Raw genomic sequence first — 120,956 nt, forward strand, 5'->3', positions numbered from 1 at the left:
CATAGGTTTAGTTTAAAAAAGAAATCTGAGGAACTCAGTTTACGTTTGAAATACAATAGCAGGAATTACCGTGTAACAAGAAATGAAACAAATATCACAGGAATAAATTCACTAGTGACAATATATGCATTCATAATTTTATTATAGATAATTGTAACTAATGAAATATCGACAAGAAAAAAAGTTGTTACTATAATCTCTCTGCCCCAACTAAAGTTGTCTAGATCTCCTCTATGCTCCTTGCCATTCTTGTTTGGATGCATATATGTTCAAAATATTAACTCTATTTGTAGTTCCCGCAAATTTTTTTTTGCAGGAGCAATTGGCCTTTTCCCAGTCTTACATAAAGGTTTATGAAAAATTGTAGAATCATGTTACATTCTCCAAGAAAATTATCCCCTCTTAGCCCATTATATAAAAATGCTGGGGGTGCCACTGAAAAGGTACATTTTTGAACTTTATTTTTTGTTGCTTACCATTTATACCAAATTGTGCTTTAATTGTTATAATTTTTTTCCTATTATTTTGCTATGTTTTCCAGAACACTCCTCTATGACTGTATAAATGTTGCAATTGTTTCTTCTTTTCCTCCTAGTCATTTTCCAATGAGTTGGTTATTTCTGGAGTTGGGGTTGTGGTGGAGGGATTTTAGAGAAAAACACACTAAGGCTCTTTAGTTATAGCAATAAGTAGTATTCTGTCTGATTTACCAAATATCCTTGTCTCCCCAAAATGTTACTTCTGCTAATATTAGTAAGGATCTTACATGGGAAAACATGTATTGGGAGTGTATAAAAATTATATTCATGTATTGTTCTTACCTACGAGCATACATATGTTTCCTGCACTTACGGATATAAATCATTCCTCAGAGCTGAATAAAATAAAGTAAGCACTAATATCAATAGATAAAACAATTTGGAACTCTATTATTATTTATTATTAGACTACTTCTCCAGGTAGCTAACAAATATAGATTTAAAATTTTTATTTTCACTCTTTTTTGTCAAAAGATTCTATACATTGTCTCACACTTTTGGATGATCCAAAAATAACTGTCTCCTTGTTCTTAAAGTCTTCATTCCAGCAACTGTTGGCAAATTTCTCATTCCATCACCACTCATGGACCTCTCTGAGACCCTGAGACCAAAAGCCTCTTGGCATCTCTATTTGTTCAAACCCATCTGCCCCTCATTAACACAGTTCTCTCCTCACTGATGCCAGACCACATGCTGGACTTGGAAGTGAAACAGCTAGGCCAATAATTAATAGATTTTTCCATCTGGACCCATCAAGATGTACTCTAGCAAGCTTAAGCAAAAAGGTTCAGCATAGGAAAATATGTGCTTAAATTCATTGAGAGAATTGGAGGAACAGAGAAGGTAAGGGTTACCAGAATCCCTCCCAGATCAGCACTGTGAAGCTGGCCATCTCAGAGAACTGCAATTTCAGTGTGACCATTGGGAGCTTAGGGAATAAGAAAGCTACAGTCTCAGCTGTGGGCAGCAGGACTGTCCCACCTCATCTGCCATCCAGGTATCAAAAAGCTACCAGCCTGTCCTCAGAGCCATGCTGATGCAGCTGGAGTCCCACCAGCACTGTGAATGCCTCACACCTCATCACGTCCCTCCCAGCTCCACTGAGCTCCACAATAAACCTGGCAGGCAGGCAGGCGTCTGAACAGCAGAGCCTCCAAGCACACTGGAATCTCTAGCACCAGGGCTGTGAGGGCAGTGCAGGCTTTCACCCTTGATGTAGTTTTTCACTTTCCAGCCTGTGACGTCCAGAAATGCACACCAGGAGTTGGAAGAAATGCTGAGCAAACCAATCAGAATCTCATCACAAATATGTATTCCCAGCTGTGGTCTGAATGTTTGTGTCTCCCTCAAAATTCATGTGTTGAACAGGAACCTTCAAAGTGATGATCCTGAGGGGTGGGGCCTGTGGTAGATGATTAGGTCATGAGGACTCTGCTCTCATGAATGACATTGGTGCCCTTGTAAAAGCTTGAGGGGGCTTTTAGTACCCTGCCACCATGTGAAGACACTTAGAAGGCTCCATCTTTGAGGGAAGGACCCTCAGTGGACACTGGGTCTGCTAGTGTCCTGAACTTGGACATCATAGCCTTCAGAACTGTAAACAATAAATTTGTATTGTTTATGTGTTATTCAGTCTACTGTATTTTGTTAAAGTAAGTCAAATGGACAAGATGGAAATTCCTTCTACAGCTCTTTCTCTGAATCCCTTAATTCTGACTTCTTCACTACAGTGCTATTCCTGGGAGAAGTGAGCTGAAAATAACCTTTTCCTGTTGGGCAAGGTGGCACACCCCTGTAATCCCAGCAGCTTGGAGGCTGAGGCAGAAGGATCACAAGTTCAAAGCCAGCCTCAGCAACTTAGTGAGACACTGTCTCAAAATAAAAAAAAAATTTAAAAAGACTGGGGATGTGGCTCAGTGGTTCAGTACCCCTGGGTTCAATTACAAGTACCAAAAAATAAAATAAAACAAAATAAATATTTTCCTCATCTAAGTTGCCTTCTTGGGTATTTTGGACACCATTACAAGAAGCTGACTAATATAATTATTTTCCTGACTCCCTTCCCACTTCTATTTAGCATTCTCTGTATTCTGAACTTAGCACCTCACTCCTCTTGGCCTGCATACTCTGATCCTGTCCCCTGGAGTAGCATGCCTACCATATACAACAATCTCCCAAACCATTACTCCAGCCACAAAATCTTCCCTAAGGAATAAAGCAAGATTTTCACTACATCCTGAAAGTGTCCACCTGCATAACAGGCACCTCATACTCAACATGTCCAGTACTAAATCCATTATCTTACATCCAAAATCAGTTTTTAACCCCTGGAATTATTTATTTGTGTAAACCATATAACTTCATCCATTTTCTGAAGTTAGAACCCTGGAAGTTAATGTGATTCTCCTGTTTTTCCTTCTGTTCCTCCATCCAAATAGTCACTAAGGCCCATAAACTCAGTGGAATCCTTTTATCTGAGTTCTGAGTTCAGAAGGTGCTCTTGAAAGAAAGACATCAGATAAGGTCATTCTAGTATTTTATTGGAAATTGGTTGTGTACGTCAATGAAATAAGATCAAAGTAAAAGCATCATTTTTACACAATAATATCCTAATATCTGTGCTATCTTGTTACATAGTTTAATAAATCCCAGGATGCTCCTGATGTGGATATCAAACAGCTTGAGTGGTCCAGAAATATCTCTATATAAATACAAATCATAGCATCTAAAATAATCATCACTGGCTTGAGTTAGTTCCGAAAGTCTTGAGAACGTCTCTTAAAATACAAATACCTTGTATTTGACTGCAGTTCTGGTGGGAGGGAGTAAGGAGTATATGTGGAGCTAATGACAGCAGGAGCCGGGACAGAGGGATGTAGCATCTCTAGTGTGGGGCACACAGGGTTTGGGGACTGCAGATCCTGAAAGCTGAGCAGGGTATTGGACACCCTGCATTTTCCAACACTGCCTGAGTGGCAAAGCTACAGAGAAATGAGACTCCCCTGCAGAAAGAAGCCCCTAACCCTAACTCCCTGGGCATTGCCAAACAATGGCAGAGCCTTCCTCCAGAGTATACAGGGGCAAAACCTTGGGCACAGAAGAGATTCTGGACAGCTTAACTCAACTCCCTTCTCCCTGCCATGTTCAGCTCCTGCCCTCCTTGACAAGGGAGAAAATTTAAGGGAGTGATGCTTCAAAGAAACCAATCCTGAGCCAGTGTGTTTCTAGCCCCTGGGAATGGGGGCAGGGTACCCTTCGCTTGGTTTGAGGGGCACAGGAAAAGGCTGCTGTGTCCCCAGTGTCTCCCTCACCACCTTAAAGGCCATCACCAGCTTTTAGGCTCTTGGCTTCTTCAAAGCTTCTCAGCTCTTGGCGTGACACCTGGACATCTGTGGTGGCTTCACTGTTCTCAAACAGCTTTGTCACTTGGTTCTCACAACCCTATGAGGTAGGAAGGGCAGAGATCATGATCCCTGGTTGAAAGCCAGTGAACCCGGAACTCACAGAGGTAGACCAGAATGCAACCTCCCAAGTCCTTCCCACTGTGTTGCTGAGAACAGGCTGGGGCAAGGGACTTGCATCCTCGTCCCTGCCGGGGCTTTGGGTGGTTCTCAAACAGCCCCATTGAGCACTGGGTGAGTCCGCATGCGGTAGAGGATGACGGCAGTGGCTGGACACAGCAACAAGGAGGTCATGATGACGATGGTGGCCAGGATGATGAGGACAATGGCCCAGATATCCAGGATGTGCTTGGGAAGCACAGCTTCCATGGGGGATTGGCTGATGGCATCCATGCCGCCTCACTCTGCAACACACAGGAAAGGAAAATCAGCAGTCAGAGGCTTGGGTCACTTTTTAGCATGTGATCCTTATGGTTTCTTTATTTTATTTTTTTTGGGGGGCGGGTACCAGGGATTGAACTCAGGGGCACTTGACCACTAAGCCACATCCTCAGCCCTATTTTGTATTTTATTTAGAAACAGAGTCTCGCTGAGTTGCTTAGTGCCTCACCATTGCTGAGGCTAGGTTTGAACTCGTGATCCTCCTGTCTCAGCCTCCCTAGCTGCTGGTATTATAGGTAGGTGCCACTACACCTGGCATCCTTATGGTCTCTTGATCAATAATTGTAACGGCTTCCTTGCTGAAGGCTTCCTATGACCATGTCTTGCAAGGGACTTCCTATTACTCATTCAGAACTCACATCGACCACCTGTGATGAAGGGACTATAATAATGATCCATGTTTTGTTTCTTCACCTTTATCTTCCCTTATGCCCAATTTACAGAGAAGGAGTCAAATCTTTGAAAGAAGGACATGCTTCTAATTTGACCAAGGAGTGAACCCAGCTGGGTGGCACTCCAGAGTTTCCACACTTACTTATTAAACCACCATATTACCAGTCTGTTCCCCTCAGCTGTGAAATGAAAATTTTGTTGTTTTTGTCCATTGTTCCTTTCTTATTATCCTGTAATAGATCTTCCTCTTTTCTAAGGAGAACCTACCTGTGGGTTAGGTGGGACCTTACCTAAGCATAGGGATGGAGATGCAACCTAGCTTTGCCCACTCAAATCCCCATATTCAGGGGATTCAGGGGTAGGCAAGTGACCCAGGATGGTCAACTAAGGTCCTCCCCAATATTTTCATGCACTAGCTCTTGGAACAAAGGATCATTTCTCTTGGGATTGCTAAAATAAAAGGATGTGAGTCTGGAAAGGAAGGGCCCAGGACTGCCTTACTTACATTTGGAGAGTTGGTCCTAGATGGAAAGACAGACCAGCCTCAAAGCTCATGTGAGCACTTGAACTCAGAGAATTTGGTGCCATCTGTAACCCTGGACACCCTAGTTATGGGAGCCAATAATTCCCTGTTTCTTCTTAACCCACAGCTCATTTGGTGTCTCTCCATTGCAGCTAAAATAATTCAGATGAGTGAGGATGTGTTGTAGTTTAGATGTAGTGTCCCCTAAAAGCTCACAAGTGAGACAATGCCAAAAGATTTGGAGGAGAAATGATTAGATTGTAGCCTTAAACTAATCAGTGAATTGATTCCTAATGGGATTCGCTGAGTAGTTAACTGGAGGCAGGTACGGTGTGGCTGGAGGGAGTGGTTCACCGGAATGGTGGCTTTGGGGTATATATTTTGATCTGGAGAGTGGAGTCTCTCTGCTTTCCAATCATCATGTGAGCTGCTTCCCTCTGCCACACTCTTCCGCCATGATGTTTAGCCTCACCTCGAGCCCTAAGGAATGAAGCCACCGTCTATGGACTGAAACCATGAGCCCCCAAATAAGTTGTTCCTCCTCTACTGTTGGTCTGGTTGGGTCTTTTAGTCACAGCAGTGAAAAATCTGACTAAAACAGAATGTAAATCAGTCATCCCTAATTATTTTTTATTCACCTTTTATTCAACCTTAGGATCTTAATTATTTTTTTTCACAGCATTCTGGGCCAAAAGAAATACCTAAAAGTCCTATATACTAAATAGTTAGGTTGAAACAGTTCAATAAGTATCTGTGTCCTAACACCTTAGCAGCTGTTTGGAAAACACACAATTTAAAAGAAAAAAATATTATTTCATTCTTAACTAGTTACGTACTAACGGAATGTGTGCACTGTTGGGCTCTGTAGAACTTTTCAAACTTTGGACAGTGCTATCCTCTTTTCTTATTTCACAGTAATTTTTGCCCAACAGTTGTTGTATCATGGCAACCATCAAAAATTTAACTTCATAAAAGATGATATCACCAAAAGAAATGCAGTATGTTTCAAGTTTAACTGTAACATACCACTTTGTATGATGTCTGAGATCAGTCTTTCTGCCCAAAATATTAAAGACCCTGCAGCTCCCCTTCCCTCGGTCCAGGGAGTTCACTGTGGCTCCCCAAGCTACTTCAGTGCAGAATCTGGCAACCAAAGATGTAGTCCCTTCCCTGCAGAGGGCAAGAGGCAGGAACAACCTTCTACTGTTCTCTCTAAACCTAAGTTCTGTAATTCTTTTTTTTTTAATATTTATTTTTTAGTTGTAGTTGGACACAATACCTTTATTTTATTCATTTATTTTTATGTGGTGCTGAGGATTGAACCCAGGGTCTCGCACGTGTGAGGCGAGCACTCTACCACTGAGCCACAACCCCAGCCCTAAGTTCTGTAATTCCGTAACCCTAAGTCCCAGAAAAAAATTCCCCATTCCAGTTTTATTTCCTTTTCTTACTCAGTCACTGCTTTCATTTTCTAATGCCTTTGGTTCAATGCGCACTGTTGCCACCCTACATAAGTACCCAAGATACCCATGCACGGGTGATTCTGCTTTATCTGTTATCATAGCCAACACAGAAGTGTCTGCAAATAGTAAAGTGGGACATACCAATATGCTATGGTGTAGATAGGTTCAGTGTGTCTTCCAAGGGTTCATGAGTTAATTTAATCCCCAATGGAGGGTATTACGTGGGTGATATTTAATCTAACTTTGATATTTGGGGGTGGGGCTAATTTTTAGAGGTAATTAGGATCATACAAGATCATCGAGGTACAGCCCCCATAATTGAATCCTGGTTACTTTATAAGAAGAGAGACCAAAAGAGACCCCATCTGTTACATCTTGACTCTGTCAGCCAGAAAGTCATCACCAGATGCACCCTTTGCCCTTCTGCCAGAACTGTAAGCTAAATAAACATCTTTTATTTATAAAGTTAGCCTGCCTCAGATATTTTGTTATTAACATAAAAATGAACTAATACCATAAATGGAATACCAGGCAGCAATTGTCATACATTCACTCATTCATTTAACAAATATTTAGTGCTGAGTACACACCAGGAATGTTCCACATACATTTTACAAAAACAGAACTATCTTATGATCCAGCAACCCCAATTCTGGGTATATAACCAGAGGATGTGATATTAATACGTGGAAGAAACATCTTTATTTTCATGTTTAGTGCAACATTAATCACAATAGCCAAGTTATAGAATGAACCAAAATGTCCATCAACATGAGAGGATAAAGAAACATTGTAAATATACACAATGGTATACAATTTAGCCTTTAAAAAGAAGAAAACTTGCCATTTGTGACAACATGGCCAAACCTGTAGGTCATTATTCTAAGTGAAATAAAAAAGGCACAGAAAAACTTACATGTTCTCACTTATCTATGGAAGCAAAAAAAAAAAAAAAATCACCTAGAAGCAGAGCAAAATATTGATATCTGGAGTTTGGGAGTTGGGGGAAAACATGTTGGTCAAAGGATACAATGTTTTTAGTTAAACAGGAGGAAAAATGTAAGTCTATGGAGTGAAAATAATAATATTTAATGATTATTAAAAGGAATCTAACATTGGTGAGGTCCAAAATATTTTAAGTTGAAAAAACAATAAATAGAATGCATAGGATGATTTTTTTTTGGTGGTGGTGGGGGGGGTTCAGACTTTTTAGAATTAAGTAGATGGATAGGTAAGATCATATCCATGAAAAATATTTCTGAGTATAATCCCAAGGAAGGTTGGTTAATAGTGGTTACCCTCTGGGAAGTTGGACCAGGAATATAAGATACATTTTGGCTTTTCATTCTTCATGTTTTTATACCATTTGAATTTTCTAAACATAAGTATGTATTCTAATCTTTTTACCCCATTGAGGGGAAAATGGGATTTGGGGAGTTTTATTTAAAATTCTCATATTTAAAAAGGGTCAATAAAGCCAGGTGTGGTGGTACATGCCTGTAATCTCAGCACCTGGGAGGCTGATGTAGGTGGATCACAGGTTCAAGGCAGTCTCGGCAACTTAGCAAGACCCTAAGCAACTTAGTGAGACCCTGTCTCAAAATTTAAGATTTTTTAAAAGATTTGGGGATATAGCTTAGTCACAAAGCTTTCCTTGGTTCAATCCCCAATACCAAAAATAATAAATATATATATATATATTTTTTAAAGTAAATACATATATACTTTTTAAATAAAATTAAGATATGAGACTAGATCAAAGATTACCAAATGCCATGAATGAGAGTCACCTTAGGATGGTATTAAAAACACTAATATCTCACTGGAGCTCACCAATGTAGATTCTTTTAAATAGCTATTAAATAAGTTATCTTTTTCACCTCAAAGACAATTTTTCTCCTGCTTAATTGAAATGAACATGTACCCTTTGACTAGCATCTCCCCCACATTGCCCACATAGTAAATGAGAATCACCTCAGGATAGTATTAAAAAATTGACTTCTGGGTCCCAACCCAGACTCAGTGAATGAGACTCAAAAGCAGATGGGCCAGGCGCAGTGGTGCACACCTGTAATCCCAGTGCACAGGAGATTGAGGCATGAGGATCACGAGTTCAAAGCCAGAGAGGCGCTTAGCAACTCAGTGAGACTCTGTCTCTAAATAAAATACAAAATAGGGCTGGGGGTGTGGATCAGTCATCAAGTGCCCCTGAGTTCAATCCCTGATACAAAAAAAAGCAGATGGGAAGGCACATTTTTCCCCATAGCTCAGGTAATCTGAATACGCAGCCAGGTTTGGGAGGTCCTGGGCTCGACCATCACCAAGGTCTCTCAAACTTTTTCTAGCACTAAGATTTGGGAACTGATTTCTAGGGGCTCTTGTAGCCAGGTTGGCCATACCTGGGCAAGTTCCAAGATGAAGGAGAAGCCTCTGGCAAGGGTCCCCAGGGTCACAGGATGATCAGGCTGGGGCCTGCAGAGGAGGGAGAGGCAGAGGCCGGCCCTGACTCAGCGGTGGAGATGGAGTCATTTTCTCCAAGATCTCAGACACACAAGCATGAGTCACAGGATCCAGCAAACTGCAAATGGTTAAAGAAGGATGAGGGTGGGAGAAACCATTCTTTGTGGTCTCCTACTTACATCAATAGCAAGCCTGCCTTAAGCCAGAGGAACCCCGCAAAAGCACTTTCCAGTAAATCCATTAACATCAAACAGTCACTGGGACTCCAAATGCCAGGAATACATAATCTCCCTGACTGATTTTCCTAAGCAAAACCTGTCATTTACAGGAACGCAGGCTTTGAGGCTCATCCACACTTGATCATGGAATACTACAGCTACAGCCAGTCCTGTTTTATAGACAGTGAAACGGACGTCCTGGGGCCCCTACCACTTTCACTCCTTTCTCCTTCCAGAATAATCATCGAAATACATAATCTGATCATATCACTGTTCCTAACTACAACCAAACAAAAGCAAAGCAAGTAGGTGAATAAATGAAACATTTTCTGTAACCGGTATCCTAGACCAATATTACTCTTGTGCAAATGAAATCATATTTAAAACCACAGTCACAGTCTCTGCTCTAGTAGAAATGCAGAGAGACTGAGGATGGGGCTGTGTTCCTACCTACTCAGCAAGGCAGGATAAATATCCTCAGGAACCTACGCACTAGATATTAGGATACCCACAAACTTTACAATATGCAATTCAAACTAAAAGCAATATTAAACTATAACACACAAAATTTACATGGTATGAAATTCAAGCGGGTTTTTTTTTTCTTCTGAGAAAATAATTTTGCCCAGTTTTTGGTTTTTGTTTTATGGTGTCCCTCTGTAGTGCAGTCTGCTTACGTGATGGTCCAGGACAGCTGTTCAGCTTCCTCTTGACTCCTTGGGCTTCCCCAAACACAGTTAGAAAACCGCAGGTCACGATGTTTTCCAAGGGACTGGACCTTCCACAGCTACTGTTCCAGGACTCTAAGGCTGGCCAGACATGTGGTCAGGAGGGCACAGGGTACTCTATTTCCCTGTTTCCTCTTTCCAGTCCTCAAACACGTGTCTTTCTACAGGCTGTTCCTCCCCATGTAGGAGGGTTTTTAGACACTATTAATAAAGAAAAAAATTTGTCCCCAAAATAAGAAGTATGCAAATCATATAGTCAGTATGTTTAATTTCATGCTGGATGAATTTGCTTGGGAAAAAAAAAAAAAAAAAGCAGAACTCGGAAGTTTCTTCGAGCTGACTTCTGTTTGATCTTATCTGGCATCCAGGGCACTGGCTCCTTATCAGGGCTTCAAAACTTTCTTCTAGATACATCTAATTAATACTCACAGATTACTTTGCTAATAATTTGCTTCACAGATAGACTGTTTGTTATTTCTGATTAATGGGTCATGAAGGGATTTAGCCGAAACCATTTGCGTCACAAATTTAACCCTGTCCACTGATAAGAAAATTATGTTTCAATAACCCTGGGAAGGAAAACAGCAGCCAGGCCTGAACCCCTCTTATTTTGAACTAGTATCCTTGATCTACTATTTACCTCATTAATTAATAAGAAACGCTTGACATATGTTCAATGTAAATTTGTCTAAGAAACTGCCTCAACACCTCCCTGAGCTCACAGCAGAGAAGCCACTGATACCAAACATGCCCCCCTATCAGGTCCTGCACTGCTAACTCAGTGAACTGCTGCTCCTCAGTCCACAGGACTCAAGAAATTTAGCCAATATAAAGGAAAAATCAATAATCACAAAATGCTGAATATTGTATCCTCTAACAAGATTAAGTGTAAGGGCAAAAAGAGTAGAGTCTCTAAAGAGGGAAATTTTGTACTTTTTCTAAAGGTGGAAAATTCATCCAATCTATCAAGTTCTCCACTTGATCTCCTTCAGGCAGGAAAGGAGATGTCCTACTGTGTGTTTAGACGAATTCTAAATTCTACTCCTGGTACTCTTTTTATTAAGCAACTAAGCTCTTTGGCAAATGAATCATTGTTCCAACCAATCTCAAGATACAACCAATTTTCTAGTTATGTGAAAAAATAATACATTTCATAAATAAAAATTTCCCACAAGTGGATAATTTTAGAATAAGGGGACTCAAGGCAACAATGCTATACTATCTATTCACTTTTCAACTATGAGATTCCTTAGCAAGCAACTTTTTTCTTCTCTGACAGGGTGATATTGTTTTTACTTTTGTTTGAGAACTATTAGAACAAGTCATTCTGCCCAGAATAGTCATTTATTTATTCATCTGTCAAGGACTTGCTTATAAGCAAGATGTTCTGTTAGGAATAACTATGACTTACTCATTATGACTGTTTTACTTCCAAGAAGCACAGAGAAGTAAAGTAGCCTCCCCTTGTTTCCTCAAATGTATGATCATAAAAACCAACAGTTAACAAATGCTATTCATTTAAATCTCTTTAAAGCTTTATTTTGTTTAGCAAACTTATAGCAAAAGCAAATATTAAGTACTATTCTACTCTTGCCCCATACATTAACATATTAAACCTTCACAATAATCCTATATGGGACATATTCTTTTACTGCTGTGAACACTACAGCTAAGAGAAGTTAATTGGCCAGAGATCATAAAGTTTGAACAGGATTCAAACTCAGGTCTCCTGATCCTGTACCCACCACTCCCCTCCACACACACACACACACACACACACCCTCATGTATAAGCACAGAGCAGGTCAGACCCAGAGCTCTCTTCTCAGTTCAGGTCAGATACCCATTGTTTCTCACCAAAGGCTTTTCCAGATTGAAAAGAATGGTTTACAAAGATCAGGATTTCCAAATCTAGTAGTGGCAAACTAGACAACTGGACAAGTCCTTTTACTGAAGACAATTAGAAAAGTAGGCAAAAAGGAAAAAAAAAATCTATTTGAAATCACTAAGAACTAACAAAACAATGAAGACTAACAGGCTAAGATCTGGGAGAAGTAAAACTCCAGGGAGGTGAACTTGGCATTTGGGGCAGCATTTCTCTCAGCGGGAAATGGAAACTGAATAGTGCTTCTGACAGACTCAAAAAGCTCAGGGGACAAAACCTGGAGTCCAAGACAGCCAAAGCAGGGGAAGGAGAGCCTCTGCACTTTGAGCTGGGAACTCAGGAGCACCCTTGGCACTAGGGGTGACCTGGAAATACAACTGTCCTCGCAGAGACAGTAACCAGCTGGAATGATCAGTTTCTAAAACTGATTCAGATTGTTTCATTTCTAGTACCTTCCTGTACCTGACAGAAGCAAACATACATCCTCTCTGGAAACAAGAACATCATGACAAGACTCATTTTTTTTTCATCTACAATGTCCAATACATAACCAAAAGTAACCAGAAATGGAGGGGAAAACATGGCAAAAGTGAAACCATTAGAAAGCAGAAAATAGAAAAAAACTTTAGGGGCTCCAGATATTGGAGTTATCTCTCTCTTTCTCTCTCTCTCTCTCTCTCTCTCTCTCTCTCTCTCTCTCTCTCACACACACAAACACACACACACACACACACACACACACACGGAATAAACTTATTTACTATGTTTGGGGGGAAAAAATCTAAGGATATGAATTTTTATAGAGAACTTGAAAGTACAATAAAGAACACATCAGGTTTCTCAAAGAACCAAACAGAAATACAAGAACTGCAGAATAAATAGTAGAAATTATAAAAATAAAATAGTAGATGTTATAAATTCAGTAGGTAGACTTAATAGCATACCAAACATAGATGAAAAGAGGATTAATGAACTGAAGGATCACATTTTTTAAAAAGTTTTAAAGCCAAATAGAAATATTAGAACTGAAAATATAATTTAAGGAATTAAAAATACAATAGATGAGCTTAACAGCATACAAAGTAGACACCCTTGAAAAGAGAATTAGCGAATTGGAGGATAGATAAAGAAAAATCCTTTGAATGAAACAGAAAGAAACAAAAGGGTAGAAAATTCTGAAAACTGCGTAAGGGACACAGGAAATAGTGACAAGATATATAATACCCATGTAACTGGAACACCAGAAGGAAAGGAGAATGGGGCAGAAACAAAATTGGAATAAAGAATAGCTTGGAATGTTCCAAAGTTAACTAAAGACATCAATCCACAAGCTAAATTAGAAGCCTTAGGGATTCCTAGAAGGATGGAATGAGAATAACTACATTTTCATTTAATGGCACTGAAAAATAACTATAAATCCATAATTAAGCACAAATTAGTAAATCTGCTAAAACCCAAAGATAACAGAAAAATAAGACAAGTTATCTTCAAATGGGATTAATAATCAAAAAAAAACATAATCTTTAGTCATTAAGAAAAATACTAAAAGAGCACACAACTTCCATGGGTAGGGAAACGGCAGGAAAATAACAGCAGCATAGAACAGATGGGACACAGAGAAAGATGGCAGACTTAAATCCAAACAAAGACTATTCCAGTAAATAACAATAAAAAACAAAATGTACATCTGTTTTTTACAAGAGACATGGGGATAGGAAAGGTTGAAATTAAAAGGGTATAAACAAAACACCATGTAAGGGCTGGGGTTGTGGCTCAGTGGCAGAGCGCTTGCTTCACACATGCGGCACTGGGTTCAGTCCTCAGCATCACATAAAAATAAGTAAACAAAATAAAGATATTGTGTCCATCCATAACTAAAAATTTTAAAAATATATTTAAAATTTTTTAAAGAAACACCATGGAACTATGAATTATGTCAACTAGTAGACCTATATGACTATCACACAAAGTAGACTTAAGCAAAAAGTATAACCAGGCTTGCAGCCTCGGGTTTAAACATGGTCATGTTTCTCCAGTATTACCTCAACAAGCAAGGAGATCAGGTCTAAACATTGAAGGCATTTGACCCTTTAGGGCAACAGACCTGCTCAGCCCATCCTGCTCGGCTCTCCCCAACAACAAATACTAATGACATTGAATCATCATCAAGAAATGCTTCAAGGTGCTCATGACCCAGCAACCATACCGTGTTCTCTGAGGGTCCCTTAAATTTCATGTCTCTTCTGTTGCCTGCTCCATTTTGGAGAATCTGTAACCTAAGGCGTCAATCTGTGAGCATGAAGCCTTCTTACCACCCATACCACTGGGAGTCCAGTCTCCTCCTTGCCTTTATCATGCTTGTATGAGGCCATCATGGTGGCGTCTTTTTAAAGGTAACATGTTTTTCATATTTTGAATTATTGCCACATTATTAAAGATTAAATTATTTGGGGGGAAGGATTACCAAAGATACAAGAGAGGTAAAATTATCTTTAATTTTTATGTACCTAATTGCAGAATTATAAGCAGAAAGTGACAAATTCAATACTGTATTGGAAGGTTACAACATATGTCTCTCAAATACAAAACAAAAAGGTTTTTAAAAATCAATTATGGGGGCTGGGGTTGTAGCTCAGTGGTAGACAATAACAACCTTTCTAATCCCCATGTCTCTTGTAAAAAAAAAAATAGATGTACATTTTGTTTTTATTGTTATTGTGTCCACCTACAACTAAAAATATTTTTTAAAAAATCAACTATGGACATAGAAGATTTCCTAAATTAATAGTGTCTGTAATATATTATTTCCAATAGGAAATCATCTAGAACCAGGCACAGTGGTGCACTCCTGTAATCCCAGTGGCTATGGAAGGAAATGGAAGAGGATTGCAAGTTCAAGGCCAGTCTCGGCAACTTAGTGAGGCCCTACGCAACTTAGCAAGACTCTGTCACAAAATTTAAAAATTTCAAAGGGCTGGGGATGCAGTTCAGTGGTTAAGCACCCCTGGGTTCAATCCCAGTTTCCAAAAAAGGAAAAACACATCAAAGAGAATTAAATATGAAAAGTTAACATTTAAAAGGTTTCCTCTGAGAATAACTATTTTCATCTAATGCTTTGGGGAAAAAAATTAATGTAATTAATAATTACATTAAAAGAAAGTGTAACATATTGTTTTTTGTTTTGATTTTTTTTTTAAAGTTCCAAACAAAATAGTTTTAGTCTAGGAACAGGTAACTTTTGAACTAATTTCTCAAGCGAATTAGTTTGACCTGACTCAGAAAATAGGGAGCTTGTTCTAGCACGTTTCAGGTACAACCATAAATAATATATTACTAGAAAGCAATTATGGCATGCAAAATTCTAGGATGGTCCCCATGAATTCTATCTCCTAGTATTACCCCAGTTATACAGCAAAGGTGAAGGACCTTTGCAGATGTAATTTAAGGTTCCACTGAATCACTGATGTACAAAATGCCACTCTTCCTATTAATCACTTTGGCTGAAGGCCCAGTTACAAATACAGCTAATGAAGAAGGTACTGGTAACCCTTGAAAGTTATTCATTCCTCATTGTGGAGTAGATTTTAGATGACTTTAATCAAAAGTTTGTCTAAAGTGGGACAGTTGGAAATCTTTCAAAAGAAAGCTTAGGATTTCCCTCAGGTCAAGTTTCTGGCTGGCCTCAAAGAAATGACGCACCATGAATGTTAAAGCAGCAAGGGAAAAGAATCCGGTCCACACCTGGATGAGGCTGGAGACAGATTGTTAATCTTCCAGATGAGAAAGCAACCTAGCCAAGACCTCGACTGCAGCTTTGTGAGTCCTAGCTAAGATGTGCTTGGACTCCTGACCTAATGACACCATAAGATAATAAAGATATTATTTTAAGTTTATGATTACTTGTTATGCACCAATGAAAACTAACGCAGCCATTCTATATATCCGACTGGTTTTGTTCTGTAGAAATGAAACTAAGGATGTTCTAGAAATCTGCACAGAATTCAGACACTATCCAGTTTAAACCATGTAAACTGACTCCCATTTTATGCTTGTGGAAAATGAGGGCCTAAGAAAGGAAATGACTGGCCCGAGTAAGCTAATGGCAGAACTAAGAGAACTCGGGCTCTGTCTGGCAGAACTGTTTTCAATTCCTTCATCATCTTTTTGAGATGGGAGCTGGGGGGGCAGGGGTGGAGGAGGATGTCAAGTGGGGTGCTGGCTGGAAAACACAGTGGTAGAGAGGTGGTACAATAAACTGATGCAAACAATGAAAGCCAGGCAGGTTCCTGACTGTGTCTTTCTGCTACGTAAGAGCATGTGAGATTGCTGAAGGCCCAGAGCCATAAAGAATGTCACAAAAGGTGAGCTGAGTGGTATTCCAAGATCAAATGTACACACACACACACACACACACACAGAAGCCATCAGAATTGGTGACTCAGTCCTACATTTACGATTCATCCATTGGCTTGAGGCCCAAATGCAAATGAGTCCACTGAAGATAGTAATGGACAAACCTTGTAAGTCACTTATTTCCTAAGGTGGATGCAAACATCAGAGAAGAGAGGAAAAGGCAATAGAATCCACTTATGGTGGGAGATTCTACCAAACGGGGAAAATCCACATGCACACAGAACAAGAGGGAGAAGAATGGCAGAGACAACTTTACCTAGGTTCCAACCCTGCCCCAGCACTGACGTCACCCAATACAGCTCCTGCCTGCTTCTGTCCAAAATGCCTCCTCTACTCAGGAAGAGGTACTAAGTAAACATTTATTAAATCAACAAATCCTCAAGATCTTATATTCTCGTAAGGCCATGGAAACTCTTTCAAGTGGAGAGAATATTTTGAAACAAGAAGGAATATAAAGAGATTCTTTCCTTTAGAGTCACGCTACAGAGTCGTGTTAAAAACCCGGACTCCGAGGCCAGTCTGCTTGGATTTAAATATGGCTCCACCACTTTCTGGCTTAGCAACCTTAAATGCTACTTCCCACTTCCTCGTGCTTCTAGTTACTCGACTGAAAACATAACCAAATATGGGAAAATAGTTATCTGCTTCATAAGATGAAGAGTATTAGATAAGAAAATCACACACAGCATTGAACAGGGTTCTAACAGAATAACACTCTACAAATGTTAATTCTTAATATGGTTAGAAATTCCTGGCTGTAGGGACTCACTAAACTCAGCAAATAAATAGCCTCCATTCCTTCAGCTAGTATATTAACATCCCAGACTTGGACCATGTCTTTAGCTCATCAATAAAGATGACAGAGGATACTATGGTTTGGATATGGTTTGTGCCCCCAAAGGCTCCTGTGCTGGAAGCTGGTCCTCAATATACAGTACCCAGAGGTGATTAGGGCCTGGGGCTGCCACTCTTAAAAAAGATAAATGCCCATCTCACAGGAGTGGGTTAGTTACCACAAGAGATAGTTGTTACGCAGCAAGGCCATACCACATGCTGAGCCTTTTTGACACATACTTCCCTTTCTGTTTTTCTCCCATGAGGCTCTCACCAAAAGCAAAGCAGATACTGATGTCATGCTCTTGAACTTCCAGAACTGTGAGCGAAATAAACCTTGTCTTAGAACTCACCCAGCCTTGAGTATTTTGTTATAGCAATACAAAATAAACAAGCTACGTGATAATCTATATTAATGATTTTTTTGAATTAACAACAGAGTGATTAAAGTGACCTATTCCTCCAGTTGAATAGGAGTGGATTAAGAGACAGACATTAAAAAAAAAATACAGATTTTGCCCTTAAATAAGTTCACGCTCTTTTGAAAGAACCAGATATCCATTATAATCACTAATTGCAGCGCAGTGCAAAATACCTGGAATGCTACGCTGATGGTATAAGCCACTCACCACCAGAAAAGAGGAATGAAATAGCAAGAGCATGGATTCTAGAATGGAGGGTCTTGATTTGAACCCTGTCTTCCACCCTCATGAGAGGTGAGACTTCGGCAAAATTATATAAGAATCTTTGAACCTTGACCTTCTCTTCCGTGAAGGAGGGACATTAAAAGTACTACAGCACAGTGTCCTGCCATGAAGGTGAAGTGACACAACATCTACATCCCGCAACATAACAGAGGCTCAATCCTCATTCCTTTCTCTTGCCTAAGTAAAATGAAAGACCACAAAAACAGGGGCTTTCAATATAGGTTTGAAAGTATAAACTGAAATTCAAAAGGAAGAAATGAGAGGAAAGGCAGGCTAGGCGGAATAGACATCAACAAAGCCCAGCTGTGAGGAGGTCTCTGTGTGTTGGGGGCGTGTGTAGTCCTGGTGGCTTTGACAAGAGGCTTAACCTCCTTGAACTTCAGTTTCCTCATTTGTAAAATGGAATGATAATACTACTTCATTAGGATGCTGTTGAGGTTAAATGAGTTAAATGTACTATTGGAGGTAGTTGAAATTTTAAGAGGGGAGGGCCTACTGAGAGGCCTTCAGTCAAGGGGGTTTACCCCTGAAAGGAACACTGAGACCCTAGCCCCTTCCTCTTCCTGTCTTCTTTACTATGGCTGCCATGAGGTAAGCAGATTGCTCCACCATGATGTGCTACCTACCCAAAAGCAACAGGCCCCAAAGTAATAGGGCCAATTAGTCATGAACTGGAAACTCCAAACTATCAGACAAAATCAACCTTTTTTCTTTACAGGTTTATTAATCCTATTAAAGGGTTGGAGACTTGACTCAGTGGTTCTTGGGTATTTGTTACAGTAGCAGAAAATTGAATAACACAAGCACTCAAGACAATATCTGAAATAAAGTAAAGGTTTTCACAGAATTAAACTTGAAATAGTGAACACAGGAAAAAAGAACTCTTAAAAAAGAGTTCAGAGAGAGGGCATGGAGATAGATGGTGGAATGAGATGGACATCATTATCCTAGGTACACGTATGATTGCACGAACAGTGTGACCCTACTTGGTATACAACCAGAGAAGTGAAAAGTTGTGCTCCATTTGTGTACAATGAATTGAATAGCATTCTGCTGTCATGTATAACTGATAAGGAAAAAAACAAACAAACATTGTTTTTTTAAAGAGTTCAAAAGCCTAGTGTGGTGGTACATGCCTCTAATCCCAGCAACTCAGGAGGCTGAGGCAGGTGGATCACAAGTTCCAAGCCAGCTCTGCAACTTAACAAGACCCTGTCTCAAAATAAAAATTCGTAAAGGGTTGGAGGCTTAACTCAGTGGTAAAGCACTCGGATTCAATCTCCAATACAAAAAAAAAAGAGTTCAGAGGCCTTACTATTCATTAAGGTGCTGTGACTGCTCTGTGACTGATCTGAGTCCAATGTAGGAAACCACAGTGATATGCTTCATAAGCAAATAGCCTTTGAAAATCTGTCCCCAGCTCTGACATTCTACCGGAAACAGCACACCCCTCTACTCCAAACTGCCGCTAACAGTTAACTTTTGAGAGATTGCCAATGGTTATCCAACTGGTTTTACTGCCAAGGAGCTCATGGAGGAGAGGGCAATAAATTTAAAAAAAAAAAAAAAAGACTTCCTGCTTAGCAGGCAAGCTGAATTATCCCAAAGTGAGAGAAAAGGCGGAGAGAAGCAGGTGGCATCCTGTAGGTATGGCCCTAGGCCAGCACTGCCAGAGCTCTGAGCAGACACAGCCACTGCTGTTTCCTTTCCACCAGATACAGAGGCCAGAGAGGAGGCAGCGGGAACCAGCTCTGAGTCAGGGAGGCTGGGTATGTGTAAAGACTCCAGACTCTGCAAGGCTGAGAACCGTGAAGATGATAGTTTTGGGGGATCGGGGGACAACAGGCCTCCTTATCCAGCATCATCCGCCTCCAAGGACCACTTTCCAAGACTCCATCCTCAGAAGGAGTCTGTAAGATTGCCAGGAAAGAAAGGAGCATTCAAGACAGAGAAGACAACCCATGGGCACCCTCAGACACCCAGAGGGATGCATAATGACCCGTGTCCCAAGGGCATATCCCACTTAAAGACTATTGCTGTCCCCTGCTCTTAGAGTTCAAAGAATGTTTAGAATGGCCTCCAGCCCAGGGCCTCAGTGTCCATGATCTCAACTGTTACTGCTCAGTTTTTCCAAAACTACCCTGTTAAATGGCCACTCTCACCCACCAGACATTCTTTGTCTCATATCTCATTTTATTTTCTTCATATACTTTTCACAAATTAGCTCATCTGCCACTTGTTTATCTATTTTGACTTTTACTCTTATCAGGCTGAAGCCTTGCTCCTTTGACCCTTCAAATGAAAATAGGCAAAGAACGGAAGACCTGAGTATTCTCAGCACCTGTCCCTGGGCCTGGCACATTGTCAGTGCCAATAAACACAAGATGGATGAAGGCACGAATATGGGAAAACTGGGTGACTTCAGATCTGAGCTCAACTCATGGGACATAATTGGTGGTGGAGGTCCAGAAAGAATCCTGATCCCTACGGAAATTCCAATGACCCTAAAATCACAACCATATCTCCAAAACAAAATGACATCCTCTCATCTTGTCATTTTCTGGAGACTCTGAACATTCAGGAAAGATTACAGGGACTTCTTTATTTCCAGATCACTCTGTGCATGCACCAGGCAGAGCACTGGCCTTTCAGAATCAAGCCCTTCAATTCCCTGCTGCTCACTAGCTTGGGTTGGTACACTCCTAGTTTTGACTCCCTGTGTGCAGGAGCTGGACACTGGGGAGAAGGGAAGTTTGCTGCCCATGGTGTAAAACGTTTTTCTCTGTTCTCATAAGAGGACAGGGAGGCTAATGGAGGAGGAAGTGGGTTTCACATGACCAAACCAGTGTGAGGACATCTTAGCCTCACATTTACTCTTGGAAACAGCTCTCGTCCCATTGTGTAATAGTCAGCCTCAAACATTTGCTGGCCCATCATGGAGTCATTTCACTAGGGACCTCTGTTCCAAAAAAAAAAAAAAGGGGGGGCCGGAGGAAGAAAGAGACAGGGCACACAAACTATCAAGAATGTGAAATGAATCAAATCAAAGAACTTTCTCCAATGACCCAAGGTCTCTGGGGAAAACTCTATTCTCATTTCACTCCAACTGGTCCCTGTCTCCTCCAAAATTGGTAGCGGGTTAAAGACCTGTTCCCTGCCTGGGTTCTATCTGTTTCTCTGTGGCTGGGGGAAAAAATGGAAAAACACCAGCACATTTGTTTCAAAGAGATCATAAATGCAACCAGCGATGTCTAAGACTACACGTTCTATCAGACAAGCCAATCATACAGTTTCAAAAGCCAACAGAGAGCCAGTAGAAGGGAAAACCCAGGCCAAATCCACAGCATCCTGTTTCAGCCACTACCATCCATCACTGTCACTTGCCAGTTACAAAGTGCTATGGTGTGCTGGGCTCACAAAGGAGACTCTCCATGAGAGGGGCCACAGGGTGGGCCATGACAGAGCTACAGAAGTACTGGAATGTGGTGCTAACCCACTGCATCACTGAGTGATCCCAAACAAGTCTCTCTCCCAAAGAGGGCCTCACATATATGGCAAATAGAATAAAGATGTCCCAAACCAAAGATATCCATGTCCTTATCCCCAGAACCTTGAACATAAAAAAGGAAGCATGACTGAGAGGGCAGAGACATTAGAACACAGACCAAAGGGACTTTGCAGATGTGATTAAAGTTAAGGACTTTGAGATGGGGAGATTACCCTGGATTATCCAGGTGGACCCAACCTTATTACATGAACTGTTAAAGTTAAGAACAAGGAAGAAGAGAGGGTTAGAGACATGGAACAGGGGAAGGATTGATTCACTCTTGCTAGCTTGAAGATTCAGGGAGCTAACTAAGAGCCAAGGAATCTGCCAGAGGCTGGGAAAGGTCCTCTATTTACAGCCAGCAAGAAAGTAGTGACCTGTGGCCCCACAACCATAGAAAGTAAATTCTTCCAGTAACTCAGATAAGCAGGAAAGTAATTCTCCCCTAGAACCTCCAGGGAACAACAACAAAAAAAGCAGCTTGACAATACCTTGATTGATTTTATTCTCATGGGGCCCATACTGGACTCTGACTTTCAAAACTATAATTGAATAAAAAATGTTTAAAGCTGCTAAATTCAAGACTCATAAATTGCTATTGCTGCATTAGATAATGAATACATGGTGTGGTGTGATCCTGAGTAAATGACTCTTTCCCACTGGACAGGTTTGCTGCCAGTCCATTAGAAAGAATGGACAAAGTGATTTCAGAAAGTCTGGTCCCCTCTGGAAGACCAATCACTCTCATGACACTCTGCCTCCACCACAGCTTTATCCCTAGTTCCAGGATGAAATTGGGTTGAAAACCATTTAAGAAAAAAACAGAAGAGAGTGAAATAAAGAGAAAAGGAATCTTTTAAAAGCTCCAAGATGTTTCCTAAGATAACGTCTAAGACACTAAACAGAGGGTCTCCTGTTCTGCCATTTGTTTCTTTCTTGAACTACCTTAGAGGAATAAAGTGAGAAGTCTGGGAAAGCCAGCAGAAGGCTCCAGCTTCAATTGGTAGAAGCAGTCCAGAGCAGGGAGCTAAAGATTTTGAGATCTTATCACAATACTCAATCTCCAATTATACTACAGAACTATAAGAACAGAAATAGGGTGGTATTGCTATAAAAATAGACATGAAGACCAATAGAATAGAATAAGACACAGAGACCTTTGACAAAGGCACCAAAAAACATAAAACACCAAAAAAACAAAAAGCACCATTTAACCAATGGTGCTGGGAAAATTGAATATGTAGAAGAATAAAAATAGGTCCCTATCCCTCGCTCTGCACAAAAGTGAACTCAAAGTGGATCAAAGATCTAAATATTAGACCAGAAACACTGAAACTGCCAGAAGAAAACACAGGGTCAACATTTCAACATATAGGCATTGACTTCTTTAATAAGACTCCTAAAGTTCAAGAAATAAAACCAAGAGTCCATAAGTGGGATGGCATCAAATTAAAAAGCTTCCCCACAGCAAAGGAAACAATTACAAGCATGAAGAAAGAATCTGTAGAATGGGAGATAATCTTTTCAGCTACTCTTCTGACAGAGGACTGATATCTGAAATAAAAAAGAACTTAAAAAACGCCAGAAAAACAAATAATTATTGCCGATCAATGGACAAATGAAGTAAACAGTCATTTCTCAAAAGAAAAAGTACAAATGGCCAGTAAATATATGAAAAAATGTTCAACATCCTCAGCAGTCAAGGAAATGCAAATCAAACTACACTGAGATTTCATCTCACACCGTTTGGATTGGCAAGCATCAAGAAAATAAGCAAACATTGGTGAAGATATGGGGAGAGAAGAACACCTATAGATAATTGGTAGGACTGCAAACTACAAACAATCACCTTGAAAAGCAGTATGGAGATTCTTCAAAAGACTAAGAATGAAACCACCATATGACCCAGCTATGCTACTCCTTGGTATTTATCCAAAAGAACTGAAAGAAGCATACTCTAGTGATACCGGAAGTCCCCAGTGATACCTAAAGTGCAGTTCACAATTGTCATGTTATGGAACCAGCCTAGATGTCTGTCAACAGATGGATGGACAAAGAAAGTGCGGTGTATATATACACAGTGGAGCTCTACTCAGTCATAAAGAAAAATGAAATTATGTTATTTGCTGGTAAATGGATGGATCTGGAAAACATTGTTATGTAAAATAAGCCACACTCAGAAATTCAAGGGTCAATGGTACACACTTTTAATCCTAGCAACTAAGGAAACTGAGGCAGGAGGATCACAAGTTTGAGGCCAAACTCAGTAACGTGGCAAGAACCTCAGCAACTTAGTGAGACTCTGTCTCACTAATCAAAAATCAAAAAGGACTTGGAATGTAGTTCAGTGGCAGAGTGCCCCTGATTCCATCCCCAGTACCAAAAAAAAAGGAAAGTCGGGAATCAGATTTTTCTCTCATTATTTGGAAGAAAGAGAGAAGCAAGGAATTTAAAAAAGGCAATCTCATGAAAATAGAAGGGAGGACAGTAGAGGAAGGGAATAGAGGAAAGAGGAGGAATAGGAAAGGAAAGGAACTGTGAAATGATATGGACCAAATTATGTGCATGTATAAATACATCACATTGAATTCCATTTTTATGTATAATTTTAATGTACCAATTTTTTAAAAGCAATAAATAAACAGAAATAAGACCATCAACGTGGAGGAAAGGGATCAGGGGGAGGAAAGAGGACAGGAAAATGGGAAGTACTGGGGATTGAAATGGAGGAAATTATATTATATGCATTTATGAATATGTCAAAATGAGCCCGACTATTATATATAATTATAATGTATAATCAAAACATTTTTTTAAAAAAATTTTTAAGTTTCCAGGGCCTTGTGGAGATAAGGTGAAAAGTTCTGATCATCAAGGTCTGTCTGAGAAGGGATCAGAAGTAGTGACAATTGTTCCAGACACTTGTCATCATTAGTTGAAACTGATTTAGAAAATTCAGTTTTCTCTGCATCACCTGTCCCTCCTCTATTTCATTCACCCTGATCTTGTATGGTGGGGTCACCAGCAAAACATAGATCCATCAGCTAATCATAGTACAAACGAATAAAATAAGAAAGCTACACACAATCAAGCAATGTACTCAGTTTGAATCTGGCTTGCTATTGCTTAATATGCCAGGCAATTCTAATTCTCACCTGTTCCCCTTCCTGGCTACCCAACAGACTTTACCATTCCATTCTCTCTTGAGACTCCCCTTCTGCCCCCCTAAAGAGCTATAAGGGGACTAGGGCTAGTGACCTTCTAGTACACTGTCAAATTGTCACCTGATTTCCCCCAGGTCATCCTGCAAGTAAGTAACAGAGGCAAGATCTGAACCCTGCTTCCCCCAAATTCCAATGAAGTTCAGAGGACAGATCCTGAAGTCAGACTGCCTGGACTCAAACCTCACTCTGCCACTTCCTGTGTGATCATGGATGAGTTGCTTCCTCTTTCTGGAGCTCAGTTTCCTCATTTATTAAATGGAGGGAATGATCATCCCTCCCTAATAGAACTGTGGTCAAGACCAAATGAGTGAGGTTGGACATGCCTATAATCTCAGCAACCTGGGAGGCTGAGACAGGAAGATCACAAGTTCTCGAGAACAGCCTCAGCAACTTATCGAGGCCATAAGTAATTTAGTGAGGCCCTGTTTATAAAAAGGGCTGGGGATGTGGGTCAGTGGTGAAGCACTCCTGGGTTCAATCCCCAGTACCAAAAAAAAAAATTAAGTTTGAAGGAATGTGGATGTTAAGCAATGTTGGGTTCAATTCCCAGTACCAAGAAGAAGAAAAAAAAAAAGAATTATGCCTGGCTCATGGTATGTCAAGTAGAATTATGATTCCATTATTCAGCATGCCTGGACAATGTGGGTGGAGGGCTGCAGAGTGTGGTGATGTCAAGACTTATTTCTAGAAACATTGGAGAGTAAAACTTGTGTCCATCTATCTTCCCACTGACAATAGTGTAAGAACAACCAAAATAAAGACCTTTTTTCCTTAGAGATATATCCTTCATTTGTATGTTTTAATCCATAGAGAAGAAACAGAAGCACACATTTAGAGGAGTATCAGAAAACAGCTGGGAATGATCTGGGCTGTGACTACTCCTTACACTCTTGTTCTGTCACCCCTTAGTCCCAGGATCTGACCCAACCATAGCCCCAAGAGCCTGTCATTTGTTTTGTGTCTCTAACACTTCATCACAGCTCCAGTCTCCTCCAGTTACACAAGAGAGGGGGAATCCCCAGACTTTGTGAGAAATGGAGCCCCACAGTTCTGAGGTCCTGAAAGGTCAGTGTGGGAGCTTGATGGAGCATGCCTTGTCACCCCACAGCATGATTCACAACCCACAAGACCTGGAAACAAGATGTCTCCACTAGAACAGAGAAGCACTTTGTAGTTTCTTCTGTTCTCACTGAAAAAGAGCAGATTGTCCTAAAGCTAGTCTGGGCTGTCTCCCATGTGTTCAGATGGTTGATGGGTGCACCACACAACCCACAGAGCTCGCTATGCTCACCCACAATAACACATCTGCCCCACTCCCACTTCCCATTTTACAGACAGGGAAGATAAAGTCCAGAAAGGGCAAATTGCCTAAGTCATGGTAACTCAGAGAAACTCCTAACCCACAGAGAATTGCTCTTCCCACCCCCACCCACTTCAATCAGACATTCACCAACCTTCTGGCTGTGACACCACAGATCATAGCAGATGTTCTAGGACTCTCTGATAAGTTAATGACTGAGCAGCTTCCTCCACTAGAGCCTGCTCCACTGTCTACACAATCCAGAGAATCATCAGCCCTCAGGAGCCAGGGATAACTACCAGTCAGGAAGGGAAGGGGAGGCTGCGGGAATGAAAGGCCAGCCCATTCAGTCCGAATAACAACTCCTGACATTTGTTCAGGTTTTCGTGGCTCCCATCTTTTGTCTTTTCACACAGTGAGCATGTATTGAGCGCTACAATTTGCCATGTTCTGTGCCAAGTGCTGAGGATGGCTCAGAAATAAGGACAGATGGGGAGTGCAACACTCAATAAATGGGGGAGGGGTGGGGATGGGGGCAAGGATTCTAAAAGAACCAGCCATTCTAACTTAAGGAGCAGTTAACCTGGGAGAAGGGCTCCTTTCCAAGATACCTTCTCCTTGCTTTCAGTTAGCGAAGTGTGTTTTCTTCACTTCACAGATGGAGAAACAAGACACAGACAGATAATGGTGAAGCAGCTAGGAACACAACCGGGGCTAGAACCCATCAGTCCAAACTCCCGGCACTTTCTGCGTGGAGTTCTGAGAAAAGCTGGACAGACGGCCCGCTGATTTGGCTTCAAAGACAAAATCCAGCGCAGTGGCCAAGCGCGTTCAGGCTGGGTGGCTGAGCCCTGACGGCGGGCCAGGGTAGCCAAGAGGGGCAGCCTCTGCCGGAGGAGGGGGACCGCTTTCCGAAATCGCAGGAGCAGGGCAACCCTGGGAGCAGCCCTTCTGCGAGTAAGGCTGCGGCTCCCGATCCAAATTCCAGCCTCCCTAAGGGCCCAAGATTGTGTGCAAAAAGTGGCTGGGACTTAGGGGCTGACAGCACAAGGTGGGATTGTTGAGGAAGAAATGCAAAAGTGAAGGGGAAGAAATGAGGGAGGCGATGGCAGAAAGAGGAGCGCTGGGAGGGCACTGGAGTAGGAGCAGCTAAGAGCTAGGTCGCGAGTCTGAAGAGGTCCACTCCACCGGAGCCCCACAATCCACACCCCATGGCCTCACTCACCCCGGAGCCGCGGTGCTGCTTTCAAACCCTGAGGCCCCCGCCAACGCCGGATCTCAGCAGGTCTGCGGAAAGTTCCTGGCGCCCGGACTGCCCAGCGCTTCTCCAGGTATCCAGGATCAAGCGGGATCCGGCAGCCGGAAGCGGCCCCCAGCCCTAGAATCTCAACCCCAGCCAGCGCCAGGAACGAGTCCGGCTCCTCGGAGCCCAGGAGCGCTCGGGCACTGCTAGGACAGTGCTCAACCCCCAGCGCGCGGCGCTCGAGTGGCTGTGGAATGCCGGGCCTCTGAGGACCGCCCCCGGAAAGCCACGGCCCCCAGCCTGGGTGCAAACCTTGCTCAGCTCCTCCCCAGCCTCCCTCGCTGACTGGTAGAGGGAAAAAAAAAAAAAAAAAAAGGAACCTTCAAGGGAAAAAAAGGAGTCTCAGGTTCCCGTCGTCACTCGCTGTGTGGCCTTCAACAAGTCACTTGGCTTCTCCAGCTCTACTCTATTGTAGGCAGAGAGGGTTGGTCTACAGCGTGTCCAAGATCTTTTCCAGCTGCGGTCTAGACATGGGAAAGTCTAGTGAGGGTTGGATGTTGGAGCCAGAACTCAAGAGTTCCTGCTTTGCAGTATGCGGCGTGTAGGATCCTTAGAGACTGCCTCTCTGTTCACTCTTTCTGTAAGAGGATAATAAGGCCTGTCTCCCAGCCCTTTTTTAAGGATTGACTTTAGAGGACCAGTGTGAAGCTGCTTGGTTGCCATAATGAAACTCCAGACTTCCTGATTATTTTGCGATAACAATGAAGTCCAAGGTGGTCAGAGGCCCATTGAAATTCAACCTCTAAAAGGCTTCCCATCTCTTTATTCATGGCCCATCTTCCACACAGACATGCCAGTTCTGCAATTTCCTTACACACACACACACACACACAATCTATGGAATGAGGGAGGACTCCCATCCCACCTCAGCACCCACCCACACTTCTTAATTCCACAGCAGAGTTTACTTCAATCTTACTCTTCTGAAATAAAGAAGCATAAGTTTTGACTTCCAGTGAAAAGTCCTGGAGCCCAGTTATTTACCCACTTAACAAGAACCATACTGACCTACCCAGGCCTAAATTTGAGATGATGTAAGCCCTGAACTTACCCGCTATCATTTCCTCTGACTCACAGATGAAGTCAGCAGAAATGACACCAAATCATTACCCCATGCCATGTCATTTTTTAGAGGGAGGGCAATGAGGATGCACGGGATAGAAGTGAGAAATGATTTGACAAAAATTGTAAGGGTTATCATCCAACAGCATGTTTCTATTTTCGTTTTTGTTTTTGTTTTTGTTTTGGGGGGGTGGTCTGGTACTGGGGATTGAACCAGGGCACTTAACCACTGAGCCACATCCCCAGCCTGTTTATTTTGTTGTTGTTGTTGTTTGTTTATATTTTGAGATAGGGTCTAGTTAAGTTGCTTAGGGCCTCCCTAAATTGCTGAGGCTGGCTTTGAACTTGCAATCCTCCTGCCTCAGTCTCCTGAGCTGCTGGAATTACTCCAGGCCTGTGCCACCAGGCCTGGCTAACGGCATATTTTAATCATAGAGAAAATAATGGCACCCTAAAAACAAGTACAACCCAATTCTAAATTTTTCAATTCAAAACTCTCATTTAATAAGAAAAAAATAAGTTAAAGGAGGACAATATTGATTTATTACAGTGTTCCCTGGTAGAAGTGGATGGGATCCTTTGGGTGGACAGTTCATAACTGAATGTGACCCTAACATGAATGCTGGCTTCCCTCTGGGACAATGCAGAGGCCCCCAGACTGGAGCCAGTATCAGCCATGCTTAGTCTGCTTTTTCCATTTAGCAGAGTATTAATATCTTTTTAATATTGATTCACTCTGGTACCCAAAACACAAGCCAAGAGACAGTTTGAATGTCCTGTGGGAAGTTTACAGCTCTGTCTGCAGCCTAAGCTAGACTCGTTTTAAGTTAGATCTACCTAAGACCTTTACATTTCCTTTTTCACCTATACAAGTATATTTATATATTCAATTGAGAATAAATTGACACATCAAAATGGAATCGAGGAAACCAATTTTCTGAGTCTGTCTCTCAGTAGTTAAAGAATCATTAATTCCTCGTTTTCTAACTTGTAAATTAGTAAAATGAGAACGATTCCTCTTAATACAATTATTGTGAGTAAATGTTTCATTCATGCATTTATTTATTAAATAACTCCTAAACATTCTAGGCATGAAGAACAGGAATTATCTTCATTTATTGTGCCTACACCTAAGAAATTTATATTAGTTATAATCTCCATAATAAAACACTCTCCAGCCAGGTGCAGTGGCACACACCTGTAATCCCAGAGCCTGACACAGGAGGATCACGAGTTCAAAGCCAGCCTCAGCAAAATCGAGGTGCTAAGCAACTCAGTGAGACCCTAATTCTAATAAAAATACAAAATTGGGCTGGGGATGTAACTCAGTGGTTAAGTACCCCTGAATTCAATCCCTGGTACAAAAAAAAAAAAAAAAAAACCACTCTCCATCACTCTATCCCATCATCTTGCTTTATATTGTTTATAATTTTCCAAACTAATATCATCTAACTTATTTCTAAGGAAACTAGACTACAAAACATTATTCATCAAGCATAGTATGCACACACATGTGTACACCTTGGCCTCTCATGTTTATGTGTTTGAGAGTGGATAACCTTTGTATTATATTATTATGTGTGTTCCATTTATCACTTTAAGAAGTGTAGAAGGGATGTGTGGCCATGGAAAGTTTTATAAAAATTGCTTTTGATTCATATTTCAAACCATACTCAGTTACTTGCCTAGAGTTACCTCAAGAAGAAATAAGAGATAGATAGGCCACTTTGGTTAAAAGTGACAATTTCTGGGCCTAACTGAGACTATACTAAGAATTGAAGTAGCTAAGAAACATGAATGTGTATGTACAATTATGCATATGGTTTGAGTCATAAAGGGGAAAAGTGAGTAGTTTTGTCTGGAAGTAAATATGCCAGAATGTGAAAGATTGGTAAAAGACAAAATTTGAATGGGCAAGCAGTAGAAATTGAGGAAAAGAAAACCATTGTTTTCTTTGGTTTATAATACTTTCAAGTAATGAGTCTGGAAAGAAATAAAGAAATGCATTAAAACTGCCTAAATTGGCTCTGCTTTAATAGGCTTACTCATAAAAAAAATTCAAGGACTATGAATCCTTTACTTTCAATTGTTATTCAATTGTAATGCATAAACAGAATTTGGTTTTCTTTTTCTCTATGGAAAATAGCAAACTAGTCTTGGAACATTCACTTTGTTCTTATCAAAAGATAGTAAAAGTTATTTTTAACTTCTGTGTAATCTTCCCAAATAGCAGATATTGTATACCCAAACCAGAATAACCTTCTGTGCTTTGTGCTGACTCCATCATACCATTGATTATTTAAAAACAAAACAACAGAAAAGTTCCCTCATTGTGAAATAGCTAAAGTTCCTTCTCATTTCACCTCCAGTTATATTTATCTAGCAATAGTATATTGTCATTCTGGTTAATAACTAGAAAAGCTACAACCATTCATTGTTTCCCAGCCTATACATTTTTGTTTTAGGTCAGTGATGGTTTTTTATTATTATTATTATTTTTAAGGCTGCCTTCCCAGATTCAGTTTCAGAATTTAGAAAGGTGTAATTGTTAATGTGTTTTTACATGCCAAACCATCTTTGATGCTTCCCAGTTAGCTCAAATAATAAAGGCTTAATATTTTAGTATCTACCTATGACATATATGTGTCATTCACAAGCAGGAGGGATACTAGTATTAACTGGCTATGGTTTATATGCTCCATATTTCCTGACTGGCTAATAATCTAAGAATTGCATTACATATTAAGCCCACATAAGCAGACATGCTGTCCAATCAAAAAAATAATGTTTATCTTCCTGTTGTGACTTGTATGTGAGGTATCCCCCCAAAAGCTCATGTGTGAGACAATGCAAGAAGTTTTGGAGGGGAAATTATTGGGTTATAGCTTTAACCTAATCAGTGAATTAATCCCTAATGGGATTAACTGGCTGGTACGTGGAGGACGGGTGGGATGTGGCTGGAGGAAGTGGTTCACTGGGGACATAGCTGTGGAGTATATATTTTGTACCTGGAGAGTGGAGTGTCTCTCTCTCTCTTTCTCTCCTTTCTGATCAACATGGGAGCTGCTTGCCTCCACCATACTCTTTTGGCTCTGAGTCTGTCTCTGAGCACCGAGGAATGAAACTGCCCTTTGTGGACTAAGACCTCTAAAACCATGAGCCCTCAACCAAATTTTTCTTTTCCTTTTTTTTTTTTTTTAAAGAGAGAGAGAGAATTTTAATATTTATTTTTTAGTTTTTTTGGCGGACACAACATCTTTGTTTGTATGTGGTGCTGAGGATCGAACCCGGGCAGCACGCATGCCAGGCGAGAGTGCGCTACCGCTTGAGCCACATCCCCAGCCCCCAAATTTTTCCTTCTCTAAAATTGTTCTGGCCAGCTCTTTTAGTCACAGCAGCAAAAAAGCTAACACATTTCCCTATGTTACTTTTTTAAATACGTATGTCATTTTCCCCATGTCCACAGTATATTCTTGCTCTTGAGGAAATACTGACTAATAAAGGGTTTTATTCACCCTATTCTGATATAATTGTCTACAGTAATAAACTAATAGAGACTTTATTTTAATCAACAACAGATGGCTTCTGCTTTCTTTTCATGTTTGCCTTGAAGACCTGTGCTAGAGTCTTCAACAAAGACAGACCCTGTGCCTTCACAGAAAACACTGCAGCAGTGATTGACTCTTAACGGGGAGAGACATGTGGAGCCAGGCTTCTCAGCATTCACTGACCCCAAGTGGACATCTATAAACTAAACCATAGGGCTATTTTAGGACTGCTAGGACACTTTTTAGCCCAGAAGCAAATGGCCACGGAAGTACACTGCAGATTTGTGAGTCAAGAATAAATCACATGAGCTTAATAAGCTAATGAGGGAAATATAATCATGGTTATTTGTTTTATTATACTGGTGGATTGTTTTGAATGTTCTGTTTTCTGATGTGCATAAGAAAGCTCTTTTCTCTTTCATTTTTACTTATTTGCCGACTTCGTGGTCTATGGATAATCCTCAACTTAGCAAACTATGCTTATGCAAACTGAAAAGAAATAGTTTTTAATGATCTCTTGTTCCCACTGACCCTTAGAAAAGAGGAGTAAATATTTTCACAGAGTCTCTGGCTATTATAACTATTTGAAAAGATTCACAGACTCTGCTCTCCTCTTTACCAGGATATATTGGATAAATCTATTACACAATCATAACCTCCAAAGAGTTTTATACTGGAATAAATGTCATTTAATCTGTTATAATTACATAACCACTGAGGAACAAGAATTGTACTTCCTGTGTGGAAGCAAGGCTATAGCCCTCTGAGGAAACCGGTCTGGTGTCTATTATTTGGCTTAAGTGTCCCAACATTATGCTGATAAGACAGTAAGGAAATTTACTTCCTGGCAGGCCAGTAATGTGAGCAAATGGAGTAGACCTTGAGAAAGAAGGAAATCGCTCACTTTTAGATACTGCATATAAAACCTAGTGGAGATTAATTTCTTGGCTTTGGTTTTGGGGTATTGGAATATATGAGCAAAGAGGAGCTTTGATAAAAGTATCAATCATTACATTAAAAAATATTCATTCAATGTTAAAGAAGGTAGTAAAAGAGGAATAGAAGAACAAAATATATAGAAATATTTTTTAAAGTGAAATGAGAGATCCAATTATTATCAATAATAATGTTAAATGCAAATGAACTAAGCAATTCAATCAAAAGGTAGTGATTCTCAGTTAGGATTTTTAAAATGCAGAATCAAAGTTATACAGTATCTAGTAGAGAGGTACACTTTATATTGAAAGGTATAATAGATTGAAAGTAAAAGAATGGAATAAAACATGATGCAAACAGCAAGAAAGCCGAAGTGGTTACATTTACAACAACAAGAGCAAAAAAATAGACTATAAAACAAACATGTTATTAGAGACAAAGAGGCACATTTTGTAATGTTAAGAAGTTAACACATCAGAAAATCATCACAATTATAAACATATGCACATAACAATCAAAGAAAAATGACATAACACAAAGGTTGATAGAATTGAGAGAAGAAATAAGACAATTTAGTAATAATTGTCACAGATCTAATACCTCACTTTCAATATTAGATTGAACAACAAGGCAGAGAATCAAAAGAAACAGAAGAATTGAACAATACCATGAACAAAATAGACCTAAAAGACATCTGTATAACACTCCAAACAACAGAATATACATCTTTTGCATGTATACACAGAACATTATCCAAGATAAACATGCCAGACCATAAAACAAGTCCCAGTAAATTTAAATAGACTTAAATCTTACAGAGTATATCCTCTAATCATGATGTATTGAAATTAGAAATTTATAACAGAAAAAAGTTTGGGTCATTAACAAATACGTGGAAATTTAAAAACATAATACTAAATAATCAGTACATCAATGAAGAAGTCACAAAGAAAAATAGAGAGTATTTTAAAATAAAATAAAATGAAGACAAAACAAGCTGGACATGGTGGTTCACACCTATAATCCCAGCTACTAGGAAGCCTGAGGCAGGAGGATCCCAAACTCAAGTCCAGCCTAAGCAACTTAATAATATCCTGACTCAAAATAAAGATTATTTTTTTAAAGGACTGGGAATATGACTCAGAGATAAAGTGCTTGCCTAGGTTCAATCCCTAATACCACAATAACAACAAAAGATACTACACAAAAACCTAGGGAATACAGCTAAAACAGTGCATAGAGGGAAAAAAAAAACCTAGGGAATACAGCTAAAGCAGTGCATAGAGGAAAATCCATAACTATAAGTGTCTACATTAAGAAAGAAGACAGGGGCTGGGGATACAGCTCAGTTGGTAGAGTGCTTGCCTCACATGCACAAAGCCCTGGGTTCAATCCCCAGCACCACAAAAAAAAAAGAAAAGAAAAGAAAGAAGACAGATGGCATATCGACAACCTAACCTACCACCTTACAGAATGAGAAAAGGAAGAACAAACTAAACCAAAAGCAAGCAGAAGGAAAGAAATAATAGTTAGAATGGAAATTAACAAAATAAAGAATGGGAAAAAATCAAGAAAATCAACAAAACCATAAGTGATTTCTTTGATCTCCTCGGTGAAATTGCCTAATTTTTAGCTAGACTGAACATGAAAGACAAAGACCCAGATTACTAAAAGTAATCTATGAAATGGAAGTTGGAAATGGAAGAAAGGACATTACCATAGACCATTCAGAAGTAACAAGAATTATAAGGAAACGGTATGAACAACTTTTTGCCAACAAATGAGATCATTTAGATGAAACGGAAAAATTCCTAGAATGATAACAAACTACTAAAACTTAATCAAGAAGAAATAGGAAATCAGAATAAACTCCTAACAAATTAAGAGAGAATTGGTAATCCAAAAACAACAAAAAAGCCCAAGACCAGATGGCTTCACTGGTGAATCTACTAAACATTTAAGAATTAATACCAATTCTTCCAAAGAACAAAAGAAGTGTGTTTCTCAGCTTATTTTATGAAATCAGTATTACCATGATACCAAAACAAGACAAAGACATCACAAGAAAAGATTGTAGATCAATATTTCTCATGAATATATTCACAAAACTTCTCAACAAAATAGAAGACTTTTGACCAAGTGGAATTATATGATCAACTTGGATTTATCCCTAGGAATGCAAGGTTGGTTGAATATCCAAAAATCAATATAATATACCACATCAAGAAAATAAAGGATAAAAATGACACAATCATGTCAATAGATGGAAGATTCAATGCAATTTCTATCAAAGCCCAACTCTTATTTGCAAAAATGGACAAGCTTATAAACTAAATTTATATAAAAATGCAAAGTGGGCTGGGGATGTGGCTCAAGCGGTTAACACACAAGCCTGGCATGTGCGGGGCGCTGGGTTCGATCATCAGCACCACATAAAAATAAAATAAAGATGTTGCGTCCACCAAAAACTTTAAAAAAATAAATATTTAAAAATTCCCTCTCTCTCTCTCTCAAAAAAAAAAAAAAATGCAAAGGAACCCAAGAAGTCAAAACAATCCTAAAAAAAAAAAAAAAAAAAAAAAATAGAGAAAGTTGGAGGATTCATACTTTCAATTTCAAAACTTACTACAAACTACAGAGTAATCAAAACAGCCTGATACTAGCATAAATCAGCCAGGAAACAGAGAAAAAGAGCTCTGCTCACCAGGGAAAAATATAAACCCCAAAGGCATGCCCCCCGTTACATCCAGCCATACCAGCCTGGCTGTATTTCCCACTCAGTCAATCAGTCCATTCAAATTATTAATTTTTATTCCATCAAATGGATTAATCCATTGATTAGATTATAGCTCTCACAATCTAATTATTTCATCTGTGAAAGTTTCTGCTTTGTGTATCATGAGCTTTGGAGAGACACCTCATATCCAAACCATACACATGCTCTCTATGTATATGTATACAAATCATGTTATTTAAATTTAGAAAATTATACTTTGACAAACCATTTGAAGAGAACACAGCGCTGAAACAGATCCTGGACTTCTTGAACACATGCCATTCTTCCCGAATACCAAGAATTTCCAAACAAAATAAGGAAATGCAAGATTATGTACTTCAGAATTTTGAAAATTTAGTTTGCATACTGTTTCTGACACTTACTAGTTGTGTGGCCTTGGACAAAGTATTTAATGTCTATGAGCCTCAGTTTCTACAAACTGGGAATGCTACTGCCTACTTCAGAGGGTGTTAGTGGGGCTGAAATGGGATGAAGTAAAATCATGAATGTGAAAGAGCATGTGACTGGAAAACAGCACTCATTGTATTCACTGTACATATGAATGACATATCAATATGAGTTTACTTCTTGGGCCCTGAAGTAGATCCCTCATACATCTGCAATTCTTCCCTTCCTAGATTTTCACTAAATTGAAACACTGCATATCCAAAATTAAAGGGAAAATTAAAGATCTAGTCCAAACCTCTCCTTTTAGAGATGGGGAAACTGAGGCTTGGGAAGATTGAGTTAATTGCCATGGTCACTAGCTGGCAAAAGAGCCAAAATATGAATCCAGGGCTATCTGACTGTTGAGCCTAAATTTTATGCTGCTCTGCACAACAATTTTGAGGTGGGTCTGATTTTATCAAGGTCTTCTTTATGTTCAAAACCCTGATTGTGATATTTTCTTTTTCATTACCTGTATCTGGGGGGCAAAGAAAGTGCGCCATTCCTGGGGAGTGATATTGGCAAGATTATCTTGATATTAGGTATTGTGTGCATGTAGAAATATGCAACAACAAATCCCAATATTATGTATGACTATAATGCACAAATAAAAAATTGTGGGGAAAAAATAAATAAATGTTCCATTTCTTGAACGAATGAATGAATGAATGGAAGAAGAAAGGTCAATCAAGACTTCTCTTTCCAGTTCTGAGGTTGTGCCTAGAGCAGAGTTGTGTGCTTGAAAACTTAGATAAATCAGAGTTCATTAGATGTGTTTGGTATGGAGAGAGAGAGTTAGAGAGATATCAAGGAATTGGCTCATAGGACTGTGAAGACTGGTAAGTCCAAAATCTGCAAGGTGGGCCAAGAGACTAAAAACCCAGAAAAAGATGATGTTGCAGCTGGAGTCCAAAGGCAGACCATTGACAGAATTCCCATTGCCTTGGGGAAGGTCAATCTTTTCCTTAAGGCCTTCAACTGATTGGATGAGGTCTATTCTCATTATACACCACCATCCACATCATGTACAACCACAGAAAAATGGGAAGCTATACTCCTTGTATACACAATATGTCAGAATACATTCTACTGTCATGTATAGCTAAAAAGAACAAATTTAAAAAGAAACCTTCATAGCAACATCTAGTTGTGTTTGACTAAATATCTGGGAGCTGTGGCCTAGCCAAGTTGACACATAAAATTTACCATCACACTTGTGTCCTTTTCTAGCCACCACAATCTGAAGAAAACATCAACTAGGTGATGATCTGTCTAGAATACAATGTTCTTCTAAAATGGAACAAAAAGACAGAATTATAAGAAAACAGGATGTTTGGTCTAGAGAGTAGGGGAAGGTCCACTATGGGGACTCTGAGCAAACCTGAAGAATGTCCTAAGACAAAGACAACTGACCTACAATCAAAGAGTGTCAGTAGAGGAGAAGCAGATCTCAGTTCATTTTAATAAAGAGTTTAGTAGGATAGCTACCTGAAAATGGACAGAATGGACTTCCCTGGGACATCCTGAGCTCCCCACTGTTGGAGGTGTGCTATGAGGGCAATGTTGCAAGAAGATGACCTCGGGATAGTGAGAGACTGGGGGATACTGGCACAATGCAATGGCACCAAACTGTCATGTCTTTTTATCCTGACTTTGTCCCTGTTTTGTCATGTTACCTTGAGTGAGTCTTCCTAGGTATTTAGGCTCCAGAAATGAAAATAAGTCACTTACACTTTCAAAATCCTTTTAAAGCGGTACTTGCCTAGCATGTGTGAGGCACTGGGTTCGATCCTCAGCACCACATATAAATAAGTAAAAAATAAAGGTACATCACCAACTAGAAACTGTGTATATATTTTTAAAAAATTTTTTAAAGCTTAGGGTCAAGGCTCTTAGGATTTCTATAGTTTTGAAGTAAAAGCAATCTGTACAGGGTGATCCATCTTGGCCCACTGATGGATATGTCCTGGTTCAGACAGCTGTAACCCCCTTACAGGCCCTTGAGTAGCTAAGTTCTTCCAAAAACGTCAGACACTGGGCATGAGGCCTCCTGAAATTACTGGTTTCCCTCTCTTCTTCTTTCTTCCTGGAAAAATTCCAAAGTTTTTTTTTTTTTTTTTTTTTTTTAATGTTCTACAGATCCTTGGGCAAAATGCCCTCAGACTCTTTGGAGAAGCTTCACTAGCTGGCTAACTCTCAAAAGAAATAAGCTTTTAGCCTGAAAACTACATGTGGGAACTTCTACTTTAATTAAAACTTTTTTATTATAGTTGAAAGACTTCACTGAATTGATGATTAGACAGGAATGTAAAATGATAGAATTGTCCAAATACATGGAATATGAGATTAAACAAGATGTTGAGCAGACAGAAAAAAAGAAAAGGAAATGGAAAAAATCCATTTTATGGCTTTGAAGTTGAGAGATGGTCACATGGTCTCATTAGTGTGGTTGTAATTACTTGAATCAATTCCTGTGGCCTAATTCCAATGTGTTCAATTACACAGTAATGTAGCTAAGAGAGAACAATTACTGGCATACATCTCAGTTCAGCCAGTCTAATTTTGGAAGTAAACTGTGTTCTCAAGAAAAATATGTAAGAAAAGTATCTGGTTTTAGTGTTTTTTTAGAAAAGATTATTTACTTAAAAAAATCTTTAGCACTTACTATATAGCAAGATTTTACATGCATTATACCGTTTAGTCCTTAAACAATTCCATGTTGAAAATGTTATTTAACTTCGTTTTACACCTGGAAAAACAGACACCCAAAGAGGATAAGTTCATTTGTCTATAATTACTTGCCATCAAGTGGGAGTTCTGGTTCTAAATGCCTGCTTGCTCTTCTAAGTCCTATCCCTCAGTGCCTCTACTTTGTGCTCTATGAAATGCACTCATTCCTGCCCTGGGTAATGCACAATCAGAATGTGCAATCCACAAGCACAATTTTGCAAATAGTCCCTATGTTAAATTTTTCTCAAATTACCAATGTTATCCCACCACCTGTTTCCTGTTGATACCATGACTAATACAGCAGGTTTGATGACTTCTGGGTTTGGCCTGAGAGAGGACAGTTGGTTTTGAAAATATATGGGGAGGGCACAAGGCACAATAACAAGAACGGCAGCCAGGGCATGGATGAAAAGAGAAGGACATAGCACAACAAAGGTAAACCGCTATGGTGGATATCCTCCCAGCGATCTTTCCTGTGAGGCTAGAGAGATTCTCAGATGAGACAGCTCAAAGTCTAAAAGAGCTGGAGCACTGATCACTTCCTCTCTCCAAACCTGTTTTCTACTTGTAAATGAAAGGGTTGGGTTGCACTTCAAGGCTTAATGGTGCTCTATACTCTATCCACTTTACTTTCATTAACTCATTTTACCCTCACGGCAAGGGGTGAAGCTTGTTGGGAAGAGCCCTGGCTCCATTCCAGATGGGCTGGGCTCTTGAACAGCAGCATCTCCTCAGCCTGGGTTGAAGCCCTGAAGATCTGATTAATGTATTCAGCAACCCACTGGCTCTTTCTCTGGGTGTCTTGTGAAATATCCTTTCCTGTGTGGTAATCATCATGTTCTGTGAGTTGGAACAAAGCAAATGAGAGATGGAACAAGTTAGTTTTATTCCCTTCTCTTAAACATAAAAGTGTCTGATTCTTTCCTGGGTCTTTTTATTTTGACCTCAGGGAGAAGAAACAGATAGTATTAGTAGTGATTGAATTCATCCAAATCGTAAAATGAATCATCCCCTGGACCTACCAGGGCCTCCCTGTTCCATGGCTTCAAGCTGCACCTTCACTGGGCAGTCTCCATCCATGATGCCTCAGAGCTCACTTGGGAAATCCCATAGAGTCTACCTTCAAAATATAGCCAGAGCCCCTGCTTCAAGACCTTATGGCCTTTTGCCTAATCACTATAGCAATCTCCTAGCTGATCTCTGCTTCCATCATTTTCTGTCTCTCTATTCACAAAACACTCCCAAAACAGTGTCCAGAGTGACCCTTGTAAAATGTAGGTTACATCATGTCACTGCTCTGCTTGACATCATGCATTTGCTCCCCATTCCCCACAGAGCAAAGCCCAATGTCCTTTAAATGCCCTTCAAGACTTCAATAAGCTTCCCTGCTGTTTCCCTGATTAGAACCTTAGAGACTTTGATCAGCCTCTATCTGGGACTCTTCCCCAAGATATCCACTCAGCTCTCTCCCCACCTCTTTCAATCTTTGCTCAAATCTTACTTTCTCATTAGTCCTACCCTGCCACTCTATTTAAAATTGCAAGATTCCTCCTTCTCTCCACTTCTTATTTACCTTCTAGGATAAGAAACTGCTTAAAGATCAAAAACAAAAAGGAGGCTGGGGTTGTAGCTCAGTGGTTGCTTGCCTCACATGCATGAGGCCCTGGGTTCAATCCCCAGCACGACATAAAAATAAATAAAAATAAAGATATTGTGTCCATCTACAACTATTTAAAAAATTAGTTTTTGAGATACGGTCTTACTGACTTGCCCAGACACCCTCCAACTCACGATCCTCCTACCTCAATCCCATAGTAGCTAGAACTTCAAGTGTGCACCAACACAAAAGAACTTTTAGTTGCTAACTTCCATCTGCTACTAGTTTCAGATAGTTGAAGACAATATTCATTCATTCTACAAACATTTACTGACTACCTGCTCTATGCCAGATACTGAGTTAAGCAGGAATTCAATCTTTAATTTTATTGTATTCAATTCAGCAAGCAGTAGAAAGTACACTATTGGCCCCCTAGTAGCAAGCCTCAAGATTGGGTAGTGAGCTGTGTAGAAGTAGAGGGCCAGCCAAGTCTAGCAAAAGAAATTTGGAACCAGGACCTGAGTTCCAACCCCAGGTTTACTCTAACTCTTTTCTATCTTAAAATAAGGGGATTGGACTAGTTAATTGCTAAAGTCATTTCTGACTTTATTATTTCATGACTGAACACTCATTTCACAGAGTTAGAGCCCCTTGAGTCAACTGAGCTCACAAGGGTGGGTGGAACAGAGCATGTGGCCCCACTCTGTCTCATGTAAGCCATCATTTCGGGGACCAGGCATCTGCCTTAAGCAGTTAGGGTGACTATCAGTGGTTAACCTGAGTACACGAGGCACATCCTCCCATTGAAAGCAAATGCACAACCCACATCCCTGCTGCCTCAGCAGAGCAAAGAGAAGTGAACCAGAGTCCCACAGAATTGACATTAACTAAGCATAGAGAGGCCAATGACAGGGGTGAGCTTTGGTGAGGCTTTGGGTACACTTAGGAAACTCCTGGTGAAGCCATGGGGGAGAGATGGGACACTCATGCGCCCAAAGTGGGAATGAGATCGTCCAACAGATTTCCAAGGCAAAATAAATGGGCTATCTATTTGCATTTGCTTTCCTCTGCATTGGCTTTCTTTTCTTTTTAAGTGTTGTCAGAAGAGCAACTAGTTTCTTACTCTGTTGCAGGCATGTGGTGTGAAGCAGAGAGCCACATGTGTGTAACCAGAAAACAGGAAGCTGTATCAAGAGTGAGAAAATGTATGGGCTTGTCCCTTTAATTCTCTGGGCTTCATTTTTTTCATCTGAAAAATACAGGGATTGAACTAGAATCTTATTACTATGTACTGACACTTGATCATACACAGCCTACTATACCTGGAGACTAGAGTGAGCATCAGTAAACTCCAATACCCTGGGCAAATCTGGTCAGTGCTTGTTTTTGTAAAGCCTGCAAGCACCACTGAAGCTGGCACTGTGCGCCTCAGAAACCAAGCCACTTGTTCTCCTGGGTCCCTCCTTCTCCCTCTGCTCCTCTTCCTGGGCTGTGCCTCCCTGCTGCCCAGGACTACTGCTGGCTGCCACCTATGCACTGAGAATTCCACTGATGATGACTGCTGGTCACTGAGCATGCCCAAGCTGAGACAGCCTGGCTTCCGGGAGGAAAGAAGGGTACTGGAAGCTGGGTGTTACCAGGGAAGAGAATTAAACTGACCTCTCTCCTTCTTTCTCTTCTTGTCCCACTTTTCCCCACCTCCTCCCGTTGGTCTTTCTCCCTCAGCTGGTTTCTCTCCAACTGGGTTCAAAGTGTACCCACAACCAGGCAATCAGCAAGCCAGAGGGATGGGGCAAAGTTGTCTCTCTGTTTATATAGATACATTATGTCCTTGATTTTGCCTTGGCCTACAAATCCCAACCTACTTCTATATGGTCCTTTATAGAAAATGTTTGCCAATCCATGGGCTATAGCAGAATCTATTAGAGTAGGGTACGGAGTGATTAGATGATGTGGGTTCAAATTCTATCTCTACCACTTCTAGGTGTGACCTTGAGAAAATAACTTCTCTGAGCCTGTTTTCTTACCTGCAAAATTGGGTTTATATAGTGCCTTCCTCATGAGGTGGTTATATGTGTGTATACCTATCAGACAATCATAGCAAATTTAGCAATGAGAACATGTTATTACCCAAATGCTCCAATGAAAAAAAATTAAACAAAATTTATTGTGTGCCTACTTTGGAAACAGGCCCTTTGCCAGGCCCTCACAGAGCTCATGTTCTAGAAATCAGACTGATACCTTTTGGAAAATGAAGGCAAATGCAGTTTGCAAGTTACTCTAATGGGACATTATTGCAGGAGAAAGGCAAGCAATGCAATGGCCAACTCCCTCATTGCCAGGGCTGGACAAGATTTCACAAAAGAAAAATACCCATGAGCTGGCAAGCAGATAAAAAGGTTATTCCTGGTTGAGGCAATTGCTTATGTAGGGTCCTAAAGACATAAAAAGATTGTGCATGTTTTCATTAGTTGGTCAACAAGAGTTACATAGGCCATGTGTGCAGCACCCATCTTCAGATGAGGCTATAAAGGTAGGAAGATCCTAGAGGCCTTATCTTTTATGCCAAGAGATTGGGGGTTTATCCTGTGTGATGAAGAGTCACTGAAGAAATCCAAGCAATAGCAAAACAGGATCAAAATCAAAAGATGAGTTTGAGAAAGACCACCCTAACTCAATGTAGAGAACAAGTGAGGCAGCAGGCAGGAGGCTGCAGTAAGTCCAGAAGGAAATCAGTACAACTCTGAATTAAGGCAGAGGCCATGAGAATGACAAGGGGAGTGAGCTATTGAGGAGGCAGAATCAAAAAGGAATCACCCAGGAAGTTCCTGGGCTTTGTGCTGGGGTGGGTAGGTGAGAGAATGAAATAACTACAATAGGCGGGGCAGGGGCATTGGGGCAAGGGGCCGGTAGGGAATAATCACCTCCATTAAAAACAAACAAGAACCCCAAAACTTAAAGTCCCAGGCCCATAAAATGTTTCCCAGAATGAAGGCACTCTGCAGCCCTTTGCCATGCTTACATTTGGGAAATAGGATTCTGCTAACACCACATTTCCTGGGTGAAGCTCCTGCAGGTGCCAGATGGGTGTTGAGATGGTGGCTTCTTTTGTTTGTTCCCTCTGTTCACTTACTGTGACTTTTAGATGCATCTGCGAGATTCAATGCAAGAAAACCTGTGACAAATGCCGTTTTCAATAAGAGACCAAAGGCAGGGACGGCAGCCCTGGCAGATGGCCAACATCGGTCAGCGACAGTTCTCTGAAACTGTAGAAGCCCATGAGCCTTTTCTGTGGGATCGTATTTGACCAAAGCCTAGCTCCCAGTTTTTTCAGTTGTTATTGTGAATTTTCTCTGAAGGACTCTTGAGAGAAATGAAAAACATTCCAGATTTTTCATATGTTGAACATATAGGGGACCTTTTGTTACACTTCTCTGGTGCTTCATAGCTTACAAAGTGTTTTTGCAAACATGAATATTTTCTATTTTCATTGAGACAGGAATTATCTTCCCATCCTATAAAACAGAGGTGTTATAAAACAGAGGTGTAATTGTTTTTCAAGATTTCATAGGTAGGAAGTGCCAAAACAATTTGATAGTCCATTTTGGCAAAACAATAGAAAAATGGAAGTTTCATACATTTATGGTGAGTGTAAATTGGCCCAGATTTCCACAACCGGTGTCAATATTTATTCAATATTGTTACCCTTTGATCTGAACTCACCCTAGAGTTGAAAATGAGAGTTTGCAGACCGGAATCCAGGGCTGCAAAGTGATCCCAGTGACCTGCAGTGAGCTCAGGGCTGGGAGGAGTAAGAAGGAACACATCCGGCATTATCAAGCTGCTCACTATTTTGTGTAAACAGGGCTTGATAATTCCAAAACTGTGTAAGAAACTGTTACAGAGCTGGGGCCTTCCGAGAAACTGAGGCAATGCAAAGACCCCCTTCAGGCCCCAATTCTTGTGACCAAGTCAGAAAGATTTCAGACATGTTGCTCAGAGTAACAGGAATTAGTTTATTGGAGGGATAGGGCAAGGGGACACTCCCAAGGGAGAGAGTTGGTCTTCTCAGAGAGGAGAGGTACCATGTGGCTCTCCTGCACTCCAGCTTTACTGGGGACCCCAGAGAGTCCTGCCCAGGTCCACCTCTTGACTTTTGACTAACAGCAGGGTGACAGACGAAATTTCAAGTCCCCATTGCCATGACAACTCTATGCCACCTTGGCTCATGCTGACTAGTTCTAATTGGATTCTTAATCGTTTTGTACAGTTCTATGGTTAGGAGGAATTATCCTTATCTTCCAGGATCTAGTCTGTAAAAAGGATCACAAAAGTCTCTCCCTTCAAAGTAACTTGGGTTCCCTTTATTTTTTTTTTATTCTCATAGAAATTTATTATTTATGGAGTTTTTCTACATTATGCAATGAAAGTAATATTTCCAAATAAATAAATTTACCATATTATTAGGACACAGACAGCATCAAGTAACAAACACTTTGTGTAGTATGTTAACAATTTTATGTTAACATAATAACACAGATAGCATCAAGTAACAAACACTTTGAGTAGTATGTTAACAATTTTAACAATTCTTTTAATCCATCAATACTGATATCTTTCCATATACTTGTGTATTCTTCAATTTTTTTCACCAATGTTTTATAGTTTCATAGTGTATACATTTTTTCACCACCTTAAGTTTATTATGAAGTATTTGAAGTTACTATAAATAATATTGTCTTAATTTCTTTTTTCAGGCAGTTTGTTATTAGTATATAGAAACACAACTGATTTGCATGTTGAGTTTGTTGATTTTTACTTATCAATGTTATTTCCTGCCTGCATTTCCTTGCAGATAACAGGTAGTTGGCTGAGGAATGTGACATACCCTGTCCAGGCACTGCTGCAAGTAAATTGTTTTTTGGCAAAGAAAACATGTGGAATCAGTACAGTGGGCCCATTTTATAGAATTATTCTCTTAACCTTGTGTTTCCACATACTCATCCATCTGTCCCCTAACAGAACCATAGAGAATGTATAAAGGCAGAAATGAGGGGACATTAAATCACAGGATCCCACCCTATGGTGGTCAATTTTTACCCCAAAGAATGTTAACTCTTTCACACTTCCAGGTTTGCCAAATGGATTCTCAGAGGTATCTCAAAACTGTTTTCATGTATTAATTATATATATATGTTAAAAAGTTAAGATCAAGGGAAGGCCTCAGCCTAGGTCACTGGAACACAGATCTCCCAAATCTTCAGAGGCCAAAGCTAGGGCTCTGTAGAATTTGAATTATGGAAAATAGAATCCAGGCCCCTTGGAGGTGGGAAGAAGAGCCTGGCAAAAGCCAGGCAAGGTGTTTTAGTTTTCTGCCATGGGAGACTACTATGGCTTGGATCTGGAATGTCTCTCAAAGGCTCAGCTGTTGAAGGCTCAATCCCTAGTGCAGCAGTGTTCCCAGGTGGGGTTTGGGGAAAGTATATTAAATTATGAGGCCTCTGACTTTATCAAAGTATTAATCCATTGAGGGATTCATAGCTGAATGGGCTTTGGGAAGTAGTGTAAACTATAGGAGGTGGAAGCTAGTAACTGGAAATGGGTCCTTGGGGTGTGCCCTTGGGGACTACATCATGTCTCCAATCCCATGCATGAGTACTAGCACTCTCGGCATTTTCGCTGGCGTGCTTGCCCTCTGCTTTCATGTTACCATGAGATGAACAGCTTTCCTCCGCTTCATCCTTTTACCAGGATGTTCTGCCTCACTTTAGGCCCAAAGCAATACAGCCAGCTGAACACAGGCTGAAACTTCTGAAACTGTGAATTAAAATAAATCTTTCCTCCTCTAAGTTGCTTTTCTCAAGTATTTTGTCCCAGTGATGGAAAATTGACCAACATAGAGACTTTCCACATTCAATAACACAATGGCCACAAAATTCCTGATATTCTGCTAGTGAATGCTACGAATAACCAGAAGGCAGCAAAGGTAAGGCTCTCCATGCCCAGTCTCAAGGTCAAAGACAGCAAATTTAAGGAGTGATTATCAAAAAGAAGTACTTTTCCACTTTAGTAGGCAGCTTCTTATAAATTTAAATTCTTGGGCCCCATCCCAGAAATTCCTATCTGGGTCTTGGGAATCTACATATATAAATCTATATTTGTAACCTTCAGATATAAACCCTTCAGGTGATTCCTATGTTGGTGATCGGCAACCACACTTGAGAAACACTGCCCCAGGACCTTGACTCTAAGCCCTATGAATAGACAAAGTATTTCATTTATCCCTGGTTCCCTCCCAAATATCTGGCACATCCCTGAGACCACATACATTGTTCATTTAATTGTTCAAAGCAGTCCTCAAGAAAGTGTTTTTCACACGGAGCCAGCTCAAGTCTGTGGTCTCTCTGCACCTGCAGACTCTAGGACTTCATTTTACCAGGGGAGATTAGTTCAGGAAAAAGCATCCAAACTCAGCAGAGGCTAATTGATAAACCATAATGCCGAAGAGTTCTTTAACCCAAAGAAAAAACTGCAAATCAGTAGGCTAATAATATATTTTCTCATAAGAGCAAAATCTACTTATGAAATCAGTACTAGGCGATAGCTTGGTAAAAGAGTAAATGGAATTTAATAATTTTTAGGCTTAAATTGATAAAGACATAATTTGTGAGATAATATATATGAAGGCACTGTATAAATTGAAAGGCATTATATAAACTGTAAGGCATTATTAACATCATATTAGAAAATAAGCTAAAATAAGCTTTTACAGGAAAGTTACGTAAACTCCGAAGTCAAACAGAACGGGGTTCTACCTTTCCCTATGAAATCTTAAGACAAGTCACTGCGCTTCCCTAAGCCTCCTTCTCCTGAGTTTTTGTGAGAATTCAATGAAAGAATGTATATTAAGTTTGACACAGTAACTTGCACTAATAAGTTTTCAATAAAGATTTGTTTTCAGTTCCCTTTCTCCTCTATTACCAACACTAATGTCAGATGGGTAATAATACAACACCACACTAGTATAATGAGAAAATTACAGGCATGGCGGCAGGCAACATGGGATCTAGTCTCTGCTAAGCATCTTAGGTGGTCCTTCAAGCTTTGGTTTACACTTCAGAAATGACGTCTGCCAACAACACTGTTCGTGGATTTAGTTTTTCATTCACTGATATTTATTGAATGCCCACAATACAGACTTAAATCTAAACACGGAAATAAATGTACCTACTCAGCGTCAGGGTGCATAATGAGTTTCAAACGAAAATAATATATGGGAAAGTTTCCTAGGAATAATTGACAAGACTGATTGAAGAAAGTGCTGGTCTTAATTTTCCAGTTCCCAAGGAATCTCTTTGAAACCTTTGATCTGTCTCCGGCATTTCTGCCTTCAAGGTGAGGAAGGTCCTTCTTCTCTGAAAGAAAATGAAGAAAAGGGAGAGCGCTGAGCCTGTTTGGGTTTGAGCTGCAGGTCTGGGCGTAATCATAGGTCTGAGCTAGCTCCCGGCAGCTGACGCTCACTGAAACTTCGCCGAGCCGGACGTGGGTGGGGACGAAATCTGGGACGCCAGCTGCGCGCCAGCACTTTGATATTCAACCAGAGCAAACCCCAACTGCGTCAAATTCCACGTAGAGAGACGTAAAGTAGGCGGCGAGGATGCCACCGGCTCTGTGATCACGTGAGGCGGCGGGAGGGCCGTTGGCTCCTCCCTCTCCAAGATGGCGTCCTTGCTGCAGTCGGAGCGGGTTCTCTATCTAGTCCAAGGAGAAAAGAAGGTTCGGGCTCCGCTTTCGCAGCTCTACTTCTGCCGCTATTGTAGCGAGCTGCGGTCTCTGGAATGTGTGTCTCACGAGGTAACAGTCGTTCCGTAGACAGTGTGTGTGTGTGTGTGTGTGTGTGTGTGTATTGGGGTGGGGGGGCGTTCATCCTAGTCACTGCGACTGGTGGGGAAGTTCCGCCTGGTGGAGGCGGGCATTCATTTTACTAGCTTACTGATTGGCTCTGTCTCCCGTCACTCAGCTTGGCCTGCGATTTTATTTGCTTATAACCTGTCACTTAGAAAGGAAGTGCGGCCCCGGGTGGGGCTGAGCGGATCTTCTTTTTCTAGAGCGGCCTCTGGTTGGACAAATTTGACTTAGCTCTGGCTGTCTCCTGTGGGCCTTGGTAATTGAGTGGGCTTGGGAGAAAGATCTGGGATGCTTACTTAGTTCAGGCCACTTGGACGAAATACCTGTCGTTGCAGGATTGATGGAAGGGAGAGGCAGACATTCTCATTCATGGTCCTCCCAGCTTGGAAGGTCCGCCCCTGTTTTAGCCAGGAAACTGGTTGCTCTTCAACCGGTTGTTTCCTGGCTCAGGTTAAGGTCTACCGCAGGGAAGAGATTAAATTGAGTGGGTGAGTTGAGTGAAAGACACCTAGAATAAAGTGAGAAAGAAGCTCAAAGAGTTATATTCATGGCGCTTCTCTTGATGGTACTGGTGCTATCCTTCCCAAGCACAAGTGGTCAGTGTAAGAGAATTGCTCAGAAATAGGAGACCTGGCCAGTAAAAAAAAAAAAAAAAAAAAAAAAAAAAAAAAAATCACCAAATAACAAAATCCTAAAACTTTCAAAGCACTTGACACAATTTAATCATTCAGTGAGCTTTAGGAATTAAATGAGGAATAAGACCCTGCTGTTGATAACTCAGTTTAGTGAAGAAAAAGCTGATAATAATAATAGTTATATTTGTTGGGTACTTGCTGTATGGCATATGTATTATGTAATCTCTTCAAACCAATGAAGAAAAAAAAAACATTTTGCTTAAAAAAAAAAAAAACATTTTGCAGGCAAAGAAACGAGTATTTGCCTTATGTCACACAGATAATAATTTGGTGGTGGAAGAAAGAATCAGGATTTGGACCTAAACAACCTGACACACAGAATTTTACTAAAGATCTCTGGACTGTCAGAATGCACCTGAAATGTGTCTTGTACTATAAACTATTTTACACATTCACAGTTATTTTACTGGAGGTAATATTAAGATGAATCAAGGGAAGCAATTGGAAAACACAAGAAAAATCAATGTCATATATATAATATATTCTCCATTAGCACTGTTCATGTATCTCCTTGGTGGGTCCTTTCTTTCTTAGATGTTTCCCTATTCCATCTCAACCCCAGAACTTACTGGATCAAATTTCCTGTGGTGGATATTATGGAGTTTAGTCTCCATGATCTCTAAGGATCTCTTTAGCTAAGACATTTCAGACTATAACAGCATTTTTTACAATGTGGTGTGTATCTGTGTTGTGGAAGTCATTCGTTTAGGAAGGATGAGGCTACTAAGAGTCAGGGAAGTCCAGTAAGCACTAATGGAAAACCTGGGCCTAGAGCTGCATATGAAGGGACAATTTGGAAAAGGGGCAATAAGGAATTAATTGCATTTTGTCTTTTATGATATGTCAGTGTGTATTAGCTTTTCATTGCTGTGACCAAAATATCTGACAAGAACAACAACTTAGGAGCAAAAGTTTTTTATGGCTCATAGCTTCAAAAGTCTTAGTTCATGGTTGACTAACTCCATTTCTCTGGGCCCAAGGTGAGACAACATCATGGTGGAAGGGTGCTGCAGAGAAAAGCTGCTCAATTTATGACAACCAGGAAACAGAGCCAACCAGGGAGCCAGAGATAAAATATAAACCCCAAAAGAGTGCTGCCGGGAACCTAACTTCCTCCAGCCATGACAGTCATCACCCAATTAAGCCATTCAAATTATTAATCCATCAAATGAATTAATCTACTGAGTAGGTAGCAGCTCTTATAATCTAATCATTTCAACTCTAAACTTTGACACAGGAGCCTTTGGGAGATACCTCAATCCAAACCATAACACAGTGGAAATATTAGTTAGCAATATTGTCCTTTATATTGAATAGCAATTGTATTGATCTTTTCAAATTGGGCCTATTTATAGCGGATGGTGAAAAAAAAGACAGTTTCTATCACAGTAATTACATTCAAATTACTATCTTTCCAGATGGAGGTGAGTAGAATTTTATAATTGTCGAATAGTATCTACCTGCATTAAAGAAAAGACTTATTCAGATCTTTAAAAAATATAGTGAATTTAATGTTTGGACTGTGCATTGCATTAAATATGATAAGATTATCCTATTTAATTTTTCATTTTAAAATAAACTAGTTAAAGCAATTAATTTACATTTACTAAATATGTTACTTCACTGATGAGAAAACTTTTTTTTATAAGTCTCCCTCAGCAGTTAAAGTGTATTCAAATAAAGCTGAACTAGTCAGGTGCAGTGGCACATGCCTGCAATCCCAGGTACTCAGAAAACTGAAGCAGGAGGATACAAGTTTAAGGTCAGCCTGGGCAGCTTAGTGAAATCCTGTCTCAAAATTCAAAAAAATTTTAAAGGAATATGGCTGGGGATGTAGCTCAGTGGGAATGTAGCCTAGTAATGGGACCCTGGGTTCTATCCCCAGTACTTCAAAAGAAATAAAAATTTAAAAAATAAAGCTGGACTAGATAAGAGGGTATTTGATCACAGCTTTATAATTGTATTGTTTAATTAATCTGTTCATTAAGTTATCATAGAGTTATTCATTTGAAAATTTTAAATTATGATATAGACAACTTTTGACATATCTAACAATAAAAGGGAACAGGAGATATTCAAAATGAAGGGTTTTTTTTCCCCCAGATCAGTGATATTTCACCTTTTGCTGGGATATTTTAAAATTCGTAATTTGACATTTCTACAAGCTAAACTGAGCTTCTCTGTTTTTTTTTTTGTTGTTGTTGTTGTTTGTTTGTTTGTTTTTAATTATTTCTTATTTGCTCTTAGGTGGACTCCCATTATTGTCCCAGTTGCTTAGAAAATATGCCATCAGCTGAAGCCAAACTAAAAAAAAATAGGTAAGAACATAATCAGTTTTTCTGTTTTCCTCAACTATTTTTAAATAACTGGTAAGGAAGCACATGGAATTACTTTCTTTTTTTTTAATTGCTCTTTATTTCATCACTGCCTCAGATCAAATGCCCTTTGATTTTTTTTAATAAACTTTCTATTTTAGAACAGTTGCAGATTTAAGAATTATTGTAAAGATAGTACAGAGAATTCTTTGTCACCTCCAACCCAGTCTCCCCTATTGTTAGGAAACCACATTATATTAGTCATATATCCTTGGACTTCTCTTGACTGACAGTTTTTTAGACTTTAAATCTGATGACATTAGGAATTTTGAGGAGTACTGGAGAACTTTATAGACTGTACCTCAATTAAAATTTGTGTGATATTTTCCTCTCCAGACTGAGGGATATGTTTTAGGGAGGGAAGAGGACCACAGAGATAAAGTGGCATCTCTCATCACATCAGATCAAGGATGAATTAACTGTCCATATGATTTATCTCTCTGGATGTTAACCTCACTTACCTGGCATGAGCTAGTGTTGTCAGGTTTCTCAACTGTAAGGCTAGTCTTTTTTCCCCTCCTTTTCTTTACTCCTTCGAATAAAAAAATCACATCATAGCCCACACTTAGTGGGAAATTTCCCCCTTCTTAAAAGCTTTCTGCATAAAATATTTTAAATTTATTTTGCATGAAAGATTTATCTCTTCTCTATTTATTTATTTATCATGTAAATCATATTTCACTTTGAGCTCATGAATATTTATTTTGTACCTTGGATTATAATCCAGTACTGCTTTATTTATATTTTTGCTTGTTTGTTTATTTATTTTGCCCATGTTGTTCCAGCTTTGGCCATGGAGCTCTTTCAGTTTACTTCTGTATTCCTTCGACATACGCCTATAATGGTAGTTAGGGGGAAGTGTTCTGTTCACTAGTCTGAGTGCTTTATTACTAGTACTACAAAATACTCCATGCTTGTCTCATGTATTTTTCTGTGTCTGTCTTATAATTGGCCATTTCTCAAAGGAACTTTGGTTCCTTTTATTTGAGAATAGTATTAGAAACCAAGATCTGGCTGCTAGACCTGCTCATTGCTACTGGATGATAGTTTTTAGTTTGGCATGAAAGTCCTTTTGCTACCTGTCACACTTCTATATCTTTGTGGATGTGTTATTTATTTTTCCTGCCCCAAGAAAGAGCTCCTGATAACCAGATGCTGTTTTGTTTGCTTCCCACATGTTAATTTTATCATTTCATACTCAGAGGATCTCTGTGAGGTGGATACTATTATACTTACCTAAGGATAATATACAGATGGCAAAATGTTGCAGATAATGGAAGTGATACAAGACTGGTGGTATTGGTAATCTCAGGTGGTGGGAAGGTTAAAAGCAGCAAGGCACAGGACCCCTAGAAGGAAAATCTTGGCTGAGGCTAGGAAGAATAGCATCTGAGAAGAAAAAACACTGAAAGCATACTGTTTCTGAATCCTTGCAGTTTAGTGGCATTGTTTGGTTTCTGTTTCAGCTCTCTGGCACAGCAATCAAACCCTTATTTTCTAAATCCAATTTCACAGCTCTTTGAGCTGTTGACTCTGTTTTCCATCATATAATTGGGCTCTCCTTTCAAGGCTTTTGCTGTGACAGTTGTCTTTCCCTTAGAAATCTTTGTAACCTGCTAAGCATAAAAAGATTCTGAAATAATGAATTCTACCTGTTAACAGTGATTTCCTCTCTGGAGCAGGGTTGGATCAGGTTGTAATTCTTCAAAAGCTTTTTTGATAATTGCATACATTTTTTAAAATAATATATAATTCTTTCAAAATGCTAAAGTTGAAAACAGGCCCCAGGAATAATTTTTTATCTTTTTTCTTGGGAGATATTCCAAATTGAACATGTACTCTGTTGAATTCCTAACATGTAGAACAGTGTCTGGTACATGGTTTGATAAATATTTGTTGAATGAACAAATGGTTGTGTTTGTCACATTGCAGATGTGCCAACTGCTTTGACTGTCCTGGCTGCATGCACACACTATCCACCCGGGCAACAAGCATCTCCACACAGCTCCCAGATGACCCAGCCAAAACTACCATGAAGAAAGCCTATTACTTGGCCTGTGGATTTTGTCGCTGGACATCTAGAGATGTGGGCATGGCAGACAAATCTGTAGGTGAGTGAAGTGGACTTGAACATGAGTTCATAAAATGCAACTGTCAGCTCTGTATTCATCCGTGTGTGAGTCTTTTTTTTTTTTTTTAAACATGTTTGGATACTCCAGGATGGATACTTGGATATGGAATTGCCAAGCAGAAGAAATAAAAGCAATTTAAAACTTTTATAGATGTTGTCAGACTGTTCGCCAAGATGGAAGTGTATGGGAGAACCATTTTTCCTTTTTGTAGCCAACACTTTATATAACCAAATTTAAAAAATTTTGCCAAATAAAGGAAGTTTTAGCGGGGCGTGGTGCTTCATGCCTGTAATCCCAGCGGCTCAGGAGGCTGAGACTGGAGGATCCCGAGTTCAAAGCCAGCCTCAGCAACTTAGTGAGGCACTAAGCAATTCAGAGAGACCCTGTCTCTAAATAAAATACAAATAGGGCTGTGGATGTGGCTCAGTGGTCAGGTGCCCCTGAATTCAATCCTCAGTACACAAAGAAAGGAAGTTTTAATTTGCATTTCATGAGCATTAATGAACTTGAACCTTTGACATATTTATTGAACATTTTTATTTCCATTTATGAGAGTTGCTGTTCATAATCTTTGCCCATTGTCCTTCTGACTTTTCATTATTTATTTATAATGGTTCCACATTTTTGGTTATTCATTTATAGTCTGTGATATATGATCCAGCTATTTTTCTTGTTTTCAAGTAAAAGAAACACCCAGAAATCCAGATAGATGTCTCAGTTTGTTACTCTGTAAGTGAATGTTTTATATTAGCCTTTTATATTATGAGCCATTAAGTATTGGAGAATTTTTATTTCAGAACTTAAAACTTATGATGACTTCTAGAAACCTATCTCTTCTGGAGTATCTAGAAGTGATAATTGAATACTCAGAACTCTTAAATAGTATAGATAATTTCATTTCCTCCATGATGTCATTGGTGCCTAAGAAGCCCTAAAACCACTTTTATTTATTTGATTATTTTTAAGTACTTCTCTTTAATGTACAGAGAAAAATTTATAATGACATCATATAGTAGTCTTGTCAAATTGCTGTGTAGAAGAAATTACTAGTTCTGAAGAAGCAAGTAGCTAAAACATATGGATTTTTTTTTTTTTTTTTTTTGACCAGGGATTAAACCCAGGGTTACTTAACCACTGAACCACATCCCCAGCCCTTTTGATTTTTGAGACAGAGTCTCCCTAGGTTGCTTAGGGCCTCGCTAAGTTGCCGAGGCTGGCTTTGAACTCGGGATCTCGTGTCTTAGCCTCCTGAGCCACTGAGAATACAGGCAAGCACCACTGTACCGACTTTTAAAAATATTTTTCATGACTGTGTTGGGTAAGACAGCCTCTAAAATATGAATATTGTGCTACAAGGTGTTATTTCAACCATTTTTTGCAAAAGAGTAAAATGCTACCATCAGCAAGGTATTTAAAAGTCCTTTTTGTTGGGGGGGGGGGGGAGAAATTATTTTTAAATATAGAGTATTTGTGTACTTATCCAGCCTAGGAAATGAAACATAACCAAAGCAATTTTAAGACCTCTTGTAACCTTTCCCCTACTTTATTCCTCTTCCTCTCTGCCTCATCTTCCTCTCCAGGAAATAATCTCAATCCTGAATTCTGTGTTTGCTAGTGTCCATGCTTGTCTTTATACTTCTCTGAATCTGTATGTAGCCACTAACAAATAGTATTTTTTAATTTTAAGCAAGGAGAAATATACTATATAGGTACTGCTACCACATTTTTTCCTCAACATTGTTTCTCCTACATGATTGATTTACACATGACTTACCACAGTATTCTTTATTCAGTTGTTTTCAATGAACATTTAGGATATTGCAGTTTTTTGCTGTTGAAAACAGTGCTGCTAGAAAAATATGTATGTGTTTATCAAGTACAAAAAGAAGCATTTTTCTGCCATAACTGGAAGTAAAATTGCCCATCAGAAGATGTGAACTTTCTTTGTTCTCCAAAATGCTGTACCAGGTTTTGGGGAATTTTTTTGTTTTTGCTTTTTTTTTTTTTTTTTTTTTTGGTACCAAGGATTGAACTTGGGCACTATACCACTAAGCCACATCCCCAATCCTTTTTCTGTATTACATTTAGAGACAGAGTCTCACTGAGTTGCTCTTACCAATTTAGGGCTCTTTAAAGTTTTTTCCAAACTTACGGTGTGAAATCATATTTCATTATACTTTATTTTTATTTAGTCTTGAGATAATTACATATAATGAAGTTTACCAATTTTAAGTGTAGAAATCTGTTCTTCTTAATAAATATGTAGTCATAACCACCACCATAATGACGATACACACCATTTCCTCTAGTTCCTTTAATCAGTTCCTTTTCCACATCATTGGTCCCTGACTACCCTGATACACTTTCTTTTCTTTTTTTTCCCCCTTCTTATTGGAGATTAACCACTGAGCCACATACCCAGCTGTTTTTATTTTTTGAGACAGGGTCTCTTGCTAAGTTGCTTAGGTCCTCACTTAGTAGCTGAGGCTAGCCTCGAACTTACCATTCTCCTGCCTCAGCCCCTGAGCCGCTGGGATTACAGGCATGCACCACCACACCTGGCTGATATGCTTTCTATCACTATGTTTTTACCTTTCCTAGAAGCTTATATAATTGGTGTCTTATAGTCCATAGTCCTTTGTATCTGGCGTCTTTCACTTCAGAATAATATTTTGAGGTTCATATTTTTGCTTCATAAAATTTCTTTTTTATTGTTCCTCTTGTTTGGCTATAACACAGATTGTTTATCCATTCTTCATTTGATGAATGTGGGTCGTTTGGCAATTTGGGCTTAAATGAGAAAAGCTGCTGTGAACATTTGCTTACAAATCTTTGTGTAGGTATATGTTTTATTTTTTTAATTGAGAAAATACCTAGAAGTGGAATTGCTGGGTCATGGGGTAATTGTAGCTTAACTTTAACTAGAAACTGCCAAACTATTTAACAAAGTGTCTGTGCAGTTTTGGATACTAATCAGTAAAATAGGAGAGTTTTAATTCCTTGACAATTCTTGACGCTTTTGTTTTCTTCATTTTAACCATTCTGGCACTTGAATAGTGATTCTTCATTGTGACTTTAGTTTGTGTTTTCTTTATGTGTTTATATGCTATCTATTTAGCATATTTAGTGAATTTGTTAGAAATCTTTTGCTCATTTTTTAACATCTTTTTCTTTTTGTCTTTGTGTTGAGTTGTAAGAGTTGCATATTCTGGATATAAGTTCTTTGTCATATATGCATTTTAGAAATATCTTCTAAAGCTCCCCAGTCTGTAGTGTGCCTTTATATTTTTTCAGCATTGTCTATTGAAGAACATAAGATTATAAATTCAGTGATGTCTAGTTTATCAGTTTTTTTTTTATTTTATACTTTGTGCTGTGTCCTGTTAAAAATTTTATCCACTGTCACTAAGATTTACTTCTGTGCTTTCTACATGTTAGTTTTAGCTCTTAGAGTTAAAGTTCTTGTTATTTTCAGGATAAGTTTTGTACATGTTGTGAGGTAAGCATTCAGATTCTTTTTTCTTTATTTTATATGTGGTTATTCAATTGTTTCAGCATCATTAGTTGAAATTTTTCATTATGATTTTATTTTCAATTCTCTTAGGTAATCTATTTTTTTTATAACTTGAAAGTAATAGAATATAGAATCTGTATAATAATGCAGATAATAACTGGGTCTCTGGAATTAGGCTGCTTGCTTCAGTTTAAGCCTAAGACTACCATTTACTATCCATATGACTTTAAGCAAGTTATTTAATCAGCCTCAGTTTTCTATCTGCAAAAATGAAACTAGTTATAAGAGTCCCTTCCTTAGGTTATTATGGGAATAGAAAGAAATTTAATACTTTTCAAATGCCTACTGTGGAGGCTGTGCGTGCTGTAGGAATGAAAGAGGTGGGCATTATCAGCATCATTATAGCTAAAGAAAAAAATGTTATTCTGAGCATGCTGGTCTATAAAATTTATAGAATTCTTTCTGGGAAATTCTTGGACCTTGTCTTTAAGTTTCATTTTATGGCCTACAAATGACCTATTTTTATGAAAATGGTCAAATAATGAAAGTCTCATTTAATGTTTCTTTATTTTCTAGCTAGTGGTGGTTGGCAGGAACCAGAAAATCCTCACACACAACGGGTAAGTAAAGGATCATATGACAAAAAAAAAAAAATGAAATAAGAAAATATAGAATAAAAGACTAAACATCTTCCATTTTATCGGTACATATGACCTATGCCTAGAAGTCCATGATGTCTATTTTGTTATGTTTTACACATAGAAAATGCTTCTCGTTGTAAGACATTAAATCACAATCTCACTTCTTTTAGAAGTTAACGGAAACATCTAGATATAGTTTTAGTTCTGTGTTTGAGTTATATGTCCAAAAAAGGAAAGATAGCATTTTTTCTTTTCTTCACATACCCACCAGTGAGTTAAAGTTTCATTTGTTATCAAATATTTTTGGGAATATAAACATGTAGACATTTCAACCACTGGAAACACTACAGATTTAGAAAATACCTTTGGTCTCAGTAGTGATTGCTTATAGGATCATGACTTGAGCATCCTTTAGCAATTTGTAGTGAATTGATCTGTGTATTATACCTGATTTTTTTTGTAATCCTCTTGAATTAGAACAGTATGAGTAGGGTAATGAACTTCTATAGAAATGAAGTGTCCTGTCAGTACAAATTAAACAGTAATTATTCATCTATAATATCAGCAAAAATCAGAAATATGAAAATATCCTGGGTCAAAGTGTGGGGAAATGGGTTTTCTTTTTTGTACTATTATAATATTAGTGTAGGTTGATATAGATTTCTTGAGCTCCTGGCTGTATATACTTCTTGGATTCTTGCATGAATTATAGAAATGCTTACATGTATGCATACGCGCACGCACACACACATTTCAGACACAAAAAGTGAATAACTATTTGCCAAGGACTATATTGAATTATAGGATATATGGTCCCTACTTTCATAGAGATTAAGTGTAATGGTGGGGGGGAGTCAAATCAATCATTCACATAATTCCCAGATAAAGAGAAAACCATGGTAAGTAATGTGAAGGAGAGAAATTGTGCCATGTGAACATGTGAAGGGGTGAGGGACATCCACTAAGAATTGAGGACAACAGGCACAGAGGGGAAAGAATGTAAGGCAGGGAAACAACATATGCAAAGATCTTGTAAGTGAAGGAAGCAAAACATATGGTAGGTAAGAAAGGGAGTGTCACTAGAGTGGAGCATAGTCACAACAAAGAGGAATTTAGGGTCTGACCATGCAGGACATACATGTGGACCAAATTAAGGAGTTTGAGAACTATTAAGTGCTTTTAAGCATGGAGGAGATAACAGGATCAGATTAGTGTTCCTAAAAAGTAGTTACTGCTAAATTCAGAGTCCAGTCGTGGGCACCATAAGTCTAGTTGATTCAGTTGTAGGAATTGGTTAAATACCTTGTAGGGTATCTCTTTCCAATAAGTTACAACCTTTTTAAAAAAATGACATTGATCTAATTGCACTGGATAGAAAGATGAACCCAATGTATTTGTACTGGATAGAAAGTTCAGGATATTTGCAGTGAAAAAGAATGTTATAATTTTCATTCCCTTTTACATGGAAATTCAAGTTGTATGTCTATACACAGGTGTTTTGAAATTATGCAAAATATAATGTGCTATGTCTCTGGTGTATGAGAATGATATCTAAACTGATAGTAGTGGATAACTGAGTAAAGAGGTCAACTTAGGCACACAGAGATGAAAGAGAAGTTTTATGGTTTATTTATGTTTATATATTATTTGAACTGTTTGTAAATAATGTATGCTGCTTTATGATTAAAATACTTTAAAAGTAAAAGAGTATGATGGAGGAGTATAAAATAGAATATGAAATGTCATATTCTTGGAAATAAATGATTCATGCAGGAAAAAATAGGAGCAATTGGAAGAAGAAATAAGCAGTAAAATAAAACAACAATGAAAAAAAGAACCTGAAATTTTCAAGTCTTTTTATTGCCCATTTCTTTCTGTGGTTGAACTTGAAGGTTTCATTTCGATTCTAAAAGCAGATCATGTAATGAAGAAATTCTCTTTAAAGAAAAAGCACATACTTGCCCATCTTAACTAATTTGTCTTCTCTATACTGATTATGTAACAAGTCGATGTGGTTTATCTATTTTGTATGTTTCCTGTTAGCTTTTTTTGCAAAACAAATACTAAGTCTTTGATTTATTACAGATGAACAAATTGATTGAATATTACCAGCAGCTTGCTCAAAAAGAGAAGGTTGAGCGAGATCGCAAGAAATTGGCACGACGTAGAAACTATATGCCTCTGGCTTTTTCGGTGAGGATTTGGTACCAAAAAAATGGACATTGCAAAACTTGTGGAACATAACATTTCAAAAAGTGGCCATTGTCATAGATTCCTGAGTGTTGGGTAGCAGACGTTTGAGCCCAAAGGACATTTGTGTTTTTTTCACCATTACTTCTATCTTTTGAATATTTCCCCTCAAAAGGCTACTATTTAATTTTATAGGCACCACCTAACTCTACTTGCAACTTTTGTGTATTCGAGAAAGTCTGAGAAGAAGAAGGTGGGCAAGTGGTAGATTTTATTGAGATTACCCGTATAGCCTACCTTTGACACCCTGGTAGTAGTAGTTTCCCAACTCTATAGTTAGTTAGTTATTTATTTATTTATTTATTTATTTATTTATTTATTTATTTATTTGATACCTTCCCATATTTCTCCAAAATCAGAAACACTGACTTTTACACAGTGCATTTGAGTGGTTAAATAGTAATAGATACACATGCAATTTTTTATAGGAATTATTTATGGAAGTTATTCTTTAATCAGTTTTTATACTAGTAGGCAGAAGCAAGAGATGAAAGTTTTGAGTTTTTGTTGTTGTCCCCCAAGTTTTATTTGCTTTTATGGAATAATTTGGTTTCTTTGTGCTTGCTTGAGACCCAACAGATTGACATTCAATAAAGAACATTTATTGAATGTCAGTGATGTGTCAAGCACTGTGCTAAGCACTTTGTTTGTATTATTGAATGTCAGTGATGTGTCAAGCACATGCTTAGCACTCTGTTTGTATTATTTTATTTAATCCTCACGACAATCTTGTGGGACAGATAATGTATCCCCATTTTATACTTGACATAATGAGAGCTGGCAGGATGAAGTAACTTGTCATACTGTATCGACATGAGAATGAGTTAAGCCATTAAAACCCTAAAGATTGGTAAGGTTCATATGAAAATATTTAGATTGGAATTTAATAAAACATTGACACTTGCAAAGCAGCCAGATTTTTTTCAAGTCCAAAGGTATAATCAGCACATGTACTATATATTTTAGGAGAGGAATTTGAATAAAATGCATTATCCTTCCAACTTTCCCATATACCTGCCTGCTGTATGAGTTTGCTTCTATCTTATGCTGCATTTTTTTGTCTCTGTTGCAACCTGCTGCTATTTGGGGGCTCTACAGCAACATACTATTCATGTAGTGGTAAGTTCTCTTTTATAATTCTTGCTAACCCTGAAGAAGTTAGCAGATGGTCACTGGTGTTCCAGGATGAAATTCATCACCTGTTTTAGACACTCCACATAGTTCTTGCCTGAGCCACAGCTTAGATTTTTTAGCTTAATAGCAAAAACTCACATTTAATTCACTTTTACTGGTATTAATGTAGTTTCAGTCTCCATTTTGGTGCTTTTATTATTTTAGGAATAGAATAATGGTGTGGGTTTACAAACCACCATCTTTAAAAGCATCTTTTAAATTAGTTTTTGGGTTTGGTTTTGTTTTGTTTTGTGTTTGCTTATTTCGCTAAGCTTCTCATGCTGTCCCACCCCAAATTCTTTGTTTCAGTGAATACAATGTATAAATGGATTTTCTAATAGGGATTTTTGAATTTTGTTTAGGACAAATATGGTCTTGGAACCAGGCTTCAGCGACCCCGAGCTGGTGCGTCCATCAGTACCCTTGCTGGACTTTCGTAAGTTTGAACATTAGATTTTGAAAAGAAAAGCAGGTATCAAAATTAATATTTAAGGAATTTTTTTTTTTTTTTTTTTTTTTTTGCCAGGCCATGGCGGGTACCAGGGATTGAACTCAGGAGTACTCAACCACTGCACCACATTCCTAGCCCTATTTTGTATTTTATTTAGAGATAGGGTCTCACTGGGTTGCTTAGTATATCACGTTACTGAGGCTGGTTTTGAACTTGTGATCCTCCTGCCTCATTCCCCCGAGTCACTGCAGGTGTGCCCCCCAAAAGAGAAAAAGGATATATGTCAATGGGGAAAGAGATTTTCATACTTAGAAAAAAAAACAAAACCAAACCAGATGTGGTGGCACAGGCCTGTAATTCCAGCGGCTCAAGAGGCTGAGGTAGGTGGATCATGAGTTTAAAGCCAGTCTCAGCAACTTGGTGAGGCCATAAGCAATTCAGCAAAATGCTGTATCTAAATAAAATATAAAAAGGGCTGGAGATGTGGCTCAATGGTTAAGCACCCTGGATTCAATGCCCAGTACCAAAAAAAGAAAAGATCAAAACTAATGAATATTCTACAATAGAAGAATATGTCAAATATTGATACAACTTGGAGGATGATCATATGGATCCTTGGGAAATTAATCTCTTATCTTTTAGCCTTAAAGAAGGAGAGGACCAGAAAGAGATAAAGATTGAGCCAGCTCAAGCCGTGGATGAAGTGGAACCTTTACCTGAAGACTATTACACAAGACCAGTAAATTTAACAGAGGGTAATTTTATACTGTTTCTATTATACACATACTTACTTTTTGTTATTTATATGCCTGGTGATTGAGATGTTTAATAGACTAGTTGTTAGTGGTAAAATTATACATAGAAAATAAAATAGATGTAATCATTTGAAGAACTATAAAATGTCTATCAAGTTTCTGAATTGTAGTTTTTTGAACAACACTATCTATAATGGTAGTATTGCTCCATGTAACTACTGACTACATAAGTCAGATTTTGAAAGTCACTAACTAAACATTTTTAAAGTCACTAAACTTAGTTTCTGCCTTTCACGATAGTGACTACCCTTCAGCAGCGCCTCTTACAGCCTGACTTCCAACCAATTTGTGCTTCACAACTCTATCCTCGTCACAAACATCTTCTGATCAAACGGTCCCTGCGCTGCCGAGTAAGTATTCTTTTCTGTAGAGTTGGCATTTGTACAAGAGAAAAGCAGAAATAAATAGAATTGGTATCTGACCAATGTGGTAAATACAGAAAACAGAGAATTATCCTACTTTACAAATGTGGAGTCTGAAATATCTGAAGGTTTAATGCACAGTGCTAATCCCTAAAAGAGTGTATAGCTTTTAGGCTGGTAGAGATGGGGGAAAACACTAATACAAAATAAGAAATTTAAAAGAGAGCAAAAAATAAGAAAAATGAGCAAAATTCAGGCTCTAGAAATCTATAGGACAAACAACATCTGAATCTGTACAGTCCAGCATGGTATCCACATATGGACTGAACACTTGAAATATGATAGTGCAACTAAGACATTAAATCTTTTGCTCATTTAAATAACCACATATGGATACTGAGCTAATGTTACCAAATAATGCAGCTGTTGATTAAGAGCAACCAAAAAAACTGCACAGACTTTATGTAGATCCTGATTTAAATTAAGAGAAAAAAAGGGATCTTGAGAGGAAGGGAAAGAGGAAAAAATGAAAGAGAATGTATGAAATCTTTGGAGAAATTTAAACACTAACAGAGTTTTTAATGTTATTAAAGAATTGTTCTTTTTTAACCTGATGTGATGGTGCATATCTGTTATTCAAGCTACTCAGGAGGCTAAGGCAGAAGGATCAAAGTTCAAGGCTAGCCTCAGTAACTTAGCAAGACTCTGTCTCAAAATTAAAATATAAATGGACTGGGGATGTCACTTAGTGGTAAAGTGCCCCTGGGTCAATCCCCAGTACCCCCCAAAAAAAATTGTTGCTTTTTTTTTGGTTTGGTTTGGTTTGTTTTAGAGACAATAATAGTATTGCTATTTTTAAAAATAACTTTATCTTTGGGAGATACTGGAATATTTATGGATCAAATGTCATGATGTCTGACATCACAAAGCAAAGCTATTAAGGATAAGGAGTTAGATGAAAGAATAGAAGCAGCAAGATTGAGTATCAGAGTAGTGATGGTTGAAGTTAGATGATAAGGACCTAAGAATTTGTGATACTGACTCTATTTTTGTATGTTCGAAAATTTCCACAATGAAGAACCTTTTTTTAAAGAAAATAAGAGGCAGAGTAACCTATAACTTGGTGGTTCAGTTAGAAAGCATGTAGTTAGATTAAAAACCAGATATTTTACTGTTTACATTTAATACTAATAAACTGAATGCTTCCATTAAAAGATAAAGATTACCACACTAATAAAATGAACAAAATGAAACAACTCATCTTTATGCTGATTACAAGAAACACAAACATTGAGAATTCAGAAAAGTTGAAGTTATAGATATATGGAAAAAGATATATTTTATAGACTTTTATAAAAGAATGATAATTTATTAAAAAAATATTTAGTTCACTAAGAAACTAAGAGACTACTTTTTTTTTTTTTTTTTTAGTTGTAGGTGGACACAATACCTTTGTTTTATTTATTTATATGTGGTGCTGAGGATCGAACCCAGGGCCTCACACATGTTAGGCGAGTGCTCTACCGCTGAGCCCCAACCCCACCCAAGACACTACATTTGTATGTACCAAATAAAATAAAACTCAAAATACATAAAGTAACGTTTGAGAAAATTACATAAATAGACATAAATAATCAGTAACTGAGAACAAACATAAATAATCATTAAGGAATGTGGAATCTTTGGACAATTTTATAATCCTGACCAAATGAGCATATATAAAGCATTTACCTAATATCTGCAGAATATGTACATTGATTTTAAATAAACAGAGCACTTATAAAAAATGACTATATACTGGATTGTAAAGTAAGTCTCAACATTTTTTAGAAGATAAAATTATTGAATTACATGATTTAATCATAATATAATTAAGTGAGAAATCAGTAAGTCCTGTAGAACAAAGCTTAGAAATTTATAGGTATGTGTAGCTGTGTGTAGAGATACAGATGTAGGTAGGGGTATGTGTGTATATTAAAAAAGTTAAAAGATCCCTTTTTTAGCATCCATTTCAAGAAGTTACAATAGCAAAGTAAATCTAAAGGAACCAGAAAGATGAGCAGGTACTATATTAATGAGTTAAGAAAACAATATAAAATGCAAACAAGAAACAAAATCAAAAGTCACTTCCTTAAAAAAGAGTAAAAATAATAGTAAATTAAATTAATAGATATTGTCAGTTATATATTATAGCATTAATATACTAATATCTACCAAATGTAAATAAGCAGTTAACCTTTTGTCCTATCAGCCTCACTTCTAGTATTCTACCCTGAACTTCCACAAGAATCAACCAAAATAAGCAGAGTTACAGTATATACGCCCAATGTATGCTATAAATTTATTAAAAATAATGTATTAATATGGGACATATTTTAAGTAGAGAAAGGGTACATGGAAGATACATGGCTTTATATAAGAAGGGAGAAAAACTAAAGATATGTACAAACACGAAAAAAGAAAACTTTGTGTGTATATTATATGTATACATTTTATGTGTATATATACACATACATATACATATGTGTGTATACACATATACATATACATACTTATATGTATGTGTATATACACACACATACGTAGATATATATGTAATACCCTATCAGAACAGAATAGAAAAAGTAGAAACAGAACTATGCATGTGAGAAAATTTGATATTTATAAAATATGGTGTTGCAGGTCATTGGGAAAAAGAATAAGATGATTAGATTTTGTCAAGTTAAATGATTATATGAAAAAAAATTGAGTTCATACCTTGACATGAAAGTCAATTTCAGGAACATTTCAAGCAAATGTGAAGCATAAAACCTCTAAGAAGAAAATATAGGTAGGAGAGTGTTCCATAAATAAGACCAAAACGTCAAATATGTAACTTTCTACTATAGAGTAATTTTTAAGTTAAAAATTTTTTATTATAGGGGCTGGGGTTGTGGCTCAGTGGTAGAGTGCTTGCCTCGCACGTGTGGGGCACTGGGTTCAATCCTCAACATCACATAAAAATAAATAAATAAAGATATTGTGTTAATCTACAACTAAAAAAATTATTTTTCTAAATTTTGTACTATAAAGTAAAAAGCTGTATATTCGATCACATTAAAAGTAAATTTATGCTCCCATCCCAAAGAAAACCTATTATACAAAAGGCCACAGACTGAGAAGAGTAATTTATAAAGTATATAATTAACAAACAATTAGTACCCAGAATATATAATGAACTTTAGCAAATCAGCAAAGAGCCCAATATAAAAAATAACCAGTAGATAGTAACATATAAATCATAGCCAAGAAATCCTAATAGCCAGTAAACCTGAAAGATATTCAAACTTACACAGTACTTAGGGAAATGTACATTAAAACTACTGTAAGACACCACTTCATAATTATCTGATTATCAAAAACTAGCAGTTTGGCAGTATCTATTAATAAATGCATACACCCATTGATCTGGTTTCAGGAAATTATCGTATAGATACGTGTATATATTGGAATGTAAGTGAAGTATAAGAATACTCATTGCTGCTTTACCTGTATAGCAAAATAGTGGAAATATACTATATATCCATCAATTCATGTCTGGTTAAATAAATTAACAAAAATTGTTAGAGTAGGACTGAGAGGCTTTTCTTTGTATGCTGGAATGTAATTAATACCAAGCTAGATTAAGTGAAAAAAAGCAGAAAGCAAAAGAATGTATAAAATGTTCCTTTTTGTATTATTGTAAAGAAAGAAAGATCTTATATCTTTATGTGTATAGTCTTATGTAGATTTAGTTTGGCTCTGGAGCATGGAACAAGGGAGGACACAGGTAATGGGTAATCTTTACACTGGATACCTTTTTTGTACAGGTAAAAAAAAAAAAATTAGACATCATTACCCTAGGTGCATGTATGACTGCACATACATGCACCTAGGGTAATGTTGTGTCACTCCACAACATATAACCAGAGAAATGAAAAGTTGTGCTCCATTTTGTGTATAATGAATCGAATTACAATCTGCTGTCCATGTATACCTAATTAGAATAAATAAATTTTTTTTAAAAATTGAACCAGTTTTATATAATACCTTTTTTTTAAGGAGATAGTGAAGAGTGCCCAAAAGAGACAACAAAAGTGGTAAATAATCATTATGGTATTTTGAAACATGGGATTATACTACTAGAATTATGCTACTTGGATTTAAATTTTACTTTCCAACCTTATTGGCTCTGTGAGGTTGTACAGGTTATTTATGCTTCTTGTGTCCCATTTTAATCATCTGTAAAGTGGGAACATTATAGTACTTACACCCATGTTATAAGTTTATGTGATGTTTAAATCCATTTAATCCAGTGAGCACATTTTTCAGCATATACAGTAAATACTACTTGCTATGTATGAGTGATTTCAGTAGTTTTTAAGTAGTATAAAGGTATAATAGTATTTGATAGTGTGATCACTTGTCTTTTATAATTTTCAGGTAGCAATAGAATACACTGTATTTCAAAACATAGCCTTACAGCAGAATAAAAGAAAATTCTTATTAAATGCCATCCTTCTGAATTTATCAGCTCTATGGATCAGCAAAGTATATTCTTGTTTTTCTCTGATATATTTCTTTCTAGAAATGTGAACATAATTTGAGCAAGCCGGAATTTAATCCAACATCTATCAAATTCAAAATCCAACTGGTTGCTGTGTGAGTATTTGGGGTTGGTGTTTTGTATTGATTTTGGTTTTGGGTTTTATTCAGTCTGAAAGAAATAGAAAAATTGTATCAGAATAATGTTACCATTCCATTCCTGTTCAAGTTTTGAATTTAGTTACATTCTATGAAATTTGAGGGGCAGAGTGGTATGTTGATTATTAGGTGGAGAGTCATTATTCATTCCTTACAAATTAAAAAGTACCTAAGTTTGGGGATAATACTTTCAAAAACTAAAAAATTATAAAGTATAACAAATTAAAGAGTATGCCTGAAGCAATGTTAATTTTATTTTGAGTGGAATAAAAGTGATTAAAGTAGTGTTAACTCACTGAGGCTTGTCAGTGGAAGGAGATTTTGTAAATAAAAATCACCCATCAAATAAGAAAAATATTTTGAAAAATTATGAAAATATTGACTAAATGTAAAATAAGCACTTCCTTCCAAGCAAGGAAAGAAACCACTAAGGAAACACCTTTGACACTGGCAAAATGAAACATGAGCTGTAAAAGATAAAATTAACAGACAGTAGAACAGGAAAGAGTATTTGGCACTCGTGACAAGTTAATAGCCCTGGTTTGTAGAATTTTTCACCAATTCCAACATAAAAATAGAAGTAGTGAGATGGTTTGTAAGGGTAAAGGGTTTGAACAGGCAGCATGAGGAGAAATTCAAAATGGCCAGAAGATACATATGAAAAAATGCTAAGATTTGATTGGAAAGGATTTAAAAACAGCATCTAATGCTCATGAGAATGTAGGTAAATATTTATTCACATGCATTATTGATAGGATTATGAATTGCTAGAGTCTTTTTGGAGAATGGTCTGAGAATATCAAAACAAATTACAGACTTTTTAACCCAACAGTGCTATCTCAGGAATCTATTCTGTAGAAACAAAAGCAAAAGCAATACATAAGGATTCATTTTACACAGTTATATCCTAAAAATGTATTGTAGCATATTTTTTTTAAGTTGATGCACAGCCTCTCTCTCTCTTTTTTTTTTTTTTTTTTTTTGGGTAACAGAGATTGAACTCAGAGGTACTTGACCACCAAGCCACATCCATAGCCCTATTTTGTACTTTATTTACAGACAGGGTCTCACTGAGTTGCTAAGTACCTTGGTTTTGCTGAGGCTGGCTCTGAACTCCAGATCCTCCTGCCTCAGCCTCCCAAGCTGCTGGGAATACAGGCATGCACTATTGCTAGCATGTATTGTAGCATTTTAATGGTAGAAACTGGAAACAATTTTCAGTGTCAGACTGATTAGCCATCAATGAGGAAATTACTTATTAAATTGAGATACATTCCTACAATACATTATTATACAGCAATTTTTTAAAAAGCCATTGGACTGGATGCAGTGCAAACACCTGTAATACCAACTACTTAGGAGGCTGAGGCAGGAGGATTCAACTTGGAGGCCAACCTTGGCGATTTAGCAAGACCCTGTCTCAAAATGAAAAACTGAAAAGGAAGAAGCAGCTGGGGCCATAAGTCAGTGGTAGAGCACCCCTGGTTTCAGTCTGCAATACTACAAAAAAAAGGAGGGGGGGGACAAAAACATTGGGAAGTACTAACTGGTGAGTTAGGAGAGTTAGGTGTGGGGTCTCTCACTCTATTTGTCTAAAGTTATTTCCCTCATCTCTGAAATGGGAGTAATGCCTCCCCATGAGGTTGTTGAAAAGAATTATATAAGCTATTTTACTTGCATGCCATATAACTCTAACTTACCATTTAAAAATATGTTTTTTAAAAATAAAATATATATATATATTCTTTTTCCTAATTACTCTTTATTTAATATATAACTGGTTAGGAATTAAGAGAACTACAAAAATGGCACATGTAAATTCTAGGATTAACTCCTTTCTTAATTAAGACTAATTTCATACAGAAACCCTGAATGGTAGCCTATGTTTAGCATCACTTTCTTAAGGTTGCTTTGAGAAAATGTACTTTTTTTTTTTTTTCCTCCTATCATCACAGTAGAATCGCCTGGCAGTCTTAATACAGATTCCCTAGCTTACATACCTTAGACCAACTGAATCCAAACTCTTTTTAGGGAACTCTTGAATTTCAGTTAAATTACTCAATTAATCCTGCTGTTTTCTATGACAAATATGTAGCTTGAATTTAAAATATCTTATTTCCTTGATTATAAGATGTGGGTTTTTTCACTTTTAGTGTTGCTGCAGGAGATTTTGTCTTATGTTAATATACATGCACAGCTAACATTTACATGTTTCATTGCAAACACTTTTTGTACATATTATTTAACTTTTCTTCACAAAAGATAAATGCCATTATTGTCCTCATTTTATAAATGAAAATTTTGGTATCAAGAGATTGAACCCAGGGGCACTGAACCACAGCCCTTTTTATATTTTAAGACCAGGTCTCACTAAGTTGTTTATTAGGGACTTGCTAAATTGCTGAAGCTGACCTTGAACTCCTAATCCTCTTGCCTCAGCTTCCCATGCCACTGGGATTACAAGCATACACAATATTCTTTTGTTTTATTCAGAAAGGCAGCATAAAACATAGTGATTAAAAGCAAGGTCATTGGAATTAAACTGCCAGAGTTTGAATTCTGGTATTTACCATGCCCAGTTTCTTCAGTCAATCAATCAATCTATTTATTTATTTGTTTATTTATTTATTTGATAGTGGAGATAATCCCATCTCATGCAGTTGCAGTGAAGATTGCATTAACCAGTACTTATAAAGTGCTTAGAACATGGCCTGACATACAAGTGCTATTTAAGTATTTGGTAAGAATGTGTTTTTGTAGGAGCTACAGTGGCACAATTGGTTAGTGTGCAGTACTTGTAAGAATATGTTTTTATAGCCTCAAAACATATTAAATGAGATTTGGATTGTATAAGCAGTTACCTTCTAGAACTATAAAAATGAAATAAGATCAAAAAATATATATCTAATGAGGAAAATATCAGTCATGAAACAAATACAACATAGGCTATAAACTAGCTCTGTACATATAGGCTCTGTACCTAAGATTTCAGAAAGCACTTGCTACCAGTTGGGTTTTCATGTCTTATCTGTTACTGTGGCAATAAGATTCTTTAAAATTTTTTTCTCTTGTATTTTCTATTTAACATAAGAAATTCTTTATTTATTGTACTACCTTTTTAAAAAGTAATAATAATTTCAAGAGATTCTGGTGAACATTAATGCATTTTTCTATTCATCAATAGCAATTATATTCCAGAAGTGAGAATCATGTCAATTCCCAACCTTCGCTACATGAAGGTTAGTACCTTACTTATTAGCAGAAAGAATTGACTGATTATTGATGTGTGCATGTGTGTTTGCTGTTGGATACAGTGAGCAAGGTGTAGAAAAGAAGTCAGTTTGGAATAATAAAGATTGAGACTTTAAGTTGTTTTAAGCTGGGATTCTCAACAGCAGCAACTTCGGAATATATATAGAAGGAGCAAGATGCACATTCTGTAAAGATAGAATCGTAAGTGAGGGAAAGAAAGATGATGGTGGACCCCATAGGCATCTGTCACTCTTCCCAGCCTGGAGATGCTTCATGGTCTTACATGTGTCTAAACATCTGTACCAGGAATCAACTAAATTTCTTCTCTACCGTAGCCCTTCTCTTAAAGTCCTGGTGTATACCCTTTTCCCCCACACTCCTGTCTCACACACCTCTGTCTCTCTCTCTCCAGTGAATTATAATATATTCTGTAATATCTGTACAGCTCTTTCCTTTCATGCTGCTAATGAAAACATTTAAATGTAGTCTCTTCATTTGAAAAAGTATTTCGCTGATCTTGAGAATAGCAAACAGAGGTAAGTCACCATGGTTCAAGAAGTCTCAAAGGGGTCTTATTGTCTTGGTGTGTTATGTTTTTTCTGTGTTAATACATCTTGCTAGGGCTGGGGTTGTGGCTCAGTGATAGAATGCTTGCCTATCATGCATGAGGCACTGGGTTTGATGCTCAGCATCACATAAAAATAAATAAAGGTATTGTGTCCATCTACAACTAAAAAATTTTTTTTAAATACATTTTGCTAGCCTGTGGTCCCATATTTTATTTATGAGGTCCTCCTCTTTTTAGTCTCTAAATGGCCATCTAGGTGGGATGAGCGTGGATAATACACATTCCTGAGAATTCTGGATCTAGTAACTGGAATCTTTCATTTCCTCAGTGAAGTAGCAGGTCCAGAGAACATAACCTACTATATAGATAATAGAATGGAGATCACTTAACACAGAGAATGCAGTAATGTAGAGGTATAGGTAGGTCTCATTGCTTAGGAGAACTGGAATGATTTTGTGAAATTCTTGGTGTAGCAGCTAAGAAAGTGGACATAGGTGTCAGTAGTGGCACATGTCTGAGAGATGCTTTTCTCATCTTCCAGGAGAGCCAGGTCCTTCTGACTCTTACGAATCCTGTGGAAAACCTTACCCATGTGACTCTGTTTGAGTGTGAGGAGGGGGATCCTGATGATATCAATAGCACTGCTAAGGTAGGAATGTTTTGCCTCATCCTGACACACCCTAACTTTGTCTGTGGGAGCCTCATTTGACCTGGCTTAAAAGACTCTGCAGTGTCATTTCCACATCTAGTCAGCAACTTCTATTTCCACCTTCTAATTGTTCTTCTTTATCTCCAAACGTATTGCCACTGCTCTGTTGGAAGCTCTCATGATTTCTGCCCTGATTTGTGATAGTACTTTCTACCTGACCTCACCACCTGACCTCACTACCCCGCCTCTGTTTCAGCCCATCATTTGTATTGCCACCAGGATGATCTTTCTAAAATCCAACTGCACAGCATGCTGATCATTTATCATCTTTCTGGCTTTAGAATGAAGTCCAAATTCCTTGGCATAGCAGAAGAGCTCTATAATAACATCACTACTTTTCTTCCAGCCTGACCTTCCTCCAGATTCTCAAATTTAGCATTCTCTAGATATTACTACATTAATGATTGTGATCCAAGCAGATCCAGTGAGTTTATAAACTTACATACTAGGGAATGGCATATACTGTTCATTTTACATAGAATGCCTCCTTACATATGTCCCTAGGGTAGATGCCCTTTCAGCCTCAGTCTAATGCATACTCATTCTTCAAGACCCATATAAAATATCATCATCTTTTAAAAGCTGGGATGTCTCTTCTAGATTTCATGTACTTAAATTGTGCATAGAACTTACTAAATATTAAGATGATGTTTTTGACTCTTTAAAAATTAGTGTGAGTTGAATGAATGAAATACAACTTCCTTATATTTTGCTACTCAGTGATTCTTCTAGTACTGGAAATTTGGGGACAAGAATTTTTCTTTATAGATCACTTATTACTGATTTGTAATTCAGCATGATACTCAACAAAAATTGGTAGAAAGGATACCTATATCTTTAGCTGTTATTCAAATAATATTACTAAAGAGTTTCTTTATCCCTTTTCTTCTGCTTTTAGTAATTTCCTTCCTAGCATCACCTCCAGAGAGGCACTTACCTGTCCTTGCTTCATTTTTTTTTTAAATAATACTCATAAGCAATTCCAATTAGGACAGAGATAGAAGTGAGTGGAGTGCCTGATACAGATACCCAGCTTGAAAATATATATGCCCTCGCTCTCTGTTTCTCTATACACCATCCCTGCTACATTTATATCCATAATTAGAAATGTGGTTGGCATTGTTTATATTACACTCTGAGACAGCAAAGTTGAGGCCTAATTGCTACATATAGGTAAGTCTGAAGCCAGCATGACCATAATATATTCTGTCCCTTGTCAAAAAATGTTGTATTGAACTACTGTTTCTCTTTTATGTTTTTTAAAACTGTTGAGCTATTTCAGATATACCAAAAAATAGTATAATAAACACCATGTACTAATGTATCCCCTTAGGAAATATTAAAGTAAAAAATAATTAAAAGTAAAAAAAAACAAATGAAACATTAAAGATATAACTGAAGCAATCAGTTCCCCTGTTGATATCCCTGCTTCAGCTCCAGTGAAGAAGTAAGCAATCAATGTATCATTCCCATAAGTTTCTTCATTCTTATTTATTGAAAATACACATATTCCTAAGTAGTGTTTTTAAACTCTGTATAAGTAGTATATGCTATATAAGTCCTGAAACTTGCTGTTCACCTCTGAATGTCTAGAGCAGTATAATACTTGTCATGTTCTGTTGTATGTGTGTGGAACACCACATTGCTCCTTTCTGAAGCAGGTCTGTCTGTGTTCTCCAGGTGGTGGTGCCTCCCAAAGAGCTCATTTTAGCTGGCAAAGATGCAGCAGCAGAATATGATGAGTTGGCAGAACCCCAGGATTTTCAGGATGATCCTGAGTGAGTGATCTTTTTGTGACCCCCAGAACACAATTGGCTGATATAAGATGTCTATTTATATGCCTAAATTTTCTTATCTGAATATTGAAAATAACTTTTTTTCCTTTCCTGTTTATAAAAATAATCACTGTGTAAACTTTGGGAAATATATCTAAAACCATGAAGAAGAAAATAAAATTACCCTACCATCCAAGATGAGCATCTTTTCTATTTTAGCGTTTATCCTTCCTAATATTTTTTCCATCTTTGGGATTATTATGCGAACAATTTCTAGCTTTTCTTTTTGTTTGTTTGTTTCTTACCAGGGATTGGTCCCAGGAACATTTAACCACTGAGTCATCCCAGCCCTTTTTATTTTATTATTATTTTTTTTATTTTGAGACAGGGTCTCACTAAGTTACTAGGGCCTTGCTAAGTTGCTGAAGCTGGCCTTGCCTCAGCTTCCCAAGTCACTAGGATTACAGGCATGTACCACCATGCCTGGTCAGCCTTTGTTTTTTTACTTAAATATATTTTCTCACCTTAATAAAAATGTTTCATGTACATGTTTTTTAAATGATTTTGAATAGGATAAGGTATTATTCTATCCCTGTAGATTTATTATTAGATTTGTTCCTCACTCACAGCCCCTTAGAATAATTCATAGTTCCTATTCTCATCCTTAATAATTGAGAAGTAAAATAATAAACTTTTCCTTGGATAGGGAATGCATTAGTAGGATCCAGTCTAAAATCAGAAACTGCATCCATTTTTTGAGCAGAGAGAATTTTTTTTTTTTAATTTTTTATTGTTGGCTGTTCAAAACATTACATAGTTCTTTTTTTTTTTTTTTTTTTTTTTATAATTTTTTAATATTTATTTTTTAGTTATCGGCGGACACAACATATTTGTTTGTATGTGGTGCTGAGGATCGAACCCGGGCCGCACGCATGCCAGGCGAGCGCGCTACCGCTTGAGCCACATCCCCAGCCCTACATAGTTCTTGATATATCTTATTTCACAATTTGATTCAAGTGGGTTATGAGCTCCCATTTTTACCCCATATACAGATTGCAGAATCACATCAGTTACACATCCATTGATTTACATATTGCCATACTAGTGTCTGTTGTATTCTGCTGCCTTTCCTATCCTCTACTATCCCCCCTCCCCTCCCCTCCCCTCCCCTCCCCTCCCCTCCCCTCCCCTCTTCTCTCTCTGCCCCCTCTACTGACATTCGTTTGTCCCCCTTATATTATTTTTCCCCTTCCCCTCACTTCCTCTTGTATGTACTTTTGTATAACTCTGAGGGTCTCCTTCCATTTCCATGCATTTTCCCTTCTCTCTCCCTTTCCCTCCCACCTCTCATCCCTGTTTAATGTTAATCTTCTTCTCATGCTCTTCGACCCTACTCTGTTCTTAGTTACTCTCCTTATATCAAAGAAGACATTTGGCATTTGTTTTTTAGGGATTGGCTAGCTTCACTTAGCATAATCTGCTCTAATGCCATCCATTTCCCTGTAAATTCTATGATTTTGTCATTTTTTAATGCAGAGTAATACTCCATTGTGTATAAATGCCACATTTTTTTTATCCATTCATCCATTGAAGGGCATCTAGGTTGGTTCCACAGTCTAGCTATTGTGAATTGTGCTGCTATGAACATCGATGTAGCAGTGTCCCTGTAGCATGCTCTTTTTAGGTCTTTAGGGAATAGACCGAGAAGGGGAATAGCTGGGTCAAATGGTGGCTCCATTCCCAGCTTTCCAAGAAATCTCCATACTGCTTTCCAAATTGGCTGCACCGATTTGCAGTCCTACCAGCAATGTACAAGTGTACCCTTTTCCCCACATCCTCGCCAGCACTTGTTGTTGTTTGACTTCATAATGGCTGCCAATCTAACTGGAGTGAGATGGTATCTTAGGGTGGTTTTGATTTGCATTTCTCTGACTGCTAGAGATGGTGAGCATTTTTTCATGTACTTGTTGATTGATTGTATGTCCTCCTCTGAGACGTGTCTGTTCAGGTCCTTGGCCCATTTGTTGATTGGGTTGTTTGTTCTCTTATTGTCTAATTTTTTGAGTTCTTTGTATACTCTGGATATTAGGGCTCTATCTGAAGTGTGAGGAGTAAAGATTTGTTCCCAGGATGTAGGCTCTCTATTTACCTCTCTTATTGTATCTTTTGCTGAGAAAAAACTTTTTAGTTTGAGTAAGTCCCATTCTAGTTATTAACTTTTGTGCTATGGGTGTCCTATTGAGGAATTTGGAGCCCGACCCCACAGTATGTAGATCGTAGCCAACTTTTTCTTCTATCAGACGGCGTGTCTCTGATTTGATATCAAGCTCCTTGATCCATTTTGAATTAACTTTTGTGCATGGCGAGAGAAAGGGATTCAGTTTCATTTTGTTGCATATGGATTTCCAGTTTTCCCAGCACCATTTGTTGAAGATGCTATCCTTCCTCCATTGCATGCTTTTAGCCCCTTTATCAAATATAAGGTAGTTGTAGTTTTGTGGATTGGTTTCTGTGTCCTCTATTCTGTACCATTGGTCCACCCGCCTGTTTTGGTACCAGTACCATGCTGTTTTTGTTACTATTGCTCTGTAGTATAGTTTGAAGACTAGTATCGCTATACCGCCTGATTCACACTTCCTGCTTAGCATTGTTTTTGCTATTCTGGGTCTTTTGTTTTTCCATATGAATTTCATGATTGCTTTCTCTATTTCTACAAGAAATGCCATTGGGATTTTGATTGGCATTGCATTAAACCTATAGAGAACTTTTGGTAATATCGCCATTTTGATGATGTTAGTTCTGCCTATCCATGAACAGGGTATATTTTTCCATCTTCTAAGATCTTCTATTTCTCTCTTTAGGGTTCTGTAGTTTTCATTGTATAAGTCTTTCACCTCTTTTGTTATGTTGATTCCCAAGTATTTTATTTTTTTTGAAGATATTGTGAATGGAGTGGTTGTCCTCATTTCCATTTCAGAGGATTTGTCGCTGATATACAGGAATGCCTTTGATTTATGCGTGTTGATTTTATATCCTGCCACTTTGCTGAATTCATTTATTAGCTCTAATAGTTTCTTTGTAGACCCTTTTGGGTCTGCTAGGTATAGAATCATGTCATCTGCAAATAGTGATAATTTAAGTTCTTCTTTTCCTATTTTGATGCCTTTAATTTCTTTCGTCTGTCTAATTGCTCTGGCCAGTGTTTCGAGAACTATGTTGAACAGAAGTGGTGAGAGAGGGCATCCCTGTCTTGTTCCAGATTTTAGAGGGAATGCCTTCAATTTTTCTCCATTCAGAATGATGCTAGCCTGAGGCTTAGCATAGATTGCTTTTACAATATTGAGGTATGTTCCTGTTATCCCTAGTTTTTCTAGAGTTTTGAACATAAAGGGATGCTGTACTTTGTCGAATGCTTTTTCCGCATCTATCGAGATGATCATATGGTTCTTATTTTTAAGTCTATTGATGTGGTGAATAACATTTATTGATTTCCATATATTGAACCAGCCTTGCATCCCAGGGATGAATCCTACTTGATCATGGTGCACAATTTTTTTGATATGTTTTTGTATCCGAGTGGCCAGAATTTTATTGAGGATTTTTGCATCTAGGTTCATTAGAGACATTGGTCTGTAGTTTTCTTTCTTTGAAGTGTCTTTGTCTGGTTTAGGTATCAGGGTGATGTTGGCCTCGTAGAATGAATTTGGAAGTTCTCCCTCTTTTTCTATTTCCCGAAGTAGCTTGAAAAGTATTGGTATTAGTTCCTCTTTAAAGGTTTTGTAAAACTCTGCTGTATACCCATCCGGTCCTGGGCTTTTCTTAGTTGGTAGTCTTTTGATGGTTTCTTCTATTTCCTCAATTGATATTGGTCTGTTTAGGTTGTCTATATCCTCCTGACTCAATCTGGGCAGATCATATGACTTAAGAAATTTATCGATGCCTTCACTATCTTCTAATTTATTGGAGTATAAGGATTCAAAATAATTTTTGATTATCTTCTGTATTTCTGAAGTGTCTGTTGTGATATTGCCTCTTTCATCCCGTATGTTAGTAATTTGAGTTCTCTCTCTTCTTCTCTTCGCTAGCATGGCTAAGGGTCTGTCGATTTTGTTTATTTTTTCAAAGAACCAACTTTTAGTTTTGTCAATTTTTTCAATTGTTTCTTTTGTTTCGATTTCATTAATTTCAGCTCTGATTTTCATTATTTCTTGCCTTCTACTTCTTTTGCTGTTGTTTTGCTCTTCTTTTTCTAGGATTTTGAGATGAAGTATGAGATCATTTATTTGTTGGTTTTTTCTTTTTTTAAGGAATGAACTCCAAGCAATGAATTTTCCTCTTAGAACTGCTTTCAATGTGTCCCATAGATTCCGATATGTTTTGTCTGTGTTTTCATTAATCTCTAAGAATTTTTTAATTTCCTCCTTGATGTCTTCTATAACCCATTGATCATTCAGTAACCTATTGTTCATTCTCCAAGTGATGTATTCTTTTTCCTTCCTTCTTTTATCGTTGATTTTCAGTTCCATTCCATTATGATCAGATAGGATGCATGGTATTATCTCTACTCCTTTATATTGTCTAAGAGTTTCCCTGTGACATAATATATGATCTATTTTTGAGAAGGATCCATGTGCTGCTGAGAAAAAAGTGTAACTGCTTGATGTTGGGTGGTATATTCTATATATGTCAATTAAGTCTAGGTTATTAATTGTGTTATTGAGTTCTATAGTTTCCTTATTCAACTTTTGTTTGGAAGATCTGTCCAGTGGTGATAGAGGTGTGTTGAAGTCTCCCATGATTATTGTATGGTGGTCTATTAGACTCTTGAACTTGAGAAGAGTTTGTTTGATGAACATAGCTGCACCATTGTTTGGGGCATATATATTTATGATTGTTATGTCTTGTTGGTGTATGGTTCCCTTGAGCAGTATGTAGTGTCCCTCTTTATCCCTTTTGATTAACTTTGGCTTGAAATCTATTTTATTTGATATGAGTATGGATACTCCTGCTTGTTTCCGAAGTCCATATGAGTGATATGATTTTTCCCAACCTTTCACCTTCAGCCTATGTATGTCTTTTCCTATCAAATGCGTCTCCTGTAGGCAGCATATTGTTGGGTCTTGTTTTGTGATCCATTCTACTAGCCTGTGTCTCTTGATTGGTGAGTTTAAGCCATTAACATTTAGGGTTATTATTGAGATATGGGTTGTTCTTCCAGCCATATTTGTTTATTTATGTTACTAAACATGGTTTGTTTTCCTCTTTGATTATTTTCCCCCCTTTAGTGTCCTACCTCCCACTGTTGGAACAGAGAGAATTTAATACAAAGAATTGTTAACTTGGCTACTTAAGAGGTTAAAAAGATCTCTGATGCAGCAATTTTATGAAGCAGCCACCACCCTTAGGGCTAAGAGAACAAAGGGAAATAGTTAGAAATATTAAAATTCAAACTAGAAGAGAGGATTTAAAGGCTCCAAACTCTGAATTATAATGAGATGCAAACAATAATTACCATAATTTGGACAATACCCATTGTATACATATATTGAAATACCCCATTATACCTCAGAAATACGTACTGTTTTATTACATGGTAATAAAAAAATATTTTTAAATTTTGCAACATAGAATAGATATGATTTAATACCAGATCCCAGGTACAGAAAATATTTCTCATTTTGTAATTAAATTCAAAGACCCTTGTTACTCAAAGTGTGGTCTAGGAACAACATAGGTGTCTCCTGAGAGTTTATAAGAAATATAGACTCAGGTCCCATTCCTGACCTACTGAATCGGAGTGTGCATTTTAACAAGATCCCAGGTGCCTTGTATGCACCATAAAACTGCAAAGATTTATTCATGTAAATTTGTAGCAGAGCTGGCACTTGTCTTTTGCAATGATAGCACAAGAACACCAGTATGTAAAGAAAAGCATAACACTTATCTCTCTCCATTTACAAAATAGTGTCTCTGTAGCTAGTGAACTTGCCATAAAATCATAGCACACCAGCTTTCTTAAAATAAAAAAAAAAAAGTGCTAATGCCACTGTAATTTTTAATTACCGTAATAAAATTAAGAGTTCAGAGATAGTAGTAGAATCTATTTTATACTAATCAAATTAAATTTTGCTTGCCAGCAAGTGAATCCTCCTGCACATTAAGTGGGTATTGAAAATTCAAGGTTAAATCTTTGAAAAAAGCTGAATAATAATCAAAAAATGTTTTAAAACAATGTTTGAAATGGAAATTCTAACTAACCTGGTTTGATTATGCATTGTATACATGTATCAGATTATTATACTGTTCCCATAAATACGTAGAACTAAAATAACAATGAAAATTCAGAATTATTAAAATTCAGAAACTTGAAAGAAGCACCCATGGAGCTAAAATTCAGACCTAATGGAAAGTACAGGAAACAATATCTTATTGACATCTCAGGGTGGCATGATAAAGCTAGTCAGAAAAGAACTGCAAACCTTACGTGAATACTGCCACTATCTGGGTAGAGCGATGCCTACAAGAACCACAAGCAAACAGGAAACTGAAATGGAGAAGCAAGACCCTTCTTCCTCTAAGCTTCTGTCTCCTTTAGAGTCCCCTGTTGACAGAACCTAAGTGGGAGCCAGCCTACAAAGCGGAATCCTATGTCGAAAAGCAAGGTAGAAAAAGCTGGGTTTGGAGCTGAAAAACAATATCATGACAAACAGTCACAGGGAACATTTAAGGTTTTTTATAATAGAATGGTTCAAAAGCTCCCTCCTAGGGAGAAGAGAGAACATGGGATGGGTTGGAAAACTAAGTGAAGGCAAAGGTAAAGATTAGTACAGAGATAGTAAACTTCCGTTAGCTTCAGAAGATACCAGGGCAGGTATTCTGTTTTGTTTTGTTTGTTATTAAAGACTCCACCCCCCAGAGGATCTCTTTAGCAGGTCTAGCTAGACACCAAAAATCTGAATTTGTTTTGTTTTTTAAAAAACCTGCTAGTTGGGGGCTGGGGATGTGGCTCAAGCGGTAGTGCGCTCGCCTGGAATGCGTGTGGCCCGGGTTCGATCCTCAGCACCACATACCAACAAAGATGTTGTGTCTGTCGAGAACTAACTAAATAAATAAATAAATATTTAAAAAAAAAAAAAAAAAAAACCTGCTAGATATCAGGGGTTGCCTGGAAATTAAAGACAATGAAGGCTTTTTCCCTTTTACTGATTTTAACTTTTTTTTTTTTTTTGCAAGGATTCAGTTAGTTATTGTAATACAAAATGTATTGAGTTGATATAATTTAGGATGTATTCTCTGAAATCCTTGTTTTATGTGGGTCCTTCAGTTGTAGTAATTAGGTTCAGACATTTGTTAAGCCAGGTGAACGTCTGAGAAGATCATCTGAGATACCAAATTCCAGTCTGAATACATAATAGATTGGTTAAAAAAAAAAATACATTTTATGTTGTTATACTTAACAGAACATTCAGATATATGAATGTACTATATACTACTGTATAAATATGTAAGTTCTTAATTCCAGTAACTTTTCTTAGAGTAACAGTATTATTTGGATAATAAATTGTTCTTTTAATTGCCTTTTTACTTTTAAGTTATTAAAGAATAAACTTCAGGTACAGGTGAAGGAAAACTGAAATGGGAACCCTAACCAAAGAGACTTTTCTGTTCTAAAAATTCCCAATGTGCACAGGTTTTATAGAAACACCCTAATTGAAGGCATTGCCTTAAAGCTTTGTGTTATTAAAACTTCAGACATCAGCCTATGACTGATAGAAATATTATGTGCATGAAGGTGAATGTAAAGGTAAATGGATGTTTACACTCCATGATTATAAGAGAAAAATTGGCAGCAACCCCAGCATACCAGTTGTGATAAATTCATGATGGACTGCTATGCAACAATTGCATGAAATGTAGAAAATTTATGGACACCAGTATGGAAAGGTGTTTAGTATAAACCAGAGACGGGGGCAGAGGGAGGGAGCAAGTTATATACTATGTTTTAGTCAGCTTTTTCATTGCTGTGACTAAAGGACCCGACCAGCACAATTATAAAGGAGGAAGAGTTTATTTTAGGACTCAAAGTTTCAGAAGTCTTAGTCATAGAAGGCTGGCTCCATTACTCGGGGTTCAAGGTGAGGCTGAACCCCATGGCAGGAGAGGGTAGCAGAGGGAAGCAGCTCACATCACGGTGATCAGTAAGCAGAGAGAGAGATACTCCACTCTCCAGATATAAATATATATCCCAAAGTCATGCCCTAATTCCCACCTCCTCCAGCCACACCCTACCACTAAAGTTACCACTCAGTTTTTAATCTCTATCAGGAGATTAATTCACTGATTAGGTTAAGACATTTACAACCCAATCTTTTCTCCTCTGAACCTTCTTGCATTGTCTCACATGTGAGCTTTTGGGGGCACCTCAGATTCAAACCATAATATAGTACGTCCCATTTGTGTTGGTTAAAAAAGCAGAAAAGTATAAGTTCATGGGAAAATATCTGGTAGGTTAAGAAATAGTGTTTTGAGTTGTCTCTCTGTACTGAATAGAAGGAGAAGAACTTATTTTTTCCTACTTGAATGTTTCTTGACCGTATTTACTTTTGCAATATTAAGAAAATAAAGAGATCAATATTTACTAGAGAAATTCTTCATTGTTGATAAATAAAATGGTAGTCTTATCAGAGATTCCCCATCGTGCCATAAAACGACTGTAAGTCTTAGTGGTTTGGCTGACTTGTGACCTACCTAATACTCTACTTTTTTCTTTCCATAGCATTATAGCCTTCAGAAAGGCCAACAAAGTGGGCATTTTCATCAAAGTTACCCCCCAGCGCGAGGAGGGTGAAGTGACCGTGTCCTTCAAGATGAAGCATGATTTTAAAAATCTGGCAGCCCCAATCCGCCCCATTGAAGAAAGTGACCAGAGCACAGAAGTCATCTGGCTCACCCAGCATGTGGAACTCAGCTTGGGCCCGCTTCTTCCTTAAAAGGTTACTTTGGTGGGCAGATTCCACCTGAGACAACGTCACCACAGACCTGTGTTAAAACATGGAAGCTCATGCTTCATTAGGCTTTGTTTATCATGATGTACCCATGCACTACTCGGTCCTCTTCCTAAGAGTGGGAGCACAAGCCAGGCATCAGGAACACAGGGTAACTGCTGTTCCTCTTGCTGTCACCTCTATTGACACCAGTCAATCTGTGTTTCCCTCACTGAGCCCTGCACGTTGAATAACAGCAACATAGCTCCATCCCAGTAAAGGGGATGGCTGTTCCTCAGAATGGTGTTATATTTACCACCTGAGAAACTGACTATACTATCTCTTGATCTGATCTCACAAAGGATCATAATCCAACAGTTGAAACTTAACAGTGATAACCCAAAGGTGGACCTGCTATTAATGATCCAGCATTGGTCTCAATGTACCAGCTGCTTTCTGCATTCCAGTATATATCATCTCGCCATCTAAAACTTACCCCTTTATTTGCCAACATGGCTCTCATTTTGTCATAGATTTCTGTTTTGGAAAAAAAAAAAAAAAAATAGAATTGACATATTACCTTTAGTCTTGTGATGTTTGGAAAAACCTGTGAAGTAAGGCACTCTCATTTACCCTCTTTCTAGATGAATATAGGACACTAATTTATCAGTTGCTTTTAATTTTTTCCCAGAACAATATGAAGCTTTTCCTTTTGAAAGAAGCAAGGAATTACATGTCATATCAAGAGGGTAGCAAATTCCATTTGTTTTAAGTTTTGCCTCAATACCTAGGAATGAATGCTGCCACGGGAAACAGTCTTTGTTCTTATCGCTCATCCTCTCTTTTCTGCTCTGCCTTTTTAATTCAATAAATTGTTCTGAGTATTTGGGACTTGAAAAACTCCGCAGGAAACCTGAGTGGACAAGTTCACTTTGAGACTGTAAAAAACATTTTAAAGGTTAGATTTTTAGTATGACCTGAAATAAAGTTCTTTCCACTGATTTGAAGAAGAAATGAACTATTACAATGTCTTGAATCCAAAATTGGATATTAAGATAGGGGGGCAAAAAACACCCCTCACTGAGTCTAAGCCTTTTGTCATATGGTATATCAAATAAGACCATTTTGATTGTAAACCATAACATAATTTAGCAAGTAGCCCAGAGTGCTGGCCTAACAGCAGACATGCTGTTTTCACCTGGGTCCTAGCTGGGTTGCTGACCTTAATTTCTGTGATGTTTTCTCAAATGAGACTTAGTACAGTAAGTAGACCACCAGCTGCACCACATTTTCTCAAAAGTATTCTTGGTGTGTGGTCAACAGACTTTTGAGGAAAGAAAAATTTCCTACTTACCCTGGTTTTGTTTTTAATTTTCAGTCTTGAAAAAAAATAAGATATATAATCTAGAATAGAGATACATAATACTTGTCAGCTCTCCTTGAAAGACAAAGCTATTTAGGAAACTTTTGAAGGACACTAAATTGCACCCTCAAGGTCAATTTTATGAAGCAATATTCTCACAGCCCAATATATTGTGCTGCAACATAAGGGAAAAAATACTCATCTCTAATATTGTGATAATAACTAAAGTTTAGCCTCTTGGGAATTGGGGCAGGGAGATGGGTATTATAAGTTTACAGACTATTAAAAAAAGCTTAATTTTTCGTGATCCCATAGAATGTCAAATTAATTTTTATTTCCCCATGTACTAGAGTCTGTTGTGAAACCACTGCTTCATATTTGCCAGTGGAGGAAATGGGCAACAAAGGAGAGAGTAGCTTCATATGTTTACATATTTGCATAGGCTGCTTGCAGTTTTATGTCATGCCTTTATGGCTTGTAGCTGGTATTTGTTCCCAAAAGTAATAATGTTGCAGTAATAGGTCTCCTCACTCCAGTATGATACTGAAACATAAAAACATTTTTGATCATAGAATTTTTTTCTTCAGAAGCCAAATTAACACAGAATACAAGAGCCACTGGAGTAATGTTTCCTTGAGATGGGTTTTAGTGCAAATTGATATTCTGTGTGTTCATAGAAATGATTCAACACCTGCAGCTGGTGAGTTAGGAATTTCATCTGTTGCCTTTCTTACATTAGATCAGGTGCAAGGTTTTTAATGCTAGTGTGCACCACCACAGGAGAGTTAGACCTCGTCTACACTGGAAACTAAAATTTTGGAAATATAAGGCTAAGTTAGTTTGGATTTGTGATTTGATTCACTCACCAAAGTTTTATTTGTTTCAAAGTACATGTTATAGGCATAATGAGCTAAGTGTCATGCATATTGTGAAGAAGCTTACTTTTTAGTCCCTTTTGGGAATGAGAGGCACTCTTTGGTCTTCATGAAAGGTTACTGTTTTGCCTTATTGCTTAATGTAGTGAAATAAAGCAGACAAAGCTTGAGTGTATCTTTTGTTTCATTTCACAACTGGTTGGAAGTAGCATGGCTGAAACTGAGAAGATGGGTGGTCCCTCCCCGTTATTTACATGAACTAAACTAAAACTTCATATAAGGGTAGTTCATTGTAGGTATTGCTTGAGCTACTTATACACATATTCTTATGACCATTATATAATTGTTGTTAGACATCTGCCAGCTTTTATATCCTGGGTGATTGTTCACAACAATATCCTTTCAAATGTACAAAATGGTCCTACTTCCACAAGTAGACACTCATCCACTTTTTGTGCCCACATAACCCTTCCTGTTGCTACAATAGAGTTATTTCTGTTTCTCCTCTTAATACTCACCTCATCCTCTGAACCTATTCAAGGATATCACATTAGCTTAAGCTTCCTTCCTTGTCTGTATCATTTCTGTTGGCATGATTCTCACATCTTAAGAGAGGTGGACCTCGCCCTCCTCCCACAAAGCCACCCATTGCTTTGCTCTCTTCATAACAAAACAACTCTACCTTCCTCCTGCCATCCTCATCCAATCCCATTCCAGTTAGGCCCTCACTCCTACTGCTTCATCAAAACTGCCCCTGTCAAGGTCACCAGCAGTCTCCACACTGTTAAATACAAAGGTCAGTTCTCAGTACTTAATTAGGTTGTCTATCTGTGGCATCCAACAGTTGATCTCTCTCTTCTTCAAAGACTATATTTGCTTCCAGAACACAACACTGGTTTTCTTCTGCCTGACTGGGAACTTGTTTCTCATATCCTATCTTCCCAGCCTTGCAGTCCAGGTCTCCTTTCTTAACACTTCTTTCTGTGCTTTTTAGTGGTATCACCTCATTTCCAGGCCATCTCCCATATTCAAGTACCATTTCTACAATATTCTCTGAAAGTCCAGAACCATGGTCTGGATTTTCTCATCAAATCTGTTCTCCAGGGGTTCCTAAATTAAATGGCAACTGTATTTTTCAGTTACAATAAAATAAATAAATAATAATCCCTTGCTTCTTACATGCCATATCCAGTAAGTCAGTAAATCGTGCCAGCTGTCCTCACACCCTTACCACTTGGCACCATCTCCAACATTATTATCCTATCAAGTCACCATCATCTATATCCACCCCTAGAATGTTTTTCCAGTGGCATAGAAATCTCCCTGGTCCCTCCACCTACCTTAGTCCACTTTCAACACGAGGCAGAGTGACTAAGCCATTTCTCTGCTTAAAATCCATGAAAGTCACCTTAGCTCACTCAACAGTAAACTATAAAATTCCTTCGGTGGCATGTAAGGTCCTATATGACCTGAAATATTCTCCAACCTCTTCCCAAAATGGATCTCCTGTTCCTCCTTGTGCGCATGCCACCCCAGTCTCCCCAGGCAGGCGCTTTCAGGGCCTTTGCACTGGCTACCTCTGCTGTCATAGATACACAAAGCACCCACCCTCACCACAAGGTCTTTGCTCAAATGTTGCCTTCATGTGGCTTTCCCTGACATTGTTTCCTATCCCCCTTGGTTTCATGCCTGCCCCCCAAAGTATTAGTCGCCCTCCAACATAGTATACTCTGGTTTGTTTTCTTTCTCACCATTCTAAAACAGAAGCCCCATTAGGGCTGGGATTTTTGTTTTTCTTTATAACTGTTAATTTTACAAAACAGAATGATGACAAGTAGTGGGCCCCGTCTCTTTTTTGAACAGATAAATACTATCCCTATGTAGCTGCTTTATCTATTTATTTATTTATTTATTTATTTAGTAGTGCTCGGGATTGAACCCAGGGCCTTGTGCATGCAAGGCAAGCACTTTACCAACTGAGCTATATTTTTAATAAGCTTTTATAACAATTTTAGATTCACAGCAAAATTGGCAAAAACAGATTTCCTGCATACCCTTTGCCTCCACATGTACATAGCCTCCCCCACTAAAGCTTATAACACCATTGTGGTACATCTGTTAAAACAGATGAGCCCAAAAATAATAATACCTAGTGTGTTCATTAATAATAATAATGCCTCATGTGTTTTTCATTGCTGTGGCCAAAATATCCAACAATAACAATTTTGAATAGGAGAAGTTTATTTTGGTTCATGGTTTCAGAGGTCTCAGTCGATGGTTGGTTGATTCCATTGCTCTGAGCCAGAGTGAGGCAGAACATCATGGCAGACAAGTGTGGTAGAGAAAGCTGCTCAGCTCACAGCATCTGGGAAGCAGAGAGAGGAAGGCAGAAGCTGGAGGAAAAAGATAACCCTAAGGGCATGCCCTTAGAGATCTACTTCCTCCAGCCATGCCCCACCTGCTTGCAGTTCCCACCCAATACAGTAATCCTGTGGATTAAACCACTGATTAGGTTATATCTCTTAGAATCTAATCTTTTTTATCTGCATCAGTGCAGGAGCTTCCGAAAGACATCTCATATTTAAACTATAATACCTAGGAATAAATCTAACCTAGCAAGTGAAAAACCTCTACAATGAAAACTATAGAACACAGAAGACACTGAAGAAGACAAAAGGAAATGGAAAGACCCTGCATTTTTGGACAGGCAGAATTAATATTGTTAAAATGGCCATATTATCAAAAGTGGTCTACAGATTCAATGTAATCTCCATTAAGATATCAGTGACTGGGGCTGAGGCTGTAGCTCAGTGACAGAGCGTTTGCCTAGCATGTGTGAGGCATTGGGTTTGATCCTTAGCACCACATAAAAATAAACAAATAAAGGCATTCTGTCCATCTACAACTACAAATCTTTAAAAAAGAAAAAAAGATATCAATGACATTCTTCACAGAACTGGAAAAAACACTCCTAAAATTTATATGGAAGAATAAAAGACTCAAAATAACCAAAGCAATTCTGAGTAAAAAGAACAATGCTGGAGGCATCACAATACCTGATCTCAAACAATAGGGTTATAGTAGCAAAACACCATGGTACTGGAATGAAAATAGACATGTAAACCAATGGAATGGAAGACAAACAAACTCACACAGACACAATCGTCTGATCCTTGACGAAGGCACCAAAAACATACACCAGAGAAAAGACAGCCTCATTAACAAATGGTGCTGGGTGAAATGAGTGTCCATATGTAGAAAAATAGAACTAGATCCCTATCCTTAACCCTGCACAAAATGGACTGAAGACCTAGGAATTAGACCTGAAGCCTTTGCAACTGCTAGAAGAAAATAAATGTCAACACATCTATAGGCACAGGCAAATAACTGCCCTCGATAGGACTCCTAAAGCTCAGGAAATAATACCAAGAATTAATACCCAGGACGGCATCAAATCACAAAGCTCCTGCAAAGCAAAGGAAATGAGTGTGAAGAGAGAGCCAATAGAATGGCAGAACATCTTTGCCAGCTACTCTTCTGACAAGATTCATATTGAGAATACACAAAGACTCAAAAAACTGAACACCAAAACAACAATCTAATCAAGAAATGGATAATAGTCACCTCTCAAGAGAAGAAATATAAATGGCCAACAAATGTGTGAAAAATATGTTTAACATCTTTAGAAATCAAGGAAATACAAACCAAAACTACACTGAAATTTCATTTCACTCCTGTTAGAACAGCAATATCAAGAATACACATAAAATGCTGGCAAGAATGTCAGGGGAAAGAAATGCTTCTACACCACTGGTGAGACTGCAAATTAGGAGAGCCACTGTGGAGACCAATAGGGAGGTTCCTCAAGACTAGAAATGAAGCCACTATTTGACCCAGCTACACCACTCTTTGGTATTTATCCAAAATAATTAAAGTGTACATACTATAGTGATACGTGCACGCACACCTGTTTACAAAACGCAGCACAATTGACTATAGCCAAGTGTCCATCAACAGATGAATGGATAAAGAAAATGTGAGTTTTCTTCAGTCATAAAGAATAAAATTATGTCATTTGTAGCAAAATTGATGGAACTTGAGAGCATTCTGTTAAACAAAATAAGCCAGACTCAAAAGTCAAGGGTCAAATATTTTCTCTCGAATGTGAAAGCTAGAGAAAAAAATGGAGGAGGGGGATCTCATGAAAATGGGAGTGAAAAAAGGTAAGCCAAGGGGAGGAAGGAAGAGTGGGGAATGAAACTGACCAATTACATCGTGCATATATAAAAATCACAATGAATTCCACTATTATATATGATTATAATACACCAATAACAAAAACCCTAATAAGCCTACATTGACATATCATTATCACCCGGAGCCCATAGTTCACGAATTCATTCATGTTGTACATTTTACGCATTTAGGCAAAGATATGCGGTAGGTACCCACTATTACAGTACCATCCTCTGTGCTCTGCCCGTTTATCCCTCTCACACCCCAACCATAAATCTTTTTACTGTCTCCATAATTTTTGCCTTTTCCAGAATGTTATAGTTGAAATCACAGTATGCAGTCTTGCCAGACTGGCTTCTTTCACTTAGTAATATACATTAAAGGCTTTTCCATGTGTTTTCATGACTTGATAACGGGTTGTTGGTGTTTTTTTGTTTTTTGGGGTTTTTTTTAGTGAATATTGATCTTTTATCATTTAAAATATATATACACAAATATGTGTATGTGTTGAATATGTGTATATATACAGGGAGGAGGGGGAGAGAGACTTTGTCAGAAGCCAAAGGGGACCTGGCACAGTGGTGCACGCCTATAATGCCAGCAGCTCAGGAGGCTGAGGCAGGAGGATAGAGAGTTCAAAGCCAGCCTCAGCAACTTAGTGAGGTCCTAAGCAAATCAGCAAGACCCTGTCTGTAAATAAAATATTAAAAAGGGCTGGGGATGTGTCTCAGTGGTTAAGCACCTCTGGGTTCAGTCCCTGGTACCAAAAAAAAAAAAAAAAAAAAAAAGCCAAAGGGCTTCTTACTTTATGCTTTCTTATTCTGATGTTTTTGTTTTTATTTTTATTTTGGTACCAAGGACTGAACTCGGGGCACTCGACCACTGAGCCACACCCCCAGCCCTATTTTTTTGTATTTTATTTAGAGACAGGGTCTCACTGAGTTGCTTAGCACCTCGCTTTTGCTGAGGTTGGCTTTAGAACTCATGATCCTCCTGCCTCAGCCTCCCAAGCTGCTGGGATTACAGTCGTGCACCACTGTGCTCGGCTGTTCTAGTGTTTTTTATACCTAGGATTCTCTTCCTGCTCTCTGAACTGTTAGGATTACTTCTCTGCTCTCACCTAAATGTGAGAGTTTTTTGTTTGTTTTTGGTTCTGGGAATTGAGCCCAAGTGTGCTTTACCACTGAGCTTTACCCCTCCCCTATTCATTCATTCATTCATTTAGACAGTCTAAGCTGCTAAGGCTGGCTTCAAATTTATCATACTCCTGCCTCAGCCTCTGGAGTCATTGGGATTACACTTGTGTACCACCACCCCTGGCCTAAATATGGTCTTAATTCACAACACTGTACTTCTCCAAGGCAAGTACCTCTTTCTTCCTTTCATTGTAGAGTTTCATATGAGCCTAGCTCATTTATTGGACAGTAGATTCCCTAGGAGCCAAATCCAGGTCCCTTTGCCATCTGTTTCTCCCACACACTCGATTCAAAGGGCAGTGTACAGCAAACTCCAAAACTCAAGCTAAGTTGTTTGTTGAATGTCAATTCAGTCATATGCCACATGACATTTTCAGTTAACAATGAACCATATATGTGACAGTGGTCCCCTAAGATTATATCATCTAATGAGATTATAGCCATCTTAGTTTGTGTAAGGTACACTCTATGATATTCACACAATAACCAAACTACACAGCAATGCATTTCTCAGACTTATTCCTATCATTGAGTGTCACATTTTCTGGTAGTCAGGACATTAATAATATAGTAAAGTATATTTCACAGTATTCAATTCCTACACAAAGTAACAACTTAAAGTGTTAAATTAAAGTAACATTAAATAATATGGAAATCAAATGGTGGAAGAGTTTTTTTCCTTCTTGTTCTCATGCTCCCATCCCCTTTGTGGTTAAGTCAAAGGAAAAAAAAATATCAGCACTAATGATGTTTATAACATCTAAGAATAAAATGTCCATACTATTATGTTTGTAACAGCTGATACATCCTTGTTTCCCGGGTTTTTTGGGTTTTTTTTGTTGTTGTTGTTTTGTTTTTTGTTGTTGTTTTTATCAGACTTCTGGATGGAGGCTTTCAAAGTCAACAATAGCACTTGCTAAATAACACTGTTTCACTGTCATTGTACTTGTTTTTAAGGCCACATATAAGCATGTGATACTAACTTTCCATTTGCAGAAGTGATAGAAATATTCCTCTTAAAATAAATTTAAATAAAAATTGGTTGACTCCAGAGTTCTACAGAACTTCTGACTATCATGTAGACATCTGTAAAGAATCCTACCCCCACTCAAAACCAAAGAGTGAACAGATGACAAAATCATTACTGTTCTTGGATCTATTGGAGAGCTCATGTGACACAGCAACCTAATGGCCTCAATTCCAAGGAGAGACAGAACCCCCAAAGGAGAGAGAGAACATGTAGACTGCTTCACCTATGGCAGATGTGGGAGACATGTTAGCCAACATACAAGCAGGTAAGAGGAAATAAACTGAAAAGTTAAAAGAGTTGCTAAAGGTCAAATACAAGCTACACAACAGCATAACATTCTGGGAGTGCAAGACAAGAAGGGAGCTAGTTTGTGAGCACTCACAAGCTCTTTCTAAAACCTCCACCAGGTGTTCATGAGAAAAATGGGCAAGGTAGGAGCTCTAGAGAGTCTTGCTTGGTTAGGAGGGATGTAGGAGGGTTGCATGTGAGAAAGGTTGTAAAACTTTTCCTCCCTGCCTGGGCCCTTCCCTCATAATGAGTGAAAGGCCTAAGCCACTGACAGAGGAACAGAATATCCTATCTTCCCAGATTATCAATGCCATTAAAGGGTCCTGCCCAACCCAGAGGCATAGACAGAGGTTTATTTAGGAAAGTACATATATATTGAAGAAAGAATGGGGCAATCTCACAAAGAAGACACCTTTGTGGTAAAACAAGGATTATGCATTTTATCTCTAGAGGGACAGACAGCCCTTAAAGTTCTGTGGAAAGGACAGAAACTCTCCCCTACCATACCAGGCACAGAGTTTAACTGCTAGAGGGAAGAGGGGAAAGAATACTGAGTAAGAAACCATTCCTAAAGCCCAGACACACAAGGCCTAAAGACTTAAGCTGCACTGAATTAGAGCAACAGAGAACCCCTTTATCCCTCCTTCACTAATAGCCTAGTCAGCGGCTAGTAACAAGCATCAGTGCTTGGGGGATGGGCAAAGGCACAGAAGGAAACATACCTCTACTGAGCAGCTATGCAGAATAGCTATATGCTCAAGGATGAACTTTCAGAAAACTTCTCCGGCCCCAGCCTAAAGCAAAAAAAAAAAAAAAAAAAAAAAAAAAAGCTAGAGGATGTAAAATCTATGACACTAAAAGCAACCACAACAACAAAACCCAAATTCACTGTAATCCCAGGCACTGAGAGGCTAAAGCATGAGGATCTCAAATTGGAGGTCAATTTCAGGAACTTTAGCAAAACCGTGTCTCTAAATAAAAAGGACTGGAGATGTAGGTCAGTCATAAAGTGCTCCTGGGTTCAATCCCCAGTACCAAAAAAAAAAAAGAAAAAGAAAGAAGAAAGGAAGGAAGGAAGGGAGGGAAGGAGGGAGGGAGGGAGGGAGGAAGGAAGGAAGGAAGGAAAGAAAGAAAAAGAAACAAAAACCAGCTCAGTTCCTGAACTGATGACCAAATTCCAAATAACGGATCTATCAGGACATAATCCTATGTAAAACCAGGAACACAGGCATAGGATGGTTGCTGTGAGCTGAGTGTAAGAGTAAGTGAATCTTCTACTGGCACCAAGGAGCTCCTTGGAGATGATGGAACTATTCTGTATTTGTGGTGAATGTATGCAAAAATTCATAACTGTACAACTAAAAAGATAAAAACTTACCAAATATAAATTATACTTCAAATAAACTTGATTTTTAAAAGTTATAAAGGTTGTTTAATAAAAGTGACACTAGAATGGCTTGAAGATCATAAAACTATTGGCAGAACTGTTGAGTCATTCCAAAATTGAAAAAATAATGTATAAGCCCAGCACGGTGGCGGCACCGGCACCGGACGCTAAGATGGGAGGATCACAAGTTCAAAGCTAGTCTTAGTCTCATGGAGGCACTAAGCAACTCAGGGAGACTGTCTCTAAATAAAATACGAAAAAGGGCTGTGGATGTGGATGGATGAGTGGTTGAGCGCCAGAGTTCAATCCCCGGTACTAGCTCCAAGAAAAAATTATATATATATATATATCTCAAGACCTTTCTTGTATCAGAATTCAGAAAAAAAAATAGTATTAATGCCTTTGCTGTTGTGTTTCGCCATTTTAGCTCCACAAGCAAGGGCCGGTTACTTAATCTTCCGAAATCTGTTTCCTTATCTATAAAAGAGGAATCAACATACTACAGGACACCTAGTTAAATGTGATTTTTAGATTTAAAAAAAAATGACACCAACTTTAGTATAAAATATGTATCAAACGTATTTATGTTGAAAAAAACGATTCCTTGTTTATCTCAAATTCGACTTCACCAGACGTTCTCTATTTGTCTGCTAACACTGGAGACGATACAGAGAGGTTATTCTGAGAATTAAACGAGACTGGCACCGCAAGACGTTCCCCCAGCGTTTGTCATGATTAGCGCCCAGTGGTGGCCAGCCCTGTTTGAACCCCAGCCCCAGCCCCTCATTCAGCATCTGCTCCTTCACTCTGGGACCTGTGCGCGTGGCTTTACCCCAAGTAGACACCAACGCGAAGGAAGCGTCGGAGCGAGGACACAAAATCCCCAACTATTAAGCGAACGTTCCAAGAGAGGTAACGTCACGACGCACAAGGCCCCGCCCCGAGGGCGGCACTAGGCGCGTAAATAAGACGTCGACAGCGGGGCGCTAGCCCCGGGCCTGACGGGATTGTGGCGGTCCTCTCCCAACTCGGAAGCTACCGCTGCCCCCCGGACGCTCTCAAGATGGCGACCTCGCTGGGTTCCAACACCTACAACAGGCAGAACTGGGAGGATGCGGTGAGTGTACCCGCCGGAGGAGAACGGCAGGAGGCGGCGAAGCCCAGCCTCAAGCGGGAGGGCTGACTGAGGCTGCGGCGCGACCGAGGGAGCTCCAAGGAGGACCCGATGCTGCGGCCTAACTCGGCGGGAGCAGGAGGCTGGAGCGTGGCCCTCCTGCGGCTTGGAGGGAGGGGACTTAGCCAGGGTCCCTGGACAGCCGCCTTTCCATCCCTGCCCCCTCCAACCTTTTCCAGCTGATTTTCTTTTCTCCCGCCGCCTGCCGGAAGTGCAGACAGCGCCCCCTCCCGCGACCCGGCCCGTGCTGGACCTGGGGTTCCTCCTGCCTTTTCCTCCCGGCTCTCTCTCCCCGCCCTCCCCCGCCCCCACGAGTGGGACTGGGGTGGCAGGATCTTTGGAGCTTGATCCTCATCCATATTCTCATTTTCACCAGGATTTCCCCATTCTATGCCAGACTTGTCTTGGAGAAAACCCATATATCCGAATGGTGAGTGATTTCGCGTGTGAACGGGAGTTATTGCTGACATTCTCTGGAAAGTGTTTCCCTTTCCATCAGAAGAAATGATGCTCTTTTACTAACCCAGAGTGCTGGATGATTTGCAAAGGACTGTCATTCTTACTCTCTCACTTAGGAATTTAGCAGTGATCCTGTAATGTAGGAATCATAACGACTAATATTTGTTGAGCATTTAGCTAGGAAATACGTCTATTCCAGAGACCTAGAGAGCTTATGTTTTCTCATATGGAAGTAAGGAGTGGAACTAGGATTTAAATTCAGATATTCTGACTTCAGAGACCTCAGCAATTAGGAGGAGAACCAGGATTAGATTCCTGACTCCTAAGTCATATGCAATTCAGCCACTGTACTTAGTAGTCTTTAGTATAAGAGACACTATTCTTAAAAAGACAAGGGTAAAAGAGCAATAGTAATTAAGTTAGAACTCCATTATTGTGATTAGTATATGTTGTATGAATAACTTAAGGTATCTGCATAGGCTAGAGTAGTTATCTTCTTACTATACTTTGTGAAAGGGACCAGCCATAGCTGTATCCTGTTTTAAGAACTGTGGAAATCATTAGGAATTTAGTTCTTGGGAGCCAGAATGAACCTAGGAGTTATGGCTGTGCATAGACATTTGCCTGGTATTAGATTCATAGACTCTTGAGAGAGAATAACTCAGAGTATGTTGTTTGAATATTTCCTCTATCCTACTCTCCCTTTTTGGGGAAATATTCTAACTAAACTCCCCTATTTAGTTTGGTTTTGGTTTTCCCCCCTTTAGGATGCCAGAGATCTCCAGACACATTTCTTGGGTTGTCTATAGGATAAGCATAGACATTCTTCCTGTAACTAGTTCTTTTCTTTCTTTCTTTTTCTATTTCAGACCAAAGAAAAGTATGGGAAAGAATGCAAAGTAAGTATGTCTGTTAAGAAATAATGATATTTTTTTCTTCTTTTTCTCTACAAAACTAGCCTTTACATACTAAGCATAAAAGTCAGTACTCTATAACTTTCATATGTCACCGATGTATCACTGACTTGTAACTATTTAGTGTGGGAGATAAGAAAAATGACCTTGTAATGTATTGATTCTTGACCTAGTGATGGTGAATAGGCATTGAACATCGGAAGTTTGTATAATAAGTGTTGTTATGATTGTGCATGTGAGCATTTTAGCTGAGAAGGAAAGTCATAGCTGACATAAGATTCTCAAATGATTATGTGATATTCCCCACTTCCTCCTCCCTCAGAAAGATTGAAGGATTATTTGTCTTTGTTGTTTTGTGGTACTGGAGATTGTACCCAGGGCCTTGCTCTTGCTAGGCAAATACTCTACCTCTGAGCCACATCCCCGGGCAGAGTCAAATTATTAATGTTGCTCATCTCTGGTGGGAGGACTTTTAACTATTTAAATATTTTAACTATTGGCAAAGTGTGCTGTAAATTGTATTGAAACAGTTGGTATTTAAACGGGTGATTGCTAAGGTCTCTTCTAAACCCTAGATTCAAGAATCCTTTCTTGAATTCCCCGTTGTTATTAAATCTGCTGGGTTGATTATCCAGATCAGGACCCATAACACTCTGTGGCTCTTGTTTGTGTTCAGATCTGTGCCAGGCCATTCACAGTGTTTCGCTGGTGTCCTGGAGTCCGCATGCGCTTCAAGAAGACTGAAGTGTGCCAAACTTGCAGTAAATTGAAGAATGTCTGTCAGACCTGCCTCTTAGACCTAGAGTATGGTATGTTTGCCATGTCCAATAGGTCTGTAAGTGTAAATGTTCCCTAAACAACAAACTTGTCTCTCACTTCTCTCCCTGCCTCTGGCTCTGATCCTACTTTGGAATGTCTGTTGTGGTCTACTTCTCCCAGGAGTAGAATCATAATTAATCCACTCTAGAGTCCTGAACAATATAGTAGGATCTTAAGGAACAGTTGAGAAGTAAACAGAACTGACCTATACCTCCATCTCTGTAGCCAAGGTGAGGTAAAAGACATTGATCCTGTAATAGGAAATTCTTGGCCTTGGGCTTTTTTCTTCAGCCAGAGCTTTTTTCCCACAATCCCAATCAGAAGCTCAAAGGCTAATTATGCTTTAAACTTTTATCTCAGCTGGGTTGTTAGAACCAAAATATTATATTATTACTGTTTTATAACAGCTACTTTGGGAATTATTTTTTTCTTTTAAACTGTAGGTGACTTTTTAAGAAAAGAAATTTGCCAACAAGAATTCTATATAGTTAAATAAGAGGGGAAAGGAAAATGTGTATTAATATATGTTAAGTTCAGAAAGGACTCTGGTAATCAGACTCTTAGCCACATATTGTTTAATAGTATTTATATGTTTATTAATGAGAATTCTGGTCCTGAAGTACAATCACCCTTGTGTGTCTGTGACTATCTGTAGGATCAGCCTTGAAATAAATTTCTTTAAGATAAATTTTACGTTTATTTTAAATAAGTTGTGTTAATAAAGTTTAGATACATTATTAATTTTCAGGTCAAATATGACTATAACCCAAGTTTATTTAAAAGATTTTCTAGGGGGGAGGGGAGGGGGGATAGTAGAGGATAGGAAAGGCAGCAGAATACAACAGACACTAGTATGGCAATATGTAAATCAATGGATGTGTAACTGATGTGATTCTGCAATCTGTATACGGGGTAAAAATGGGAGTTCATAACCCACTTGAATCAAAGTGTGAAATATGATATATCAAGAACTATGTAATGTTTTAAACAACCAACAATAAAAATTAAAAAAAAAAAAGAAAGAAAAAAAAGATTTTCTAGGGCTGGGTTTGTAGCTCAGTTGCTTATCATGTGTGAGGCACTGGATTCAATCCTAAGTACCACATAAAAATAAAATAAAGGTATTGTGTCCGTCTACTATAAAAAATTTAAAAAAAGATTTTCTAATGCTGGGTGCGATGGCACATGCCTGTATTCCCAGCGACCCCAGAGGCTGAGGCAGGAAGATCATGAATTAGAAGCCAGCCTCAACAAGTTAGTGAGGTCCTAAGCAACTTAGCGAAACCTGGTTCTGATCCCACTTTGGAATGTCTATTGTGGTCTACTTCTACATAAAAAGAGCTGGGGATGTGGCTCAGTGGTTAAGCATCCTTGGGTTCAATCCCTGATAACGAAACAAAAAGGTTTTTTAAAATATTCATTCCATCAAATTTTATGGCAGCTTAGGAATTTAGACAGTTCTTTAGAATGCCATGTAGTGGTATCAGTCTGGTGATGCTGAAGAATTTAAATAAAAATATAGTAAAGTGGGCTGGGGATGTGGCTCAAGCGGTAACCCGCTTGCCTGGCATGCGCGGGGCGCTGGGTTCGATCCTCAGCACCACATAAAAATAAAAGGTGTGTCCACCGAAAACTGAAAAATAAATATTAAAAAATTCTCTCTCTCTCTCTCCCCCCCCCCTTAAAAAAAAAAAATATATATATATATATAAAGTGTCTGATACCAAGTAGGACCAAGAGAAAGGAAGAATTTTTATTCTGTTTATTTAATATGGACATGTTTTTAAATGTATTTGAGGTTTTCTTCTCTATTCCTTTGTACCAGGCCTGCCCATCCAGGTTCGTGATGCAGGATTGTCTTTTAAAGATGACATGCCAAAGTCAGATGTCAACAAAGAGTACTACACACAAAACATGGAAAGAGAAGTATGCTGGCACTTTCATGATATATTTTTCGGGGGTGGTGGTGTTTATTTGTTTTTCTAGTGCTGGAGATTGAGCCTAGACCTTTTTGACTTATGTACTTTTGTATTTGATTAAAATACTAATAAATTGACAGTCTACAAATTTGTCATACCCATATAGATTTCTAATTCTGATGGAACACGGCCAGTTGGCATGCTTGGGAAAGCCACATCCACTAGTGACATGCTGCTCAAATTGGCCCGGACTACACCCTACTACAAAAGGAATCGGCCCCACATTTGCTCCTTCTGGGTAAAAGGAGAGTGTAAAAGAGGAGAAGAGTGTCCATACAGGCAAGAGCTGAGACAAACTTTCAGTATTTGTTTTTGCATAATGAGTTTGTACTTTAAAATTTAAAGCTCATGAAGCTAGTGTACTCTGTCTCATATAACTTACTAAATTTAGAAGAGCTTGATTAAATTGTGGGTTTGACATATGACTGAAACTTGGGAAACTACATTGCTATGCAGTGTAAAGTAGATTCTAACCCTGAAAGTTTCTGCATAAGAAGGGAATCCTCACTGTCATCATATAATGGCCTAAATCTCAATGTAGAGTGGAAGTCAAAATGAGCCAAACTTCAAAAGGGTGTGTATATTCCAGTTAAGACCACCAAGCATCTGGATTAGGAGTTCTTAACTTGAGTTTGATTAACTCCACTCCCCTAAAAATTAAGCAAGCCATTTTTCTGGGGCTAGGTCCCTAGCTTTCTTCAGATTCTCAGTAGATGCAAAACCTCAAATATGTTAAGAACCATTGACACAGAAAGGGGTGATCACTTGCCCTTTTTATTTTGGGATGAATTGTGCCAAGAGTATTTATAAGGAAAGTCTCACACCCTAAATGACCATTAAAATGGATTTTAGGAGACTGGGAAAGACTGATAGACTAAAACCCTTGGTATCAGCTCTGTTTGATAATTATATTTTGGTATGGCCCTGGTTTCTAGTTCAAAAGGCATAGGACTTTACTATGTAGTTACTATTGGGTGATATCTGCATTTTTTCACCTTTATATGCATTATTTTTTTCTCATAGACATGAGAAGCCTACAGATCCAGATGACCCTCTTGCTGATCAGAATATTAAAGATCGGTATTATGGAATCAATGACCCTGTAGCAGATAAGCTTCTCAAGCGGGCTTCAACAATGCCTCGTCTGGACCCACCGGAGGATAAAACTATCACCACACTATACGTTGGTGGTCTGGGCGATACTATTACTGAGACAGATCTCAGGTTTGTGGGTATAATTTTAAGAACTATTTTGCTTTTAACTGCCTTGGAATTATTTATCTGCAAAAACACAAGAATGATCATCTATATAAAGTACTTTTTTTTTTTAACTATTCTGTAGTTAGTATCATGCTGACTCAATTTTTATAAAATTATCTTTTATGAAGCCAGAGGAATTTGTAATGTTCATCAGGAGTGCTTATCTATCCTTGTATATGATAATAATTACATGGAACCTAATAGCTGATTAGAATTTTTAAAGAATGGCACACTTCCAAGTATGATCAGTTACATAGAGGAGGGAGAGCTTTGTGATTCTAAAACTCTTATGGTTTAAATTGTTGGCTTTTTTAAGAGAGACTGGTATTTCATAAATTTGTGTTATTTTTGGCTTGTATTATGCTTGGGTAGATGAGACATCTGGGCAGATAGTAATGGAAATTACCTCTTCCAAAGAGATAAAGTGGAGAAGAAATTCCTGTAAGTTTATAACCTGCCCTTGATAGCCTGTCTCCACTAAACCCTATCTTAGTGAACTAGATAATTGGCAGACTTTCTATGAAAGGCTAGAGAGTGAATATTTTTAGACTTTGTGGGCCTCATACAGTCTTTCTCTCTTCTATTTTCCCTTTCAACTTTCTGAAAAGAAAAAAAAAAAAACATTCTTGGCTCATGGGCCATGAGCACTGTACTTTGCCAACATTTTATGTAGGGCTTAGGGTCCTTAAGGAACCTATTAGAGCCCCCTTTCTTCCATGGGAACAACACTGAGATGTTTGAGAACCCTGCTTATTCTTTTTCCCCCCATCTTAGTAAGCCGCAATTACAGAAGGGCAAGATATGGAGGGGAAACAGCTGCAAGTAGTTAGGTACATAATCATGGGGCCCACCTGCCTAGTGGTGAGTCAGAGAAAGATTTTATATCCATTGTCAATCTAGTGGGCACGTCTGTTTTGTTGACCTTTCTCTTTCTGCCTGTGTCCCTTCAGAAATCATTTCTACCAGTTCGGAGAGATTCGAACAATCACGGTTGTACAGAGACAGCAGTGTGCTTTCATCCAGTTTGCCACAAGGCAGGCTGCAGAAGTGGCTGCTGAGAAGTCCTTTAATAAGTTGATTGTCAATGGACGCAGACTCAATGTGAAATGGGGAAGGTAAGAATGGACTATATATTGAGACTTTTTTTCTTTTGGTACGGAGAATTGAACCCCCGTGCTTAACCACTGAGCCACATCCCCAGCCTCAGCCCATTTTACATTTATTTAGAGATAGGGTTTCACTGAGTTGTAGGGCCTTGGTCAGTTGCTTAGGGTCTCGCTAAGTTGCTGAGGCTGGCTTTGAACTACTTGTGATCCTCCTGCCTCAGCCTCCAGAGTCACTGGGATTACAGGCATGCACCACCGCACTTGGCTATATTGAATCTTTTAATAAATTGTTTAATTATTTGGAAAGTAGAAAGCTTTTGGTAAATAGGCTTTAATCAACAGGATATTTAGAAAGATCTTAAGAAGGTCATTCTCAGGTGTTGGAAGAGTTCTGCTTTGGAAATGTATTCAGGGTTTTGCTGTTAGTAATCTGCCTCTGTGACGGTTCATGGTTTTTAACCACCTATCATAGACCAATTATATTGCCTAGCATAAAAGATAGATAGATTCAAGGGTTTATAGAATCTAAAGACCTAGATTCTACTTCAGAAACTGGGGGAGAAGATAAAACAGAAGAATATCTATTTTAAGTTTGAAAGTGATGGTTACATAAGACAGACACAGTAATTGTGTAAGAGATACAGATAAAACACTCTGAATTTTAAGTTCAGAGGGAGAACTTACTTCCAGCTTGGAACCAAGGAGGAGGTGACTAATAGCAACAGCTCTGCGTATGTGCTAAGCACTTTGCCAAACATATATGTTGTGGGAGACCAACCTCATATGTGACTGAGTTAACTCCCCTGCTGAGCGATGTGGCGTCAGGCACCCATGCTGCTAGACTGCCCTGCTCTTCTAGGGTTCGAGTGACTATGTCTTCCTACAGCCCCATGGGTGAAGCTATGCTTACCTGTTCCTTTGTAATATAACCCCTTGCCCTGTTTATAGGGTGGAATCTTCCATGGAAGTGCCTTGTGTGTGTCCCCTTCTCTTACTGTGCCCCTGGGTGTGGTCTACCCAGATGTCAGTCAACCTGCTGACAGTGAACATCATGAAGATAGACTCAGCCCCCTGAAATCTGACCCCTTGCCTCATTTGAATAGATTTTCCTCAGTAAAAGGGGTCAGCACATGCTCTCGCTCTCTCTTCCTGCGGACCCTTAAGGTCAGAGGAGCCATCACAGCGACCCCAAAGAAAAAAGTATTTGTATCTCTTGAGTGGTGATTTTGCACAGCCCAGTTAGCCCAGTTCAACCGGATTGACCCCTGAGCCTTTTAGTCGCGAGAACAAAAACCTGGCAAACAATGGTTCTAGAAAGTTTTGAACCCAGATCTTTCTGCCTTCAAAACCATCGCTCTTATCCACTCTGCACTTTGGTATTTATGGGAAGACTGCTTGCTGAAGAAGAGACAAGGAGTGAAGGGACTGCATTTGACTGGGGAACTTGACAAGCAGAGGTATGAGAGAAGGTGGGACAAGGTGCTAATGTCTTGTGTGCATGCATATCTCCCAGATCCCAGGCAGCCAGAGGAAAAGAAAAAGAGAAGGACGGAACCACAGACTCTGGGATCAAACTGGAGCCAGTTCCAGGTCTTCCAGGAGGTAAGTGCAGACTTGTGCTAACCACTGAAGCTATTTGCCCAGTGTTCCTCTATTAGAAGAGAAGCTTGTATGGCTCCTACAGCAACTCTCACTTCTAGAGAGCCCTTTTGAGGACATTAAAGTGATAGAAACAGTGTTGCCAATTGTCTTCCCTTCTGAGTGTTGCCTGTTTTCTCTTCTCCAGCTCTTCCTCCTCCTCCTGCAGCAGAAGAGGAAGCTTCTGCCAACTACTTCAACCTCCCTCCAAGTGGTCCTCCCGCGGTGGTAAACATTGCCCTGCCACCACCCCCTGGGATTGCCCCGCCCCCACCCCCAGGTAACTTCCTTCTTCCTTCCCGAGAAGTTCTGTGAAAGTCCTACACCTCACCACCATGTCTAAGACAGCTAAATCCTTTGCATTTGCCCTGAAAAAGTTTATTGGTAATGCAGATAGGTTGAGAGTTCTAATATTTCATTTTTTTCCTAGCCTGCCAAGGAGAGGAAAAGCACCAGTTTTTTGAAAATCTGAATATATGTGTTATCAAGATAGGAATTACTGGGATTACAGTGATCTACCACTAATTTGTTATCTGTTCTGAACTAAATCCTAACTGATGCCCCTGTAGCACTGTTGCTCAAAGTATGGGCTGCTCTTGATTGTCATTTCACAAAGTATTAACTATCTACAGTAAGGTCTTTAGCTTGTGCCAGGATGTAAAGCATTGAGCCACTTATTTCATTAGAAAGTCTCATTCCAAAAAAAAGATCGTTCATGAGCAGCATACTTGATCGTGTAATTGAGTTACATTTTGGCTCCACATCTTTATCTTGTCCAAGGTAGTAATAAACAACTTAGAGAACTAGTACTTTGTATAGCGCAGTACTCTAGAAAATGTCAGTGACAGTATGAACAGTGTAAGCAAATCCCATGTGACCAATTCTGTGGCGGAGAGCACATATCTTTAAAGTGGTGTCTGAATACCTTTCATCCTGGTATCAAGCATTGAAGTTAATGATGACAGGGTCTTGCCATTGGCCTGATTTCTTGTTCACTTCCCACATCCTGAATGAATCTTGTTTGGTAGGATCTGGCATGTTTGATACATAGCAGAGATTCACATGATATGCTAGCAGAAGCCTTGAGTCCTGAGGAGTATTCTGGACTGAGGGGAAACGTTTTAAAACCAAGGAAATAATACACGTAGATATTCCCTAAGCAAGTCTGATGGAGTGACATTCATTTAAGCCCATGTCAGCTTTGATTTATATGTAGGTAGTTTTGATCTTAGGAAGATTCAAAAATATGAAAGGTTGTCAAAGGAACAACAAACCTAACAAATTTATTCTCTCCCATGTACAGGTTTTGGGCCACACATGTTCCACCCAATGGGACCACCCCCTCCTTTCATGAGAGCTCCAGGACCAATCCACTATCCTTCTCAAGACCCTCAGAGGATGGGAGCACATGCTGGAAAACACAGCAGCCCCTAGCACATTGCCAGCATTCTGGGGCTCCATGGAAGAAAGGGCGCTTTAAAATCCCAGTAAATGGATCTTGGAATAAATATATTTTTCCTTCCTTCGTAGTTTCCATGGTAGCTGAATGTGTTCAGATGTGGGCAGTTGGAGAAACATAGCCTTGCTTCCCTACATATATTGAAAGGATCAGTGGACCTCAAATAAACTGCCACGAACACAGCTAGTTACCATGATTATATTACTAAGAAAACCTACTGCTAGTCCCCTTAAACCTGTATGGGGGCCAGCAGATGGGTAAATTGGAATAGCCAATGGAGTTACCATCCCAATTATATGTTCATTTTGTACCTTTTGGGGTGGGGGCAGCAAAAATTGACCTGCGGTAAAAAACCTTTTGACCATTTTTATGTCTATTGGGTATTTTCTTTTTTTATCATCTAAAAAAAAAATAATACTAATCATCGTAGTTGCATAAGTGTGATTTAACTCTTCTGAAGTCACATGCTCAGACAAGAAGAAACCAGGACCCAGCACAGCCCAGAATTTTTCTTTTCTTCATTTTTAAAAGGAATGATAGTTTACTCCTCTGTGTCACCAAAAAAGGGGCAAAAGTAAAAGTTACTTTTTATTCCTATCAGAACACAAATTTTATGGATCTATCATTGAAGAAATCTGGTGTCTGGAATGAAATTATTTCAAAGAACTTACCATAAAATTCCGTCTGTAACAAACTAAAAGGCAAACTTTGGAGTGTGTTTGAACAGAAGACTCGTGAGCTACCACTGGAACTCTGATCTTCAGCATTCACCTTCATGTGTCTTCAGCGTCCCCTGTGATCCCCTGCTTCTGGGCAGAGGACTGTTGGTCTTAGAATGTTTGGATATAACTGAATTGTAGATGATAAGGGAAATTTGATGTTGTGTTGTATTGTTTTTAAATAATTAAAACGGGTCAATTTTCCAAATATTGTTGGCTTATTTCTAGATTTCTGTTTTGTTCGTCCTTCAGTAGTTAAATTAGTGGAAGTTAAAAAACAATTTATACATAAATATGAAGTTTAAATCTTGTTTTAGACTGTCTTGATTTTTATCTTTAAATCCGTTTCATAATGGTAATAAAGACCAGGTCTTTTTAGTTCTTGTGTCAGAAGTTGGTTGTGAGGTTAAAATAATGCACATAGCCCAGAACCTGACATGTTGATAAATGCAGCCTTAAAAGGCATCCTTATACAAGTCATTTTAAAAGGAAACAAACAAGGGGCTGCGATTGTGGCTTAGTGGTACAGTGCTTGCCTAGCACGTGCAAGGCCCTGGGTTCGATTCTTGGCACCACATATAAATAAAAAAGGTATTGTGTCCCAACTACAACTAAATATTTTTTAAAAAGGAAACAAATGAAATTTATGTAATCCCCCTTACTTAAAGCCAATCCTATGTCCCTTTTATCTAAAATGTGTACTTACAGATGACCATGCATCAGAGCAGGGAACAAGTTTCCCCTTCTGCATTTTCAATTCCACGCAGGCTCCCAGCCTATTGGATGTTCGCCACACTCGGGGTGGGTCTCCCCTAGTTAGTTCACTGACCCACACTTCATTCTTCTCTGGAAACCCTCTCATAGAAATACTCAGAAGTGACAACCAAGATTAACCATCACACTTCTTCAAGATGATTTTCTATTATGTTGGAAAACATTGCTATTATGAGCATTTTCATATTCTCCATGTCTTCTAAACTATTTCATATTTTCCATTTTTTCATCTGTGATGCTTTGTAGGTACTTTTAGTTCCCTATTTCCTCACGTATGTCTAATCTGTTATTAATCTGTTCATTAACTTTTTTGAAAGGCATTATTGGTAAAATAAGCACAGGAAAATGCATAAAATTGGTGTAAAATTAAATATTTTAAAGTGAACATTTATGTGATAATCACCCAGGTCTAGAAATAGAAAACTTCAAGTTATCCCAGAGGCATTTATGAGTCTGTTCACATTTGTAAATCCTTCCAATTACCACTATTCTTTTATGTTAAACATTTCCGTGTACTCATAAACATGTATTTGCCGTCTCTTACCTTATATTTCTGAGATACATCCATGTGGCTGTATGTAATAGTAGTTTGATGTTCATTCTCTGCCATGTCTAATGTCAGGTTTCTCAGTGTTTGGGCTCATTTTGGCCCTTTTTCATTTATATAAAGAACAAAAAGAGGCAAAATAGTTTCATTTGAAGGTTACTTTCCCAGATTATATGAAAGGTTAATTACCTGATTTTTCAGGATCTAAATTTTACTTGCTGAATGAAGAGTAATAGTCCATTAAAACAAAGATATAGCCATATACCTATACATGGGTACAAATTCACAGAAATTTATAATTCTAAAAGGACCAAACTTTCAAGTGGTTGTCTCTAGTACACAGGAACAGAAACGAATGCAGAAGGGTGGGAAGAGGAATGAATGTACTTGAGAGCAACTGTGTTGGGCAGATACTTTCACATTTTACTTTTATTTTTTACAGTAAGCCTTTTTTTAACATCAGCAATTCACATGATCAGAGGAAGGGAATGAGGATCCACTTTTGACTGCAGGAGTCTCCCCCAGTCTCTTCTGTGCCTGGCAGTGGTAGTTACCCTCCAGAGCACGGTAGAAACAACCCAAGGCAATCCATGTCCCCTCTTCTACTTGCCTGACACTTTGATGCTTGGTCTTACACTCATAAAGCCTAGCTTTAAACAATGGCCCTTAAATCCTAGAGAACACACCATTGCAAACAATCCTAAGAGTCTGCTGGCCCTTTGGGATCCAGGAAAGGAACAAAACTCCAGACCAAAAGGAAAATGCAACCACTCTCCCATCAGGCCTGGCGTTAGAGAAGAGGAATTCCCATCCAAAGGGACCCCTGCAGTGATGGGAGGGTTTCCTTCAGGTGGCAGCTTTTCTGACCCCAATGCCATCCTGGCAGCTGACTTCTCAAGCTACACCCATTGCAAGAACCATAGATTCTGGCCAAGAACGGTGTTTGCAAGAAACCTAACAATGACTGAACCCTCATGACTGTGACCTGCACCCCCTGAAGGAGTTTCTATACTCATCTTACAGACGGGGAGTCTCAGGTGTGAAATGACTGGCCCAAGTTCACAAGGCTTGCAATGGCAGAATCAGACCCCATCCCATCCCATCAGGTGGTCCAGCCTCCACTCAACCTGTGAGCTCCAAGGCAAGGCACCACGATCAGTGCGTCCAGAGTGAATGGGCATTGGCTTGGCCACCCAATATAGTAAAAAGAGTAAAACAGGTTCCCATTTTGACTCTGCCCCCGGCTAAGACATTTCCCTCTTTTCAGCTTGAACATTCATATCTGTGAATTGAGAACAAAAATACCTTTCTCTCAGGCTATATTGAGAATTAGGAACCAGGTGTGTCAAGAACCCAGCCCAAGCACTAGACACTCAATAAAAAGCACTACCACCACCATCCTCCTCCCTAGAACTAAGGGACCTACTCAGATGGAGGGTGGAAGGGAGTCCTTATAAGAACTTCATTCCACACCTCTCTTGTAAAGTGCCCAGCAGGGCAACCTCTCCTTTGGATCTGCATGGCCATAACTCTATCCAGGCCTCACCCCTTGCAGACTCCCTGGTTCTCAGCACTGCTCCTCTTCAATGTGTCCCCCACAGCAACCAGTGAAATCCATTGCTAAAACCTCCCCGTTTCTTAAAACCCCACTTCTGGACCTCACTGACCCCTAATATAACCTCTCTCTTCCCCAGAACAACCTGCATCTATGCTCAATGCCACACCCACCTCTGCACGTGCCAATCCACTTGTCAGGAAAGCCCTCCCATCGCACCTCTTTCCTTAATGAATTCGCCTTCCTTCTGCAAGACCCCACTCAAATCCTCTGGGAAACTTCTGGAATCCCACCCCACCACCAGGTTTGGGGACCCTTCCCCTGCTCCACGACACCCGGTTCCTCCATTGTCGATGAGCTGTAGGGAAAACTAATGTGATTTACTCCTTCGCAAATCGGCCCTCTCCACCATCTTTTCCTCCTGAAGGCCTGGGCCTGGCACACTGTCTGGCACATAGTAGGTACTTAGTAAACACTTAGAGCATGCACAGATGAAGACCAACTGCAACTCAGTAAAAGGGAAAACTTTCTAATTATCAGAGATATCCTCAGGTAGATGGGCTGCTAGTGAGTGCACCACCATCAGGGAACGGAGTGTAAGCTGCGTGGGTGTGGATTCCTAAAGACACTAACTGTGCCCCCGTCACACAGGAATCACCTGGAGTATTGGTTACTGACAGAAATTCTCCACTCACGAAATCCTGATGCTACAGGTCTAGGGCAGGCCAGAAATCTGTGTTAGGACCAAGGTCCCCAGGTGATTTTGAAGCACATCTGCATTTGGGGACTATTGAACTTTGTGACCTTTGAGGCCATTTGCAATAATGGTTTGTGTGTGAAGGCTCTTCATAAACTGTGAAGTGCTGTCCACGAGTCTTGGCTTCAGATACTACCTGAGCCTGGAGACTGAGGAATTGAAGCTTCAGCCTGGGACTACAGCTCCTCGGATTCTGGGAGGTTGCGGACCCAGCCCTGAGCCACCCTGTTGAAGCTGGGTCTGAGGCGGAGGAGTTCCAAGCCACTGAAGGGCTCCGAGACAAAAGGGGTGCCTGCCCTGGGAATGGTCTCCCCCATGAGGGGTCCTCCAAATGGCACTGGGGTCCTGGGAAAAGAGCAACAGGAAAGGTGGGCTGTGTGGAGCAGGGATGGCAGAAGGCTGACATTCAGGTCACATGTGGCCCCTACCTGCCTCTCTCTGGGCCTCAGTTTTCCCTTGTATACAGCAAAGATTTTTCACTATGGTTAACAGGTTTCTCCAGTTCTTCCCTCTCCCAAGTCTGCCCCTAGTGGGGAAGGAGAAAGAGATTTTCCTTCCTCTTGTTACCTCAACTTAGAACAAAATACCCACAAACTGGAGAGAGAAGGAAGGCTCCAAAAGAGCAGCAAGAATCAGGGAAATGCAAATCACCTCAGAGATTTACCATTTCTCCCCCAAAAGACTGGCAAAAGGAAATAACTTGATAATGAGGCAACATTGATGAGGGGGTAGGGGCAGTTTCACTTGTAGTCGGGTGGTTGGAGCACAAATTGGTGCTGCTACCTTGGAGAACAATTCAGTGGGATCTTCTGAACCTTGAATTTATGTCAACTCTGTCACTCAGCAACTCCATCTCTAAGCGTGGAGCTCAGGGAGGCTCATGCAGGTAAGCACAAGGAAGCAGACATGAATGGTGCCTTAGTGACAACCAGAAGCAACTCAGATGTCCCCTGGCAGAGGAGCGGACAAAACAGAAATTGTGTGTCATAGGACAGAATTTTTGCAGCTTAAAAGGAAAGAACTAGATCTATAGGTATCAGTGTGATAGATTACAAAAGCATAATGTTGGATGAAAAAAGCCAGTTACAGAATAAAACACAAAGTATCAAAACACTTGCATACTCACAAACCAAGGCCACAAGCTCTATAGTATGCAAGGGCCTTAACAATGTGTTCCAAAAACACACAGGCCAACCGGACAACAGGGCTACCTTTAGAAAGGGCCCTGGGAAAGGGACCTGGGGGACAGTAAACAAAGGGCCCTGCTTTTATTTGAAGTTGCCTATTTTTTTTTCTCTAAGAGAATATATGTGTGTGATTTTTAAAACAATGTTTTAATTTTAAGGAAAACATAAAGCACTGCTGGTGTGGTGTTTGCCTGCAGCAGGGGCCAGTGGGGAGAGGGGTGGAAAGACACACCATGGGCCACAGCCTGGGATCCTGGCAGGAAAGCACTGCTGCCTGGACCACCCCAGCTTTGGCAGCACAGCCAGGCCCAGCAGGAACAGGCTGGGCAGTGTCCAAGCCAAGCAGGCCTCACAGCCGGGGCCTTGACTGGAAGCCCAGAGCCCAGCATTCTGAGCCCCACTGGGCCCCCAATACCGCTGTCCCTCCTCTCTATGCCTCAGTTCCTCCTTCTGTCTCAGATGAGGTCTGGGCCCAGGACTCCCTAAGGCCTTCCCCCTGCTGGTGGGAATGTGCCTCCGCCTGTCAATCAGAGGCCTGAGATGGGTAGGAGATGTGCCCAGAGCCAGCCAGCCTGGAAGCTGGCTGCCAGCACTGAACGTCTGCGTCGGGTTTTAAATAGCAGGGCAGGCAGGATCTGAGGGCCCAGGAGGAGGACAGGGCCACCCTGGCTGGCAGGGAAGTCAGAATGTCTGCCAATGGCTCGTGGCTCACACAGCGCCTGTTGGGCCTGATTCTTCCCATCAGGGCCTCCCTGGGTATTCGACCGTCCGAGGGTAGTCACCTTTCTCCTGAACCATCTCTTCTCAAGGCTGATCACCCCCCATACCCATCCTTCAGTCCTCCCTAAAAGTGCCTCAAAACGTCCTAGCCAGGCCCTGGAGTGCACCCATCTGTCTCTATCAGACAGACACAGTCTCCACGTGTGGTCTGAGGAGGTGCCAGAAGAGCTGGACTGTGGCCTCCTCTCTGTGGACACTTCTTTTCCTCACTTAATATAGCCTAAGCCAAAGGAGTATGTTCAAAAATAGATGCAGACTGAGGAAGCCAACTGCAACTGAAAGGCACCCCCAATCCAAGGCCCGCCTCCAAGTCAAACTCCAGTCTTGAGTCCTATGGTCTGTTTTTGGATTCCCAGGGCAAAATACTATTGAAGTTCTCCCTTTTTAGCTCTTCCAACCATCATTTCAGCCTACAGTAACAGTAGTAGTAGTACCTATAGCTAACGTTTATTGAGAACTTATTACTTGCCAGAACTTTGCCTGTGGCTTCTCATGTCATCCTCATGGCAATGCTGTGAAGTAGGTACAGGTGGGGCAATGGAGACTCAGAGAGGTTAAATTGCTTACCCAAGGTCACACAGCCAGACCTGGAGTCTGCATTTAAACCCACATGGAGAACTTATGCCCTAAACCCAATATATGACACTCCTTTGTGGCCCTGACCTCTGGCCCCACTCCCAGCTTTGGGCAGCCTCACGGCCACCTTGGAGGTCTCTTCCACATACATCATTGATGCAAGTAAAGAGAGGCTGGGTTGGCCTTGGGATGGGGAGATCTGGGGCTCTCCAGGGCAGAACTGGATGTCCATCATAGAGTGGCCCACAGCAGTGAGGAGAACAAGACACCAGCTCTGGAGTTACACAAACCCAGGCTTGAATCCCAGTCCTGCTGCTTCCTCCTTGTTCTGAGACTTTGGGCAGGTCGTTCCTGAACCTCGGTCTCTTCATTGGCCGAACAGAGGAAATCAAGGCACAGCCACCTCATCTTGTGGGAATACAACAAGACTGGGGCACGTTCTCCATTCATTCGTCCTACGTTTACGAAGCACCTACTAGGTGCTGAGGCACTGTTTTAGCAAGACCTCAATAAGTACATATGAAGTGCTGGCACTAGAACTAGGATGTGGAAAGGCTAGGAAATTCGGGCTACTGCTATGGTACCCTGTACGTCCTGGGCTCTCCCCAAACTGCCCGCGCCGCCCGGCCTGGCCTTACTTGTTGAAATTCCGATAGTCTCGCAGGCTGGGGGTGTAACTTGGGCCATCGCTCAGGTAGTCCCGGTAGCTGATGAACTCCTGCCACGGGCAGCGGTAGCCCTTGGGGATGGCGGTGTGGTTGAACTTCTCAGGCGGCACGCCTTTCAGGGGCTCCGCGTAGCCTGCGGGAGAAGCAGCTGTGGGTGCCCCGCGGGAGGTGAAGAAGCGGGCGCATGGGCTGTGTCTCCGCCGCCCCACTCCCATCCCCACCCAGCTGACAAGGTTGGGGGCGCAAGGCTGGAGTTAGGAGGAGTGGAAAAAGGAATGTCGCAGTTGCTCCAGCAAAGGGGACCCTCCCTCATCCCAGGAAATGAAGAGGACCTGAGCAAGTGAACCTAGGGTTCTTCTAGTTTGGGATCGGATTCTGACTCGCTGTGTGACCTTGGGCGCACTGCTGCCACTCTCTGGGCTTGTGTTCTGATCTGGGGTGTTGGGGGCGCGGTCGCTCCCTGCGTTTCAGCCCTGGTGGCCAGGACTCAAAGCGGCCACTCACCTGGCGCCAGAGCGCTTGGGCTATGGGCCGACGCCGCTGCTGGGTGGGAGTCCTCGGAACCCCCGGGCGAAGCCGGGAAGACGTGGAGCTCGGAGCGGTAGTTCGGCCCCTCGGGGCCATTGGCAACCTGGGCACAGGGCAGGGCGCTCAGAGGCTCAGACAGCCACAGACAGCTGCCCCGCCCCTTCCCGCAGCTGCCCCTCCCGAGGGTCTCCCTCCGCGCTCACCATTCCCGCCTCCGCGGTTCCAGTTACTCTCCTCTTGGCGCTTCCGGCCAGGATCTGTGGGGGTAGGGGGATAAACCCTCAGGGGGCACGGTGCCAGGGTTCTCCTCCACCCAAGAGAGAGAGAGAGAGGGAAAGGGCAAGAACCCTCGCATTCATCTCCAGGGCATGTTAGAAGGATGGATGGTTACAACACTAGGCTCAGTGCCTGGAACAGAAGAACGCTCGCTGTTCCCTGCACTTGTCATGGAGTCTCAACAAGATACTTCCCTGAGCCCCAGTTCTCTTCTCTTTCAAGTGGGCATCACCATGATGATGGTATCTACCTCCGAGCACTCCATGCAAGGATAAACTGGAAAGCGCTTGGCTAGCACTGTCTGGTGCACGGCAGAGGTAGGTGTTTTGGCATTCTTATTGTTCCCGTCACATCGTTCCCTCTCGGTTGCCTCTTGAGTGGCTCAGAAATGGAGTGGAGTATGGATAAAATACTTCTGTTTTCACTAGAAGTACCTGAAACTGTCTGCAGCCTTTTCCAAGCCTAGGAATAAACCATTCCCACCCTCCTTTTCTGCCAGCAGATTGTTCCGTGACGTTTTTCTTCTTCAAGTAGAAAGACAAAATTTTAAAAAGCATCATGCATTTTCCATCTTAGATCAAGCCGAAGTCTGAACTAACTCCTGCCCACTGCAAATTTAGCCCAGAGCCCACGGCTGGCTGTTCTTTATCAGTTTCTGTACGCCCAGGACTCACAGCTCATCCTCCCGATTCACTCTGATTTGTCTCTGGGAGAGATGCCTGCAGGGAGAACCCTTTTCAAGGATCACACAGCAAAGCAGGGGCTCAGTCGGATGGGGGCACCCCAGTCTCCCCAGCTGCAAGGACCCAGAGGTCCTTGGCCAGACTCTCTGGCCTCAGTTTCTCCATGAGCACAATGGAGACCTACTCACCGCCCGCTGACTCTCCTCAAGCTCGAAGGTGAACCTTTGCACCCTGCGCTGCCTCTTCTGGAAGAGGAGGGATCCTGGGTTGTTGCGAAGCGACAGCTCCTCTATCATCAGGTCCTGGGGCACGCTCAGCTTCTTCCCCAGGTCCAGCAAAGGGACTGCCGAGAGAGGCCAGAGCGAGCTCTTACTATCCAACCCCCAAGGCACTCCTGGCCACTGCCTTAAGGCACCTGTCACAGCATCATATGCTATGTGCCAGAATGGCTGCTCCACTCACACTCGATGACGCTGGGAGTCACCGCGTTCTGGACTCCTTGCCTACCTGATGGTTTGCCCTGCTCAGAGCTGAATTATTTGAGCATGATACTCTGTTCTTTGGCCATTTGTACCTATGTCATAAATCTCTCAGGCAGGTTCTTGCCCACCGTGGTGAAGGTGTGAGAAATGGTCAGATTCTAAACTTTTTAAATAAAAGGTGCGGGTTGTGAGAGGAGAGTTAACTGCAAGATTTCTGACCTGAGTGGGCAGAAGGGGCTCAGCGAGATGGAAAAGGATGAGGGAAGAGAAACACCAGAAGTCTGATTTTAGACATCTGTCTTTAAAATTTTTTTATTATTATTATTTGTGGTGCTGGGGATTGAACCCAGGGCCTTGTACATGCAAGGCAAGCACTTTACCAACTGAGCTGTATCCCCAGACCCTTAATTTTTATTTTTTAAGAGATGGGGCTTCATATGTTGCCCAGGCTGACCTTGAACTTGTGATCTTCCTGCTTCAGCCTCCTAGGGCATGTGCTACCATGTCCAGCTCTCTTTTTAAGTTTTAAATAGTCTCTTATTATTATAAAAACATAAATGTGCATTTTTAAAGTTAGAAAATTTAGGTATAAGTAAAAAACAAGAAAAATAAATATCATTATCTGTCACTCAAAGATTGCCAGTATTAACGCTGCAGTGTATGACATTTCATGTCCTTGTTTGTTTGTTTTTTCTTTCTTTCTTTCTTTTTTTTGAGACAGGGTCTCACTGAGTTGCTTAGGGCCTTGCTTTTGCTGAGGCTGGACTTGAACTTGTGATCCATCTGCCTCAGTCTCCCAAGCTGCTGGATTGTAGGTGTACATCACCACACCCAGCTTCAAGTCTTTTAATAACTACATATTCATATGTGAGTTTTTAGTGAAATCATAGCAAACATGCTTTGTAACTTGTTTTTATCAATTAAAGAGACATCACTTTTCCAAATGAACATATTTTGGTTTTTTTTTCTAATATATCTAGTCTATATTTAAACTCCCAATTGTGTTCAAAATTCAGTTTGAGGAGCCTTGCAGACATTCAAGTGGAAATACTGAGTAGGGCATGTGACTCTGATGTTCATGAAAGAAAACTGACCTGCAGATTTTAAAAAATTAGAGACTCATGAGCTTACAAATGGTATTTTGTTGCCGTTGTTTTTCAATGCAGAACATTACATTTCTTTCCCTTCTCATGGTTAGGATTTGTCATCTGGCTGATGACTGTCCTTAGTAGTGTGGGATCCATCCCCAAAATCTGTGCTTTCCCTGCCAACAAAATGCAAACTTTTACATTTGACTAAGGAGAAAAGCTTTTTGGTGGACAGAGTGACAGGAGAGCAGAAGGTATGTCACCAGCATGGCCAATGTTGTCCAACTGAAGTCAGATACAGGGCAGGAGGTGTAGCTCAGTGGTAGAACATTTACCTAGCATGTACAAGGCCCTGGGTTCAAATCCCAGCCAGAAGAAAATTAATGAATTAGCTAACTTATTAAAATAAAATCGGAATTACACAGGCTCATGTGCCAGCTCTATAAAATGATATTTTAAACCAAGAAGCTGAAAAAGATCAGGAAGAAATGAGAAAAGATAAAGAGAGCCAAGACTGAGCCCTGAGGTTTCCAACATTTAGATGAGAGGAACCAGCCCTGGAGCCTGGAAAGGAACAGTTAGCTGGTAAGGGAGAAAAAAAAAAAACATCTAAAGAGGATGGTGTCCTGGAAACTAAATGCTGGAAGATTTCTGGGATAACAAAGTGACCAAGAGGTCAAGTGTTGCTGAAAATTGACTCTTGTATTTAGTAACATAGAGTCCCTGGTAATCTTCACTAACACTGTTTCTATGGAGCATTTGGGTGTGAAAGTCTGATTGGAGAGGATTCAAGAGAAAATGGACAGAGAACAAGCTTACACATCCCACAGGGGAGCGGTGGGCACAGCCAGGACTTGGAACATTCTACATACAGGGCAACTGGCCTGTTTTCTTCAAACAAGTCAATGACATGGGGAAAAGGGGGCGGGTTGTTTTAGATTAAAAGAGATTTAAGAGGCATGGCAACCAAATAAAAACTATGACCCTTGTTTAGATCCTGATTAAAATAAACTAGAAAACTGAGAAAGCTGAATATGAGATTGGCTAGTAGATGTTGTTAAATCATTACTGCTAATTTTGCTGAATGTGCTAATATTTTTTTAGTGGCATGTAAGGAAATGTCTTTTTTCTTATTTTCATGGATGCTGAAGAATTTAGGGGATGTCATGAAGTGCTCTTTGGTATTTGCTTGGGGATCCAGGAATAAAGGGTGGCACCCTCTACTTACGTGTGTGTTTGGAAACTGACATATGATGTGTTAAAAAGACAGAATGGGAAGGAAAGCATCGATAACGGCTTGCAGAAGCTGTGCTTTCAAGGCCTGTGGCAGCAGGCAGCATGGGATCCAGGGGGCTTGTTTGTAACGGGGAGATAATGGCCTGAGTGTTAGCAGTGGGGACCATCTGATAATGCACAAGGGAGAACTGCTGGAGGAATGTCCTTGAGCCTGAGAAGGGGCAGAGCAGGGTGTCCTGTCCAGCTAGAAGGGCTGGCACCAGACAGGTGTGAAGAGCGTTCATCACCCTCTCAGGCAAAGAAGGATTGAGAACAGATGCAAGCCAGTGCACAGATGTGGCAAAGGGGGCTTGCCCATGTTTTCTTTGAGCTACTATAGTTTTCTCAGCAAAAACTATAGTAGCAAGGTCACTAGTTGAGAGTGAAAGTGGGGGAAGAGGTACTGGAGGCTTTGGGTTGCCAAAGTCACCTGAGAGACTAAGTCATCTGGAGGGGTGTCCAGGCTGGGGAGAGGGATGTAGCTGCCAGCAGCAATGAGGGCCACCCAGGTGCTGCAGTTTACCTGCACAAGACTCCTGGGCTCTACTCCTAAGGATTCCACCCTCATGACCACCATTAAAGGTTGATTAAATATAAATGACATGTTCACGCCCAGGGAAACTGAGGGGAGGGAGGCAGTAAGATAAATCATGGTAGTGTGCAAAGGAGTCCGTGGTATGTTGCTAAGTGAAAAAAGGAAGTAGCCGAAGAACACAGCACACAGTATTTAGCCTATGTGTATGTGCATCTATATAAACAAATCATATGTAGACATAAGAACTTACACAAAAATGATAACAGTGATCATCTACAGATAGTTCCATTATGAAGAACTTTCACTGTCAAAGTCATTCATGGTGTTTTGTCTGAATAGTTTTAAAAATGGATGTATTCTGCCAGATATGGTGGCGCATGCCTGTAATCTCAGCAACTCGGGAGGCTGAGGCAGAAGGATTGCAAGTTCAAAGCCAGCCTCAGCAACTTAGAAAGGCCCTAAGCAACTCAGTGAGCGCCTGTCTCAAAATAAAAAAATAAAAAATAAAAAGGGCTGGGGATGTGGCTCAGTGGCTAAGCACCCCTGGGTTCAGTCCCTGGTGTGAAAAAAAAAAAAAAAGAAAAAGAAAAAGATGTATTCTTTGCATAACCACATAGAAGAAGCAATTCTGGAGACAGAAAGTGCAAGTCAAATTTCAGCTCTGTTACCCAGAGGTGTGCAGAAACCTCACTCCTTGAGTCAAAATTTTTTTCATCTGCAGAATGGGAATAATAATATCTAACTTGTAGAATTGTTTTGGGGCTCAAATAACAAGATTCAAATCTCCTAGCACACTGACCCAGTAACCATCCAATAAGGATGGTGTTTTTATTATTACTATTTTAAAATGACTTTTTAAGTGGTGAGAGAGTGAGATTTCTTTTTCTTTCCTATTTTTCTTTCATTTCAAAATCTTCTTTAATTAGTGGCTTAGCAATTCTCAACTAGTTATATATTTCAAGTGTGGCATAAATGATGTGTGTCGATGTTTAGAGGACTCTAATTAATTACTCAGACTACAGAAATGAGAAGGTACTGCCCGACTCTTCCAACTGAAGTATGAGTATCTCACAATGTTTGCATATTTCAACACACAAAATCAGGGGGCAGGGGGGCTAAAAGAAACACAACACCAACAATAAGAGGCAAGAACACACAAACTAGCTAGGTTAAAAGTTTGCATATAAAGCCACACAACTTGATTGACTGCTTCTTAGGACTGACAGAGGCCAACTGCACAGGGGACCTTGGACAAGCATTTCTCAGAGCGAGCTCACTGTCACCAGCTTTGAAGTCACCTGAACACTTGTCCAAAAGGCAAATGTATGCCCCCCCCTGCCGTTGGCAAAATGCCAGGGGCCATACAGACTCGGCCGTGGCTCTCAGCACCCCCCCCAAGGTCTATGAAATCAGAGACCTTGGGGGTAGATGTTGTGAATCTTTATTTTTAATGAAAAACATGAAACAACTATGACTCACACTAAAGCTTGAGGGTCCCCCCTGAGTTGAATTCATTTTTTAAATATTTGAAATGCTCTAATGTAGACCAAACAAGCAGACTTCAAAATTATTCCAGAAGTTCATGAAGAGGTCTTACAAGGTTGATAAGCATGGTTTTAGATGATTTATTCTTTGGATGAGCCAGCTTTGAAGTAAAATGGTTTGAGTTTGAGGGAGTGGCCTGCTGTGGCTCTCTTGCCATGCTATTCCCCCACCACTAGTGTTGAGCCCTGGGCTGAGCCGCCTGGGTCATCCTGAGGCCCACGAGAGGCCTGTAGGTACCATTAGCAGGAACAAGTAGGCCAGAACTTGTGGCTACAGTTGATCTGGGACCAGAGCCCTCAAGGAAGGCCTTAGCTGGGACCAAGGCCAGGGTCATCTTGGGGTCAGAACCCACTATGGGGCCTGGCCTGTGGACATAAGGGCAGGGCCCCTTCAAAGCCTCAGGAAATGCCTGCGCCCAGGTGGCAGATTCCATAGGCACTCCCTCAGGGCTCTGGAACTCACACCTGCTTGCTAGCCTGGGGCCAGCAGGCCTGAGTGACCACAATCTGGGACCAAGAGAGGAGTTTGAGGAAAGCATAGGACTGGGCCCATCTTACCTGGTCCAGCAAGGTCCCCCATGGCAGCCATCACTGGCTCCTTCTGCTCCTTGGGGATCATCCTGTGGAGGAGACACTCCCACAAATAGGCCAGGCTGTCCCCTTCCTCCCTGAACCTCTCCCTCCCAAGGCTTCCTCCAACTCCCGGGTCCACTCAGCCCCAGCCCTGAACAGTCTTGACCCACCCCAAAATCAATAGCAAAGGTGTCTGAGCTGAAAAGGCCTTTCAGGTCTTTTTGTAGAAGGGAGGAGATTGAGGCTCAGGGAGGACAGGGGAGGTGCTTGAGGTCAGACAAATGGGGTCCATGTTGCTAGGGAGGCACTGAGAGTCATCATGGGTCCTCCCCCATTGCCCACCCTGCACTGACTTCCACAGTGTTCTCTTCTCCCTCGACCCTCCTCTTCTTCTTCCTCTATCTCCCCTTTTTCATCTCATGGTACTTTCCAGGCATCTTAGAGACCATTTGTGATTAAAATAAGCCCCAGAGCCTCAGAGAACCCTTGCAGGCCCCAAACTCAGATTACCGAACTTTTTCCCAGAGAAGGAGGCAGCACCCTTGGGCTCCCTGGGTGACCACCCACCCCAGTCCCCCTCTCCTTTGTTTCCAGGTCTTACCATATTCCTTCCCTCAGGAAAAAAATTTGCCCCTATCTGTGTCCCCCACACACATACCTGCAAGGACCCTGGGTTAGTCAGTGGACACTGAGCTAAGCAACCTGCAACTGTGAACAAGCAGCTCTCCAGCTCTGTGCCTCGGTTGCCCCCTATGTGATTTAAGAGGGTTGGGCTAATCATAGGGATCCATGCTGAGCTTCGGGGTATCATGAACAGTTAAAACTGTAAGTAAACATGAGTGTGACCACACACATTTGGGGTGATCAAGAGATGATAGAGACTGCCCCCACTCTGATCTTTAGAATGCCACAGTCCCCAGATCTATTTCTGGATAAACACTCCCCTTACCAGAATTGACAGGTGCTGGGAAGGGGTCCTATTTACAGACAGGAAGCGACTTCCCTCCGCTGCCTAATGCCTGAAGTCCTGGGCAGATCCATCATCTATCCCCAACCTTTAATCCTAGTCGCCCCCTCCCCATTTAATGGAGAGAACCTAGAACTTGTTCCCCTCCTCCCAACCAGGATCCAGGCTTTCATGAGGCCCCAAACTCCCCAGATCCTCTGCAGGGCCCTGTCCCTGCTGGGGGAAGAGGTCCTCTGGGAATTGCCTAGCCTCCTCCACCCACTCCCCACAGCTCCCCCAGCTCCCTTAGGATCCTGGTACCTGAGAGGGTGAAACCACAGTGGTCAGGAAGGAGTATCCGACCCTCAAGATTAACACCTCCGTCGGGAAGCTGAGAGTTGCGTGGTCAGTGTCTGTCACAGTCGGCGGTCAGCGGTCAGTGATCAGGGTGTGCCCTGTAGCCAGCTCTGGCTTCAGCTGACGAGAATCATTCTTGCCTTGTCGTGGGTCACAGCCTTATTTCGGGCTGCAACAGGAGCCGGGGCCAGATGCTAAAAGAAAGCACCAGGCCCTAGGGAAGACAGGTGCTCCGGCAGCAGGCCCTTGCAGACAGAAGGGCTTGCACCCACGGGTACACATGCACAAGAGCACATGTCCAGGTCACCTGGAAATACTGAGAATCAGCTGCTGTTCACTTCAACTTGTTAACTGTCATGTTCTTAGGCCTACAACAGTGTTGGATAGGAGCTCAATAGATATCTGTTGGATAAATGAATGTGTGGATGGATGAATGAACTCTTCTTGATATTTTTGCTTGACTTATCCTTTGTCTCCTTCCTTCCTCCTCTCTTCGCTCTCTCCCTCCACCTTCTCATATTCTCTAAGCCTCTCCCTGTGAACTGAAAATTATAAGCAAGGGCCCTGTCCTCAAAGAGCTCTCTCAGGCCACAAGCCTTGTGATGCATCATGGGAAAGTCTTTGGGAGAGCCCAGGGGAGCAGGGGAGCCTGTCACCAACTCAACCTGGAGGGTGGGGAGGCTTTCCACAAAGGGAGACATTTGACTTGGGCCTTGAAGGATGAGTGGGACAGAGGTGGGTAAAGGCAGTGCAGGTGAAGGACACAGCACTGGTAAAGATGGTAAGAGGTTGGCGAGTAGAACCAGAGCCAGGGCCGTGGGGCCATGGTGTGAGATGAGGCCCAACTGGTGGGCAGGCGTGAGATCACAGCAGGCTTCTCAGAAGGAAGCTGTTATGAAGGCCGCTGAGGAAACTCACTGGTGAAGTGGAGTGGTCAGATTGGCATTTGCCACAGATATCTGGCTACCAAGGGGAGCAAGGTGAGACAGGGGTGGCTAACCTGGGCAGGGACAGAGGGGATGGAGAAGAGAAGGGGCATCAAGGGTACTTGGAGAATCCACAGGTCTCGTTGAGGGACTGAAAGTGAAAGGGGAGAATGGGAGCTGCCCCAGACTCCTGTGTC

The 120,956-nt window shown here is 39.8% G+C and overlaps 4 protein-coding genes, 1 long non-coding RNA gene and 1 pseudogene across 7 annotated transcripts; 3 read left to right on the top strand and 3 right to left on the bottom strand.

Moving 5' to 3' along the window:
* Positions 1-3,058: 3,058 nt before the first annotated feature.
* Positions 3,059-27,589, bottom strand: Smim3 (small integral membrane protein 3). 2 transcript variants are annotated; one of them, XM_046460282.2, is made up of 3 exons: positions 27,301-27,589; positions 9,160-9,232; positions 3,059-4,344 (listed from the first exon to the last, which is right to left on the bottom strand). In XM_046460282.2, the coding sequence occupies exon 3, from the start codon at positions 4,331-4,333 to the stop codon at positions 4,151-4,153; it is 183 nt and encodes a 60-aa protein (XP_046316238.1). In that variant the 5' UTR covers positions 4,334-4,344; positions 9,160-9,232; positions 27,301-27,589; the 3' UTR covers positions 3,059-4,150. The 2 variants fall into 2 exon arrangements, with proteins under 2 accessions (XP_046316238.1, XP_046316237.1); XM_046460281.2 differs by lacking the exon at positions 9,160-9,232 and having other exon boundaries at positions 27,301-27,583.
* LOC124103592 (H/ACA ribonucleoprotein complex subunit 3-like) lies at positions 14,075-14,268 on the top strand (annotated as a pseudogene).
* A 20,568-nt stretch (positions 27,590-48,157) lies between the features above and the next one.
* Positions 48,158-85,208, top strand: Dctn4 (dynactin subunit 4). Of its 2 annotated transcripts, XM_046460241.2 has the most exons (14): positions 48,158-48,328; positions 51,325-51,395; positions 53,385-53,563; positions 57,675-57,718; positions 59,825-59,932; positions 61,088-61,108; positions 61,525-61,598; positions 62,256-62,368; positions 62,669-62,778; positions 67,397-67,470; positions 70,697-70,751; positions 71,874-71,981; positions 73,722-73,819; positions 82,593-85,208. In XM_046460241.2, the coding sequence occupies exons 1-14, from the start codon at positions 48,194-48,196 to the stop codon at positions 82,804-82,806; spliced, it is 1,404 nt and encodes a 467-aa protein (XP_046316197.1). In that variant the 5' UTR covers positions 48,158-48,193; the 3' UTR covers positions 82,807-85,208. The 2 variants fall into 2 exon arrangements, with proteins under 2 accessions (XP_046316197.1, XP_046316198.1); XM_046460242.2 differs by lacking the exon at positions 61,088-61,108 and having other exon boundaries at positions 48,159-48,328.
* Positions 85,209-87,182: 1,974 nt separating this feature from the next.
* Positions 87,183-94,706, bottom strand: LOC124103731 (uncharacterized). The gene is made up of 3 exons (XR_009228287.1): positions 94,269-94,706; positions 92,511-92,582; positions 87,183-87,403 (listed from the first exon to the last, which is right to left on the bottom strand). It is a non-coding gene; the product is annotated as an uncharacterized LOC124103731 (long non-coding RNA).
* Positions 94,138-105,013, top strand: Rbm22 (RNA binding motif protein 22). The gene is made up of 11 exons (XM_046460440.2): positions 94,138-94,292; positions 94,726-94,779; positions 95,678-95,707; positions 96,399-96,531; positions 98,367-98,467; positions 98,627-98,799; positions 99,544-99,744; positions 100,731-100,895; positions 102,400-102,488; positions 102,673-102,804; positions 103,828-105,013. The coding sequence occupies exons 1-11, from the start codon at positions 94,239-94,241 to the stop codon at positions 103,956-103,958; spliced, it is 1,263 nt and encodes a 420-aa protein (XP_046316396.1). The 5' UTR covers positions 94,138-94,238; the 3' UTR covers positions 103,959-105,013.
* Positions 105,014-106,434: 1,421 nt separating this feature from the next.
* Myoz3 (myozenin 3) lies at positions 106,435-118,576 on the bottom strand. Its single transcript, XM_046460105.2, has 6 exons — positions 118,516-118,576; positions 113,222-113,376; positions 112,272-112,331; positions 112,051-112,177; positions 111,517-111,679; positions 106,435-108,680 (listed from the first exon to the last, which is right to left on the bottom strand). Exons 1-6 carry the CDS (start codon positions 118,574-118,576, stop codon positions 108,512-108,514), a joined length of 735 nt encoding a protein of 244 aa, XP_046316061.1. The 3' UTR covers positions 106,435-108,511.
* Between the last annotated feature and the right edge of the window lie 2,380 nt (positions 118,577-120,956).

The sequence above is a fragment of the Marmota monax genome, unplaced genomic scaffold, assembly GCF_021218885.2.
Source record: "Marmota monax isolate L192 unplaced genomic scaffold, Marmota_monax_Labrador192_F-V1.1 WCK01_AAM20220418_F8-fsc00006, whole genome shotgun sequence".
NCBI lineage: Eukaryota > Metazoa > Chordata > Mammalia > Rodentia > Sciuridae > Marmota > Marmota monax.

Coding starts and splice junctions, on each gene's coding strand:
- Smim3 (XM_046460282.2), bottom strand. CDS start 4,333: ATGGATGCCATCAGCCAATCCCCCATGGAAGCTGTGCTTCCCAAGCAC.
- Dctn4 (XM_046460241.2), top strand. CDS start 48,194: ATGGCGTCCTTGCTGCAGTCGGAGCGGGTTCTCTATCTAGTCCAAGGA. Junction 48,329..51,324: donor TGGAATGTGTGTCTCACGAG/GTAACAGTCGTT, acceptor ATTTGCTCTTAG/GTGGACTCCCATTATTGTCC. Junction 61,109..61,524: donor AACATACTATTCATGTAGTG/GTAAGTTCTCTT, acceptor AATTTTGTTTAG/GACAAATATGGTCTTGGAAC.
- Rbm22 (XM_046460440.2), top strand. CDS start 94,239: ATGGCGACCTCGCTGGGTTCCAACACCTACAACAGGCAGAACTGGGAG. Junction 100,896..102,399: donor CTCAATGTGAAATGGGGAAG/GTAAGAATGGAC, acceptor CATATCTCCCAG/ATCCCAGGCAGCCAGAGGAA. Junction 102,489..102,672: donor AGTTCCAGGTCTTCCAGGAG/GTAAGTGCAGAC, acceptor TCTCTTCTCCAG/CTCTTCCTCCTCCTCCTGCA.
- Myoz3 (XM_046460105.2), bottom strand. CDS start 118,576: ATGATCCCCAAGGAGCAGAAGGAGCCAGTGATGGCTGCCATGGGGGAC. Junction 112,332..113,221: donor TTGAGGAGAGTCAGCGGGCG/GTGAGTAGGTCT, acceptor CTACCCCCACAG/ATCCTGGCCGGAAGCGCCAA. Junction 112,178..112,271: donor CGGAGGCGGGAATGGTGAGC/GCGGAGGGAGAC, acceptor CCCTGTGCCCAG/GTTGCCAATGGCCCCGAGGG.